General features: G+C 36.9%; 1 protein-coding gene and 1 long non-coding RNA gene across 4 annotated transcripts; one reads left to right on the top strand and one right to left on the bottom strand.

Annotated features, from left to right (window-relative positions):
- The first annotated feature begins 1,967 nt into the window (after positions 1 to 1,967).
- On the top strand, positions 1,968 to 60,871 carry LOC101411648 (cytochrome P450 1A4-like). Of its 2 annotated transcripts, none has more exons than XM_012527728.3 (8): positions 1,968 to 2,903; positions 44,749 to 44,882; positions 46,500 to 47,337; positions 47,880 to 48,003; positions 52,596 to 52,685; positions 52,782 to 52,902; positions 56,497 to 56,583; positions 58,961 to 60,871. In XM_012527728.3, the coding sequence occupies exons 3-8, from the start codon at positions 46,516 to 46,518 to the stop codon at positions 59,259 to 59,261; spliced, it is 1,545 nt and encodes a 514-aa protein (XP_012383182.1). In that variant the 5' UTR covers positions 1,968 to 2,903; positions 44,749 to 44,882; positions 46,500 to 46,515; the 3' UTR covers positions 59,262 to 60,871. The 2 variants fall into 2 exon arrangements, with proteins under 2 accessions (XP_012383182.1, XP_012383181.1); XM_012527727.4 differs by lacking the exon at positions 1,968 to 2,903 and adding an exon at positions 36,098 to 36,273.
- Positions 24,316 to 37,601, bottom strand: LOC131279430 (uncharacterized). Of its 2 annotated transcripts, none has more exons than XR_009186772.1 (2): positions 37,052 to 37,601; positions 24,316 to 27,164 (listed from the first exon to the last, which is right to left on the bottom strand). It is a non-coding gene; the product is annotated as an uncharacterized lncRNA (long non-coding RNA). The 2 variants fall into 2 exon arrangements; XR_009186773.2 differs by lacking the exon at positions 37,052 to 37,601 and adding an exon at positions 35,627 to 36,746.
- Positions 60,872 to 123,394: the final 62,523 nt, after the last annotated feature.

The following is a 123,394-nucleotide window of genomic DNA, read 5'->3' as shown; positions in this document are numbered from 1 at the left end:
ATATGTCTTTCTATACTTCTCCTCATGCTCTTAGAATTATAAATGAATACATACAAATATACATACCACATAGCATATAAAATATATTTTTGTCACCTTGTTTCACTCAATATTGTGTATATTTTTCCCCATCTTGCTTTTGTTCCTTAGCTGTATATCATGAACATATTTTCAGGAATATATAGAGATCTAGTTCATTTCTCTTTTTTCTTTCATTAGAGAAATTGTAGGTTTACAGAAAAATCAAGCAGGAAATACAGAGTTCCAATAGAACACCTTAGTATTAACACCTTGCAGGAAGAAGCCACACTCACAAGGCTGAGAAAAAACAGGAAGGTATTGGGAGTTTATCTGAATCTAGCAGCTGGGGGAAGGGGCCTCAGGGTTGGGATCGAGCCTGCAGAGAGAACAGAGAACCCAGCGCTGGTACCCCTGACCGGACTCTGGGAAACTGGTTCTGGGAGTGCCGGAAGAAACTGAAAACTAGAATCAATAGCTATTGCCAGAGCAAAGGGCTATTGCTAGGAAGTGCGGAAGGAACAGCAATCAGAACAGAGCCTGTCCTTTCTCCTTCCTCCTGACTTCCATTCTCTCTCAACTGCCTCCTATCGGTGGAATCTAGAAAGAAAGAATCGAACTAGAAATGTAGATGGCAGAATCTCAGCAGAGTATACGTAGCATGAGAGTTTGGTTTTGAGTGAAAATAGCGTAATACACTGTTATAACCCATCCCCTTGATTATTCATCTATCCACATTCTTCTACACATTTTTGAACTTCCGTAAAGTTTTGTTTTTGCCTAACAGATAAGCAACTATCCTTTCTTTTCCCCCACTCACTGGTAAAAGGGAGATACAAAGTCCTCAAAATTTAATCCATCTCTATAAAGAGTAACCGTATCCATCTCTGGATGATGTTAATTACTCCTAGAAAGCTGTCACAGTGTCACCTGGAAATTTGTAACCTGAAATCTATACTGTAAAACGGGCACCACCTAAAAAACCTTATATTATATAATAAGGGGGAAAGAAATAAAAATATAAATTTGCTAAAATGAATTAATACAAATATACATACACATAAACAAGTGAAAAAGCATGTAAAGCTACTCTTTTCCTCATTTCTGAAATGAATCATGAGGTCATAGTAACTTTCTTCTCCTAGTACCCATTCTGTGTTCCATTTATCCTCAGCTGTCTGGGTTTCTTAAGTAGTGGGGCTTATCTAACTCTTCATTTCTGAAGGGTCTTTTTTTTCCCTGAAAGATCTTAATTGCCAGTAAGCCTGTCTTTTATTTTATTTTTTTTATTGCTATAGTTTTCTATTAACTTTTTTTATTGGACGTGGAAATATTAACAGGTATGCAGATAATCCAGACAGTGTACTCCCTGCTTGCTGCTTGCCCTCCCTGTTTAGAAACTCAAGTCCGCTTTGATAATGAGCATTCCTCTTCTTTTTATTTTTCTTTCTTTCTTTCTCTCTCTTCTTTTTCTTTTAACTCTCTTTCTCTCTTTTCTTTCCTTCTCTCCAATTGAGTGATGCTGTTAAGCTGAGGGCATTAATTGAACTATTGCATGTTTCTTTCTGGTGAGGAAGTTATGACTAAAATATATATATAGGGAGAGATTTTTTAAGGGTAGATAGTGATGTGAACAGCTGCTCTGGGATGGGACTAAAGGAAATGTCAAGGACATGTAGCAAAGATATAAATGAAATTGTTTAGCATACATGTTAGAATTTCTTTTGCTAGGAGAATAAAATTGACGCATATACTTTTTCCTCGGAAATATAAAATGTTAAATCTTAAAACCATCTGTGCTCTTTCTGAAAGTTTAAAATTTGAATTTAAGTAAAACAAAATAAGAGATGTCTAGGGATGCTGTTGTGTTGCCAAGCAACATTGCTAATCTAAGATCTCATAATCAAGTTCCATAAAAAATTTGGCCACAATAAGTATGTCCCCAAAGCAAATGAGTCAGTATCAGCTATTTCAGGAGGAGTGTTCTAGGGAGCCCAAAAAAAGTCCCCAATGGGGATGAAATTGTTTTCAGGTTTCTTTGCCTTTCCTTAGCAATGCAAACCCTTGTACCTCAATTCACTGGTTCCCAAATCAGATTTAGTCAAGGAGATAAAATGTATCCTGTTCCATCCTATGAAGGTTCTCACAATGAAATGAGAAGATCACCTCAGTATGCAGAGTCTAGGAACCCATATGCCTATTCCGAGGACAGAAGCCTATGGCTAGAGTCAACTGACTGGGCAGTAAGTGACCCATCTGGATCACCATATCAAACTGAAGAGCAAGAAGAGGAGGAGGAAGTGTGCCTCTGTGCTTGTTCCTGGAAATGTTCCATTTAAATTCAAATGTCTCTTTTCCCTCCCACCCACATGTTGATTCCACTTGTAGTTTTTTTTGTTTTTTTTTTCCCCTAAGAAATATTTTGGAAAGGAGTTTGTCGAAGATAAAGATTTGACATTCCTTATTTAACGAGTGGCCAGTGTGAACTTCTGGAAATTATAAGACATTGACTCAGTTTGGTTAGCTGAGTTTCTTTCCCATCTCAGAAGACATATAATTATTTAAAAGCCAAGGATTTCCTACTGTATTAAGAAGGAGAATCAAAGGAGATTAAACGACCTAGAAGAAAGTTTTCATCTCCTACTTAGGATCCAGGCAAGAATAAGAAGCCTAACATGGGAGTTAGACATACCTCCACATTGGTTTGTAATATTTTAAAAATATATATATACCTTGCCTAGCTGGTCTGGAATGAAGATGATGGAACTTCTTAATAAAGATGACAGAAAGTTTTGATTGAATTTAGACTCAATACAAAATCGGTTATCTACCAAAATAATGAAATCAAACATGGAAATTACTTTTGGTTTTAGTCTTTTATGAAGGTAGGTCCTTCCAATTTTTTTTATATGCCTTTGTTAGTTTATCTATAATTTTCTACATAGATAAGTTATAGTATTTGACTAGTTACTACAAAAATTGATGTGTATTTTGGTTACACTTAGGTGAAGTAAATTTTGTTAACCTGTTTCTGTTAGTGTTTCTGGTATGTCACTTATGGAAATGGTACAATTTTCTGGTTATTCTTGATTATGCCAGAGAGAACATGACCTGATATAATTTTTAAAAAATCTTATGAAAACATTTCCATAGAAGTATTATGAATATATTACTTACATTACTGAGATGTTGAAACTGTTATTTAATTCTAAACTGACTCCTAAACCTGAAATTATAAGGATTATTGTTTTCAGGACATTTAAGTGATATGTTTATTATTTTAAATGGCTTATATTCTCAAACAAATAATTACTCTTCCTATTTTGTGCTCTCTGTAATTACTACAAATTTCTATGCAGGAAATTCCTTTGTATAAGAGGCTAGTCTTTTTTTTTTTTTAATTTAGAAACATAGTGGTTCAGTTTCTTGCTAGATTCCAATGCCTTATGAATAGATATATGATGGTTCAGTAAGTCTTAAACAATGAAATATGTCTTTGGATAACTATTATGTATTTTTGTCTCTTATTATGAATGGACTTATCCTAAAAAGGGATCTAAACAGCTCTTTGTGCTGCTGCATGCATATATTTTGTTCAACAGTAGTTTGTAATTGTAGTTTTTGTTTTTAAACACTTGTTTCTTTATCTTTGAAAAATATTATTTTTGTGGCATGATGAGGTTATAGTCAAGAATATGAGAAAAATTCCAAGTTTTGACTCAATGAGGAGGTGCACTTAATTATTTCTTCTTTACTTTTCTTTTAAATATGGAATTAATACTCTGTAGGAAATAAAAGAATTTATACTGGTTTAGAAAAACAATTTGTCTGAAGAGGAATTATAATCTCTTTTTATAAAATAGTAATTTCTGGTTTGGAAAGTATTTTTGCATATATGTTTTAAAATAGTAATGTTTCTAAAATAGTAATGTTTCTAATACATTACATCTAGAGGAAAATGTTTAAAGGACAATAGTGAATAAATCTAAAGTATAACTACGAGTCCTTGAAAAATAATTAAAATTTGGACCTTAGTTAAATGATCAGTGTTATCTAAAGCTAAATTAGAGTCTATAAGAATTACATTTTTACAAATGTACTTCTGAATTCATTCAGTATGATTTAGAATTACCTAGACTTTGCTTTTATTTATTGTACCCATTAATATAAGAATGGTTCCTGGGCTGTTAAGTATATTGAGAAATCATGCCTGGAATTATATTATCCTATTATGAAATATATGTCTCATTAGAGACCCTCATCAATTACAAGCACTATTTGAGTAGCAAAGCATAATGATTGAAAACATTGACCCTTGATCAGAATGCCAGGGTTCAAATTCTGGCTTTTTTATAGACTGTGAAACTTCAGGAAAGTTACTTAATCTCTTTATGTTTCAATTTACTCATGCATAAAATGGAAATAATAATAGTACTCATCTCATAGGCTATTGTAAGAATTAAATGAGTTAATATATTTAAAGCCTGAAGTTATGTAACAAGTAAGTGCTATGTAAATAAAGGCTATTCTTTTCTCAAAACTTTTTATTTTGAAATAATTTCAAACTTCCAGGAAATCTGCTAAAATAATACAAAACAATACATAGAACTGCAATGTAACCCCACCCAGATACCCACATTTACCAACTATTAGCATTTTATCACATTTACTATATCAGTATCTATCTATCCATCTATCACCTAATCTATCATCAGTTTGTCTATTTTCTAAACCTTTGAGAGTTGGTTACATGCATCATGTTCATTAACACTTAAAGTTTCCATGTATATTTCCTAAGAATAAGGACACTCACTTATGTAACCATCTTAAGTACAGTTATGGAATTCAGCAAATTTAATACTGATATACAGTATAAAGTCCAAATTCCAATTTTTTCAGTTGTCCCAATAACATCCTTTTGGGTATTTTCCCCTCTGTTACTGGAGCCCAGGATAATATAATGCATTTAAGTTCATCGTCTCTTTATTGTATCTCTATCTCTCCTTTTTAAATTGGGGTAACATATGTACAACATAAAATTTCTCATCTCAACTACTCCCAAGCACATGATCCAGTGGCATTAATCACATTTACATGTCGTGCTACCATCACCACCATCCATGACCAAAATTTTCCATTATCCTAAATAGGAACCCTGTACCCACTTTGTATTTATTCCCCATTCCCCTTCCCCCTGCTCCAAGTAAACCAATACTCTACTTTCTGTTTCTGTGAATTTACATATTTTCATTATTTCATGTAAGTGGAATCATATATCTGTCCTTTTGTGTCTGGCTTATTTTACTTAGCATGATATCTTCAAGGTTCATCCATGTCGTAGTGTGCATCAGGACTTTTTTTTTACAGCTGAATAAGATTCCATTGTATGTATATTCCACATTTTGTTTACCCATTCATCTGTTGATGGATATGGGATGTTTCCATCCTTAAATTGTGAATAATACTGCTATGAACATTGGTGTACAAATATCTGTCCAACTCCCTGCTCTCAGTTTTTTGGAGGTATATACCTAGAAGTGGGACTGACAAGCATTTTTTTTTGCTATTGTTGTTTTGAACTTTATTTCAACCTCGAAAGATAAAATAACAGACATAAAGCAGCCTAAAAAATTATGAAAGTATTACTTTAAAAATCCTGTCTGGGAATATTTATCTTAATTAATCCTAAAAACAAACTCAATTATTTCTCCAGTGTTTCAAAAGATGAATAAATGAGCACAGATTGGTTAAACGACATGAGCAAATTCTCCTCGTTAATGAAGAAAATGAAAACAAAAATGCTTAATTATTCACATCTCATAAGTCTAAATCCCATATCGTTTTTTTTTTACCTTTAACACTGATAACAGTACTTTCTTTGCCTTTGGTACAAAATATTACAATGTTACTGTTAACTATAGTATTTAAGTTACATTAGTTGTATATTTACCATGTATCACCGTATTATACCTTGTAATAGAGGAATATTCCTGTATTTGTATTATTAACCACAGTTCTCATTTGCCACCACAGTCTCTATATTTTACAGTCCCTAGATTATCCTTTAGCTGTTTTTCAATTAACATTCACCTCTTTAGACTGCCCCTTTCAGTCACAATCACACTTATAAATCAGGAGTGTTAAACTCATTATAATGTATTACCATCAACTCTATCCGTTTCTACATATTTACAATCAACCTTATTAAACATTCTATATTATTAAATATTATTTATTAAAATTCAGTATCAACTCTCCCTTCCCAACCTACATTCTGTCTCCTACTAACCTATACTATATAGTTTAATTACATAAGTTTACTCATTGCATTTAGTTCATATCAGTTGGACCACACAATATTCATCCTTTTGTGTCTGGCTTATTTCACTCAACATAATATCCTCAAGGTTCATCCATGTTGGCATATGCATCCCAAATTCATTTATTTTTATAGCTGAATAGTATTCCATTGTATGTAATGTATATAGTAGTTCTACGTTTAACTTCTTGAGGAACTGCCAAACGGTTTTCCGTAGCAACCACGAGTTATGGTTCTTGCTACTATTAATTTAATACCCTCCTAAACACTATCAGGAATTTAAAAATGCCTCCTTTCAAAAAGAGCTTAAAATACAATAAAGAAGACAGAAATTACATATAAGACCCAATAGTGAAAAAACTGAAAATATTAAAGTAGTATTAACCTTCTACTTTTCAGAAGACATTATTTTACACATAATTCCCATCTTAAGTGTGTTACAATATTCATAATTTCTCATTTAATGTCAACAAATCTTTATTGTCGTTGTGACTTAGGGCAAGTTACTTAACTATTCTGTGACTTGTTTTTCTCATCTGTAAAATGGGAAAATATTGATGGTACCTATTATAGGATTATTGTGAGCATTAAATGTGTTAATAAATGTATGGGACTTAGAATAGTGCCTGGCACACAGTAAATGCTCCACAACTATTAGCTATTATCATCATCATCACCATTATATTTTATCTTTCATATATCATAATAGTCTTCATGGTTTCAAATTCAGTGGTAACAAATATGAGATCTTTTTTTTTTTTTCAAGATTTATTTTTTTATTTACCTGCTCCCCCCAGATTGTCTGCTCTCTGTGTCAATTCGCTGTGTGTTCTTCTGTGACTGCTTCTCTCCTTATCAGCGGCACCGGGAATCTGTGTTTCTTTTTGTTGTGTCAACTTGTTGTGTCAGCTCTCCATGTGTGCAGCGCCATTCCTGGGCAGGCTGCATTTTCTTTCATGCTGGGTGGTTCTCCTTTGGGGCGCACTACTTGAGTGTGGGGCTTCCCTACATGGGGGGCACCCCCGCATGGCATGCCACTCCTTGCTCCCATCAGCACTGGCATGGGCCAGCTCCACAAGGGTCAAGAGGTCCAGGGTTCAAACCCACGTGGTAGGCAGATGCCCTATCCATTGGGCCAAGTCTGCTTTCCACATATATGAGAACTTAAAATGAGTAAGACACCACTAGGAAGTTAAAATAAAATAAAAAAATTGCAGTTTCAAATAAGTCACGGTATTTATTAAGAACCTTAAGTATATTAGCCAGTGATGACCATTGCAAGCTCAGCTATATCACGGAGAATGAGAGGTTGGAAGGCAAGTGAGTTATAAAGAAGTGTATGCTCCTTTCTGGTACAGATCATGTTGTGGAAAAAAAATATTTGAAGGATTGAAAGGTGGCACAGAAAGTCCCAGTTAGGTTAGAGAAATTATTTCTGAGGTGACCTTTAAGTTGAGACCAGAAGACTAGAAGAAAAGATGTGTCTTCCAAAATATCAGAACAGTCCAAAATTAACAAATGTTAACAGATAATATATATGTATATAGCCAATGTAATATAAAATGGTAAAATTGAGACAAAACATATCAATTATAACAATGAATATATTGATTTCATTTACCTATTAAATTTTTGATTGGCTCACAAAGCAAAAATCCTACTCCATGTTGTATATATGAAATATATCTTTTAAAAAGTGATTCAAAAAGGTTAAAATAAGATGATCAATGATGTGTTACCAGGAAAATATAACAGAAAAACATACTGTTGAAAAAACACAGGGTGTATTTCATGTAAAAAATCATTTAATAAAATTAAGAAGGAAACTTTATAAAGCTAAAGACTAGAATTCACATTGAAGATGAACGTCAGTACTTCAGTAACAGAGAATGCATGTTTTTAAAGTGCCTATTAAAACATTCCTTCCAAAAGGTCATCTATTATGTCACATAAAAAATCTCATTACATTCTAAAAAGGAGATATAATGCAAAAAAAAAAAAAAGTCTGAACTCAGCAAACAAAAAAGACTAAAAATATCTTTCCACCTGGAAATAAGAATTTTTGTTAAATGATTATTGAACAAAAAGGGAAAAACAAACAAAACTGCAGAATTGAACTCAGCAAACAAAAAAGACTAAAAATATCTTTCCACCTGGAAATAAGAATTTTTGTTAAATGATTATTGAACAAAAAGGGAAAAACAAACAAAACTACAGAATTGTTTTAAAATGATAATTAAAACATTGCATATCAGAGTCTATGAGCTACAGATAAAGCAGTGCTTAGAAAGGAAATGTTTACTAGAGTTAAAGAAAAGACAATCCTACAGTTTCTTCCATTACTAGTCACAATAGTTCTATAGTAGAATACCAATAAGTCCACCCTAATCCATATTTTATTCCTCCATCCTGTGGACACTGGGATGGTGATATCCACCGCACCTCTATATCGAGATGGGGCTTAGATCCCACACGGTTGATGGATGTGCTTCTCCTGCTTGCAGTTGCAGCCACTCTTGGTTCCCTGGTGTGGTTGTTGACCATCTTCACCTTCCCGTTAGCTGACCTGAGTAAGAATAACGAACCAGAAAGTAGGAGTTGCAACTCTGCTGAGGTTCAGGGTCCAGCTGGCTCATGGCCAGTTCAGAGATTCAAGTTTTCTGAGTGTACACCAACCCCAGCACTGACCTCAGGTTGAGTAAAAGTGATAGAAGAGGCATGTGTAGAAAGGTCACATCTGAGTCCAACTCCATCACATGGAGGAACACAAATTACAAAGTAGGGCCCACTGACAAGACACTGAACTCCAGAGCCATTTGTCATGACCATAGAATGTATGTGTCCCTGTAGCCTTGAGGAGCACCAATACCTGGGGTTGTATCTACTTTGGCTGTTTCTGGGGTCCTGCTGAGGTGTGAGTAAGCGCAACCCCTCTGATGACCCCCTGACTCTTTTTTGAAGACTCTTAGCCATATAACTCATTTGTCTTTACCATTATCCCCCTTTTATTCAAAGTCTTTTTCTAGTTGCATCACCAGTTAGTGATTGGTAGTAATCCTTCAATGCCAGGGAGGCTTAACTCCAGGAATCATGTCCCAGGTTGGGGGGAAGATAATGCATTTACATGCTGAGTTTGGCTGAGAGAGTGGCCACATTTGAGCAACATGGAGGCTCTCAGGAGGTAACTCTTAGGCACCCTGCAGCTCTAGGCCTAGTTGAAATTTCAGGCACACAGGCTCCTTAGCATTGATGTGGAGAAAGTGTCCATGGGAGTTGCTGAAGGCAGGGAGAAGGAAGAAAAGATGTGATGTGGGGTCATTTTCAGGACTTGGACTTGTCCTAAATGATATTGCAGAGACAGATGCAGGACATTTTATATCCTGCCATAATCCACTGAATATACTGGGGAGAATGTAAACTACAGTGTAAACTATTATCCATGCAGTGCAGCAGTGCTCCAAAATGTATTCACCAAATGCAATGAATGTGCCACAATGACAAAAGAGGTTGTTGATGTGGGCAGAGTGGGGTGGGGTGGGGTGTGGGGTATATGGGAACCTCTTATATTTTTTAATGTAACATTTTTTGTGATCTATGTATCATCAAAGAAATACAATTTAAAAAACTAAAAAAAAAAGAAAAGACAATCTCGAAGGTATTTAAACTGTTTCAGAGCATGGAAAAGAAATAACAATATCAAATTCGTTTTGTGATACAAGAACAGTAATCATATTCAAAATTAATGATTGAACAAAAAGAAAACTATAGAATAATATCATGTATGAACATTGATATAAAAATATTAAATAAATTATTAGCAAATGGAATTCTACAGTATACATTAAAAAAATAACATATCACAACCAGGTGAAGTTTATTCTTGGACTATAAGGATACTTCAAAATTGGGATAAATATCAAAAGATCTACAGAATGGAGACTAAAAGGAATTTGAGCTGAGAGCAGAGCCTCTGTGCAAAACAGTTAAGAGTTTCCATTTGAGTTTAATTAAGCCAATTATTGGATAGAACAAAAACAACAATGGTCTTCAGAGCAGTAGTATAATATAATATAATATAATATAATATAATATAATATAATATAATATAATATAATATAATATAAATCTTTAATTTTTTTTTCTTTTAAACTATTGAGCTCAGCAAAAACACCCAGGACACATTTTGCATTGTCTTCATTTTTAAGACCTTACACTGTGGGATAGCCTCCTCCTCAGTAGGGGCCAGCCCTGGCGGAAGGTAGACGCGTAACCTGGAGCCAGTGGTCAAGGGAAGGGCTGGTACGGGCGCAAGCCCTCAGCCCGCCCAGGCCCACTACGAGACGGCCAGTACGGATGCCACGGCCGTTGGTATGCGGCACTCCAAAGCCCGCCCAGTCATCTAGGCTATGCCCACTGTTCCCGCCAAAAGGCAACATCCGGACGGCTCCCCCACTCCCCCTTCCCCCTCCCCTCGCTGTGACGCCATTCCCGCCCCTTCCCATACCCCCCCTCCTAGCAGTTCCGTGTTGCTCCTTACCAATCCTCATCGAAAGTCTCCCCAGCACGCCTTATACGGCATCCCAGCAAGAACTCTGCCCGCCCCTCCGCCACAGCCCTATATAATCTCTGTACATTCCCCAATAAACGGCTCTGTTACAGCTCCACAAGGGCGTTTCGTCTCCTTTGTTCCTTTCGCCCTCCACACCTTGCACGCCTCCGCCCCTCCGCCGGAGACTCGGCCAAGTCTCCGGCCTCGCCCTCGCCACCGGGAAGAACCGCCTGGCCCAAGGGACAGGGCCAGCCTACGAAGACCGAAGACCTCTGCCGCATTACACAAAGGTTTCCAAAAGGAAATCCAATATTAGAGTGTCCAATTAATTTACACTATACTGTCCAAAATGTTTTGTTGGAGATATTTGATGTTTAAATAAATCTTGTGATTCTTTTTTTAAAAATAATCTTTTGTCAATACTATTCCTTTGAGGTAGAAAGTTGTGCTTTGCCGAGAAAAACCAGAACTCAAACCTTGGCTTCATTCAACTGGTTTATAAAGTTGCCACACTATGTTCTTCTGTCCTTAGAATTATTCTTCTTTACAGGAAATCTGAGTTTATGCCTTTTGTGTTGTGACATGCTATTACGCTTAGTAACATCTTAACTAGCAATCAGTACTCCATAAATAAGTACTTCAATAAGTCCTACCCCTAGAAGAATTGGTATGCTTATGAAAAGTCCTTTAACTTTTTTTTTTACCATTTTTAATTTCAAGTTATGTATTTTGTTAAGCAATTGGCTTGTTAGGTTAGAAAACACAATTTTTCTTTATTCCAATAAATTTATTTATTTGCAAGTTTTAACTTGGAAATCTTTCTGTCAGTTAAGCAACAAGCACATTGTTGAGTTGATCAGCTTAATGAAATTTACACTGAATAGTCAATAGTAAATACAGCTGAGAACCTAGGATTCCTAATTTCCAGTCACAAGCTATTTCCACCTTCTGAGATTACCTTCACTAGTAATCTGTGTAGATACCAAGTTAAAGTTACCTTTGTTTTCTTTAAATTACAGTATCATTTGATTCAGAAGTAAAATAATATGGAAACAATAAGTTAAAATGTTCACTAATGCTTCTTATCTTATAGATATGGCTAATAGTAGACATCCAGAATCTGGTTCTCTGGACAGGGAGCTAGGCCCTGATGGAGCAAGTTCTAACCACTTAGACTCTTTTTCGTCTGCTTCTCTCACATCTGCATCTTCATTTAGCTCTCCAGCATTCATTCATCCATTCTACAAATACTTATGACTCACCAAGGAGATTAAGGTACCCTTCTAGCCTCTGGGTAAATAAACGGTGAGGTTTTCTTCTTTGAAGCATTTTCTAGTCCAGCTGAATTTGGAACCAAGAGGGTAGGGAATCAGGGAAAAAAAAAACAAATATTGGACTAAGGATCATCTCCAATATTTCTACTAATATTTCTAAAAATTGATAAATATTCCCTTATTTGTTTCATTTTACCTGCTTATAATTCTTAGATTTTTGCCTTAGATTATTTCTCTTCTGTTAACCTCCATCTGCCCAGATTTAGTAATTTATAACTAAGATTCTGGTCCACATTGTTGTAGAATTTGAGAGAGGTTCAATTATTTGCATATAAAAAGGCCAGAACTCAGGAATGATTTTGAGAAGAAAAACTGGTTTATTGATGGCTGGCTGTACTCGGGAGCTTTCTGAGCCCTGAACAAGAATTTTGAGTTCTTTTTGTACAGAAGAAGGGCTAAATTGTTCTTTGTTTCAGTGCTCAATAGGTTTGAATTAGCATATATATCTTCTACATCCTAGGTAAGCTTTTAGCATGGACTTCATACATTTTAGATAAGCTTTTAGCACATTTGGTTTGCATTTTTCCTGAATATTTAAAGTTTATGGAGTTTGCATTGATAAACTGTTGCCTGGGACTGGAGTCGTTGCTATGGTTACCAAGGGCAGGGCTGCCGCCTCCCACCATCCCACACCCACAAGTCAGGACAGACTGCTTAGGTTAAGGTTATCTCCAAAGAGACAAAGAACCTCCTACTCATAGTCCACATAGATATAATTGAGCTAGAATGTGCCAAAATGATTTTTTCACATTGGAAATCCTTTCTTTATCATTGTCTCCTTTTGAAACCTCAAAATGTCAGTACATTTTGTGACTTGATCATTAGCTTTACTATTTCAAGGTATTAAATTTGGTCTAATGTATAGTTTCCCTATTTCAGAGATTTTTTTTTTAGCATGCTCTTTTCATGTAACTTTACTTGCTCCTCAGTTATTCCATTCCTCTCTTAGATAATGAGCCATTTCTTTATTTAAGATGATGAGTATTGGACTTTGCTTTAACATCAGTGTTCTCTGATTCTTTCAAATATCATGCATTTATTAGGTTTTTAAAAATATGCACCCACAGTCCGTATGCCTAATAAACAAAATTCTTGGAATATTTATGGCAGTTCTGGGATCTTTTTTTCTATCAAAAGAAAATGGAACAATCCAGAGAAGAGCTATGAAAATATTCAATTATTTAAGATTTTCAGCTTGAAAAAGATGAAAATATGAAAAAATGAACATGATTATTAATCCACACCGGGCAAAGATAAAGCTTGAGAATGAATATAATAGAAGAGCTATCATTGTTAACTTTGTAGAGGGTCAAAATAAATGAGTTTACTAAAGTTCAGATTTGGGGAATTAGATATTCCTTACAGAACTGAGTAAAGGGGAAGACCCATTCATACAGCAATGGTAAGCGTATATAATTCATTACTCTGGAAACAAAACATGATTAGGGCTGGAACTATATTTATGACAGATATAGAATGGTAATAATGTCAAGTTAAATTCATTTCTAAATGACTGAATTCAAAAAGGGTCTTAAACATTTCTCTGAGAAAAAAATATCCTGGGCTTTTAAAAGTTTGATTTTACAAGCTTTCCATGTTCCATTGAATAAGAAATGCTACATAATAGGGAGGAGAGAGATATAAATGACTTTGGGGGGAGGCTTGTGACTGCCTGACCAAAGGAGTAGGGCAAAACTGATACTAGGCGACTCCCTTTCTCAGGATGCTTGCCTCTGAAACCCAGTCACCGTGTCCCGAAGAAGCTCAGAACACATGAAGAAGCTCCATGTAGAAGTTCTGGTTGGCAGTCTTAGTTTACAGCCATCATCACTTCCAGACATGTGAGTGGAAAAGACTTCAGATGATTCCAGCTCCAGTCTTCAAGTCTTCTGGCTAGTGCCCCAGATGTTGTGGAGCAGAGAAGCCATCCCCGCTCTGCCCTGTCTGCCTTCCTGACAAACAGAAACCAAGACAGGTGGTAAATGATTGCTCTTGTCTTAAGACACCAAGTTTTACAGTAATTTTCTGTGCAACCCAATACACAGTCTTGGTTTGGGATATCAGTGAGTAGGTGTTCTGGGTGAAAGCAGTGTCTTAGGTATAATTGGAAGAAAAGAAAATTTGCAGTGGGCTGAAGAGCGAATGAGAGTTTAGATGGGAGAAGCAGTGAGTTTCGGCAGTTCTTAAAGCAATTATTTGTAAGAGGAGACGAAATATCTGCTTCACATTTTCTCAAAAATAGTAAGGAATATTGATATCAGGATGCATCTCTTTTTATGAGGAGAGACTTGATCATGTTGTGTGTTGACAGGAGCTAATGGAAAGAGAGAAAAGTAGAAGGAGGGGGAAAAGGAGGAAAAGATTTTTGATTGAAAACGTTCCCTGAAAAGTCGGAGAAATGCATACTACTGAGGAAGGTAGAAGCATTAACCATGGATAAACGAGATTCCTTTTGCAGTGGAGGTAATTTTTTCTAGTTGCAGATGTATTTGTTTGTAGGCGAGCTAAGTAGGCATCCCTGATGATTCTATTTTCTCAATGAAATTCAAGGTGAGCATATTTGTTAACCAAAAGAAAGGTATAGAACTCAAGAATGGTGGTGAATATTTGGAAGAATTGGGATAAGGAACTTGTCAGGGATATAAAGCAAGGCTGAAGGTTAGGGACTCCCTATTCTTATATTCTGAGGTCTTATTTCATGCCCTTTTGATTTTGAGTGTTTTTCAATCAGGGCCCATATTTCCAATACTCTCTTCCAGGTAATCATGCACATGCTAATGTTTATACATCTATGGGCTATTTTATATAATTAAATTATAAATAATAGTGACATTAATAATAGTGTGGTGCTTTGAAGTTATTTCAAATTCAATACTACCTCCATCTCCCAACCAAAATTGGAGTGTCAAATCAATGAGTTAGCACTTTGTTTTTGCTCAGCTTTGCCCTGTGACCAGCACTGCCTTTGCATAGCCTCAGATAGGATCAGAACTCTTTTCGCAGAAATATGCACTGGACAGAGTCTTCCAAAAATTTGCCCTTTAATGATCCTGGAGTGATCTGGTGAATTAGATGCTTTTGCTCTCATTTGCCAATGCAAGCTTATGCAACACCTGTGTCACTGAAACATCGAAGTTAATATGAAATCTCAATCTCTGCAAATAGGGTGCAGATAATTCCTTATCACGGTCTTCAGGCTGCACCTTGTACTTGGCTTCTTCTCATGAATTTTCACATGGCATACCCAGGGGATTGGCTATAATCAATAATTGATGTTGGTGGATTGGCTATTTTCCAAAACCCAGTTGTCTGTCTTCCGGATTGATAACATATACACATTTTTGGCAAAGCTATCCAGAAACTGTTTTGAAGATTGTGTTTGGGGAGATTTTTTGGGTCTGTTATGCTTTCAAATTCTTATGTGTAATTATAATAGCAAGCACAGTCCAATAAATTGCATGCGTTTTTCAAAAAGTAAGGAATTTTATTTATTTAGCCAACTTTATAACATAATGTAACTTTTCAATTAGGACAAAAGGAAAAAAAGATAAACAAAATTAATCCACTCTTGAAATTCTTTTATATATTGGGCATGTAAAACTTGGCATAGAGAGCTTTTGTAAGGATAACCATTAATCCTTGGAAAGACCCACTTGGGAAAAGGAAAAGCAGCTTCTGAAAACCAGGAGCTACCTGAACCTACACTAAAACCTTGGTGTAGCTGGAAACTGGCCTGCCACGCACAGCGAGGTTGTGGTATAAACAATTTCACAGAAAGCCGACAACAGAAAAAACAAAAACAAGACCATATGTAATCATGTCTTAATGCAGCCATAGCATTGTTCAGATCACACACACACACAACATTGACCTAACCTGGTTAAAGTGAGTAAGAGTAGACACTGCCTTTTTTACAAACAAAAACAAAAACCATTTATAGCTTTAGCTGTATTCTTTTCTTTCTACCTCCTAGATATAACTATTGAGACACCAATCAAAAAATTATCCTCACTTCCTGATCCTAGAAGTCCTTTTTCACACCATTCTACTAGATACCCCACGGTTTTCCATTGTGTATGTTCTCACTAATTACAACATGTCAATAAAAGCAGTTGTATTGTCTTAGAAGTGGGTTCCTCATGATTTTTGTCTAGAGGGATTTGACACATCTATGGCATGAGCATTTGGGGAGGGTAAAGAAAACTGAGAAGTACACTCACTAGAAAAGACAACTGTGTCCAACAAGCAGAAAGGCAAGTTGGTAGTAATAAAGATTCCATCCAAGCATGCCAAAACAGGACAGTGATTTGGAGAGAGGGAGAGAAAAACAGGGCTAGATGCAATTGACTTGAGGATGCAAACACAGATCACAATGGGACATTGGAGGCTGCAGTGGTGGAACTGGCACTAATTCATCCATGCATTTATTCATTTATTCAGTCAACAAGAAAGACAAGTAATCAACAAGAAATAAAGACATATCTTTCCCTATAGGTTATAAATAATTTAAGACCAACCCAAGAAGCCAAATGAGGATCAAAGTTCAGAATCAGGATTATTATTAAAATACAGATTTGAGTACACAGGAGGGCCTCTTTTCACTAGAATTTGCTCTCACCCATGTAAGGTAGAGAAGCTAGGGAATGGAAGTCATCCTTTCCAGGCCCTACAGGCAGGTTCCATGTGGGCACAGTGGAGCTGGAGCAAGAAAGCATGTTATACTTGAGGACAAACAATGCCAAAAAGAAAAGTACAATAGATAAGAAGCAGGACTTCTACTTCATTCATCCCACCCAATAAAGAAACCTGACACAGATGAATACCAGACTCTCAGTGAACTCACCACTCAGATAAGCTACTCCTTCACCCAGGATGGAAGTAGTCAGGTAGAGAGAGGGTCGAGACTTTTTGATCTTATTAGACCCTTGTTGTTCTAATATTGTTCCCTGTTGGGGTGTGGAAATGAAGTAGCCCTTCCTTTATGACAATATAAGGAGTGTAAGTAAGTGGAGGGAGAGAGGTGATAAAAATGTCCTTTTAATAAAAGATACAAAAATCATATAAAAGACAAGGAATAGGACAAGGAGTAGGAGAGCAGATGTGGCTCAAGCAGTTGAGGGACTGCTTTCCACATGGGAGTTCCCAGTTCCCAGTGCCTCCTAAAAACAAACAAAAAAGACAAACAACAAGCAAACAAGTAACCAAGTGAAAGGGTCAACTCAGAGGAAACAATGTGGCTCAGTGATTGAGTGCTGGCTTCCCACACATGAGATCCCAAGTTTAATCCCTGGCCCTGGTACCTAAAAAAAAAAAAAAAAAAAAAGACAAGGAATAGGTATTTAGGTTCATGACTCTTTTATTACTTTCTAATTTTAGGAAAGATGAAACTGTGGCGCTAAATGTGGAAATCATTAATTATATCTTTTTTGAATAAGCAAAGCTGACAGGGTTTGGAGTATATCAGGAGACACTAGTAAGAAGTCTACAGAAAGTTGACTAGAAGTAGTTTCCTGCTGGCCCAGTATAGTCCCAGAGATACAGCCTGTGTTTTCAAGGGAACTCTGAAAGACTTGGCTATATTCATGGGCTGCATCAAGAATACACATGGTCTTGACTCCATAAGGGTAATTAGAATCATCAGGGAAGTATTGTTAGAAAGTAAAAACCTTCTGAGCCTGAATTTTATGAACAATAATAAAGTCTAGATGCCTCTATCTCTTATACATTCACTCTGGTGAAGAGCAGACACAGCTGCCTGGATTTAATGTAGTTCCACGTACTAGGAAGTACCTCTTGAGAACTTTTTTAACCACTCCCTCCAAACAAGTCCATTTTTTGGTAGCCGTAATTCAGTATGGAGCTACTATTAGGAATGAATTTCGAGCTCTCGTTATTATGCTGGTTAATCACTGGTGACTAATATTTTCAGTGGGAAACTACTGGCTACCTTTGCTTTTAGCAAGTTCATTAACCTTTTATATAGGCAGCATTTTCTTCCCACAATACAGTTATGTGATGTTGCCCTTTTAAATTTTAATTTTTTGTCTTTTAGTTGTTTGTAAATTCAAAAGTTATGGATGTTTCTTGCCAAAAATTCAAATATTATGGAAGTAGGCACAGTATAAAGTGAAGACTTGCCTGAAAGTCACTTTTTTCGCTCCTTTTTCTCTTTCTCCAGAGTATAGTGTTAATGGTTTTGACTATGCACTCACAGAAATAGAAATATTTTAATAAATATCATACTATATATTATTATTGTTTTTTAAATTTATTGAAGTATATCACTCATACATAAACGTACATATATAATTAGTGTATAGTAATAGTTGTGAACTTACAAAACAAACATATATAACATTATGCGTAATTCTCATAACTCAGCCTACCACCAATACTTTGCATTGTTGTTAAACTTTTTTAACTAATGATTAAAGAGCATTGTCAAAATATTACTAAAAACCAAAGTATTTTCCCCAAACCACTCTATTATTATTATCTTTATATCATTTATATATGAACATACATAAACAATAAGTGTATAATAAAAGTAGTGAACTTACAAAGCAAACATGCATAACATCATACTGGGGTTCCATACATCAACCCTCCACCAACACCTTGCATTTTCGTCAGATGTTTGTTACAAATTATGAAAGAATAGTGTCCAAATCTTACTACTAATTATAGTCCTTATCTTTCATTTTTTGTGTTTTTCCACCAACTCACCCTATTATTATTTTTTAAATATATATATTTTTTATGACAGAAGTTGTAAACTTATAAAACAATCATGCACATGTGCAGAATTCCCAAACAACACCCGTCTATCAACACACCACACTGTGGTGGAACATATGTTACAGATAAGATAATATCATCTGATTGTTACCCGTCCATAATGTACATTTGGCTCACATTTTCCATACTGCCTCATTATCAACACAGTACATCTTTAGCAGAGATGCAAGAATATTGAAATATTACTGCTAACCACAGTCCATAGGTCACTCCAGTTGTATCTTTCCCATGTTTCTCCACATTCCCAACACCATGTAATAGTGATGGACAGTTGCTGTAGCTCACAAAGGACGTTCTTGCATCTGTACCATCAACCACAATTCTCATCTACCTCTTGGTTTACTGTGCTATTCAGTTCCTAGATTATTCTTTAGCATTCTGTCAGCTGGCATTTACATACCTAGACTACCATTTTCAGTCACAATCCCATTTATAAAATAGCTGTTAACCACTACTTGTTACCATCCACTCTATACATTTCCACACTTTTACAGTAAAGCTAATTAAAACGTCTACATACATTAAATATCAGTAGTCCATCTCAGTCCTCCTCTTATCTCCTTTAAGAATTCACCACCTACCACCAGGTCTTGAAGATATTTTCTTACAATTTCTTCTAGAAGTTTTATCATTCTTACTTTTATTTTTAGGCTTTTGATCCATTTGAGTTAGTTTTTGGATAAGATGTGAGATAGGGGTCCTCTTTCCTTCTTTTGGCTATGGATATCCAGTTCTTTCAGCATCATTTGTTGAATGGACTATTCTGCCTGAGCTGTGTGAGTTTGACAGGCTAGTCAAAACTCACTTGACCGTACATGTGAGGGTCTGTTTCTGAACCATCAATTTGGTTCCATTGGTCTTTGTCTGTCTTTATGCCAGTACCATGCTGTTTTTACCACTGTAGCTACGTAATATGATTTAAAGTCTGGAGATGAGGGTTTGCTTTTCCTTTTTATGATGTTTCTGGCTATTCAGGACATCTTACCCTTCCAAATAAATTTGATAATCATGCTTTCCATTTTTTAAAAAATGCTGGTGGAATTTTTATCAGGATTGCATTAAATCTATATATCAATTTGAACAGGATTGACATCTTAATGATATTTAGTCTTCCAATCCATGAGCATGAAATGTTCTTCCAGTTATTTAGGTCTTTTTTGATTTCTTTTAACATGGAGTTGCAGTTTTCTGAATACAAGTGCTTTACATCATTGGTTAAGTTCATTCCTGACTATCTGAGTTTTATCTGTCATATTTTATTTTCACACTTTTGATATTTTAAGTTACTTTTATTGATCTAATCTTCATTTCTAGGCTCTCTTCCAGGCCTCTCTCTCCTGTCTTTTCTATTCAGCTTCTAGTACACCCTTTAGTATTTCCTGAAAATCTTGTCTCTTGCTTAGACATTCTCTCAGTTTCTGTTTATCTGTGAATATTCTAATCTCTCATTTTTGAAAGACAGTCTTGCTGGCTATAAGATTCTTGGCTGGAAGTTTTTCTCTTTAGTATCTTAAATATATCAGACCACTGTCTTCTTGCCTCCATGGTTTCTGGTGAGAAATCAGCACTTAATCTTATTGGATATCCCTTATATGTTATGCATTGCTTTTCTCTTGCTGCTCTCAGAATTCTCTCTTTGTCTTTGGCATTTGACATTCTGATTATTATGTGTCTTGGAGTTGGTCTATTCAGATTTTTTTGGTTGGGAGTATGTTGTGCTTCTTGGACATGGATATCTATGTTCTTCAGTAGGGCTAGAAAATTTCCTACCATTATTTCTTCAAATATTTCTTCTGTCCCTTTTCCCTTCTCTTCTCCTTCTGGGACACCTATGACATTTTTGCACACCTTTTGCTGTCATTTAGTTCCCTGAGAACTTGTTCAATTTTTTTTCAATTCTTTTCTTCCTCTGTTCTTTGTATGTTCACTTTGAGAGGCCATTTCTTCAAGCTCACCAATCATTTTCTTCTGCCTCCTCAAATCTGCTATTATATAGATTCCAATTTAAGTTATGATTTAAGTTTCACTTATTTTGTCTTTCATTCCCATAAGATCTGCTATTTTTCTAAGTGTGATTTCAAATTCTTCTGTCTGCTCATCCAGTGTCTTCTTAATATCCTTAATTTCTTTAGCCATCTCATTGAATTTGTTAAGGAGATTTGTTTGAACATCTATGGTTAGTTGTCTCAACTCCTTTATGTCATCTGGAGGCTTACCTTGTTCCTTTAACTTGGCCATAGCTTACTGTTTCTTGGCAAGGATTGTAATTTTTTGTTGATGTCTTTGCATCTGGCTTACTAGAGTATTTGTTCTGGGTGCAGTTTTTCTCTTTAGTTTAGGGCTTCCTGCCCTTTCTCCCTTCCTATTTGTACAGTAGGAGCCAAGGATGTACTTGATATTATAAACTGTGGAGGCTCAAGCTGCCCTCATTGCCTCAGAGGTGGATGGATTTCTCCCAACTTTCTCCTTTGCCAGGGGTAGGGACAGAGTCACAGCTGTATGGAATAATCCAAGTCATGCAGGCCTTGACTGTAGTTGCCCAGAGAGAAAAATGAAGTTTCATGCCCATTTTTCCCCTGCCTGGGACAGGGGTAGACCTGCAGGTGTGGGCAGCAGCCTATACAGTGTGGATCCAAGATGACCACAATTGCCCTGGTAGACTTCCAATTATTCAGTCTGTGTCATCCAAAGGTACCTGCAGTTACCTAGATAGGCTGGTGCAGGGCCCACCAGCCTCCTCCCTCAGAGATGGTGCTGAAGCCTAGCCTAGGGCTGCAGGCCAATCTGAGTGAAAGAAAGCAGACCCTATGCTCACTGTGATTTTCAGTCAGCCTCAATTTCCCTTGTACTGGGGATGAAGTCAAAATGGCAGCTACTGGTCTCTTTCCAACTTGGACAGATTCGCACCCTAGCTATTCCTAGGGTTATACCTTAGCCAGCTAAGTCTACTAATGAGTATCTGAAATCGAGGCCAACTGTCTCCTCCTCCCCTGTTTTTGAGAATTGGAGCTTCCAATTCCAGCCACAGAATGGCTTGTACTGCCAAAGTAGGATAATCATAGGCTACAGCAGCTTGGCTGATAATTTCCCAGAGAGGCTGGCTCAGGTCCCCCCAGTTTCCTCCCTGCTGGAGGTGGGGTTGAGGCTTTGGCTAGAGTTGCAACCTGATCTGGATGAAAAGCAGTGTGATTTTCAGTCCACTCCGCTTCCCCTCATGCCAGGCGTGGAGTTAAGATGGTAGCTACTGGCCTCTTTCTGACTTGGACATTCTCAAACTTTAGCTGTTCTCAGGATTATACTTTTGCCTACTGAATTTACTCATCAGTAGCTAAAGTTGGTGCCTTACCATCTCTTCCTCCCCCATTTTAGGGAAGTAGAGCTTTCAAGTCCAGCTGCGGAACAGCTCCCAAGGAGGCTTGTGCCTCCTCTGTGGCATGGAGTGCTCTACTCACAAATCTTCCTTGCAGATGGACATTCTCCTCCTTCATTCCTTCAAGGATGTGGCAGGATGCTCTTCTGGTCTCCTGCAGCCCCCCAAACAGGTGCTTCAGCCAACTCAGATAGCTCTGGGTATTTGCTAACTGCCCTGTAGCAGGAGCTGACTCTAGGTGCTCCTTACTTTGCTGCTTTCTTGCTGGTTCTTCCTATGATTATTTTTTATTGCTGCTCTTGTTATTATTGAACTTACTTTCTTCACTCAACCTGAGCTTCCAAATGAATACAGGTAGACCTGCTTGATTAGTTTTAAAAACTGCAGGGTGGTCCTTAGTACTCTGTATGGATATAAGGTGTTTTGTAGTAATAAGAATGCACAACCACATTTTTATAATAATCCTTAGCACAATATTGACAGACTTGTGAAATAACCATTTTAACTCTATGTTTAAACTATGGGCTAGTCTTTATATTAAGATCAGAAGAGATGCAACGAAACTTCACAGAAAGAGCATTGGACCATAATGAGTCCTTGAGCCTTGAGTCCTTTTTGTGTCCTTATCTGTAATGTGGAAGATTTTGGTCCAGATTATTTCTAATATTCCTATTAGTTCCAGAATTTTATAAATGTACAGTATTGGAAGTCCCAGTTTCAGTCAAGAGTTTTCCTATGTGGTAAATATTAAATGCCTATTAGCAGTACTATTATGTTGGTGCAAAATTAATTGCTGTTTCGGACCATGCATTTTAAATCATTATGACTAGGCTCAAACACATCTTTATTAATCAAAATAGGAACCATTACAATCAACACATTTTTGCCAATGAAAAATAAGTTTGTGTATTCCTGTAGTGTAAAAATCCATACTTCAGGATTCAACAAACTCTTGGAAAACATTTTCTGCTTCCTGCTGGTTGTGGAAGCATTTTTCCTGCAAAAAGTTGTTGAGATGCTTGAAGAAGTGGTAGTCAGTTGGCAAGAGGTCAAGTGAATATGGCTGATGAGGCAAAATTTTGTAGCCCAATTCATTCAGCTTTTGAAGCATCAGTTGTGTGACATGCGGTCAGGTGCTGTGAAAAAGAATTGGGCCCTTTCTGTTGACCAATGCTGGCTGCAGGCATTGCAGTTTGCAGTGCATCTCATTGATTTGTGGAGCATACTTCTCAGATGTAGTGGTTTCACTGGGATTCAGAAAGCTGTAGTGGCAGCAGACCACCAAACAATGACCATAACCTTTTTTTGGTGCATGTTTGGCTTTGGGAAGTGCTTTGGACCTTCTTCTTGGTCCAACCACTGAGTCGGTCATTGCTGGTTGTCATATAAAATCGACTTTTCATTGTACATCACAATCCAATCGAGAAATGGTTCACTGTTTTTGCATAGAATAAGAGAAGATGACACTTCAAAATGACTATTTTTTTTATTTTGCGTGAGCTCATGAGGTACCCACTTACTGAGCATTTTCACCTCTTCAGTTTGCTTCAAATGCCGAATGACCATAAATGTTTGACGTTGAGTTCTTCAGCAGCTTCTCATGTAGTTGTAAGTGGATCAGCTTCGATGATTGCTCTCAATTTGTCATTGTCAACTTCCAATGGCCAGCCACTACGCTCCTCATCTTCAAGGTTCTTGTCCCCTTTGCAAAACTTCTTGAACCATCACTGCACTGTACATTCATTAGTAGTTCCAGGCCAAATGCATTGTTGATGTTGCGAGTTGTCTCCTCTGCTTTATGACTCATTTTGAAATCAAATAAGAAAATCACTCAAATTTGCTTTTTGTCTAACATCATTTCCATAGTCTAAAATGAATATAATAAGTCATTAGCAAAAATATTTAAAGTGAGAAATGCACATTAAAATGATGTATAACATAACCATATTTATTTAAGAATGTATGCCATTATCAAACAGCAAATTTCAGTAATGCAAAACCGCAATTATTTTTTATCAACCTAATACAATCAAATTGGTGGTCTAAAATCATGCTACCCCCTATGCATGCCAGATACTCATTGAAAGATTATTTCTGGTTTCCCCTTGATTTATTATTCCTAACAATTAATATTTTCCAAAAAGTACTGCTGCTATTTTACATATTCATTTGTTTAAAAATGTGAAATTAAACTGAATAGGAACTGGAGTCAGTTAGAAGAATGGAATCAAGCCAAAAAATTAAAATTTTCTTTTTAAGGTGAAGAGGGAATTTTCCTTTAATTATGGGAAATACATACAGGGAAACCTGAGTACAAATTGAAAAATATGTGGGAACACGCATTAGAAAGAAAAAAAAGATTGGGGTGGCAACTGTAGAATGAAACTGCCAAGTCATTCTGGTTCCTGGAAAAGAACTGCTGCTCCCCCCAGTGGCAAGTGTAGAGAGCTGACCTCCAGTGAAAGAAAAGAATTTTATTCTAGAAACAAAATGATAGACCTAGTATCTTTTTGGATTACAGTGACAGGCAACGATAAAGGGGAAATAAAAGACTTATATGGGCAATTCAAGTGATTATTTAACCTCAGGTATAATTATACTGCCACCAAGAGGAAAGGGTAGATGATTTGAGTAATGATCAAACAGAGCCACAAAAGCTGACTGTGGTCACCTCATTGACACTCATTCAACAAACACATGACTATACATGATTGTTCTGTAAGGTACTGAGAAGAATGCAGAGTAATATAAGAAAGCTGTCTGCCAGAAAAATGTGCCATCAGCTGGGAAAATGAAATATAATTAAGAGAGAGCTAATTATAAGGTAGTAGATTCTGTATCTAGCACAAGAGAGATTATGGTGGTTAAAGAAGAATTCCCAAAGGAGATGGGCAAGTGTGCTTCGGACAGTGGTAGAAATTGGAAAGGATAAAGGACAGGAAGTTAATCAGTATTGCTAGGGTTTTGTGTTTCTAGACGAAAGGTAAAAAAGAGAGATTGCGGTTAGATTAAGCAACTATGAGCTAAGTACTTTGTTCTTTGCCCCCTATGTTTTATAAACACATAGTTATTTATGCCCTTGAATAGAGGAGTGCCATTAGGGCAAAATGTTTCAGGAAGTTTAATCTGGAAAACTGCAGGCAATACATTTTCCTTAAGAGCAAATAAATTTATACTTTAAAAGATTTGCAAATAGTAGTATTTTTAAATTGTAACCTCTCCAATCCATCATTCTCTCTACTCTCACTCTGCTTCTTTTTCGTAAAATTTAATACCACCTCAAGTTATATTGTGATATGTACGTTTATTTATTTGTATCTCTCACAGTTATAAGTTTCACTTTTGTTCACTCCATATTTCTAACTCCTAAGACGGGGGGAGAATTGACAAATATTTGTTGATGTTATAAAAAAAATTTATATGGGAACGCAAGAGGTCTAAGGCAAGGGGAGCAACTAAGTGCCTGTCAGGGTGATAAAAACTGACCTTGGGTAGAGTCAGGAAGAAGAGAGAAAAAAAAGAGATATTAGATACTTTGAAGAAAGAATTAGTTCGAAATGATAATTCCCAGAATGCCGGCTGGCAAGGAGAATGTAGCTGGCTGAAGCTTCTAGATTATGTGCATAGGAGGATGTGGTAGCATTAAATAAATAAATAAAAGCAGGTAGTCAGTTGGAAAGTATGTTTCAACTAGCTAACAGATGAAGCTTTTGACACAAAGAGTGTGTGTTGTTGTCCTGTTAGTATTGTATGCATCCATTTATTTATTGAGCAAATACTTGTAGATTCCATAGTATAAGCTTGGAACTCAGTATACAATCGTGAACAAATTATACAAATACACATTTTGTTTGAGCAAATTTCATCAGATACAAAAAATATCTAGGATCATAAAAGAGGGAAGAAGGATTCAACAATTAAATAAAATAACTACCTGGTATATTGGCTGAAACTGCTTTAATAGTCATGATAAAGCTTAAAAACAAACTATTCCTAGGTGAAGAATTTATCTGTGTATTGGCATTTTATTTATTTATTTTTTCCCTTGGAAATAGCCTCTGTTGGGGATTGAATCATGTCCCCTACAAAAATCATGTTCAGGTCCCAAACCTAGTCCTGGGTATAAGCCCATTTGTAAATAAGACCTTTGAAGATGACTTGTTTCTTTTTTTCTTTTTTTTTTTTTTTAAGTATTAAATGAGATAAATGTACCTGGACAGGATTTTTAAAAGTGATGCTTCCGTAATTTGTTAAGCTGCCTTTTATCTATTTTATTTTCTGAAGTTGAAATAAAGTTAAAAAACAAAAACAGAAAAAATACAAAGGAATTTGGACACACACAAAAAGGCCTCAGGGAACAGCTAAAGCAGGAAGTCAACTGAATCTGGAAGAGAAAGAAGATGCTGCCATGTGCTTTGCCATGTGACAGAAGAGCCAAGGAGCAAGATTGCCAGCAGCCAGCCCCAGAGTGCCACAGTCTTCAGAGAGAAAACATTGTCTTACTTTGGACTCAATTTTGAACTTCTCCTATTCTCAAAACCATGAGCCAATAAATTCCTGTTGTTAGGGCTAATCCTTTGTATGGCATTTGTTTTAGCAGTGGGGAAATTAAAACAAGTTTCCTATTCTGGTCTATCTTCTTGCACTAATGCCGGTTGATTTTCCTCTAGGTCAACTGTCCTTTTGTTATTTCAGGACTTGACCACTATTCTGGGATCTTCTGCATTTTTCCATGTTATTTCGAACTTCTTGCTTGGTTTAAGTTTCCACTCATTCCTAAAAAAAAATACATTGGCGTTAATTTTTTTTTTTTTTGAGACCTTTTTTCTATTAGTCTTATAGTTGATTGATAGTTTGGCTTAATTTAGAATTCTACATATGAGATATTTTTAAAATTTTAAATACATTGCTGCCTTGTCTTATATTGTTTGGTGATGATGTTAAAAAGTCTGATGCCATTCTGATATCCAGTCATTTGTGCATGACCTATTATTCCTCCTCTAAAGCTTTTAGGGTATTCTCTTTATACTTGTTGCTCTGAAACGTCATAATGATGTTCCTTGGAATGAGTTGTTTTAATGAATTGTGCTGAGTTCTCCATGAATCATTTCAAACTGGAAATTCAAATCCTTTAGATCTAGGACATTTTGTTGTAGTTTCACTTTAATAATCAGCCCCTTTCTATTTTATCTCCTTCTAGACTCCTAATAGATGGATGTTGGATCATCTGAGAGGATCAGCTAATTTGTTTAACTATTTTCTATTTCCTATCTTACTTTTTAGACAATAGAATGGATTGTAGTTGAAATCTACTAATATAGTTTTCCAATTTTTGAATCACAGTTTTAATTTAGAATTTTAAAATCTCTAAATATGATATCTCACTGTTGTTTCATAGACGCAATTAATTGTTCTGAGAATATTAACTACAATTTTATTTATTTATTTATTTTTAAATAGTTTCTTATTTCTTTTTTTTTTAATTTTTATTTATTTATTTATTTAATTCCCCTCCCCTCCCCCGGTAGTCTGTTTTCTGTGTCTTTTTGCTGCATCTTGTTTCTTTGTCCGCTTCTGTTGTCGTCAGCGGCACAGGAAGTGTGGGCGGCGCCATTCCTGGGCAGGCTGCTCTCTCTTTCGCGCTGGGCGGCTCTCCTTATGGGTGCACTCCTTGCGCTTGGGACTCCCCTACGTGGGGGACACCCCTGTGTGGCATGTCCCCCAGTGTGGCAGGGCACTCCTTGTGTGCATCAGCACTGCACACGGGCCAGCTCCACACGGGTCAAGGAGGCCCGGGACTTGAACCGCGGACCTCCCATGTGGTAGACGGACGCCCTAACCACTGGGCCAAAGTCCGTTTCCCTTAACTACAATTTTAAAACTTGTTCTTCTTTTGAATTATTTTTGTTTCCTATGCATCCCACTGCCCCTTTGTTTATTTTGCCTCTTTCCCTCAGGCTGCAAGCTTTCCTATTGCTAATTATTCAAAATTATGAGTCAGGAAAAAACTGATTGAATGCTCTGTGTGTGAGCAAGTTATTCTGAACAATGGGCTTGATTTAAGGTGATAGAGCAGGAACCCTGCTCTAATAACAGTGGCTTTCAGAAGATATTAGAGTTTGTTTTTCATCTCACATAACATAAAATATGTAGGAGGAAATCCAGGACAGATATTGTGACTCAGGGACATTAGGGGCTCCGGATCCTCCCATCTTTCTGCTCCCTTCCTAAGTACATTGCTTTCATCCCCAATGTAGCAGCCACCACATCTAATTTCCAGCTTGGAAGAAGGGCCAAATTGTAAAGAGAAAACAGGGTCATATCCCAGCTGTGTCTTTTCTCTTTAAAGAGATTCTCTGGAAAGTCTGCTCAATTAATTTTGACTTACCTCCTCTTGTCACTTACAGCTGCAATGGAGGTTAGAAAATGTAGTTTTCAGTAAGGCAACTTATATCCAGTCCTTAGGCCAGGACTGTGCCTGGTGTTCAAGAGTCCATAGTCCCTCTGGCTCAGCCTCTGAGACTATATCTGCCAGGATGGCAATCTGCTGGCTGCTCAAATCAGAGAGGCAATTAGGATCTGATCACTCTGATACAGAATTACAAATAATCCTTCCAGCAACAGCAGCATCTCAGGGCTTTGCAAACAGATACTTGGTATGTCTGATTCTTCAGCATGAATCAGCATTGCTCGTTTGATAGGGATTAGGAATCAGCCTTGACCCCTGCGGAAAATTATGATTCAGTTTTCTCCCTTCTGTTAAGTCAGTTTCTACTGCAAATACTAGAAATAAGTTACAACTATGCATCCATAACACTTAGCCTAATGTCTGTCTGTAGCAAATTTTTTCATGCACACTTGTTGAAATGAATCATGGCATACACAATGTCAAGCTAAACACTAGGTTTCACACATACTGAATATATTTGGAAATATACTAGAAACATCAAAGTATTTCTTTTTTCCTTAATACTATTATTTAGTTGTTGAATAGTTTCTGATTTAGGTGGAAGCACTGTATGTGCTTATTTCTTCCTTTCAGGCTCACACACTATCAGGCAGGCTGCGTGTGGAAAACTCACATTCTGCAGCCTCAGGCACAGTATCCTCTATTAAGATGGGCATAACTCAGACATGAAGAATACATTTTCAGCTCTAGATGAACTAAGATTTAATTTGTTGAGGAAGACAAAAATGAGAAAACTTAGGTAAGTAGAGCAATTCTTCAAGAAGGCCTGTCACCAAAAGTATTATTACATTTATGCCATTGGCGGCTAAGCACATTCATCTCTAGGTGTGATGGCCTGAAGTAAACCAACAGAGTTTACCCCTTTAGGTAAATGCAAAAGAGATGCAAATCATCATTTTGAAATATTGACATATTCTGAGATAATTAAAAATAGAATAACTTTTATTAATCAATAAAAATCAATACAGGAAGATATGAAGAAGGAAACAAATATCTTCCCAAATCCCTTCTTAAAGAGAAAAGAACATGCTTCTATATACTATCTCTTTATGACTACATGCATGTGTTTTTGCATGCATAATTTTATATAGATGATATCTTTCTATGTCTACTGGTGCCAATTCTTTTATTCAGCAATATACCATAGACATCTTCCATATAATAAAAATTGAGCTATCATTATCCTTTTTAATGGAGGCAAAGTATTCCTTGTATAAAATGCTATACTGAAGAAAATTTCGGTGGTTTCAAAGATTTCATGGTCATAAACAATGGTATAATTATTATTCTTGTGCATATATTTTAGTTCCCTTTACTGATTATCTGTTTAAGATAAATCTTAAGAAGTTGGCAATCTGAGTCCAAAAACAGAAGCATAATGTTGTACTATAAAATTGTAAGGTACTCTTAAAAAAGCAGAAACTTGTTATTAGCCACTTTTATTGCTTTATCAAAATTTACATGCAAATACCTGTAGTATGTAACCTATATATCTGTTTTCACTTTCTATTTTATGTTATTGGATAATTATTGGCTTTAATGAGAAAAATAAGGCTCTGCCAAGTCTCTGGGACTCTCTTTTGCTATTGACACTTCTGCCTAACACAGTTACCAGTTGTAACTGCATTTGTGAGTCACAGTAACAAGTTGCCTCAGAAGTCTCTGACAGGAGTCACAGCAATCTTCCAACGCACTGTAAATTCCCTGCTCAATTCAAATATCTCAAACACTAATAGGAGAGCAGGCCAATAAAGTGGTTCATGGACTCCTCTCTTGATCCAAAATTTAGACAGCCAGATTGGAATACCTTTCCAGAGAATGTCTGCATGACTAGTTTCCTAAGCACATCACTCCATGAAGAAAGTGTCATTCTAAGGAGACTGGCATGAACATCAGAGAATTAGCATAAAGTTCATATTTTATTGCTTCCTTTTCCTATATCTGTAACCTCGAATGGTTAACGCAAAGTTAATCTTTTATTGCCCCATGTGCTAATTTTTAACAGTAGGGAAATGATGGATCTTGGTAGGGGCAAAGAAACATAGGGAGTCAATGCCTGTCATACTTCACCCCCATGTGATTACCTTCAGCTCTTGCACTAACTCTATTTCTTTTTCTCAAAATGGGTAGCAACTGGTTTTACTTTACATGCATATCTGGCAAAAAGATGGCATACATTTGAGACTTTATGGGTGTCTCCTGCCTGCTATTAAGTATACTGTGTACATATGAAGGTACATATATGTGTGGTGGTATTGGGTAGGAATGGGTGTGTGGGTGTGATCATGATGGAAGGGCAATATTAAAAAGCAATTTAATTCTTCTGTATAGAGGCAGACATTTGTGTTTTTGGAGATTTGGTTTTGTAATTGTCATTTTAATCAAACGAAAGGTGAAGCATAAAATAAAGATTCTCATCTTTTAAGGATGGCAAGTCTTCCTAGTAGCACTTTCTTCAGAAAAATCTTTCTTCCTATTTTAAACTATGAAAACAAGGTGCATAATCCTTCTGATGTGGCTAGAGTCCAGACTTGCATAGCAGAGCCATGCAGAAGGAACCTAAACAAAGCCTAAGGAGCCCGTGGGATACCCTCAAGCATCCAAAGTATGCATTATGGAAGTTCCAGAATAAGAAGATAAAGTTGGGGAGAGAATATTCAAAGAAATCCTGAAAATTTTCCAAATTTAATGAAAGACATGGATATATACATGCAAGATGCTCAACAAACTCTAAGCAAGTAAACCTTAATAGATCTACACCAGAAGATATCATAATCAAACTGTCACATATCAAAGATGAAGATAGAATTTTGAAAGTCACAAGAGAGAAGCAAGGTATCATGTACAATGGAGCCTTGATAAGATTAAGTTCACAATTTCTCATTGGAAACCATGGAGGCAAGAAGGCAGCAGAATGACATATTTAAAGTGCTAAAAGCAAAAAATTGCCAACCTTTAATTTTATATCCAGCAAAGCTATCTTTACAAAATGAGGGCAGGATTAAACACATTTCCAGATAAACAAAAGCTGAGGGAGTTTGTCACCACTAGATTGGCCCTAAAAAAAAGATGCTAAAGAGAGTTCTGCAGGTTGAAAGGAAAGGGCAATCCACAATAGATCAAAGTCATGTGGGGAGATAAAGATTGCTGGTAAGGCTAAAGACATGGGTAAATGTTTGTACTATTGTATTTCTGGTTTGTATCTCCACGTCTACTTCCTGCCAGCTCTAAAAGGCAAATACATAAAATGCAATGATAGATCAGTGATTTTGGAGTCATAATGTATAAACCTGTAATTTTTGGCAAGAACTGCCTAAAGATGGGAGTACAGAGGGGGTATTAAAGCATAGTTTATAAATACTAATGAAGTTAAGTTGGTATCAAAAAAAACAAGATTGTTATAGGATATTAAATTTAAGACCCAAGGTATCTACAAAGAAAATATAGGAGCATGTGCAAGTTCATAGAGACAGAAAATTAGAGTACAAGTTGTCAGGGGTTGGGGTCAGGATGAATGGGAGCTTAGGGCGCTCATTGGGGGAGATGAGAAATTTAAGTAATGTAAGGTGAGGATGGTACCACAACACTGTGAATGTGTTTAATCCCACTGAATGGTATGCTTGAGAGTGACTGAGATGGGAACTACTCAACTTTTACAATCTATGCAATCTTTATGTTGTATAGATTTTTCCACAATTAAAAAAAAGAAAAGCAACTAAAGTGACCTCGACAATTAAATGTAATACCTGAACCTAGACAGGATCTAACATGGGAAGAAAAAAGGCTCACTAAGACATTATTAGGACATACGAAAAAGTTGGAATCTAGACTCTAAACTTTGTATCAATGTTAAATCTCTTGAACTTGATAACTTAAGGTTGTTATGTAAGTGAATATCCTTGTTCTTAGGAAATGTAAATGGCAGGGCTAAGTGTTCAAAGAGCATGGTGCATACAATCTAAACTTAAGTGTTTATAAAATGTATAGATAGAAAGATAGATGGATAGTATAATATGGAAAATATGGCAAAATGTTAAAATTGATGGACCTAGGTATCTGGGGGGGGGGCGGTTAGGGGTATGTTGGAGTTCTTTGTATGAAGTTTATTATTTTTGTGGCTGTCCTGTAAATTTAAATTTGAAAGCATTTTAAAGTAAATCATAAAAACTAAAATTTTAAAAAATATATGCCTGAGAGCAACTGAGCAGAGTAGAAGAAAAAAACTTGCAGAGGTCAGGATTATATTTTGCTGCAGAAGCAAAAGAAGGAAAGCACTTCTTTAATAAGGTAAAAGTAGTACTCCTTTATGATATAACAATCACTCCTAAATAGAAGTGGTGACAACCTTTGCATGCAGTTAAGATGGCAATGAGATCAAAGAAGAATCTTGAGGAGAGGACAGCAGGTGGTTTCACTGCTTCTTTTTTTGTCCCTGTAGCTTAATCCAGTGGAATGTGACAACAGCAACAACATTTATTAAACACTTACTATGGGCCAAACCCTTAGTGAGTGAATAAGTAACATTCTTATTTAATCCTATTTGACAGAAGGAAATGTTCAAAGAAACAAACACAAACATCAGAATGTTATTGCTAGCCATTTCTTTGTCTTTCATATTGTAATGTGTTAAGTAGATGCTTAATTTTTCAACCAACCTCTCTATATTACTTATTTTATTTAAAATAACAAGATCCCCAAAATGGTACAGATAGCAGGCCAACAGTCATAGAGCTTCTAAATCAATATTATCTTTGGGCTTTTTGTTGTGTAGAAAATATAAACTCCATTTATTTAAGCCATTTTGATTTTGTTGTTGTTACTGGCTTCTGAATGCAATCTTAACTAACACAGAAGGCTATTGTAATAGTCCAGGAAAAATCCGATGGAGACTAGAGCTAGGTGATGGCAATTGGGAATAGAAAGGTCAGACAGTGACAGATATGTGGATGGCAAAATTCAAAATTTACAGGACCAAGGGACTAGCTGTGGATTAAAAGGGATAGTGAAGATAAAGGAATTATTCTGAAGATCTGGTTCAGATTTTTCCAGACTCAACTCCTGCCAATTTATATCTTACTTCATTCCTTAGTCATGTTAAATTCTTTTAAACCTCTCTACCTTTTCAAATGTTCTTCTTTGCTTAACATCTCCCATTCCTCTTTCCATTTAGCAAACTCTTATCTATGCTTTAACATTTATTTCAAATACCTCCTCCATAGAGCATATCCTGTTGTAAAGTCCTAAAATTTTTTTTATCATTCCTCTTACATGGCTCCTATGAATATATTTTGCTTACTTGTTTAACTGCCATTCTCCTTAAAGTGTCAAACAGGGTAGATTCTTTTTTTTTTTTAATTGAGTGACTGTGCATATCAAATACATATTATGTGGTCCCCCATTCAGGCTACTGCACTGATTAAGGTTTCATTTACTGTAGATCAAAATTATTCACCTTGTATTCAGTAATGTCACAGCTCCTAAATACTAAACCTGCAAAATTATGGACCAAAAAGCAATGTTAACTAAAACAATACACAAAGTAACAATATTAGTTCACAACAAAAGGTATTTTGACCTTTTAGATTTTTTCTTGTTATTGGAAAATAACAACAGAAGATACCATTTTGAATTATTATCATATGTCCTATATTAAGTATTTTACATATAGTAAGTCTTTTTTATTCTTTTAACAACCTCTTAAGTAGGTATATAAAAGTCTTTAATATACTTATAGGAACTGCTGAGGTAAAGAGAGATTTAATAACTTGCTCAAATCCATGAAGCTGTGAAACAACAGAACCTGGATTTGAATCAAGGCTCCAGAGACCCTGCTAATTGCTCCCCATGGAAAAAATAAAATAAAATAAAATAAAATTAGACACTAATTTAAATGATTTGACTTTAATTCTCCAATCACAGGGTGATGGAATGATGGTCAAATCCAATCTCAGGTGCATAGGTAAAACTCCTAATCTACAACCTAATTTGGAGTAGTCCCATGAATCTTGCATATCATTTCTTACACTGTGAAGTTACATTGGTAAGGATGGTTATTGGTAGCAGTGGAAGTTTCAGGTTTCAGTTAGAGAGTTTTCCACTAGAAGGTGGTATAATCAGAGGCTAAGAGCACAGTCTCTTGAGTCAGACTACTTGGGCTCCATTATTTGTTCTAACTACTTACATGCCATGATCTTGAGCAAATTTTGTAAACTCTCTGTGCTTCATATTTATCACATGTAAAATAGGAGAAAGAATAGCAGTTCCTTCAAAGAACTATGAATAATAATAGATATGAAGAATAACAAATAATATATAAAGTACTTTTAAATACGTATTTATTGTAAGTACATATCAATGTTAGCTGTCACAATTATTACTATGAATGGAGTTCCCACTTAAAGCAATGGAAATATAAGGTCAAGTCTCATCCTTTCCTAACAATTCTTTCAAACAGCACATGGTCAAGCAATTATTAGAAACTGGATACTTGCACCAATGATTTGATATAGCTACATAGAGACTATTAATATGTTTTTCTGTTAGTTGCTGATTTTCTAAGAAAGAAGAAATTATATCAGTGAAGGAAAAACATTCAAAGTAAAACTTCTTTTCAGTAGCTAAATATGATGATGACTAAGTGCCAATTAGCCAAGTTAATTCCTATGGTTTTGAGGGGAATATGAGGTTTAACCTTCGCATTGGGGGATTCCCATGTGAGAAGGTACTGGCTACCAATCAAACTTCTTGGGCAATCTCATTGAACACTTACCTCGAAATTTACCAAACCCACCTGAGAAAGTGAGCTTAGGTTCTCATTACTTTTTATTTGTATCTATCTTCCTGCTTCTGAGCTTGCTGAGAGGCCAGTACGCAATGTACGATAGGCCAGAAGCAACTGGGTGAGAGAGAATTGAAACTCACAGCAACTCCTCTGGACCACTCCTCAGTCTTTTTCCTTTGCTGCTTCTTGCTGCCTTGCTATACATCCCACCATCCCACTTCTGTCTGTTACCAGCAGTGTTAAAATGACTTAATCTTGCCATTCTCTATTGCCCTGTTTTCCTGAATCAGTTTCATCCTATTCTCTCTTGGGAGTTCCTGCTCCAGATGTGATCTCTCTTCTTCCACTCACTCAAGAATTTTGCACTTGGGACATTGGACTCAGAGCCTTTGTCATCCCTCCCTCTTGCTCCCAAAGACTCTGGTCCAGCTCCAAACTCCTCCCCACCAGGGTCCAAAGTCCTCTCCCCGGCCTCTTTTCCTGTGTTGGTGGGGAACGAACGACTGTCCCTTCTGGCCTTTCATGCAGAATAGGCTTGTGCCTATTCCCTAGGATATACTCACCTTCACCAAAAATATTCTTTCTTCAGATCCCTCCGTCAGATTCTCGGACTGACCAGCCAGATTTCAGGCAAGGTGAGCCTTCCAAGCTTCATTGTAACTTGGCAAAGTGGATTTGTTAAGGATGTTTGATGATCACCCTGGCAGGCTATTTTGTCTTAAAATGGTCCTCAATCCAGAATGCCCCTAACATACCCTAGGAACTTTTAAGACTGCATCCACCTCTAGAGATATTGATTTAATTGGTATGTGTGGGTCCTGGACATAATTATTATTTAACAGCTGCAGAGGATGGAGGTAGCAGGGAGGGGAACTAATGTGCCACTAGGTTGCAAAACTGTTGCAAGGACCTTCAATCTTACATCTTCTCATGTCTCTCCTTCTCTGAAGAGGTTAGGGTTCACCTTGAATCCTTGACATGGAGCAGCCCATCCTTGGGGAGCCTTGCACTCAGCTTAGTTCAACCCCAAAACAACAGGAACACAATGTCCTTCAGAGCTTTCCAAGAAAGTTGTTGGGAAAGTTGGCAATGCATCTGCAACTAGTAAACTGCCAAAGAGAATTTAATAAAAGAAACTAGAAGCCTCGGGCTGAAAATGAATCCAGGGTGGATCAGATGGTTACCTAAGTTTGCTGAGGAACTAGTAACTGCTCTGGAAAATCTTGCAAAATAATATTTTTGGTCGATTAAGCTGTTCTGCTAAGGAAGAGGCAGAAACTCTAAATTCTATGCAAAGGCAGCTTTATTCAATCAAATGAGTTTCAAGTTATATCAAATGATTATAACAATTGAGCAGTCACAGAAGAGTAATTAAAGGCATAGAAAAGAATGAAAGTATATACAACCACTCACCAAATCGGGGAAAAACTCAACATCTGAACTCTCATACGGCTGGGAAGCCCCTTTGCAGCTGATCAGAGTCCCAATTGGAAAAACAGTCCCAGGCAGAGCATCCCCTCCTGGGTGAGGCTCCAACTGGCATCTTGGGGACCACCTCTTTTAAGGGATTCCAAACCTCAGAACTCCAATGAGTCTTGCAACTCGTGAGGAATGGCCTCTTCGAAAGCAACCAGAATCCATCCGGTGGGGAGTGGCCAGCCCTCCACAGGAGAGACACAGTGTGGCAAGGGGTCTTCTGTTTATTCTATTCATGGCACATTAAAGAGGAACATGAAGGATTTTAGCTTTCAGTTTTACAGGGGATACAAATATCACATTTGGTATTTAGTTCTTCTTAAACATTTGTTTTTTGGGTAATGGATGATGAGGTTGCCTGCATAGCAGCATTATAACATTCCAAAGGACAAAGGACAAGTTAATCATTCACAATCCTAGGCTAAAACAGCAGACACTGTTGATTAGAAAGCTTATGAATTCACAATTCTTAATAGTTTTCTTATAGTACATCAGAAGCCTGTACACTAAAATCAGGCTTCCTCCGTTTCTGCTTCTGGCATTGATCACAGAAGGCTAGCACTTACAGGATTCTTAGAAGTCTTCCAGTCTGATGTTATTATTTTACAGATGGGGAAACAGAGGCTAAGAGAGATTGTAATGTAAGGTCCTATTACTAAATAGCAGAAGAGTGAGGAGGGAAACCCAGCCATTTTCCTGAGGGCAATTGTTTTTTCTTTCAGCCACATTTCACTTCTTGACTACCTTGTCTTCTGCTGTGGAAATGCCCCTGATTATTCTCCCTGTGCAAACTAGCAGTTTTGGTGTATGCACAAGAGGAATTTAATTTTACACAAAAGCAAGTACTAGAGGGAAATAATTGGTGATTCATTATTAAGCTCAAAATAAGTGGGAAATAAATGAGAAAATTAACTCTCTGTGCCTCTCGCTAAGAGGGTAATGCATTAAGTCACAGAAATATGGGATTCTTTTTTTTCCATTTTAAAAACAATTTATTGAAGTACACCATTCATACATGAACATACATAAAAATAAAGGTATAGTAAAAGTGGTAAACTTACAAAGCAAGCATGCATAACATCATGCAGGGCTCCCATACATCATCCCTCCACAAACACCTTGCATTGTTGTGAGACATTTATAATAAATTATGAAAGAGCATCGTCAAAGAATTACTGCTAACTAAACTCTGTATCTTACATTTGGAGTATTTTCCCCCAACCTATCCTATTACTTCTTTTGTTCATGAGCCATACAGTTTATCTAACATGTACACTGGTATTCAGTATAATCACAGCGTTATGCATTCATCACTTTAATCAATATTAGGACATTTTCATTACTCAAAAAAAACCAACAAACCAACAAACAGCTCACTATCATACACATATTTTAGCAGTACTAATTACAAAATCCTATATGATATGCTTTTACCATTTCTGTTCATTTCCAAACATTTACAAAAAACTTTTTTACCAATTCTGCATAGATTAAACCTTAGCTCTTCACTCTCTAACCACATTCTTTTCTCTGGTGACTTATGCTCTAGCTATTAACTCCCTGAGTTTGCTCATTATGTTTAATTCATAATAGCAAAATCATACAATATTTTTCCTTTTGTGCCTAGCTTGCTTCACTCCCACAGCGTCCTTCAGGTTCATCCATATTGTTATGCTTCACAACTCATTTCTTCTTACAGCTCAGTAACATTCTGTCGTGAGTATATACACAGTTCATACACCTATTTGTCACTTGATGGACTCCTGGGTTGTTTCCACTTTTTGGCAATTGTGAATAATGCTGTTGTGAGCACCAGTGTGCAGATGTCTGTTCATGTCACTGTTCTTAGTCTTTTTTGGCATATACCTAGTAGCTGTATTGCCAGGTTATGTGATAGATCTATATCTAACTTTCTTAGAAACTGCCAAACAGACTTCCACCTTGGCTGTACCAGTCTACCTTTCCACCAACAGTGAAAAAAGTGTTCCTATGTCTTCACATCCTTCCAACACTTGTAGTTGTCTGTTTTCTTAGTAGTGGCCACTCTAATAAGTGTGAAATGATAAATAATTGTGGTTTTGATTCGCATTTCCCTAATAGCCAGTGATGCTAAACACTTTTTCATGAGTTTTTTTAGCCATTTGTATTTCTTCTTTAGAAAAATGTCTATTGAGGTCTTTTGCCTATTTTTTAATTAGATCATTTGTCTTTTTATTGTTGATTTATAGGTTATCTTTATATACAATGGATATTAGACCCTTGTTGGATGTGTGATTTCCAAATATTTTCTCCAATTGATAGGCTGCCTTGTTAGCCTCTTCACAAGTTCTTTGAGGTGTAGAGTGTTCAGTTTTAAGGAGGACCCATTTATCTGTTTTTTCTTTTTTTTTTAAAGATTTATTTATTTATTTAATTTCCCCCCCTCCCCTGGTTGTCTGTTCTTGGTGTCTATTTGCTGCGTCTTGTTTCTTTGTCCGCTTCTGTTGTCGTCAGCGGCACAGGAAGTGTGGGCGGCACCATTCCTGGGCAGGCTGCACTTTCTTTTCACGCTGGGCGGCTCTCCTCATGGGCGCACTCCTTGCGCGTGGGGCTCCCCTACGCGGGGGACACCCTTGCGTGGCACGGCACTCCTTGCGCGCATCAGCACTGCGCATGGCCAGCTCCACACGGGTCAAGGAGGCCCGGGCTTGAACCGCGGACCTCCCATATGGTAGACAGATGCCCTAACCACTGGGCCAAAGTCCGTTTCCCTATCTGTTTTTTCTTTTGTAGCTTGTGCTTTGAGTGTAAGGTTTAAAAGACCCCCACTTACCACAAGGTCTTGTAAATATTTCCTTATGTTATCTTCTAGGTATTTTATGGTTCTGGCTTTTATGTTTAGGTCTTCTATCCATTTTAGTTGATTTTTGTATATGGAGTGAGATAGGGGTTCTCTTTCATTCTTTTAGATATATGAATTTACAGTTTTCCCAGCACTGTTTTTGAGGAGCTTGTTCTGTCCCAGAAAAGTAGACTTGGTAGGCTTATTGAAAATCATTTGACCATCGAGGTGAGGGTCTATTTCTGAACTCTTCAATTCTATTCCTTTGATCAATGTGTCTGTCTTTATACCAATACCATGCCGTTATGACCATTGTGGCTTTATGATACACTTCAAATTCAGGGAGTATGAGTCCTCTGACTTCCCTCTTCCTTTTTAGGAAGTTTTTGGCTATTCAGGACCCCTTTCCTATTCAGAAAAATATAGTAATTGACTTTTCTGTTTCTGTAAAGTAGGCGATTGAAATTTTGATTCAAATTGTATTGAATCTATAAATCAACTTGGGTAGAATTGACATCTTCCCAATGTTGAGTCTTTCAATCCATGAAAGTGGAATGTATTGCCATTTGTTTAAGTCTTCTTTGATTTCTTTTAGCAGTGTTTTGTAGTTTTCTGAATACAGATCATTTACATACCTGGTGAAATTAATTCCAAGATATGAGTCCTTTTTCTTGCTATCTTAAATGAAATTTTTTTCTTGATTTCCTCCTCACCTTGCTTGTTACTAGTGTATAGAAATGCTACTGATTTTTATGTGTTGATCTTACAGCCTGTCAGTTGAATTCATTTATTAACTCAAATAACTTTGTTATTGACATTTCAGGATTTTCTAAATATAGGATCATGTCATCTGTGAAAAAGTGAAAGTTTTACTTCCTCTTTTCCAATTTGGATGCTTTCTATTTTTTTTGTTTTTTTCCTGGTCAAACTGCTCTAGCTAGAACTTCTAGCACAGTGTTGAGTAACAGTGGTGACAGTGGGCATCCTTGTCTTGTTCCTGATTTTAGTGGGAAAGCTTTCAGTCTCTCCCCATTGAGTACGATGTTAGTTGTGGGATTGTCATATATGCCCTTAATTATGTTGAGGAACTTTCCATCTATACCTAACTTTTGAAGTGTTTTAATTAAGAAAGAATACTGTATTTTGTCAAATGCCCTATCTGCATCAATTGAGAGGATCATGTGCTTTTTTCCCTTCAGTTTGTTAATGTGGTGTGTATTATGTTAATTGATTTTCTTATGTAGAACCACCCTTGCATAGCAGGAATAAAACCCACTTGACTGTGATGTATGATTTTTTTATATGCAGTTGTATTCTTTCTGCAAGAATTTTGTTGCAAATTCTTGCAATGATGTTCATTAGAAAGATTGGTCTGTAATTTGCTTTTCTTTATCTGACTTCAGTATTAGGGTGATGTCAGTTTCATAAATGTATTGGGTAATTTTTCCTCCTCAATTTTTTGGAAGAATTTAAACAGGATTGGTATTATTCTCAAAATGTTTTGGTAGAATTCACCTGTGAAGTCATCTGGTCCTGGACTTTTCTTTATTGGAAGATTGTTGATGATTGATTCAATATGTTTGCTGGGTGATTTGTTTGTTGAGTTCCTGTATTTCTTGAATAGTTAATGTAGGTTGTTTGTATATTTGTAGGAAACTGTCCATTTCATCTAGGTTGTCTAATTTGTTGGCATACTGTTTCCCATAATAACCTCTTATGAACCTTTTCATTTTTGTGGGATCAGTCATAATGTCCTCCCTTTCATTCTTGATTTTATTTGTATCTTCTCTTTTTTCTTTATTAGTATTGCTAAAAGTTTGTCGATTTTATTGATTTTCTCAAAGAGTCAGCTTTTGGTTTTGTTGATTTTTTCTATTGTTTTTTTATTTATTTTTTTCCTTAATTTCATTTATTTATACTCTAATCTTTGTTATTTCTTTCTTTATGTTTGCTTTGGGATTGTTTTAGTCTTCTTTTTCTAGTTTCTCCAATTGTTCATTTATATCTTTGATTTTACCTTTTTTCTTTTTTAATATAGGCATTTAGGGCTCTAAATTTCCCTGTCAGCACTGCCTTCATTGTATCCTATAAGGTTTGATACATTGTGTTCTCATTTTCATTCACCTAGAGATATCTATTAATTTCTTTTCCCATTTCTTTTTTGACTTGCTGATTGTTTAAGAGTGTGTTGGTTAGCCTTTATATATTTGCAAAATTTCCCTTTTCCCACCTATTATTTATTTCTAGCTTCATTCCATTACGATCTGAGAAGGTGCTTTGTATAATTTCAATCTCTTTGAATTTATTGAGAGCTGTGCTGTTGCCCAACATGTGGTCTACCCTAGAGAAAGATCCACAAGCACTTGAGGAAAATGCATAACCTGCTGATTTGGCATGCAATGTTTTATATATGTCTGTCGAATTCAGGTCATTTATCATATTGTTCAAGTTCTCTGTTGCCTTATTGATCTTCTGTCTAGTTGTTCTCTCTATTGATAAAAGTGGTGTGATGAAATCTCCAACTAGTATTATAGAGATGTCTGTTTCTTCTTTTAGTTTTGCCAGAGTTTGACTCATGTATTTTGAGGCTCCCTGGTTAGGTGCCTAGATATTTATGACTGTTACTCCTTCCTGGTGGATTGTCCCTTTTATTAATACATAATGGCCTTCTGCATTTTTATCACTTTTTTTGCATTTAAAGTCCGTTTTGTCTGACACCAATATAGCAACTCCTGCCCTCTTTTGGTTACTATTTGTGTATAATATCTTTTTCCAATTTTCACTTTCAGTCTACTTGCCTCCTTGGATCTCAGGTGTGTCTTTTGCAGACAGCATATGGATGGCTCCTGTTTTCTTACTCATTCCATCATGCTATGTCTTTGGGGCATTTACTCTGTTAACATTCTATGTTATTACTATAAAGGCACTATATTATTTCAGTCATTTTATTCTTTGGCTTTCATACATCATATCTTATTTTTGTCCATATTTTTACCCTTTTAGTTACCCTTTCTGATAGTTTTCATGTCTACACTCTCTTCCAAGCCTCTCTTTCTTGCCTTTTTTTTTTTTTTTTTTTTTTTCTGCCTGCAGAACTTCCTTTAGGTTTCCTGCAGAGCTGGATTCTTGTTTATGAATGCTATTCGTTTCTGTTTACCTATGAATATTTTAAGCTCACCGTCATATTTGAAAGACAGTTTGGCCAGATAAAGAATTTTTGACTGGTAGTTTTTTTCTTTCATGAAGTTAATTATATTATACCACTGCCTTCTCACCTCCATGGTTTCTGAAGAGAAATACACACTTAGTCTTATTGGACAACTGTTTTATGTGATATTTCACTTTTCCCTTGCTGCTTTCAGAATTTTCTCTTTATCTTTGTCATTTGGCATTCTGCATACTATGTGTTGGATAGGTCTATTTGGATTTATTTTAATTGTAGTACACTGTGTTTCCTGGACATGTATATTCATGTCTTTCATGAGAGTTGGAAAACTTTTGGCCATTATTTCCTCATATATTCTTTCTGCTCCTTTTCCCTTCTCATCTCCTTCTGGAACTCCCATGTTGCATGTGTTGGTTCACTTTCTGTTTTCATTCAACTCCCTGAGACCCACTCAATTTTTTCCATCTTTTCTCTCTCTGTTTTTCTTTCTCTTCCATTTCAGTTGTTCTTTCCTCTACATTGCTGATTCTTTCTTCCATGACTTCAGATTTGCTCTTGTGTACCTCTATTTTACTTTTAATCTCACTCGCTGTGTTTTTCATTCCCATAAGCTCTGTTATTTTTCTATCCAAGATTTCAAATTTTCCTTTGCATAAACTCAGTGTCTTCTTAATGTTTTTTAAATTTCTTTAGCCATGTTGTCCTTCAACTCCATGATTTGATTTAGGAGATTTGTATGAACTCATTGATTAGCTGTTTCAAGTCCTGTGTCTTACCTGGAGCTTTGATTTGTTCATTGCTTTAGTCATATCTTCCTTTTTCTTTGTATGGCTTGTAATTTGGGGCTGATTGTCTAGGCATCTGATTTTGAGGCTGAGTTTACTCTCATCTTCAGTTTCTCTCTCTCGCCTAGGGATTTACTGTTAAGTACCTGTGTGCTATCACTGTCCCTTGACTCTTGCTTCAACTTGTTCTAGATATTTAAGATTTCCCTTGTTTAAGTGCTCAATTCAAGGTTAAGGAACCAGTAATAGGGTGCAGGCCAATTGCCAAGGGCCTTGTAGAAGGTGGCTATAAAGGCACCTGCTTGCCTCTTTTATTTATTTATTTACCCTTTTTTGTGCACTTTTCTGTTCTGGCCAGTAGGTGGCACCCATTAGCAGACCACTCAGCTCTGACTCCAGGTTCTAGGGGATAATCATTCAGGGGTAACTCCTCAAGCAGGTGGGTGGTGCGGAAGCAATGTCCTCAGGGCTGGCCAAGCCTCACAAACTTTTTCAGAAGCTGTTCTCCACCCTCCCTCCCTCTGCCTCCTCAGCAACCTTTCAAGGGAAATTATCTTTAGCTTCCTGCTGTCTTTCTGTGCAAATGATATTCTATAAGTGTGTGACCCTCCAATGCAGCAGACCGAGTTCCCTGGCCAAAATCTGAATTTGCTGTAGGCTGCGTACCTCCCTCTTCCCTTTCTTTGGGCAGAGGATCCCTACCACCTCCTCAGTCTGCAACCACTGCAGTCCCACAGCCGCCGCAGTCCACAGACTATTGGTCTGTAGGTGGGTATAAAGCAAAAGCTGCTGCTTTTGCAGCTTTACTCTTGGGATTTTTCAGCCAGCTGAGACTCCTTTCCTTTGCCCCTCTCTCTTCTAGGTGGTGTTTCACCTCTCGCTGGTATCCGGAGTCCCAGAGTAGCCCTCCAGACAGTCTCTGCTTGATCTCTAGCTACTTTTTTCTGGGAGAGAAGTCATCCATCTGCCTCTAGAGTCCTTCATCCTCCTGGAAAGGTATGACTTTAAAAGATGGTGCAGATTTAGTGCTTGCCACTTTATCTGGCACATGGGGAGTGTACAATGAATGGTAGTGGACACTGTTATTAATGGGAGATATTTTATAAAATTAGCATGCTGCAATACCTGAAACACAATGAAGTCCTCATTCTGTTTCCTTTTTGAGCAGTATTGTACCTGTTGCTTTGATTAGGGACTGGGCTTTGTTTTTTCTTTTTTCTTTTAAATGCATATTGAGTGTCTTTGTGTGTGTGTGTGTTTCATAATGAGAAGTTGATCTCTACTAAAAACAGCGCATGCAAAGTCATAAGGCCTTTCTTCATTGTTCATTTCCATTTGTTTTTGCTTCATTTATTTTGTTTGTTTTCTTTTTTTCTTCAATTATTTTAATTTTTTTGCTTTTTAACTTTTTGCTTTTAATTTTTGGTGGTTACTTCATTTTGTATTTATTTTTTAATTTATTTTTATTGTCTTTTTTAATAAAGATACATAGATCACACAAATGTTACGTTAAAAAATATGAGGTTCCCATATACCCCACTCCCCACCCCCCACTTCTCCCACATCAACAACATCTTTCATCAGTGTGGCACATTCATTGCATTGATGAATACATTTTGGAGCACTGCTACATTGCGTGGATTATAGCTTACACTGTAGTTTACACTCTCCCCCAGTCCATTCAGTGTGTTATGGCAGAATACAAAATGTCCTGCATCTGTCCCTGCAATATCACTCAGGACAACTCCAAGTCCCCAAAATGCCCCTACTTCATTTGTATTTAAAACCTGCTTTCATGGTTTTAAATACGCCAAGTCCACCAATTGGTAAAAAGTCTCCAAATGATATCTTCAGAGCTTACATGCAGATCCAGCTGCCCAAAGAGAGGATGAGCTTTTACAGTCCCAATTTCACATGCCCGTGGAAGGTTTATCTTAGGCTGGGGATCATCTTGGCATCCAGGATGCAAGGACAGCTTGCAGGGCAGAATGGTAGTGTCATAATGTCACCTTTACGTGCAGGTTGGGATGTCCAAGGACACGGGTTAGGTGGAAAACCAATTGGATATCCATTAAGTTAATTCGCAATATTATTTTTGTTTATCCAGTTTCCTCATTCGTCTGTGAAATTTTGTTTTGTATTTTTAGTTCTTGACATGGGGGGAGGAGGTTCAGTAAATATTTGAAGAAAGAATGAGTGACTAATTCTGTGAGGTAGGATGATTTGATGAGAAAATTGGCATGCACTGAGGTTAAGTGGCAGGACAAAGAGCCCCCAGCCAATGAGTGTGACATCAGCCTGTATGACCTCAATCCCTTTTGAAACCAGCCTGCTGCTTTCAACATCATATACCTTCCTCTTCTGTGCATGGTAAGTAACTTACATGGCAGTATATAGGACCGGTGGTTAGAACTGTGAAGAGCAGTGGTGGGATTAAGATTCGATGTGTTCTACAGGAAGTTGATTTTGCCCTCTCCAAGCCAAAGCTAAGAATGTTTTCAACTAACTACAAAGAGTCATTGCTTTTCTTCTAAATGTTTAAAGGAAGAAATAGTATTTAGTCTATACTTAGGGCTATAAAACTGAGTTTTACATTTTCTTTTTCTGTTTCAGAGGCTTTATACTGAAAATGATATTTGACATGCCAGTCTCTCCTGGGGATGTGACGACTTCTCTCATAATTTTGGTGATAGTTTTTGCTTTTGTAAGAGTGTTAGGGAACAAGAGTAAAAAGCAGGTGTCTCCCCCTGGCCCGTGGTCCTTCCCCATCATAGGAAATCTTCTCCAGCTTGGAGATCATCCTTACCTTACATTTACGGAGATGAAGAAGAAATATGGAGATGTCTTCCTTATCAAACTTGGAATGGTGCCCGTTGTGGTGGTAAATGGAGTGGAAATGGTGAAGCAAGTTCTGTTCAAAAACGGAGAGCATTTTGCAGGCAGACCTAATATGCACTCATTTTCTTTCCTGGCAGAAGGAAAGAGCCTTTCGTTCTCAGTACATTATGGAGAAAGTTGGAAGCTTCATAAGAAAATTGCCTCTAATGCTTTAAGAACATTTACCAAAGCAGAAGCAAAATCCTCCACCTGCTCTTGCCTACTGGAAGAACATGCCGTTGAGGAAGTTTCTGAACTGGTGAAAGTCATCACAGAATTGACTGCCAAGGTCGGCAGCTTTGACCCCAGAAATGCGATTACCTGTGCGGTGGCCAACGTCGTTTGTGCCCTTTGCTTTGGCAAGAGATATGACCACAGTGACAAGGATTTTCTTAGGATAGTTAAAACAAATGACGAATTACTGAAGGCCTCCAGTGCAGCTAACCCCGCTGATTTCATACCATGTTTCCGCTACCTTCCACTGAAGATTATAAATGCCCCCCGGGAGTTTTACAAAGCCTTCAATCAGTTTATTGCACAGCATGTACAAAATCATTTCATTACATATGACAAGGTAAGGACTTTAGGGTTTTGTAATGGTGAGAAACTTTGATTGTATTCTTTCTTTCTTTGTTCTTTTCACTAATATTGGTTAACTTGAATTCCAGTTAATATAACTATACCATAGTTCTCAAGTAAGGACCTTCAGAATTATTCTGAATTCTTCAAGATCTCAGAAATTTCCCCAGTTCCAAGGGAATGTACATGGATTATAAATCTGTACTTGATTGATAAATGATAACCAACATGTAAGTGAGTTTCGTGGAAATTTTGACATTTTGTAAATGAGCTACAGAATAAGGTGCTCATTTATATTGATTGAAAGACATTTTTAAATAAAAAACTGAGTTTGGTAACTTGGTTTTCTAGCCTATATTCTTTTAAGATTAAGCAATACCTTTGAAAAGCAAAAGTTGTTGTTAGGTTTTAAAATGATATATTTCTATTTTAAGCTCATTGTGTTCATTTCACTTTATTTTCTCTCCTGGAGGGGATCAAAACGGGATCTGAAATATGGGTAGGAAAGAATAATCACACCAAGGTTTGTCTCCTCAGGACCATATCCGAGACATTACTGATGCTCTGATTAACACATGCCACAACAAACACGCAGCTACCAAAACAGCTACCTTAAATGACGATGAAATCATAAGCACCGTGAGTGACCTCTTTGGAGCTGGTATGTGGCAGTATTTCTCAATAGCTAAGGCAAATAAAAATGCAACTTTTTTTGTTATCCATTGCTTACAGTTTCCCTCTTTCTCTTTTGGCCATTTTGTGTAGATGAGTTCATTCAGTATTCTTCATGTGTTTAAGGTGTTACTTTTAAAAATGTGTATGTATTCTTATAAAACGGGCTTTATATTGTCATGTATTACCATATACTCTTGTATTATAATATATTTTAGTTTATGTAAATGCCATTATTTATATCTCAATCCCTTTCTAACTTTTTTTATGAAGTACTGTTTTTTTAAGGTCCATCCCTGGCCATGTGTATTTTTAATTTGCTGCTTCTAAGAGTTGTATAATACACTATGGTGTGCAGCCCACCCACCATTTTATCCATCTGCTGACTCTGAGATAGATGAACACATGGATTGTTTTCACGTCCCTGCCTACACAGATAATGGAGAGATTATCTTGTTAATGCTAAGAGGACTGTCTACTTGCATCATTCTTGCCTCTTTTTCAATTGTAGCTTTATAGTAAATGCCCAGAATTAAAATTTCTGGACCAATTAATAAAAATGTTCTTGGGAAGTAGACTTGGCCCTAAGGATAGGGCGTCCACCTACCACTTGGGAGATCCCCAGTTCAAACCCCCGGCCTCCTTGACCTGTGTGGTGAGCTGGCCTATGCACAGTGCTAATGTGCACAAGGAGTGCCGTGCCACGCAGGGGTGCCCCCCGTGTAGGGGAGCCCCACGTGCAAGGAGTGCGCCCCATAAGGAGAGCCGCCCAGCGCGAAAGAAAGTGCAGCCTGCCCAGGAATAGCGCTGCACACACGGGGAGCTAATGCAGCAACATGATGCACCAGAACGAGACACAGATTCCGGGTGCTGCTAACACAAGCAACACAGAAGAACACATAGCGAATAGACACAGAGAGCAGACAATTGAGAGGGGGCAGGGAAGGGGGGAGAAATTTAAAAAAAAGTTGTTGAACTCTTGATACATGTTACTAACTCTCTTTTTAGAAATATTATACCAATGTAATTGTTACTATCATTCTTAAATTTCAGAGTTAGTTTTTTAATATTGTTAACTATCAGATTTCCTAGAGTTCCTATAAGATATTACATTGCATAAGTCAAATTTTCTTAGCCTGACGGAAAAATAAATATTTAGGGTGTTAAGCAGTTTCATCTTAGATGGAGTAGTCTTCAAATTCATTTTTTTCTTCTTTTTTTAAATACCATCTTTATAGGATCTTGTGTGTGTTTCCAGAATCTTTGCATTTTTGTTCCTGAATTTTTTTTGCAGAGGGATGTGTTCAGATTTCTATTGGTTTTCATCATGCAAAAACACAAATATACATACACATACTCCCAGACATTCACACACACACATGCAGCAGCTGCCTGTATATTTATTTTAACCATAATTTGGATTTAATGGATCTGCTGGTTATTTATCATGTAAATGAACATGCTGTACTCAGCATTTTTCTTCTGCCAACTATCTGACATTAAGTCCTAATTGTGAACATTTTTGAGTACATGTTTTTTAAGCCTGAACATTACTGAGTACTAAAGGTTAGTATGTGTAGTGTGCAGAACACAGTAAGTGCGATTTATTTTGATCTTGATTTGATGAGATAATATTTGACTATGTTTCAGAAACATATAATACTATTAAAACCTTTAAGTAATCAACAAGTGTAAAATTATGGTGGATCAAAAAATAATTAAGGTACAGAATAGAGCCCTCAGACTTGGACAACACAGTTTAAATCTGGATGAAAAATGTACAAAACAAAGGATTTAAGTAGAATACATTTATGAATAAAGCGTTTATTTTCTGAACAAATATATCAGGTAGAATTTGTATTTTTAATACAAATAAGAGTAATAATGAAAACTAGTAAGATGATAAACCTCCACATGTGCCTGCTAAATCATTAGTTGAGATTAAGTATTTTAAAGAATAATTTTATTAGAATAAAATAGTGAGAATAAACCTCATATTTAAATGGATAAAACTTGCAAGCATTCTGTTGCATTAGATCTTCTAAACTATTAACTTACATATTTCTTTATTTGAATTTTTAAATTGGTCATAAAGATTATTTAGTTTCCCCTTATGATTATAGTCAGGTTTTCTAAAACCATTGATTATGAACTCAGTAATTTTTAGATAATTTACCAAAGTAGATAATAGTAGGCTACTTAAGACTTGATGTAAAAAGTCAAATTTATGATGATCAAAATATGAATTGTGTTATTTTTCCAAATGTCCTATGTCTTGGATATAATATCCTTGCCTTTACAATGCCCAAAAACAGTGTGTTGCATGTGATAATCACAAATTTTTTTTTTTTTTGCTGCTAGACTATAGTCAAATACTCTGCAAAGAAGTCCAATTTTTCACAACATACTGTGAAATAGAGCACTGTGGGCACTATGAGATAGCACCCTTGTCAAAAGATGTAAAAACACAGACTTGAGAAGAGAGTTTTGGGAAGGAGTTTATTTTTATCTGAAGCTATATCTGAGTTTATTTCTTGTGCACATTTTGATTCAAGTTTATTAGAGAAAAAAATAAATGGTTAAGATCTAATGATATAGAGTCACATATGTGTCCTTATGAGACCCTAGTCAAATTATTTTACCATCTCTATGCTACAAAGTTTCTTATCTCTAAAGTGAGAATAATCATGGCCTCTGTCTCAGGGAGTTTTGTGTATTAAATGATACAGTACAATTACATGGTCAATATTTAGTAAATATCTTCATTTTCTGTAGTGTCATCATCATGAAAAGCTGGCAATAAGTATATTGATTTGAGAACTCATTTTTTGCTACTAGATTTTATAAAATTTATTAGAAAATATATTTTTTAAAAAAGCATTAAATTTTGGCAGTGGTCATCATAGAAGTGAAAAGTGGACATGGTGGCTGATGGGTATGGGGAAAGGCAGGAAGAGATGAGATGTGGAGGCATCTTTGGGACATGGAGCTGCCCTGGATGGTGCTTCAGGGGCAATCACCGGACATTGTAAATCCTCACAGGGCCCACTGGATGGAATGGGAGAGAGTATGGGCCATGATGTGGACCATTGACCATGAGGTGCAGAGGTGCCCAAAGATGCACTTACCAAATGCAATGGATGTGTCATGATGATGGGAATGAGTGTTGCTGGGGGGGGAGAGGTGGGGTGGTGGGGTTGAATGGGACCTCATATATATATATATATTTTTAATGTAATATTATTACAAAGTCAATAAAAAAAATTTATACTTTTAGATCTAAAAAAAAAAGAAGTGAATTTACAATGAAAACAATCTAGTCTGAGAGTATATACAATAAGGACTGAAAAGTAAAGGACTGTTCAAACTTATTCCTGCAAATGAGGCTCATGTGCTACCAGGTTGAACACACAGAAAGAACTTAGTGACACTTTGAGTTTCATGTTTTCAAGAATTGATTACATTCTATGGCATATGTGTTAGGTTTCTGAGAGAGAGAGCTTTATTATAAGGAATTGCCTCACATGACCCTGGGGGCTGGCAAGTTCAGATTCTGTGGGGCAGGCCATAAGCTGGAAACCCTGATAACAGTCCATAGACTGAATTTCCAAGGGAAGCTGGCTGGCTGGAAATTCCAACAGCAACCAGTGCTGAAGTTGAGGCAGAAAATCTTCCTCTGATCTCTGAATTCCAACTGACTGGATGAGGATACTACCCGTATTACTGAGGACAATCTCCTAGGCCAATTGTAGATTCAATAAACTGATTGTGGATCCAATAAACTAATTATAAATCTCATCAACAAAATACACTCATAGTAACAAACAGGCCAGTGCCTGACCAAACAACGGATACCAAAACTTAACCAAGTTGACACATAAAATTAACCATCACAATGTATTCTTAAAATAACTCCTGAGAAAATTTGAAGTTTTGTATGGAGTTTCTGCATTTTTTCAGTGATGAAAAGCACTTAGTCAATGTATAGACAATCTCAGTAATGAAGATACTCTGTTAGAGGGCGAATTTTAAACCATAACAGGTACAATAAAATTACTATTTAAAAAATTGAATCTTCTCAGCCCTGCAGTATGTGTTCATACAAACTCTTGTCCCTTGGAGCCAGATAAATCCAAGTTTAAGTTCTGGCTCATGCTCAAGTTGAATCACCTTGACCAAGGCCATAATGTCTCTGAGGCACAATTTTCTCTTCTTTAAAATGAACATAATTGAATACATTTTTCACATTTGTTTTATGAGTTAGAGAAAAATATATCAAGCCCAGAAGAGAGTAAGTACTCGATAGCCATGTATAATTTTTATTATTACAGATGATAGAGCCATCATTTTTATTATTATACCAATAGTGTTTACGTAGTGCAAATGTTACCAGTATTTTCACTTGTCTGATAAATAATACTTACATTTTGAAATCAACCTTAATGTAAACAATGATTTTATTATGCTTCTCTTAATTTATGGTTACATTTAGACTCCCCCAATTCTTAGTACTTGACTATGAAGTAAATTGAGGATATCAATTATACTAATATACTTTTTGTTTGTTTGTTTCTTTTTCAGGGTTTGAAACAGTATCAACATGTCTGTATTGGAGCTTTCTTTATTTAATATACTATCCAGAAATTCAAGCCAAAATTCAAGACGAAATTGGTAACATGCTTTCAGTTGTAAATTATAATTCAACCATAAATATTTTCTTATAATTTTCATTTTTCTTATAAAATTCAGAAATTATTTTTCTTTCAGATGGAAACATTGGGCTGAAATCACCCAGATTTGAAGACAGGAAGATTTTACCTTACACAGAAGCATTCATAAATGAAATATTCAGACACACCTCCTTTCTGCCTTTTACTATTCCACATTGGTAAGAATATGATCTTCTTTTGAAAAAGTAACCTATGGTGTGGGGGGTAGTAAGAAATCTTAGATAGATATTGGAATACCTTAAGTGCTTTAAAATCTGTTATATTATTTAATATTATTTTAAATCTCATCTTATTTTGTTGTGAAGGCCCATAATGAATTTTTTTGGGGAAGAGCAAAGGCATATTTTGTGACATTTTTCTTACTCAAACTATGATGCAATTAATTTTCATCATATATGTACTAATTATGGGAAGAGAAAGACATGGAAATTCTAAACAATGGATAATAACCATAATATCTGTCTGGCTATGGAATGTCATATGAACACATCCATCCTCGTTCTCTGTGCAGGATTAGCCTCCTGCACAGACTTCATTTTCAGAGCTTACAGTTTTGCTGGGCAATAGACTAATGAAGTTAAGATTTCCACAAATAGATTAAAAATAGTATTCACTATAGATATGTTAAATTTCACTGAACCTCACGCCAGAATCTCCAGCACACAAATTCATGCCAATATGGATTAAATATACAGACTATTAAATATGTATGTGGAGAAACAAAGTTCTGATAGTGTACAGTTTCCATTTCACACAATCAAAATAGAGAATGGAATTCTTAGTGTTTTTCCTCACCCTGTCCTTTACATAGTAAAGAAGTGGGATTGCCTCTCACCAGAAAGCTTGTGTAATTGCTCTATCATTGGCCACAGCAATGTGGAGTGCCCACCACTGAGGCATCCTTAGGCACACACAATGCCTATCTATTCACAGTAATTCCCTTCCTGCTACCTGTTGTGTTAGATCTTCTTCCTGGTTGTCTTTAACTTAAATTTAGAGAAAAGAGTAACTCTGTCCCAACAACTTTCATAAGGTTATCTTGGATGTTTCATAAAAAGGTCTGACCTGCACCGCCATGATGTAAGCAGGAACAGAGAGACCCTATCAAGTGTATGTGTGTTGTTTGGTAGGGGAGTGATGTCTACTTTGGGGCCCTGAAAACACATCTAAGTATCTAAATGATAAGGAGAAATATATCTTAGGACATAGATATTCCTTGTATTATTAAAAGTAAAGAAATAAATGTGCATGTCTAATAAAAAGAACAAACACATTGGCCAAGGAAAGCAGTGTGTTATAAACCAAATAATTTCCCACATACACCAACAGCATCTTATATATGTTGTTTGGGACTAATTTATTCTTTCACATGCAAAGTTTATTGCTTTCCACCTAACAGAACAATAGATTAAAAAGCAGAAAACACTTTAGGATGAAATACATTAAAACAAGCTAAATGGAATCATCTTAGCTAAAAGTGGCAAAAATTTTGTTGTTATATATATCATATGTGTACACATACACACACAGGCAAGATCAAACAATCCCCCAATAAATATTTGTTGCGAGTTTGTTCCTTTAAAGTTATATGGAAAGCCACTTTCAAATACAAAATTTTAGGACTCTTAATGTAGAGAGAAAAAAATCCTTCCATTAATCCATTTATATATTAAATCCTCCTTTAGAATAACTAGTAACTCTTCTTGAGTGAAATCTGATTTTATCCACTAGACTTCCATAAAATAGAGGTTTGAAGTTTTTTAATAGAGAATAAAATTCGAGCAGCTGAATCTTCAATGGGTATAGACAAGAATGCCTTGAAGGAAGTAATCCTTCCAAAAAATTAGTACATTACTTGTTTTGCCTTCTCTTGTTGGATTTTGAAGGCACCTAGTAAATAATGTCCATATTATTGTCAAAGTTCAGTGTTGTGAGATTTACATGGATTAGACAGAGATTAAAATATTTTTTAATGATTCAGGCAGATTTGGAGGGTTTGGCTTAGAGCTGAATCAGTGAGACTTGCTAATACTTCTCACCTGAATTAGACATACTTCTCTAGTCTCTCTCTGACTAGGCTGGACAATTGCAGGCCACCCGTGAAAGGACAGAACCAGCTCCTCTAAGCTCACTGTGTGGTTGGTTGAGGACTAGATATACCTTCTTGGCAGGCTGCCTAATCTGAGAGAGAGCCCAGAAGCGGCTAAGTCAAATGTGCCCAATGCCTTCTCTCAAACTCATGAAAATAAAATGTCATTGCTTTTCCTTAGGAAAGAAGTGAATGAAAAGGCAACCTAGTGAGGTAGGAAGTACAATATGAAAAGAATAACATAGGCAGGCGGTGGACTTGGCCCAGTGGTTAGGGCATCCATCTATCACATGGGAGGTCCACGGTTCAAACCCCGGGCCTCCTTGACCCGTGTGGAGCTGGCCCATGTGCAATGCTGATGCGCGCAAGGACTGCTGTGCCACGCAGGGGTGTCCCCCATGTAGGGGGACCCCACGTGCAAGGAGTGCGCCCCAGTGCAAAAGAAAGTGCAGCCTGCCCAGGAATGGTGCCGCACACATGGAGAGCTGACACAACAAGATGACGCAACGAAAAGAAACACAGATTCCCGTGCCGCTGACAACAACAGAGGCAGACAAAGAAGAAGATGCAGCAAATAGACACAGAGAACAGACAACTGGGCCGGGGAGGGGGAGAAGGGAAATAAATAAATAAATAAATCTTAAAAAAAAAAGAATAACATGATTTCATCCAACCCATGCATAATTATAGAGGTATAAGGGGAAAGCTGTACAGTTATAAACAGACAGCTAAAGAAATAGGATAATAGCTCTATAGGAAACTTAGAGGTCATCCAACCTAGTCAATACCTTCATTTCATAGTTAGTAAACAAAATCACAGAACAGATACAAGATTTGCCCAACATCTCATTGAGAGCAGTGCCTAGAGTTCAGATTTTCTAGTTCCAGTTCCTTTTTCTCCATATATAAAATGCTAAAAGATGCTATTTTAAAATTTTCTAGACTATTAATAGAAGCCACAAATCATGGTAGCTGCTGAGAGTAGAGAGAGGGAAGAAGACATACAATATGGGGGCATTTTCAGGACTTGGAGTTGTCCTGGGTGGTACTGCAGGGACAGATGCTGGACATTGTATGTCCTGCCATGGCCCACTGGGTGGACTGGTGGAGAGTGTAAACTGTAATGTAAACCATTATTCATGTGGTGCAGCAGTGCTCCAAAATGTATTCACCAAATGCAATGAATGTGCCACGATGATGAAAGAGGTTGTTGATGTGGAAGGAGTGGGATGAGGGGGTGGAGGGTATATGGGGACCTCTTGTATTTTTTGAATGTAACATTTGAAAAAATAAATAAATAAATAAAAAATAAAAGCCATAAGCATGTTGGTTCACAGAAAGCAACTTATAATGCCTTTTTCCCCTTGATGTAATTTGATTCATCTACTTATGACCAATTCTGCCACAGAAATAGATTTCATTTTCTACGAAGGTTTTAGCACAATGCCTTGCACCTAAGTGCTCAATTTTAATAAAGACAAGGAAAAGTAAATTATTAATTTTAAATTAGTTGGAATATATTTCAATTAATGAAAGCATGAAGATTTATAAAGATATAAAATTATTATAGTGAAAAATAGTAATAAAAGTCACCTGTGAATTGTTGGGTCATGGGTTATTTGAATTTCCAAAATGTTCATGATGTTGTATTTTGCATTTCCAGTACTACAACAGATACTACTCTGAATGGCTATTTCATTCCCAGGAATACTTGCACCTTTATTAACATGTATCAAGTTAACCATGATGAGTAAGTCACTTATTTCTTAGAATCAAATTTGCTCCATTGTTTATTTACTATTACTCTACCTTGGAACAATTTACATTCCCATAAACCAACTTCATTCATTCTGCTTCTTTTGAAAGAAGTTCAAAAGCTTTCTCTCCTCAACTACTACAGGAAGAGTGATCCCTTAACATAGTTCCATTCAGGGCTAATCCAATTTAAAAAGTGTCTTTATTGGAAGAGGATGAACCAAGAACATCATGGGCTTGTCCTCTGCCTGGGTATGGCTGGCTGTTATTTGAAATGCAGTCTTCAACCCCCACTGGAATGTAAGCACTTGAGGAGGGATGGTTTTTCTTCTTGTTTTTTGTTTTTCCCCCTACCCTGGTACCTAGCTCAACAGCTGGCACAGAGTAGGCACCCAACAAATATTTGTTGAGAAAAATTCAGGTAGAAGCTCACCCTTAAGGGATGTATAAAGCAGGATTGAAATGAAGGTGCCTCAGACAGTGAATGTGAGGACAATGAAAATAATGATGGTGGTGGTGGGGAATAAGATGACTGCAGTTAATATCACAGAACCCCTAGTCCCTACTGGATCCAGTACAAAAAACCTGAAGCATTCTTTCTGAGTCTCAACAACAAAACACAGCATGTAGTAGCACTATCATGATCCTCATTTTACAGATGAATAAACTTTCTGCCAGTGGCAGAAGCAGGACTCAAATCCAGGTGTGTAAATTATTTTTAGTGGAAATCAAGTCCTCCATGGAGTCAGGGCTTGATATTGCCAGGAAACTGGCAGAGATGGTGTTCTTATGCATGTAGACTGTATGTATAGCACATGGTACAGTTTTTACATCTTCAGCCAAGATCTTGTCTGACTGATGGTTCATGCTTCAGGATGTTAGAGAGGAAGGTAATCATCCTGTGTACCAAATAACCTTCACAAGGGAATTATACTTTCACAATCCCTATAAACAGCAAATTGGTAGAATGTACAACTGAGGTTGTCCTTCTGTAAAACTGTCAGAGAGATTGACACCTCCCTTCTCCATACCCAAAGTTCATACTGAATAAAACTAAACACTTTCAAACCCACTATAAGAAGAAACACACTCAGTGTAAATTTAATGGCACTTATTGTAGGCTAGTACAATTCTAAGTATTCTATAGTCTAAGACTTTGTGATTATGTTACTATTGAGTAATATTCAAACAGTTAACACAGATGCTATTAAAGAAATTCTGCTTGTATGGAGTTGCTTAAGCTAAATGAGCATGATGATTCAAGACTTGATATTGTGGAAAAATAATTCATGTTTAATCACAAACTCAAGCATCCACTCGGTCATGGCAAATATAAAAAATGAGTGAACTGAACTTGTTGAAGAAGCAGTGAGTGGTCATCTGTTCCATCTAATTCAACCCAGTAAACTGTTCACAAGCAGGACATTGTCCCAATGCCTCAATAATTCTAGTAACACAACAGAACTTGGGAATGCAAATTTTCATGTGAAATCTTCTGATTTTTAGGTGCTGGTAAAAATTAATTTTTTTAAAGATCATGAGGGAAAAAAATGCATCCAAGAATGAATATAACATATAGGCCTCCAAGTGGAATGAGAAACATTTTTTTTTTCTCCTAGAAGGATGGTGACATCTACAAAAAAACAGGCTCAGATCTTTATGAAGTCAAGTGGGTTCCTGAAGTATGGCTTAGGATGTATTAGGAAACAAGCTAGCATTGGTATAGCCCAATCATGGTACCTGTAACAAAAGGCAGAGGAAGAAGAGGAAAGGAAATTAAAGTGACTTGGGACCTGTGGGTAACCCATTTAATGAGAACTGGTTTCTCGAAACCTGGCTCCTCTCTTTGATGATATATAGAGGCCATTGCCTAAACATATTTGTAACAGAGCAAGAAGAGTGGTTCAAACAGTCTCATCATTTTAATTCATTTTGTATAAAGCAAAGGCGATAGAATGTTCAATAGTCAATATTCAATGTAAATACCACAAGTTTGAAATATTCTTAGAATTTTGTGGAATTCTTACTTTAAAATAATGAGAAGCTATAATAAATGTTCAGGTCTTTCATTCATTAATGAATTCAAAGTTATTTTAGTGAAAATTAAGTATCAACTGTACCAAATCCTTATGATAACTTGTCAATATATTAAAAGGAAGATTAACATATATATATCTATAAACTACATATATATGTATACTGTGTCTCTATAAGAGTTATATGCACACATATATATATGCATAATTTATAAATAGTATTCTGAAATAGAACAAAACAATGGGAAATAAAATTATTATGGGGAATTGACAACAATGGTAAAAATGGTAAAATGACTTCTTTTTAAAAATGCTATTTTTGCCTCTTTTATACAGAGCTATTTGGGATAACCCCAATTTATTTAGACCTGAGAGATTTCTAAATGAGAAAGGAGAACTGAACAAAAGTCTTGTTGAGAAAGTTTTGATATTTGGAATGGGAATCCGGAAGTGTCTGGGAGAAGATGTTGCACGGAATGAGGTCTTCATTTTCATCACCACCGTTCTGCAACAGTTCAAGCTGCAGAAATGCCCAGGAGCCCAGCTGGACCTGACGCCCATGTACGGCTTAACCATGAAGCCAATACCGTACCAGCTCAAGGCAGAGCCCCGCTCCTCAGCCACTTCGTCTGCCTAGAGGCTAGGAGTGGGGTGGAGGATTTCTTACATATTTCAGAAAAATTATGTGGTTCAAATTTGTTTAACAGGAAAAGTAAAGTTCCCACCCCTGAGTTGTGCTATTAGTTCAACACTTTATCAATCTGTCTACCTAATGGAGACATTTTAAAGAGGATAAGATAGAGCCTCAGTTCTAGGGAACTGAGGATATTTTAAGATACAATGAAGTGTGATTTAATTCAGGGCTTTTAAGTCTGTGACTCACATGGAGGTGTTTCAGGCTCTGGTATGCGAGTGGGAGGAAGGGAAAGAGGACAGGTGGGCTGGGAGAGAAGGCAAGTACCTTCAAAGAGAGCAGATAGGCCATATTTGTTTTAAATATAAAAATAAAAATAATGACAAGATTCTGATATTAAAAATATTTAATATTTAATGTGTTTAGGAAATTGGTGCTCAAGAGGCCTGGGAGAAGAAGCTTGGGTAGCTTCGAACATCAGAGAACATTTCGTGGAGATAATAGATGAGCTGGGCTAGCTTTAGTGGTAGAGAAAAGGAGATGAAGGGGACTTTCTCCAAAAGCCATTCTTACACTGGTCTTTGTGTTTTCCACATTCAGAATCTTAACTCCAGGGCAAATTGGCTGTCTTTACAATGTTAAGATTAACTATACATGTAAAGGGGGGAAAATGCAGATTATTTTTATGGGTTTTGTTTTTTGACATAGTACCCAGTACTAAGTATGTACTCCTTTAATTGAATTTCATAATAAGCCAAGGAATAAATGTACCTGAAATGGACAGTACAGGAACCTTGATTTCAGACTGAAGCTTTAAGGGGAGAGCTGCGTTATAATGAACTTGGTTGTGGGGGGAAGAGTGGGGTGGGGGAGGTGGGGGGGGTGTATGGGGACCTCATATTTTTTTAAATATAATATTAAAAAAATAAAGACAAAAAAAATATAATAATGAACTTGGGAGCCGGCAGGTTAAATCTTATTTGAGGTGTAATTCAAGCAGGACAAGCAGATAGGGAGTGTGACTCTTTAGGTAATGACAATCCTGATGAGGATGTGGCAATGAAAACAGAGAAGTTACACAATTAAGAGACACAAGTTAAGCCAGGATTTAGTCTTTTAGTAAATGAGCAGTATCCTTGGGAATAAAAAAAATCAAATTGCTTATGATTTTCTGCAAAAGCTTTAAAGTTATTTATATTATCCTAGTGACACTGTGTCAAAATGAAACTATTCTTACATTTGTTCCAGACGAAACTGTCAAATATTCTGTATAGTCAACAATAACGGGAGAAATCTTGGTGTCTGTTTATCTGCAGTTTACTTTAAAGAACTGTATTTTTCTAACCTGCTATTTTCTTTTTTTAACAGGAAGCAAAGATGTTTCTATACTTTTATTTTAACACACTGTATTGTAAAATGCTAATTTGCTCTTTTATTGTGCTCTTAAAGCATAATTAAAGTTTACCATTAAGCTTTTGTATAACTCATAAGTTTGTATCTTATGTATTTTTAAAGCATAGTAAGAATAAAACAAGGAAGAGAAAGTGTAAAAGCAAAATGAGAATACATTTTCTTTGTCACTTACTATATAAATAAAGATAATTTACTTTTAATTATATGTATTTACTTATCCTAAAGTAAAAATTTTACTTTACTGTAAGCAGAAGCAACACAATTTATCAAAATATTATATATAAATAAGATAATATAAAAGCTTAAAATAATAATATGGAAACCACACACAATTTATTAGGACTGTAGAGTCATTTATAGACTATAGACATCTGCATCCAAATGATGATCTGCATCATTTTGGTAACCCAAAATGAGTGAGGGCACTAAACTTAAATGCATCAAGTAAAAAGGCAGAGCTATAGGAATGAAAAATCTTACCACTCCTGGTAATCTGCATTTCCCTGGGCTCTTGATAAGATCCTGAAAACAAAGACCAGTCTAGAAACATTGTCCTCTCTATGACGCCATTGGGCCCAGGATGTGTCTGGTCTCAAGTATTGCTCAGACAAGAAAACTCGCATCAAAGTAACTAAAGGTCGGAATCTTTCTCCACATTGCAATTCTCTAATTTCTTCTCTGTGAAACCTGTAATTCTTATAATTCTTCTAAGGTACCTTCGGTCTTTGATGACTATCTTCCAACTTGGCCTCCTTTATACTCTTTTGTAGCAGCACTCCACACTCATTGCTCCTCACTGGGCTTCAGCACGCAGCACACAGTTATGCGTGGCATTTGGATATTCATCTGTCTGTTTAGCATTGCCAAAGGGTCTGGTCATAGCAGAGCAGGGCAGTTTACAAATCCAGCATTTCAAAAAGAACATTTAATACCTTTGGAAGGCAGAATTTCACTTACATTTTAGCAGTGCTTAGGACAGAATCTTGAATGTAAAGGCATTCAGCATGTACTCAGATGGTTCATTCCCATTCAAAGCATTTATTGGCAATTCCACTTCTTTATACCTTTGTGGACCATGGATTGTATGAAAACGCTTTTCAAAGGTAAAATTGCTATGAGCAGTGAAGTGGTTTAGAGATATCTCTTTGGTTTACAATATTTTTCCTCTACATATTCCATTGACAAATGGTGTGAAAGGTATGAAAACTGTTCTTTGAAGCAAGAGCAATAAAAGTCTTCAGTTTTGAGATGAACCAGAGATGTTGTTTTTCCCAGGCTATTGAACAAGATAGCTAAGAAGCCAATTATTTTATAAATGGAAAGTTGTCATTTACTTTTTAGTTAAAGAAATTTTATTAATGATTTTTTAAAACCTTCATTTAAAAGAAAGTTAACTTGCTCACTTTCTCTCCCCACTGTTTCCTACTCTATACTACAAACACATTTGTTGGAGAACTTTTTTTTGAAATAACAACATTCTTTCAGAAAAGTGCCCAGATGGTACATGTAGCTTGGTGAATTATTACAAACTGAACACCAGCAGCATCCCAAAGCCCCCTGCCCCATTCCCCTTCCAGTCTCTACTCTCTGTACCCTCCAAGGATAACCATTATCCTGGTCTATAATAGTATAGTTTAAAGTTTAGTTTATCAGTATTTTAGTTGCATTTAAATAGAATCAAATAGCATGCACTCTTTTGTGCCTGGCTCTTTTGAACCACATTGTGCTTGCCTGGTTTACCCATGTTGTTGAATGTAGTTGGAGTTCATTCATTCACATTGCTGCAAAGTATCCCGTTGGGTGAATATAACACCATTTATGAACTTATTTTGCAGATAGAGGTCACTTGTGCAGTTTCTAGTTTGAGTCTATTATGAACATCACCACTACGAACATACCTGTGTACATGCTTTGGTGAACATATATAAATATTTCCGTTAGCTACATAAACCTAGGAAAGGATTTGCTGAGTCATAATATTCATATGTTCAACTTTAGAACTTCTAACTGATTTTTCAACAGAGTTGTAACAATTTACACTTCTGTCAGCAACGTAAAAAAATTTTGATAGTGCACGTTTCCTATGGCACTTGGTATTTTCTAAATTTTTCATTTTAGGCACTTAATAGCAAACAACCACATTAAAGGAAGAGATCATCAGAAATATATTTTTGGCCTTGTGACGGTTTGAAGGTACATGGACCAAGAAAAAATATGTTCTTTTTTTTGCTTTATAAAATCACATTTGTTTTAAAGTAAATATTAAATAAGAAAATATTTAAGTAAAGTAATCCCATGTTATTATAATTATTATCATTATTATTGGAGCACTATATTTATTCCTAAAGATTTTTTTAAAAAATTTTGTCTTTTTTTTCAAAGATACATAGATCAGAAAAAAATGTTACATTAAAAAGTATAAGAGGTTCCCATATATACCATATATGGGAACCTCACAACCCACCCCATCCCTCTCCTCCGGCATCAACAACATCTTTCATCATTGTGGCACAGTCATTGCATTTGGTGAATACATTTTGGAGCACTGCTGCACTGAGAGTGCCTACAACTACAAGCAAGAGAATCACATCCATCAGTCAAGTGGGATCTAAGCCCCCTCGATATAGAGGTGGAGTGGACATCACCATCCCAGGGTTCACAGGATGGAGGAATAAAATACAGATTAGAGTGGACTTACTGGTATTCTACTATAGAACTATTGTGACTCTAGCAATGGAAGAAATTGTATCATTGATGTGGAGAATGTTGCTGAGAGCAGGGAGAGGGAAGAAGAGATGTGATGTAGGGGCATTTTTGGGACTTGGAGTTGCCCTAAATGATATTGCAGGGACAGATGCTGGACATTATGTATCCTGTCATAACTCACTGAATGTACTGAGAGAGAGTGTAAACTACAATGTAAACTATAATCCATGCGGTGCAGCAGTGCTCCAAAATGTATTCACTACATGTAATGAATGTGCCACGATGATGAAAAGTATATTCTTAAAGCTAAACACATTCTTGTAATGAATGTGCCACAATGATGAAAAGTATATTCTTAAAGCTAATCTAAATTGTAAGTGAGACCTATTGATTAGGTTACTTCAGTTAAGGCATGGCTCATGGTAGGTCTTAATCCTCTTAGGAAATGCTATATAAGAGAATAAAATTCAGACAAAGAGAGAGAAAGCCAAATCAACAAAACCTGGAAGAGAAGGGAGAGACCAGCAGATGCTACCACATTCTTTGCCATGTGATAAGGAGTCCAGGATCACTGGTAGCCAGTCTTTGGGGGGAAAGTGTTCCATTCATGTGCTTTGATTTGGACATTTTTCTCAGCCTAGTAAACTAATAAAGCTAGTAAACTAATAAACTAATAAATTCCCATTGTTAAAAAACAACTCATTTCATGGTATCTGCATTTCAGCAGCCTAGCAGACTAAAACAGTCCTATTATCTCGAGTGAACTTGATTTTGGCAATGTCAGCTAGTTCATTCCCAAATCCTCAAGATTGGGGAACAAACAAACATAAGGGAGAATGCAACTATGGACTCCAGTAGACTTATTATTATTCTAGTAAGAACTTGTAATATATATATAAAGACAGGGGTCACCAGACGTTCCTGAAGGGAGAGAGAGGGAACAATATGAAATATGGGGCATTTTTGAGACACTGGAATTGTTCTACAAGGTATTACAATGATGAATTCCAGTCATTAAACATTTTGTCAAAACCTTAAAATTGTGTAGTGCAAAGTATAAACCAAAATGTAAACTATTGACCATAGTTAGTAGCAGTGCTTCAATATGTGTTCATCAAGTGAAACAAATGTACCACACTAATGAGAGATGTTGTTAATGTGGGAGAGTATGGGAGGGGGATAGTGTAGGATATATGGAATCCCCTATATTTTTATATAACATTTATGTAATCTAAATATTCTTAAAAATAAAAAAGATTTTTAAAAAAGATTTTAAAAATAGTAAGTGGATTAAACTCTACAGTCAAAAGGCAGAGACTAACATAATAGATAAAAAACATGGACCCAACTATGTGCTTTATACAAGACACTCATCTTAAATTCAAAGACAAAAGTAGATTGAAGGCTGAAGGATGGATATAAATATACCATGCAAGTAGTAACCAAAAGAGGTGGGGTAGCTATACCAATATCAGATAAAATAGACTTTAAGTCAAAAACTTCTATGAAAAATACAGAAGTTCACCATATCCTGATAAAGCGAAATATTTAACAAATGAATATATATGTACCTAATGGACGCACTCCCAAATAATAAAATGAATATTAATTGATTTGAAGGAAGAAATAGATGGTTCCACATAAATAGAAGGAGACTTCAATACAAAAGCTTCAATAATCGATACAGAACTTAGATAGAAGATCACTATGAAAATACAAGACTTGACTGATATGATAAACCACCTAGATGATTTATGCAACAGCAACAGAATACACATTTTCTGTAGTGCACATGGATTATTCTCCAGGATAGACCATATGTTCAGCCACAAAACAAGTCTCAACAAATCAAAAATATCGAATGGATCATACAATGGATCATACAATGTATCTTTCCCCCCCATAGCATTAACTAGAAATCAATAACAGAAGAGGAACTGGAAAATTCACAAATATTTGGAAATTAAACATATAGGTCAAACAAGAAATCACAAGGGAAATTAGGAAATATCTTTTGATGAATTAAACAAAAACACAGTACACTGAAATGTTTAGCATGCAGCAAAGGGGATGTTAAGTGATATTGGCAATCCTTCTAAGTATTCCTGAACTGGCCTTTCTCAGGAGAATATTTGAATGGGGCTTCCTTTTCCTTCCATCATTATTTCTAATGGATTTTCTTGAACTAATGAGGGCATGTCAATTAATAAAACTGCAACTTGACTTTTACAAAAAATTTAAATATTTTACAGAATCTTATTTGTGGAAGATTAACTGACCTCAAGACTGATTCAAAATTCCTTTGTGATGAATACATAAAATAATAAAAATAACTGTAATAAATAACTCCCCCCAAATTACCTTCAATATATAAAGTTCACATATAAATGATATAAAGATAATAATAATAGGGTGGGTTGGGGGAAAATACTTTGGTTAGTAGTAATATTTTGACAATGTTCTTTAATCATTAATTTAAAATGTTTAACAACAATTCAAATTATTGGTGGTAGGGTGAGTTATGAGAGCCCTGTGTGATGTCATGTGTGTTTGTTTTGTAAATTCACAACTATTACTATATAATTCTTATTTATGTATGTTTATGTGTGAGTGATATACTTTAATAAATTTTTAAAAATCAAAAACAAAAAAAAAAGAGGGAAGTTTATGGCTTACAATAAAAGAGAAAAAAGAGCTCAAATCAGAGATCTAACTATACAAGTGTAGGATCTAAAAAAAAAAAACGAGCTAAACCTAAGGCAAGCAGAATGAAGGAAATAAACAAAGATTAGAAAGGAGATAAATGAAAGAGATAATAAGAAAACAGTAGAGAAAATCAACAAAACCAAAAGTTGGTTCTATGAATAGATCAATAAAATTGACAAATTTTCAGTTAGATTGTCAAAGAAAGAAGACAGAAGATGCAATGAACTAAAATCAGAAGTGAAAAGGGGTAAATTACTACCAACCCCAGGGGGATAAAAAGGACTGTAAAAGGATATTAGGAACAAATATATGCCAACAAACACATAAACTACCTACGTGGACTCAAGAAGAAATAGAAGATGTCAATGAACCAATAATTGGTAAACTATTGAATTAGTAATTAAAAGCTTTCCACCAATAAAAGCCCAGGATCAAATGGCTTCAAAGGTGAATTTCACCAAACATTTCAAGAAGAATTAACATGAATCTTGCTCAGTCTCTTCCAAAAAATTGAAGAAGAGGGAACAGTTCTTACCTCTTTCTCTGAGGGCAACATTACTTTAATACAAAAATCAGACAAGGACACCACAAGAAATTAAAATTAAGAACAATATCCCATAAGAACATAAGTGCAAAAAATCCTCAACAAAATATTAGCAAACCAAATCAAACAGCACATTAATAGAATTGTATACCATGTTTAAGTGGGATTTTATCCCAAATATGCAAAGGCGGCTCAACATACGGAAATCAGAAAATGTAATATACCATATTAATAAACAAATTAAAAAAAAAAAAGATTGTATTAGTCAGCCAAAGGGTGCTGATGCAAAATACCAGAAATTGTTTGGTTTTATAAAGGGTATTTATTTGGGGTAAGAGCTTACAGATACCAGACCATAAAGCACACATTACTTCCCTCACCAAAGTCTATTTTCACATGTTGGAGCAAGATGGCTGTTGACGTCGGTGAGGGTTCAGGCTTCTAGATTCCTCTGGACTCAGCTCCTGTTTTCTCCACAAGGTCAGCTGCAGACTATCAGGTGAATGGCAATCTTTCCCTGGGCTCCAGTTTAAGACATCAGCATCAAACTCCAACATCAAAACTCCAGTATCAAAAACCCTCAACTCTGTCCTTTTATTGCTGAGTCCCCACCCACCAAGGGGCAGGAACTCAATGCCCTAATGATATGGTCCAGTTAAAGCCCTAATCATTACTCAATCAGACCCAAGTACAGATCAGATTACAAACATAATCTAATATCTATTTTTGGAATTAATAACCATATCAAACTACTACAATGATCATCTCAATTGCATGAAAGGAGGCATTTGACAAAGTGCAGCACCCCTTCCTGATAAAAACACTTAAAAATAATAACAGAAAGAGTCTTCCTCAATATGACAAGGAGCATACGTGAAAAGTCCACAACTAACATCATACTCATTAATGAAAGACTGAAAGCTTTCTCTCTAAGATCAGGAACAGGGCAAGGATGCCCACTGTTACCACCATTATTCAATATTTTACTGGAAGTTCTAGCCAGAGCAATTAGACAAGGAAAAAAGGCATCCGCATTGGAGAGGAAGAAGTAAAACTTCTTTATTTTCAGATGACATGATGTATTGATATAGAAAATCCTGATAAATCCACAGGAAAGCCATTAGAACTAATAAATGAATTCAGCAAAGTTGTGGGGATCAAAATCAACATAGAAAATTCAATAGTGTTTCTATAGATGAGTAATGAAAAGTGAGGAGAAAATCAAGGAAATGATTCCATTAACAATAGCAACTAAAAGATCAATCATCTAGGAATGCATTTAATAATATAAAGGACTTATACATAGAAAACTACAAAATTTTTTTGAAAGAAATCAATAAATTTAACTAATAATATAAAGGACTTGTACATGGAATACTACAAAATTTTGTTGAAAGAAATCAATGATATCAATTAAATAAATGGTTGGACATTCTGTGTTCATGGATCAGAAGACTAAATATTGGCAAAATGTTAATTCTAATCAAAGCAGTTAACAGATTCAACACAATCCCAATCAAAATTTCAACAGCCTTCTTTGCAGAAATGGAAAAAGTCAATCAATAAATTTATATGGAAAGGTGGGGGTCTCCAAAACCAAAACCATCTTGAAAAAGAAGAACTAAGTTGGAGAACACATACTTCCTGATTTTAAGACTTATTCTTTTTAAACCATACAAAATAGCATGGTACTGGCACAAGGTCAACATATACAGACCAATGGAATCAAATTGAGAGTTCAGAAATCAACCCTTACATCTATGGCCAAATGATTTTTGAAAAGGGTGCCAATTCCAATCAATGGGGAATGAATAATCTCTTCAACAAATAATTCTAAGAAAATTTGATATCCATATACAAAAGAATGAAGGTGAACCATCTACCTCAGGCCATTTACAAAAATTAACTCAAAATGAGGCAAAGTCCTAAAGATATAACTCACTCAATAAAACTCCTAGATGTACACATAAGGAAGCATCTTCAGGACCTTGTGTTAGCTAATGGTTTCTTAGACTTTACACCAATAGCATGAGCAAAGCTAGAGCAAGTAAATAAATGGTGCTTCATGAAAATTAAAAATTTTGTGCATCAAAGACTTCATCCTGAAAGTAAGAAGACCACCTACAGAAAGGGAGAAAATATTTGGAAGCCACATTTTAAATAAAGGTTTAAAAGCCAGAAGATTAAAAAAAAATCCTGCAACAGAACAGAAAGGCAAACAACCAAATTTAAAAACGGGCAAAAGACTTGAATAGACATTTCTTCAAAGAAGATATACAAATAGTCAAAAACACAAAAAATGTTCAATATCACTAGCCATTAGGGAATGCAAATCAAAGCCAAATGAGGTATCATTCCATATCAACTATAAATTGTACTATTAAGAAAATGGAAATTAGAATGTTTGGAGAGGATATGGAGAAAAAGGAACACTTGGTCATTGTAGGTTGGAATGTAAAACAGTTTTGTACTTCCTTAGAAAGTTAATATAGAATTACTATATGAACTGTCACTAGCATTTCTAGGTACCTGCCCTTGAGAACTGAAAGCAGGGACTTGAACAGATGTTTTCCCTCAGACACAAATGAATAAACATTGTATGATCACAATATGAAATAATTAGAATAAGAAAATTCATAGAAACTAGAATAGAGTTACCAATAACAGGGAGGGGTAGGGAATGGGGCATTAAAGCTTAATTGGTACAGGATTTATATTTGGGGTGATGGAAAAGTTTTGGTAATGTATGGCAGTAATGGTAGAGGAATATTTGAACGTGGTATTTTAGTTTATATATTTGTTACTAAAATAAAAATTTAAAAATAAACCATAGGACTGTACCACACAGTGAACCCTAATGTAAACTATGAACTATAGTTAACAGCAGAATTATAATATTATTGTTTCATCGACTGTAATAAAGATACTGCATGAATGCTAAGGGTTAATAATAGGAAAAATTTTGCATATGATAAAGGGTATTTGGGATCTGTGTATTTTCTACATGGTTTTTCTGTAATCTTAAAACTTCCTTTATAAAATACATTTTAACCCATTTTTATCATCTTTCTTGGGGTGGTGGAGATACTATAAGTAGGCTTTTCCCCATTAATCAGAACCATTTCTGCCTTCAAAATGTGTTTTAGTTACTACAATGTCTCTATTTTGTTCATAATTTAGAGGTGGTCTAAAAGAAGTGGTTATTTACATGTTTATATTGTGGCATGCATCCCTGATATTTTTCAGAATTCTGCTTTTCACTGCAACAGTTTGGACTAAAAAACAAAATGTTCTCGATGTCGAATCACATTCCTAGAATTCCTTCATGTTCAAAAGTATAAGCTTCTAGAATTTTGCCTTTCTGACAAAAAAGAAAAAGAAAATACAGAAGGGCATATTTTGACACCTTATTATTCATCATTACCTTTGTGTTTCCTTTGCCGTATTTCACTTTATGTTTTTCTAACTAATGCTGTTCTGCTATACTGCTTATTAGTTATTAATATTTATTTTGAAATAAAGAATAAAAATTGGGCCAATTAAATCAAATTTTTCTAGAAATATCATTTCATTAGATAGATATTTCCAGGCAATAAAAACTTGTGTTAACTGTGAAATTCTTACAGAAGTTTGGAAAAATTTGAATTTCTGTTTTGTGTACAATTAGATGACACTACAAATCCCACAGCTTGACTTTACATGCAGTGATCTTTCAATAACCAGTCTCTAACAAAAATAGAACCATTTCCACACTTAATTTATAGATATAACTTTGAATTTGTCTCTTCATTTAGATTAATATATCTTTTGTCATGCAAAACTCTGTAATTTAAAAATAAACATATCTAGCTTGTTCTTTATGGCTTCTGCTGCATTTAGGAAGATAATCCCCAAACCAGATTTGAAAAGTAGTTCTCAGGGAAACAGACTTTGGCCCAGTGGTTAGGGCATCCGTCTACCACATGGGAGGTCTGCGGTTCAAGCCCCAGGCCTCCTTGACCCGTGTGGAGCTGGCCATGCGCAGTGCTGATGCGCGCAAGGAGTGCCGTGCCACACAGGGGTGTCCCCCGCGTAGGGAAGCCCCACGCGCAAGAAGTGCACCCATAAGGAGAGCCGCCCAGCGCGAAGGAGGGAGCAGCCTGCCGAGGAATGGCAGCGCCCACACTTCCCGTGCCGCTGACGACAACAGAAGCGGACAGAGAAACAAGACGCAGCAAAAAGACACAGAAAACAGACAACCGGGGGAGGGGAGGGGAATTAAATAAATAAAAATAAATCTTAAAAAAAAAAAAAAAAAGTAGTTCCCAAATTTTCACCTGCCCTTTTCCTTTAAATTAAAAATAAGTAAGAATTCAATTTTGTTTCATTCTGGATGGATAATCATATCAGCACATACATCAATTTAGCTACTGTTTCTCACAAGGTTAAATCAAACCCATATATACTAGATCTTTTTGCAGATGCTTGACCATGTACAACTAATATATTTGTTTATTTCTGTGCCAATGTCATATACCTTTTTCTCTTAAAAGTTTTAGTTTTTATTTTGAAAGAATTTCAAACTTATAGAACAGTTAATAATACAAAGCTCATACAGAGAACTCCAACATTCTTTCCAATCAGATACCAAGATCCAACAATTTTAACATTTTGCCACATTTGCCAATTCATTCTATCATCTATCCATCTATCCATCTATCCATCTATCTATCTGTCTATCTATCTATCTATCTATCTATCTATCTATCTATCTATCTATCTATCTATCTCTATACATTAGATTTGCGAGTAAGTTGTATACATCATGCTCCTTGAATACATAATACTTGAGTGTGTATTTCCTAAGAGCAAGGATATTCACCTATGTGGTGACCTTAAGTACAGTTATCAAGTTCAAGAACTTTAACATTGAATATTATATACTTTTTATTACAGTGACTATATGGTTATCTTAATACCTGTAAGTTTCTTCCTTTTCCTTCTTAATCATTATTATTAAATATTCATAAATTTCTTGACTAAGAGATTATTTTTACACATGCATTCTAGAATCATTTATATGCTTCCATAGAAAAGCCCACCGAGATTATAATTTGAGTTGCATAACATTTTTATATTCTTTTTGGGAGTACAGACTTCTATGATAACTATTTTGTTTTATGTTCTTCATTTTTATTTCACAGTTTAATTTACATGCATTACATTATTTTTGCTATATTGAAGTCTAAGAATTTTATTGTTTCATCCCTATTATAAATAGGTATACTTTTTCATTTAGTATTGTGGCAATTTGATATTATTGATGAATTCAAAAAAGAAATATTGTAAATTGGCCTGTTCCTCTGGGCATCAGAGGTTTCACTTTTAATTTAAGATTAGGACTTTCAGCCTCGTCAGTAGGATGTTGAGTTCCCACTTGGTGGGTGGACACACACAAAGAATGACATGGCAGAAGAGAGAGCTTAGTTTTTGATGCTAAAGACCCAGGGAGACAGTGAAGCCATTCATCTGATATTTACAGCTGGCCTTGTGGAGAGAGTAGAGCACCTGAGCCCAGAAAGAGTTGAAACTTATGCCAGCCTACAGCTGAGATCGGAAGAGGCTGGGACCATGGAGCCTTAGGAGGAAGTGGAAGGCTGAACCCTCGCGGCGACGGCAGCCATCTTGCTCCAATACATGGCAACGGACTTTGGTGGGGGATGTAACTTACACTTTATGGCCTTGTGACAGTAAGCTTCTACCCCAAATAAATATCTTTATAAAAGCCTTCAGAATTTCTGATACTTTGCATTGGCACCCCTTTAGCTGATTAATACAAGTATCAAAATTGTTATTGCTAAGACAGAGAAAAACCTGTTAAATTTTTTGTCTCCCATCTAGTCACATTTAAAATTTTTTTTTGAAGTTTTTGACTATGTAAGCTGTTTTAGAGATAAATTTTCACATATATTTATATACACAGATATATATATATGTATATATACATTTATATGTGCTAATAATTTCTTTCTTTTTTCATATTGTACTCGGAAGACCTTCATAACAATGTTGAATTTGATAGTAATAGCAAACATCCATGCTTTCTTATTTCAATGAAAATGGCTTCAGATCTTCATTTCTTTCGATATTCCAGTACTGCTGAGAATGGTTCTTTTTTTTTTTTTTAATTTTATTCATTTTGTAAAAATATTACATTCAAAAAATATAAGGTCCTATTCAACCCCACCACTCCCCCCCAGCAACACTCACTCCCATCATCATGACACATCCATTGCATTTGGTAAGTACATCTCTGGGCATCTCTGCACCTCATGGTCAATGGTCCACATCATAGCTATACTCTCCCACGTTCCACCCAGTGGGCCCTGGGAGGAGAGAATGGTTCTTTAACTTTACCTTTACATATAATTCATTACCCATAGTATGCAGAAGACTCGCCCATAGGGCTGTTCAAAATGCAAGTTTTTGGGCTTCCCCAAAAATCCTAATTTAGTGCATTTGTTGTTTTGGCTTTCTGAAAGCAGTTCTTACTTCGTTCAATAATAGCACCTCTATTTCCCTAGGGGAATTATTCTTTGTAGACCTCAGTCCCTTTGGTTATATGTTCATTTACCACTCAGCTGCAAGGGTAGAGTGTATGAACCAGGGCTTTTCAACGGTAGTACTGACTCCCCTTGGCCCACTGAGTGCTTCAAAAGTTGGCATGAATCTTAGGGCTTTTTGGGAGTTATTAGAAAGAGACACTTCCTCTTTCCTCCCACAGTAAAAGTTTTGCTGAACATCTTGTCACTTTAGAGGGAAGCTTAATGAAGGAAACCAAGGGATAGTTCAATGCTGTCTGAAATGAAGGTGAGAAGTGGTTACTCAAACTTGGAAGGTGAAGACCTTCAATGAGAACTGTATTAGGTAGGGTTGTGACCGAGCAGACCCTGAGGTTGATTCCAACCCAAGGTGACCCCATAATGATTTTAGAGGTTTGCAATAATTAATAAGCTGTACCTCAGTTTCCCCTGATATGCATTGGGAAAAAGGTAAACTCCCTCCCCTGTGTGGCACTTCCCCACAGGTTAAACAAAGGAACCCTGTAGAGATTGGAGTAAAAGGAGATAGAGAACTTCACCATCTGCATATCAGAGGGAGATGGAAATCTTTACTACCTCTACCTTCATATCAGAGGGAGACAGAAACTTTCACTATTTACAAACCCTTCAAAACCTTACAGATTGAAAGAAACATTTGTTCCTGTAGCATTTCTAGAAGTCTTGGACTTCCTTGACCCCCTCCCACTACCTCACTCAGACCCTCAACCCCCTTCCCACTAACTATCATTTCCCCACCTAGAAAAGTTCTGTATACATTCAAGTCCCACCCTTCCAAGAGTGGGCTGAAGTCTCTCTTCAGACCCCCACTATGCTGGTGGGGGGACTGAAGTCTATTCTTCAGAACCTCTCCATAGGGAGAGCTTCTCAATCAATAAATTCTTTGCTTATGGTCAATCAGTCTTGGTGTCCCAGTAAGCGCAGTATGTTCTCCAACAGTGATGGATATCTTGATCTTACTCTCCTCCCTCCCTCCAATCTTCAGTCAATGCTCACCCTTGACTGAAACAACTGCAAGACAAAGGACAATGGAGAGCTTTGATTTAGTAAATACAAGTCAGTCTCCTATGTCATGAGTCAGGGTGTAGAAAGGTAGAGGATAAGCCTGCAGAGACAAATAGAAGATATCTGGCACAGGTGTGCGTGTGTGTGTATGTGTGTGTTGAGAAAGAGGAAAATTGAAAGAAAATGAAGTTTGTTTTCAATAACAGATTTAAGATGACACCTAGGCAACAGGTGTTTAGTAAAAAATTGTATGAGTCAGGAGTATCCAAGACACTGAAACTAGTTGCAATTGATACTCTTGGTACTGGAAGTGATAGTGGATGGTGGTAAGCTCTGTGGGAGGCCTTTGTAAGAGACCTCTATCACAGCTGAAAGCTAAAGGCTTTTTAGACTAAATTGCAAGAAAGAATTCACAGATCAATCAGAAGAGTAAAGGAAAGATTTTATTATAGAGCTAAGTAAAAGTACACATCATGGCAAGAGTGCAGATGTGCTCAAAGGGAATGGTACCCACCTTCCTTGGGGCTTTTCGGTAGTATTAGCTGGCTGAAGAGGCTGGAGTGGGTGCTAATTGGAGGTTTCAGGACAAAGCCAGGGTTCTCCACTGACTGGCTGGTTCTTCAGGGTGTGGTATAAGATGCCTATTGGTTACTGGTTGACATTCAGGAACTCTGCAGGTGCTGGTCACGCCGGTTATGCAGGATGCTCGTGGGGGTGTATGGGAACAGACTTCCTGTTTTTCTGTTATGGTGAAATGCTTGGCTGTTCTGTCCGTCCCTTCCTCCTCCTCTTCCTGTATTTACCTATGCTTGCCTCACCTTCCTGTCTCAACATCCCCTCTCAGAGAATTCCACCCCTTATTCTTAAGGGGTGTCGAAAAAGGATGGTCCATCTTCTGTCACTACTTCATGCTGTCTCCAGACATTGTTCCTACCTACCATGAGAATGGAATTCTTTGTCTACTAAATCTAAAGTTTCCAGGGAAAGATTGGTTGGAACATCTGTGGTTGGGATTTGGGAACAATCTTGCATGATCATCATCTTCATGTGAAATTGTTGAAGTTTAGAAGATATGCATTTAATTAGTACATTGAATAAGCAGGGTCCAAAGATTAAGAGCAGTATGATTAGAACTAATCCAAGGAGGGGGAAGAACCAAGTAAGGGGAAGAAAGATGGTCCTTACAGACTCTCAGATGAATTTGGTAGAAAGACGACCCTGCCCAAAAGAGTGGAGCCACTTTGCCTAAAAGATTATAGATTTTTCTTATGTCTTCTTCAATTTGTCTGGTTTCATTGAGAAAAGTGCAATATGTCTTATTGATAATAGCACAGACCCCACCTTATTCAGCCAAAAGATAATCTATAGTCAGGTGGTTGTCTAAGGCAACATTGGCCAAGGATTTAAGGGAGGTGGACAACTTCCTTAAACCACCTCCTGTGGTCTGGGCTAGGTTTCCTGATTTTCTGGAGAAGCTTCTGATTATAACCTTGTAATATCCAAAACCTCCCCAGGGAGCTAGTACTCCTACTGCTGCCCCAATACTGGCTAGCACCAGGCCTACTGCTCTTTTCTGGCGACAGCTTTTTGTTGGCATGGTTTCAGAGGTTTTAAATATATCAACACTGATGTTACTTGCGGTTAGGGTGCCCAGAGTACATTGTCCGGTGAAGTGCAAATTGTCTACACAGGGAAAGGAGACAAGTCCCTGGGAGGAGTTACAGAGGAAAACATAACCAGGAGGGAGGCAGATACCAGTGACCTACAGAGAAATGATTGCAGATGAGTTGAAAGAAGATTGGGAGGAGTTACATGTCATCCAGTTAGAAATGTAACTCAGGAAGCTACTTTTTAAGAGATGGGGGAGTTTCTTTGTGAGGCTGTCAACAAAGGTTTGGTTTTGGGCAGAGGAGGAATCAAGCTCTAGTTTATCAGTAATGTAACTGGTTGTTTTTGTGGCACCAGTAGCAATGATAGCAAACAAGATTTCAGCAGTTACCTCATTAATGTGTAGAGAGGAAGACGTCTTCAGGAAGAAACAGGGTATACAAGGGGCTGAACTGTGTCTAACCATTAGCAGTGCATGAAAGAGCACAATGTGGCAACTGTCCCTTTCAGCCACGTGGATGTGTTTGTCAGTATGTTACCAATAGGGGTGTTCTAATTGAAGTGAGGATTATTATGGCATATCCAACAGTTAGTTATCTTTTCCCCTCTGGCTATGATGATTGACTGTCTATAAATAGTGTTCCTTTCCTAATGGCAACTAGCAAAGAAGATAAAAGTAAAACAAGAGAGAATCATACTTCACGAGCAAAGATTTTAGCTAGACAAGGGTAATAAGTGGAATGTATATGGGAAGACAAAGTTTGCTATTATCCAGATAAGAACAGTAATGCTTACTGAAGCAAAGAGAGTGTGGCAGGGCCAAAAAGGGTGCCAAGTTAAATATTCAGGTTGTGGTTCTTGTTTATTTGGGGTTAGATTAGGCATTAGCAAGATTATTTTGTGAAAGCAAAACAAAAGTTTTAAGTATACTCAGCTCACACTGGCCTTCTGGGAGAAAAGGAAATGTCAAAGACACTTATTTGGGTGCTTCTGGTGTTCTTCTGAAGAGGAGATTGTGATCTACTATTGGCTCACAAGAATACTAGCAATGGCTGTCACGCTCTTTCTTCTGTAAGGATTCTGGAGTAAAAACTGAGTTATGTGCAACCAGCTTGGGACCCCCTCAAATTAGACTGCAGAAGGGGTTGTAAGGGGGATGGTATAAGGTCTTTCCCTTTGGGTTGCACCTGTTCATGGGGGGACTTTTCACTTCATGTCTTTATCATAACTTTATCTCCACAGGAGGTCTTTGGTAGGGGAGAATCTTTGTTTAGTATAGGGAGTTTCTTATTTCCATATTCTAAGAATGCTTCCTATCCCTGGACTAAATTTATAATATATTTTACTAGTCCTTGAGTTTCCTTACCATCCAGAGGTTGAAGGTGAGGAAAGGTCTCCCATTGGTCATTTCACATGGGATGAGATTTCATCCACTTTGGGGCTATTCAAGTTCTGAGAAGAATAATTGAGAGGTTCTTTAGCCAGGTCTCAGAAGTTTCTTGACATACTTTATCTAAGGTCTTCTTGATTTGATGATTGGACTTTCTGTTTTCCTAGAGGTTTGAGGTCTCCATGCTGTATGGAGCTGGTAATTTATACCTAAAACTCTAGATACTTTCTGGGTTATTTTTGCTGTGAGGGCTAGACCATTTTCACTTTGTAGTGTCTTACAGAGCCCAAACAGAGGGATTATCTCTTTCAGAAGAGCTTTTATTATCTCTTGGGCCTTTTCCACATGAGCTGGATAGGCTTCAATCCAATAAAGGTATATATAAGGACCAACAAATATCTATACCCTGACATGGTAGCACCTGGGTAAGATTAACCTGCCAGTCTTCAGTAGGATAGCTTTCCCTCCTCTGAACTGGCTCAGCAAGGCACAGGCTATGGGATTGCCCCCTCCTGGTTAATGAGACACATGGGGCATGACTGGGTTACTGTTTTTGATGATCTGAGCAAGACCCCTGCCTTCAAAGATCCTTCATACCAGGGTGGTCATGGTATCTCTTCCCAAATTGGTGGAGTCATGTAAGGCTCATATGATTTTTACTGCATACTGACAGGAAGGTACAATATGTGTTCCTGATTTGTATACCACCCTTGTGGTGTTTTGTTATATCCTATCTGTTCTACCCAAAGTTTTTCTTGGGTATATGTGGTGTTGTTAGGTAATATCCTCGGGTGAGGTAGTAATTCCATTTCAGTAATGAGGGTCATGGTGGCCTGTAGGGCTGCCTGATCGGCTAGTCTTTTACCTCGGGCAGCATATGTGTCTCCACATTAACGTCCTCCACAGTGGATGACTGCTATATCTTGGAGCTCCAGAAAAGCCTCTAAGAGCTGTAGTATCTCTTAGTGGTATTTGACTGGGGAGGTCTTTGCTCTGAGTAACCCCCTTTCTTTCCATATTGCTGCGTGGGCATGAAGGATTAGGAAGGCATTTTTGGAATCTGTGAAGAGGCTGATTCATTTTCCTTTCCCTAGGTATAATGCCTGCTCTGCCTTTTGAGAGGATGTTCCACAAGGCAGGGGTTTTGCCACCACCACATGGTGGAGACTCATAACCTTTTCTGTCTTCTGGACCCATTGTGCACGTAGCTGCTCCCATCAGGGTACCATTCTTCATTGGGATTTTCTAAATGCCTGTCCTTAAGGTCAGTCCTTCTAGAATAGACCAGATAGATTGTTTCCTGTCATGAATGGAGGGGTTACTCACCATATCTACTGGGAGAAGGGTGGCTGAGTTTAGGCTGACACAGTTTAAAACTGTGACTTCTGGGGTGTCTGTAAGGAGAGCTTGATATTTGGCTAGACAGCCCTCTGTCTGCCATTGGTGCCCTTTGATCTCCAGTCAGCTCTGTGCCTGATATGGAGTTAACATCACAGCTCTCTACCAAAAGGGTGGTTGCAACCACTGCCCTCAGGCATGGAGGACACCCTGTGGCTACAGAATCTACTTGTTGTGATAATAGTGTGTCTCGGATATCTCCCAGCATGTGGGTTAATACCCTCAAGGCAACACCCTGCCTTTCTGAGACAAATGGAGTGAAAGGCTTTTCCAGTCCCGGTATGCCTAAGGCTGGGGCTATGGTGAGGACTCCTTTAATTGCTTGGAAGGCTGTCTGCAGTTCCCTCCCCACTCTAATGGGTCAGAATCCAACCTTTCAGAACCTAGTATAGGGGTTTTGCCATTATGCCATACTCTGGTATCTAGATTCAGTAGAACCCAGCCATTCCCAGAAAGGTCCTCAGTTGTTTCCAGTGCTGGGGGAATTAAGGCCACTTATTACCTTCTTCCTATTAAGTGGGAGTTCATCCAAGATAATTGACTGTCTGTCGGGATAGCTCTACCTTTGCAGGGGATGCCTTGTACCCCTAATTCCCCAAGAAATTGAGGACTTGGATAGTGTTATAGTCTGAGACCTCAGCTTAGGGACTGCAGATTAAAATGGCATCTACATATTGAAGCAGAACTCCATTTTCCAGAGAGAGCTCCCTCAGTGCCTTCCCCAGGGTAGTCCCTTAGATATGGGGATTGTCACAAAATCCCTGGGGTTGCACAGTGCCCTATATTGTTGCAGAATGTTGTCTCTGAGTCCAGCCTATTTGAAAGCTAACAAGTATAAATATTTTCTGGTATTTGAGACAAGAGGGAGTATGGGTTAGGGACAATTGGGTGGACTGAGACACTGGCCTTATTTACTGCTCTGAGGTACTGGACCGATCGATAGCTTCCATCTTGGCATCTTCACCCAGAAGATGGGAGCATTGCAAGGGGATTGACATGGGACCAGTAAACTGTGTTTTCAGTATTTATCTATTAATGGTCGGGCTCCCTTTTTTGCTTCTGGGCTGATGGGGTATTTTTGCTTGTTTGGGTATAAGGCACTTTCCCTTAGGGAGGTTCTGACAGGGTGGCCTGTCTTGCCTGTCTAGGCACAGCCTGATCCCTGACTTGTAGATCCACTTGGGATCAGGTATGGAGGGGCATGTCACCTGGGGCTTGTTTGTTGATAATTCTTGAACCATAGTTATGATGGGAGTTGTTTCAGATCATCTCCCAATCAATTGGAATGTTTTTCCAAATGCCTGTATGAGATCTCTTCCCAAAGGGACATTGGGCACTCAGGGACAGTGAGAAACTCTGAATAGGAGGTCCTTCAACCTACAGCTCAAAGAGGTGATGAAGTGATTGATCCAGGGGTTCCCATCTACACTGATTCCTGTGCAAGTTCTGGGGGACAAGGGACCAGAGTGGCAATTCAGAACAGACATGTAGAAAGTATAATATGGACGTCTCCCTGAGTGGGCTCCAAGGAGAGAGACAAAGACTGAAAGTCCTCCATAAACTTGGCAGGGTCTTCTGAGACTCTTCCTAGTTGTTGCTTATCCTGGGCAAGTTTGGTCATAGAAAATGGGCACATGGACCCATATTGTTCCTGCATTCCCCTTTGCTACTTCTCAAGAGAAAGAGTTTATTGGGTGGTGGGTGGTAAGTTGTGTCACTATGAGTGATCCAGCTGGGCTAGCCCCAGTGACAGGAGAGCTGGATACTCTTGAGTGTTGGTAAGGGGGAAGGAGAAGCTCACTCCCCTCTATCTCCTTGTTGGGGTGCTGCTGGGGCAATGGATGGATATGAAAGGAGGGAGTTATAGAGCAGAACTTCAGTTGGGACTGGGGTTTGGGTCTGGGCCACACACAGTATGAGTTCTGGAGGTTCTGATTTTGGTAGAGGGCCATGAAGGGCTTGGACATATAGAATCTCAACCCTCTTCCCTTGTCTTTTAAAGAAGAGTTCAAGCTGTACTATGGTGTTAGAGATTATGGTTCCATTTTCTGGCCACTGATCACCACTCTTTTTTTAAAGATTTATTTATTTCTCTCCCCTTCCCCCCCCACCCCAGTTGTCTGTTCTCTGTGTGTTGTTTCTTTGTCCACTTCTGTTGTTGTCAGTGTCACGGGAATCTGTGTCTCTTTTTGTTGCATCATCTTGTGTCATTTCTCCGTGTGGGCGGCACCATTCTTAGGCAGGTTGCACTTTCTTTCACGCTGGGCGGCTCTCCTTACCGGGTGCACTCTTTGTGCGTGGGGCTCCCCTACATGGGGGACACCCCTATGTGGCACGGCACTCCTTGCGCGCATCAGTACTGTGCATGGGCCAGCTCCACACGGGTCAAGGAGGTCTGGGGTTTGAACTGCAGACCTCCCATGTGGTAGACAGATGCCCTAACCACTGGGCCAAGTCCGTTTACCTGATCACCACTCTTAAGCTTATACTATGGCCAGAAGGTGTTGCAGAAGGAGATTAATTTCTTCCTCTTCAGGCTGTTTAACTGGAATTTTTCCCAGTTCCTTGATGCATCCCAGGAGTGAATTGGAGGGAATCAAGGATTGACTACCCATGTTGGCTATTCTGGGTCAGCAGTCTACTATAAGAAGGGAAATAGAGAGATGGAAGGAGTTATAGCCTTTGTCCCATCTTTCTTGTGCTGGTCTTGGCTTTGGCATCCTGAGTTGTTGACTGGAAAGTTAGCATCCAGGTGTCCCTGGGCTAATTCCTACCCAAGTGTAGCCAGTCACTTCCTCAGGGCTTGGAGTGGGATTTAGAGGGTGCCTTAGACTGTAGCCACTGCCTCCAGGACTCTTGGGTTGGTGTTAACAGCAAAACCCAGAGTACCCTCAGTAGGACCATCTCCTGGAGACTTAAGGGATACATTTTGTCCAGTTTGGCAAGGGTCTCATTGATAGTTTTAACCTTGAAGTACAATTTGGTATATTCTGGGACTATATGCAAGTCAAAACAGTGGAAGGTATGTATCAAAAAGGCACCAGAGGGTGGGGAAAAGACCCCAAGTATAGTTTGTGTGTGAGGTAACCCAAAATCCTATCTGTCTTGACTGATAGTGGCTACACAAACAGCAATGGTTGGGAGGGGCAGGGCCCTCCAACCAGCACGAAGGTCCAGTTACCCACCTTAAAACATTCCCAGACCCTTCCCTGAATGAAGTCTCTAAGCATTCATTTCCAGAAGAACAAGCTGGAGTCAGGGTACATGAAAAGGAGAGACGGTTTCGCCTTTGGCCCCCTGCATAACCTGGGTCTGTTGAATCTGGTCAGAATCCAAGGACAGTGTTAGTGCTGTCTGGGTGGCCCTTGAATCTACAAGGTGTGGGAATAGATTCCCCACCACCATCTAAGGAGGGGAACTATAACCACCCTGATGAGTGGAAATTATTCCCTGCAGCCATGAAGAAAGTGATAAGAGAAAGGAAAAATAAAATGAAAGATAAGGAGTTGGAGAAAGGGAAGAAACATTTTACTTACTCTCAGGTCCCTTTGTAGTTGCCAAGCTGACCATGGATGGTAGTAAGCTTGGTGGAAGGCCTTTGAAAGAGACCTCTACCACAGTTGAAAACTAGAAGCTTCTTAGATTAAGTCACGAAAAAGGATTCATGGACCAGTCCAGGAGAGTGAAGGAAAGATTATATTACAGAGCTAAGTCAAAGTACACACTCTGTAGCAGGATTGCTTGAGTGCTCAAAGGGAAAGCCGTGCCCACCTTCCCGGGGGCTTTTTGGTAATATTAACTGGCAGAAGAGGCTGGAGTGGGCTCTAATTGGTGGTTTCAGGATAAAGTCAGGATTTTCCACTGGCTGGCTGGTTCTTCAGGGTGTAGTGTCAGATGTTGATTGGTTACTGGTTGTTCGGGAGTTCTGCAGGTGCTAGTCATGCTGGTCATGCAGAGCTTGTGGTAGTGTATGGGAATGGGCTTCCTGTTTTTCTCTTGGTTGTTCTGTTCTTCTCTTCCTTCTCCTCTTCCTACAATTACCTATGCCTGCCTTGACTTCCTCTCTCAGAAGAATTAATCTAGGCAATGAGTTATAGGTGGAAAAGAGGTTCTGAAAATAAGAGGAACCAGGAAAGGAGATAGCAAGGGAGTTTTTTTGGATTTTTTAGAGGAGTTATTAATTATGTCAAAAGCTGTTAATTGTTGGAACAAGATGATTATTGAGAAACAACATTGAATTTTTTAGTATGGAAGTCTTTAATGGCCTTGAAAAAATAAGTGTAAAAATATTTTTGTTTGTCATTGGAAAACAATGCATTGTCTATGGCATACTGGTCTTAGTTTCCTCATAGCCAAAGCAAATACCATGCAATGTGTCCCCTTAAGCAATGGGAATTTATTGGCTCACAGTTTTTGAGGTTCAAGGCCCAAAATCAAATGATCAAGGTGCTTTCTCTCAGAAGACAGTGGTCTTCTGGGGCTTGCTACCACAATTCTTGGTCCTTGGCTTTTCTGTCACATGGCAAAGCACATGGTAGCCTCTCCTGGCTTCTCTTCCAGTTCCATTGGCTTCTGACTTCTCCATTGGTTTCTCTCTCTTTGGTACCTTCCCTATAAAGCACTCAGTAATAGGATAAATACCCACCCTGAGTGAGTTGGGCCATACCTTTACAAAAGAAACCGTAGCAAAAGGTCCTATTTACAATGGGTTCACACCCACACGGATGGATTAGGTTTAAGAACATATTTTTCTGGGGTACATAGCTCCAAGCCACCACAATACTTTTCTAGGTTATCAGGTCTAGCCCTATTTATTGGTTTTGAGCTAGTTTGCAACTCTTTCTAAGTTGTAGGTAAGTGATAGGTATGAAAATTCTATCCTGTCTGGTGGTGATTAACTGACTTGGGAATGGAATGGCTCTTGTCGGGTCTTTAGTTTACTTGTATATACAGAGCACAGTATTATTTGGTTGACAAATTAAAGTTGTGGGTTTTTTTTCTGTCAATGTATTCTTAAATATAGTCATGTTGTATTGGAATTGTAGTGTTCTAATTTTTCATTTTAATCTCAGAAAAAAGTCGGGAAAGAGAGCATCTGTAAATTTTTTATGCTTAATTTACCATGTGGAACTAGGGATCACTAAAGCTCACAAATAAAGTATTTCAATGCGTGTTGGCAGTATACAACTTCACCATGTTTCAGTCTCCTTTTTCATACTGTAAGTGCACGTATAATTTATTTTTAAGCTGTCATCAACATATAACCAGTCATTCAATTCTCAATACCTTATGGGTTATGGTTTTGTTTTTGCAAATGAGGAAAGACTTTTCTGCGCGTTGGAATTTACACTCTAGCACCACCTATTGGAGAGTGGTTTACAGTACCCTGGATTACAAGAAAACAAATCTTTTTTTTTAACTTTATTTCTAGAGAAGTTTTGAAATTTACATTTATAGAAAAATTACACCAAAAGTATAGGGAATTCCCATATAAATCCCCCACACCCCCACACACAATTTCCCCTATTATTGACATCTTAGATTAATGTGGTAGATTTGTTATAGTTGATGAACCAATATTGAAGCATTGCTACTAACCAAAGTCTAGAGTTTGCATTATGGTTTACACTTTGTGCTGCACAGTTCCATAGGCCTTGACAAATGTATAATGCCTTGTGTTGGTCATCACAGCATCATGCAGAAGACTCTTATCACCTCAAATATGTCCAAATATTATAAATATATTAATTTATAATTTCCCTAATTATGATTCTTCTACTCCTTTTATTTGAATGTGTAATTTTCAATGTACTTGTTAAGTATATTTCTCAGAGACTTATATCTTCAGATTGTTCATATGCTGGTTGAACACTGATTCCCAGCAGAGTAACAGCCAACTCCTATCCTCTAGTCTTCAGACTTGCTCTGGACAACCAACAAAGTAATGATGATGGACAAGTCCCATCCCAATCAACAAGGAGTATCTACAACTGCAAACAAAATAATTCCTCCCATCTGCCCCATAATATCTAAGTCCTTTCTCAGACTGAAATAGCCAAAATGGACATCATCCCAAATCCCTCAAGACTGAGGAATGAACAATTATAAGGGGGAGCATAATCATCAACCAAAGTATTATAGATGTATTGTTATCATAGTTATTATCTTGTGCTCACAAAATTTAAAATCTTTTGATTCTGTCTCCCCAAATTTTCATTCATTTTCCTGTACTTTCTTTTTCTTCTCTCATTTTATTTCCTATTATATCTCTATTTATTTTTCTTTATTTCCCTTTCCATATTAAAAATACTCTGGCTTTCTTAATATAACTCCCACACACAGCTGTGTAACTGTCTAGAACTATTTTTTTATGACATGTGGACTGACATGTGGATGAGAAAAAAAGTTAGTGTTAGTTCATGTGTCTTTAAGTTTAAAATGATGACTCATGGTGAACTGGGTTTAGAACAGCATTAAAGTATGCTATTTAATATTTCTAGCCAGGAATTCACTGAATCCTAAGTCATCTACTAACTAGCTGTGTGACTGCCTAATGTCCCTAAATCTCTGTTTTCTTACTTGAAAAAGTGGCAGTAATAGAATGTAATTCACAGGAATGTGGAGGGGATTAATTGAATGATATATAGTGCATATAAACTATTCAGAAGAGCGCCTCTCAGGCAGTAACTATGCAATGAATATAATCCATATTTATTAGCCTTCTGAGAACTAAGTCCTTATTTTCTTTCAGCTCTATAGCATTAGAGAGCATAGCAGAAAATTCATATATAGTAGGAAATTGATAAATGTCTTTTGAATAAAATATTTGGAAAAAAAGAAATTATCTGTAGATGAACAATGTTATTATCACTATCCCCATCTTTAAAATTAAAAAAAATCTCTTGTAAAAGATATTTGAAAACATTTAATAGATAATTCTTATAGTAATGCATAGCAGAAAATATATTACGTACAATGTAGTAGAAAATAATTGACTATGAGCCAGCCACTCTGTTAATAACTTTATAGATATTATTTCATTTATTGGACAGAGGGTCCAGAATCTTGATTTCCATTCTCTGTTTTATCACTACCTTTCTAGGTAAAATTTGAGCACTGCTCCCTAGAACTTAGTTCCTTAAGAGGACTATGGACTCTACCATTTCTTAAATTCCTTCCCACTCTATCATCCTTACTATGATTCTGTCAACCTTGTAATGATATTGAAGCTGTATAATCCAGACATATATACTGGCTGTCAATCCGTTTCTCTCCCTTCTAAATTGAAAGGAACAAGTAGGGACTTTATTGATAGAACAAGATATGTCAGAGGTCATCTAGCTGATCCCTCGCTCACACCTAATTTTAAAAAAAAAGGATGAGGAGAGGCAAAATATTCTCTCCAATGTCACACCAGTAGAGAAAGCAATATTAAAAAGTTAGTCCAGAAGAATTGGAAGAGATGGCAGATAGGGCTTTTGTATACTTCAGCTTCTCCATGATGGGAACAAGGGAGAAAGTAGAGTTGGGGTAGACCTGAGCAAGTCTAAAAAGGCTAAGACCATCTAGATCATTAACACCAATCTTTAGAAACATTCTGAGGTACTCCACACTGAGGAGAGTTCTGAAACAGGAAATTCTCTTTTCTTTCTATTTAAATGTATATTTAAATTACATCGTGGGGAAGCAGATTTATCCCAGTGGTTAGGGCGTCTGTCTACCACATGGGAGGTTTGCGGTTCATACCCGGGACCTCTTTGACACGTGTGGAGCTGGCCCATGCGCCGAGCTGATGCACGCAAGGAGTGCCGTGCCGCGCAGGGTTGTCCCCTGCGTAGGGGAGCCCCATGTGCAAGGAGTGCACCCCATAAGGAGAGCTGCCCAGAGCAAAAAAAAAAAGTGCAGCCTGCCCAAGAATGGCGCAGCCCACACAGAGAGGTGACACAAGATGATGTCACAAAAAAAAGAAAAACAGATTCCTGTGCCGCTGACAACAGAAGCAGACAAAGAAGACACAGCAAAATAGACACAAAGAACAAACAACCGGGGTGAGGGAGTTGGGGCAAGGGGAGAGAAATAAATTAATAAATAAATCTTTAAAAATAAATAAATAAATTACATTGTGGAAATTTTGAAAAAAATACAATAAAGTCACCCACAATTACTTTAATCTTTTAAAATATTACTTGTTCCTTTCTATGCATATATTATATATTGTTTTAATCATAATGTGCATACAGCATTTTATTATTCGATTACAGTTTTTATCATATTGTTTTATGATTGCCATAGGTATAAACTGATTGCACAGTGATCCAACAAAATGATCATATCATAATTCATGTCAACATTCTCCCATATTGTAGAACAGGGAATAGTTTCTTTTGGCATTTTAAATAATGCATTGCATATATGGCTTTGTCTATACTTTGGATTCCTTCCAAAAAGTAGTTGTCAAATTATGAAATTGGTTTCCAGCAGAGTGTTAGTATTTTATAATGCTACCTGCAAAATAAAATCATACAAGTTTTGCTGTACCCACAGATGCAATAGGCAAGAACATTTATTCTTGTTACTAATATATTTGGATTTATTCGTCATTTTATTTTGTATTTTGTTCCTTGCTTTCTCTTTGTTTCTCTTCCTTTTCCTTTTCTTTCTCATTTTAAATTAATATTTTAAATCTTTTACATTTCTCTTCATGGACTTGTGAATTTATTTTGGGTGAGTCACCTAATAAAAAGAAATGAGCAGGGAGAAACCAGCAAGATGGCGGCAGAGTAAGGAGCTCCTAGAGTCAGCTCCTGCTACAGGGAAGTTAGCAAACACCCAGAGCTCTCTGGAGTTAGCTGAAGCACCTGTTTGGGGGCTCCATGAAGCCAGAAGAGCATCCTGCAACGACCTTGGGAGAGTGGAAGAAGGAGACCGTCTGCAGAGAAGACTCATAAGTAGATCATCCCAAGTTCCAGAGGCCAGTGCCCATTCTCCACTGGAGGCACAAGCTGCCTTGGGAGCTATTCCACAGATGGAATTAAAAGTTCCACTTCCCCAAAATTGGGGAGGAAGAGACAGTTGGGCACCAATTTCAGCTATGATGAGGAAATTCAGTGGGCTGCAGTATGATCCTGAGAACAGCTGAGGTTTGAGCCTGTCCAGGTCAGAAAGAAGCTGGGAGCTGCACCTGGCACAAGGGAAAGCAGGACAGACTGAAAATCCCAGTGCTGGTGGGGACTGGATTCTTCCCATACAGATCATATTGCAGGTCTAGCCTAGACCCCAATGCCACCTCCAGCAGGAAGAAAGCTGTGGGGACCTGTGCCAGCCTCTCAGGAAATTACCGGCCAAGCCACAGAGGCTGGTGATTGTCCTACTCTGGCGGCAGGAGCCGCCCCAGGAGCTGTTCTGTGATGGGAATTGGAAGCTCCATTTCCCAGAAACAGGGGAGGAGGAAATGGTTGGCTGCCGATTTCAACTACTGATTGCTAGACTTGGCTGGCTAAGAAATAACCCTGGGAACAGGTGTGGGTGAACCAGCCCAGGCCAGAGGCCAGTAACTGCCATTCCAACTCCGCCCCCAGCCTGAGGGGAAGCCAGGCTGACAGTTTCTTTCACGCAAATCAGCCTGCAGCCTGCCTCAGCTTCAGCCCCATCTCTGGCAGGGAAGAGGCTAAGGAGCCATGCACCAGCCTATACAAGTAACTGTAGGGAACTTCAGCTGGCACAGATTGAAAATCAGAAGTCTACCAGGGCAACTGCGGTCATCTTAGGACCAGCACTGCATAGTTTGCTGCCTGCACCTGCAGCTCCATCCCTGCCCCAGGCAGGGGAGAAAGGGATATGAAGCTTCATCAGTCTCTCTGGGCAATTACATTCTAGGCCTGCATGTGGATTATTCCACAAAGCTGTGACTCTGTCCCTACCCCTTGCGAGGGAGAAAGTTGGACGAAGCTTCGTTGGTCCCTGGTGCAATGAGGGAAGATTGAGCCTCCACAGGTATGGCACCAATTACATGCTTGGCTCCTATTGCATAACCAGCAAAGGAGAAATGATAGGAAGCCCTAAACTAGAGAGAAAAACTGCACCCAGAAAAAATACTCTAGTACCCCAGATGCCAAGACACCAGCCAAAAAATACAATCCACACCAAGAAACAGGAAGCTATGGCCCATTAAAGGAACAAGATAAGCCTCCAGATGACATAAAGAAGTTGAGACAACTAATTATAGATGTTCAAACAAATCTCCTTAATAAATTCAATGAGAGAGCTAAAGAGATTAAGGATATTAAGAAGACATTGGATGAGCACAAAGAAGAATCTGAAAGCATACATAGAAAAATGGCAGATCTTATAGAAATGAAAGGTGCAATCAATGAAATTAAAAAAAAAACATCAGAATCATATAATAGCAGATTTGAGGAGGCAGAAGAAAGGATTGATGAGCTTGAAGAAATGGCCTCTGAAAGTGAACATACAGAAGAAGAGATGAAGGAAACAATGGAAAAAACTGAACAAGGTCTCAGGGAACTAAATGAGAGCAAAAGGTGTGCAAACATACACATCATGGGTGTCCCAGAAGGAGAAGAGAAGGGAAAAGGGGCAGAAGGAATATTTAAAGAAATAATGGTAGAAAATTTCACAACCCTATTGAAGGAAATAGATATCTCTGTCCAAGAGGCACAATGTAATCTCATGCAAAAAAATCCAAATAGACCAACTCCAAGACCAATACTCATCAGAATGTCAAATGCCAAAGACAAAGAGAGAATTCTGAGAGCAGCAAGAGAAAAGCAATGCATAACATATAAGGGATATTCAATAAGATTAAGTGCTGATTTCTCACCAGAAACTATGGAGGCAAGAAGACAGTGGTCTGATATCTTTAAGATACTACAAGAGAAAAACTTCCAGCCAAGAATCTTATACCCAGCAAGACTGTCATTCAAAAATGAGGGTGAGATTAGAATATTCAGAGATAAATGGAAACCGAGAGAATGTCTAAGCAAGAGACAAGATTTTCAGGAAATACTAAAGGGTGTCCTAGAGGCTGAAAAGAAAAGACAGGAGAGAAAGGCTTGGAAGAGAGTCTAGAAATGAAGATTATATCAGTAAAAGTAAGTAAACGTGTCAAAAGAGTGGTGAAAATGAAATATGACAGATAAAACTCAAAATAGCCAGGAATAAATTTAACCAATGATGTAAAGCACTTGGATTCAGAAAACTGCAACTCAATGCTAAAACAAATTTAAAAAGCCCTAAATAACTGGAAGAAGATTCCATGTTCATGGATTGGAAGATAAAATATCATTAAGATGTCAATTCCACTCAAATTGATATACAGATTTAATGCAATCCCGATAAAAATTCCACCAGCACTAAAGAAAAAATTGAAAATATGATCATTAAATTTATTTGGAAGGGTAAGGAGTCCTGAATAGCCAGAAACATCATAAAAAGGAAAAGTGAACCCTCATCTCCAGACTTTAAATCATAATACCTACCTATAGTGGTAAAAATAACATGGTACTGGCCTAAAGATAGACACATAGACCAATGGAACCAAACTGATGGTTCAGAAACAGACCCTTGCAGGTATGGTCAAGTGAGTTTTGACTAGCCTGTCAAACTCACACAGCTCGGGCAGAACAATCCATTCAATAAATGGTGCTGAAAGAATGGGACATCTATAGCTGGAAGAAGGAAAGAGGACCCCTATCTCACACCTTATCCAAAAACTAACTCAAAATGGATAAAAAAAAAAACTAAAAATAAAAGCAAGAACCATAAAATTCTAGAAGAAATTATTGGAAAATACCTTCAAGACCTGGTGGTAGGTGGTGGATTTTAAAGGAGATAAGAGAAGGACTGAGAGGATTACTGATGTTTAATGTTGTAGAAATTTTAATTAGTGTTACTGTAAAATTGTGGAAATGTATAGTGTGGATGGTAAAACACAGTGAGTAACAGCTAGTTTATAAATGTGACAGAAAATGGTAGTCTAGGTTCATAAATGATAATCGACAGAATGCTTGAGAATAATCCAGCAACTGGATAACGCAGTAAACCAAGAGGTGGGTGAGAATTGTGGTTGATGGTACAGATGCAAGAATGTCCTTTGTTAGCTAGAACAATGTATAGCACTACTGCAGAGTGTTGGGAATGTGGAGAAGCATGGGAAAATACAGCTGGAGAGACCTATGGACTGTGGTTAGTAGAAATAATATAATATTCTTGCATCTATGTGATAGATGTATTGTGTTGATACTGAGGCAGTATGGAAAATGTGAGCCAAATGTACACTATGGACATGGTAACAATCAGATGACATTATTTTATCTCTTGCAAAGACACACCACATTGTGGTGTGTTGACGGAGGGGTGTTGTCTGGGAATTCTGCACATGTGCATGATTGTTTTATTAGTTTACAACTTCTGTCATAAAAAATATATTTAAAAAATAATAATAGGGTGGGTTTGGGGAAAAACACACCAATTGTAAAAAAAGAACTATGATTAATAGTATTTTGACAGTGTTCTTTTACAGTTTGTAACAAACATCTCATGACAATGCAAGCTATTTGTGGAGGGTTGATGTATGGAACCCCTGTATGATGTTATGCATGCTTACTTTGTAAGTTCACAACTTTTACTATACACTTAATTGTTTATGTATGTTCATATATAAATGATATAAAGATAATAATAAGATTGGTTAGGGGAAAAATACTTTGTGTAGTAGTAATATTTTGACAATGCTCTTTAATCATTAGTTAAAAAGGTTTAAAACAATGCAAGTTATTGGTAGTAGGTGAGATGTTATATGTTTGTTTGATGTTATATATGTTTGTTTTGTAAGTTCACAACTATCATACATTTATTGTTTATGTATGTTTATGTATGAGTAATATATTTCAATAAATTTTAAAAGAAAAAAAGGAAGTATCTATAACTCAAGAAGCATAAACTAATTAATACCTTTGCTATCTTCCAAAATAAAACAAAAATCTCATACTAATCTGTCACCTCCTGACTTATAAATTAATGTCTTCCAGGATTTTAATTCCATTATGTTTTTCAATTTTAATTATTTATTATTATTTTTGTACATTCAATGCTTGATTAGATTTTTGCCCAGGTTTACTGACTTCTTTGTTCAACATTCCGTCTTGAAACTCAGTTCTTCCTTCTGGGTTCAAACATCATTACTTGATAAGATCACTTTAGGGTTTTGATTTGACTGCAGCTATAAGGCACGACTCAGGCTGAGTCCCCACCCCTTTGCTGGGCCTGATATAAATAGACTCATGGACAGACAGACACATGGAAGAGATATTCTTTAAATTTTGATCCTGCCATGTGACAGGAAAGAGAAATCTCAAACAGCTAAAGCCTTGGGGAGAATTGAAATATTTTGCCTGATAGCTTACAGCTGGCCTTGGCAAGAAAGCCAAGACTGATATAGGAAGCCCTGAGACACAAGTCCTATGCCAACCTGCACCTGAGATTGGAAAAAAGCAGAGCCTCAAGAGGAAGGGGAAGCCCAGAGGGGAAGGCAGAGACCTGCCAGAGATCGGTGACAATCTTGCTTCAACATGGGGCAACTGGTTTTGGTGAAAAGCAGCCTTAAATTGGATTTTTTACAGCCTTGTAATTGTAAGCTTTTACCCCAAATAAATACCATTATAAAAGCCAGTTGATTTCTGGCACTTTGCATCTACAGCTCTTTGGCTGACTAATATAATCCCTTAGAAGTTCTGTAGGTGCTGTTTTGCTGTGTAAGCTCTTTTAAGTTTCATTTCCTATTATATTTCTATTCAGGGCTCACATATTTATTATGCACTCATTAATAACAATATATCATTGTTTTCTTGTTGCTAATCTCTCCCTTTCAGCTTAAAAATTAATTTAGTCTTTGAAATGCTGCAGTTTAATTCTGATTTCTCTCATCTATTAAATGACATAAAATATATATTGTTCAATTATAATATGTAATGGTACATTCGTAAGTATCTATAATGAAAATTGAAATATATATAGATGGATGGAGGAATTAGCTACCTATATAATGTCTATAGATAGATATCTATATATATATATATTTTTTTAATTTTTTTATTTTTTATTGACTTTGTAATAATATTACATTAAAAATATATATGTGAGGTCCCATTCAACCCCACCCCCCCACCCCCCCCTCTCCCCCCCCCCAACAACACTCGTTCCCATCATCATGACACATCCATTGGATTTGGTAAGTACATCTTTGGGCACCTCTGCACCTCATATACATTGGTTCACATCATGGCCCATACTCTCCTCTATTCCATCATGTAGGCCCTGTGAGGATTTACAATGTCCGGTGATTACCTCTGAAGCACCATCCAGGGCAGCTCCATGTCCCGAAGACGCCTCCACCTCTCATCTCTTCCTGCCTTTCCCCATACCCTTTGTCCATTATGTCCACTTTTCCCAATCCAATGCCACCTATTCTATGTGGACACTGGATTGGTTGTGTCCATTGCACCTTTATGTCAAGAGGAGGCTCAGATTCCACCTGGATGCTGGATGCAATCCTCCCATTTTCATCTATATATATTTTAATCTTGTTTTGGATTTGTCTGATGTGTGAATCTTAGGGTTTATGTTTTTTTATCAATTCTGGCAATTGCTGAACCGTTATTTCACTTAAAAATTCCCTTACTTATCTCTGTTCTCTTAGACATTCTTTGGACACGGTTCTACTTTACCTCACCCTACTCTACCCTCCCCTAATCTATTCTTTTCTTTTCTCTATATCTGTTAACTTTTCTCTTGTAATTTCTTTATCATTATCTCTTTGTGCTGTACTCTGCATAATTTCTTCAGCTCTACTTTCATGTACTCTGAATCTCCTCAGTTGGGTCTAATCTGCTGTTTAATTCATTCAATTAGTTTTTATTTGGGGGACTATACATATATATATATATATGTATATGTATTTCATTTCCAGAAGTTCTCTGTGGTTCTTCGCATCTTCCTAACCTTCTGGATAATATTTATTCCTTTTCATGTTTTATTCTAATTCCCTCATTACTTTATTAAACATATGAACAATTATTATTTTATATACTGTAATAATTCCAGTACCTGAATTTCTTAAAGGTCCTAGGGCTATTTCATTTTTCTGCTGACTCATTAATCATGGCTTATTTCCTCATGTATCCATACAAATATTACACACATAAATATTCACATATATATCCATATGTGTTGGCAGCTCTTATTGGACCAGAATTTTTGAGAACCCTCTGAAAGAATGAATATTGATGAGATCAGATTGAAAAAGGAAATCACAGCCCAAAGCAACTGCAGGACTCTTGCAAAAGCTGAACAGCCTGATTTTACCTTTATAGCTGGATAATTGATTATTACACAATTATGAAGGTAGGGAATCAGGCAGTTCCATCTCTCCTTTTCACAATTTCTTCTGTATTGCCCAAGCAATGTATGGTAGAAGTATCTGTGGGAATAGCGAGTGAGGGTGCTTGGACTAGAGAGACAGGCAGTACTCCTAATAGTCCTGACATCTAGAAACTAGAAAAGGGGCTCCTATGCCAGGAAAACTATCTCTTATCACACCCTGCAAAAGAGTAAGTCTTTTATCTTTTCCACTAAATTAATTTGAAATAATAATATGATATTTTTCTGTTTTCCAAATTTTATGAAATCTATTTATATTATCTTTATTAAATTGTAAGTTTAAAGAGATGCCTGAGTTTTTAAAAAAATAAAATTGCAATTAGAAATATAATGTGCTTATTGACTAAAAAAGAAAATAAAGGGGATGGGCATAATTTTCTAAGCTCTCAAAACAAATAAAAAGTCAAAATTTGACTATTTTTAAATATTTTTAATATAATTCTAAATTTAAGGAATACTGATAATAGTTTAAATATATTGGGCACATGCTCTCAACCAGACAGTCCCTTTAGATCTTACTACATTTGATTTTATAACAACCCTGTAATGTAGGTACTCATGTACCCTTATTTTAAGAAAATATTGTGACTTAGATTAATTAACTCATTTTAAGAATATTGTGGCTTAGAGTGGTTAATTAACTTATTCAGAGTAACACAATAAGTGGTGGACTTGATTTCCAAACTCATATTTTGAATTTAGTTTGTATGTGTTTTTATTTCTGTGGTGGTATAATTTTAGGGATTTGATAATTAGGGTAATAACAATCACATTTCTAGCACCCATAGACATTTCTTAACCAGCCGTCAAATATCCTGCCAATTCAGTTTGAAATATATTGCTTTGATTTCAGGTTTTTGTTTCATTTTTTCATCTTTAGTTTTGCTTTGTTTTTTTTAACAGATATTCCCAGTTTGCCCATAGACTAGTTTTCATGTCAGTGCTCACGTCTCTGAAATATGTAGAAAGGATAAAAATAAATATTAGAAACCTTCCTATATTCTTTGTCTCAACTTGGGTCAAATTTACTTTGGTCAGATAGAGCTTTGTGATGATAATTGTGTGTTTGTAATCATATGGATCAGGTCTGCAGCGAAGAGAAGAGAATTCAACATCCTTATAGTCCACCCATAGTGGAATCTTTAACCTTTGCTAAGTTGTTTTGGTTAACTTTTCAAAGGGGTACATTCATGGTCCTCCATTGTTATTTTAATTTATTTCCCCCTTAACCAGAGAGACTGGATTCCAGCAATGGAATTTTAAAATATTTTACATTTCATTTTTGGTCATTATTATACTAGAAATACAAAACAGAGCTTAAAATCAAAGATATAGGATTTCTTAATGAAATATTCTGTTCACTAATTAGTATACTTCTTCATTTAATAAGGTAGATAATATAGAATTTTCTAGAATTTACTCTTTTCCATTTATGACTTTATAGTCTTTCTTGGGATCCATCTTCCTATGATGAAATATATTTTCCAATAGAATAGAACAATAAATAGGCATCCTTTGCCCTTCATACATTTAGCACAGACAATTATAAAACAGCAGATATCTCATTTTTGAAGAGTTTGAGAACTTTCAATTAAAAAAAACCTTATGTCTCTGAAACATAATTCCTGAGCCTTTGTTATAAAGTTGTGTTTTTCAATTTATCATAGGGTTTTGAATTTCTAACATTTTGTGGTGTAATAGGTAAGTCTTTCCTTATAATACCCCATTCCATGCTTTCATCGCTTCCCAATAGAAAGTTGTTTTTAATAATGTAGATCAGACAGTTTTTAATAAGGTAATAAGTCATGAGAGTCATGCCAGGAAGAAGTTACTAATTAGAGGGGAAAAAGGGTCTCTTGTTTTTTCCTGAAACCTAAACTCTGCTGTGATGCCAGATAACTTTTTTTCCTTTTCTGTTTTTTTAGGTACGTGGACCAGGGATTGAAACCAGGACCTTGTACATGCGAAGTGGTGCTCAACCACTGAGCTACATTGGCTCCCCTGAGTTGTTTTTTTGTTTGTTTTTCTTTTAGGAAACTTTTTGTTTATTGTGTTGTGTGTTTTTTTGCTTTTAGGAAACCTCTGGGATGGAACCCAGGACCTCCCAAGTTTAAGCAGGTGCCCAACCACTTGAGCCACATCCTCTGCCCAGATAACTTTAAAAGCTTGTATTCCTTTCTCTCCTCTGCACACAGCATTGTAAGCTAGTCCCCTAACCAGGAGCAGAAGCAGATGTGACAGTAATTTAGCAGAGTGTTATGGTACAAAATCCAAAACTAAGACCTATTGATATAATAACACAGAATTTATGATTACTTGAATAGATTAGAGAAGCCATTTCCAAATCTCCACAAAAGTATATATTAGGTGGCGGACTTGGCCCAGTGGTTAGGGCGTCCGTCTACCACATGGGAGGTCTGCGGTTCAAACTCTAGGCCTCCTTGACCCGTGTGGAGCTGGCCAACATGCAGTGCTGATGTGTGCAAGGAGTGCTGTGCCACACAGGTGTCCCCAGCATAGGGGGGCGCCACACGGAGAGCTGACACAACAAGATGACCCAGCAAAGAGAAACACAGATTCCCGAGCAGCTCACAACAACAGAAGCAGACAAAGAAGACGCAGCAAATAGACACAGAGAACAGACAACCAACTGGGGTGGGGGGTGGGGGGCAGAAGGGGAGAGAAATAAATAAATCTTTTTAAGAAAAAAGTATGTATTAATATATGATTTGCTTATGATAAATTGTATTTCTTGAATCTAATGTGGACTGACCAGACATTCTTCAGGATTCTTTACACAGGTGATATTAAGGCTTTTTTATGGATTATATAATTTCACCCCAGTCCACATTAAGAGAAATTTGCCCTGGTTTTCATTAAATACTGAGAAAGAAGGATTTCTTTATTGGTCCATCCTGCCAGTCTTCTTTTAGCTCCTCAGATTTTTCTTCTATAGCTTAATGGGTCATCCAGAGTGAGTGATGTATCTTGATATTTGTCCCATTCTAAAGGGAGGCGATATTATTAAATTAGGAGGTGCATCAAAGTGAATTAAACTCATTCTAATACTATTCAGCTGATAACACAAAATAAACCCCCAAAATCAAAGAACTATAAACCACTGTTGTAGCCAGAAAATTACTCAGGAGAAAACAGAGCACATGTTTTCTTTAAGGAGATTGTTTTGTAATGATTAAGCAGATACTCTATAAAAAGAACAAGAATACATTCCATATGACCCTTCAAGGCCAGTGCAAGGTCAAGCCTTTCCCCTGGTTGGTAAAATTAAACTTTATTTTGGTCAGTTCAGAAAAACAATCCTTCTAATTAAGAGAAGGAGTGAAGAAAGTAAAGCGAATAACTTGAATAAATTCAGTATATTGCCTTGCATGGTAGGCAGAATTCTAAGATTACCTGCAAGATAGGGAACCATGGCTTGCTGGTACTGCCGTTACAGTGGGCAGTACTATGAATATGATGAATACGATGGGCCATCACTCTGTAAATATGCTACATTTTATGGCAAAAGGAAATTCTCACATATAATCTGTATTAGTCAGCCAAAGGAATGCTGATGCAAAACACCAGAAATCTCCTGGGCATTATAAAGGGTATTTATTTGGGGTAGGAGCTTACAGTTACCAGGCCATAAAGCATAAGTTACTTCCCTCACCAAAGTCTATTTCCACATATTGCAGCAAGATGGCTGCTGACGTCTGTGAGAGTTCAGGCTTCCTGGGTTCCTCTGGGCTCTGCTCCTCTGTTTCCTCCACATGGTCAGCTGTCGATTATGAGGCTCTCTAGGCTTTGCCTCTCTCCACAAGGTCAGCTGTAGACTATCAGGTGAACAGCTCTGTCTCTCTCGCAGGGGCTCCAGCTTAGGACTTCAGCATAAAACTCCAACATAAGAAACATGCAACTCTGTCCTTTGTTATGCCTTTTATCTGTGAATCCCCACCCACCAAGGGGTGGGAACTCAATGCCCTCATGATGTGATCCAATTAAAGCGTTAATCATAACTCAATCAGGCCCAGGTACAGACCAGATTACAAACATAATCCAATATCTATTTCTGGAATTCATAACCATATCAAGCTGCTACACAATTAAGATTCCTATTCAGTTGACTTTGAGTTAATTTAAGAGAGTTTATCCTGGGTGAGCCTGGTCTAATCAGGTAAGCACTTGAAAGAGCACCTGGGACTCTCCTTGAAGAGAGAGAAATTCTCATATTGGCCTTGAGGACATAAGCTGCCTTGTGAGAGGGCTTGTGAGAGGGCAACATGGCAAGGAACTGTGAGTGGCCTCTTGCAGTTGAGCATGGTACCCAGCTGACTGCCAGCAAGAAAATGGAGATGTCAGCACTAGAGTCGCAAAAACTAATTTCTGCTAACAACTGCAGACCCTAAGCTCTGGGAATTGCAGCCTTGTGAGATTTGAGCTGAGGACCAAGCTAAATTGTGCTCAAGATTAATGGAAACTGAGCTATTAAAGGTATGCTGTTTCAAGCTAGAAAGTTTATGGTGATTTGTTGTGAAGCAGTAAAAAATTAGTACATCTTCTATTTCAATTCAATTTATAAAAAATACTATATTGAGTTGGTCTCAGTTTAAAATACTGTAATGTGTATAGATATGCATATATACACACACATGCACACACATATATTACAAAGTATGATTTTTCAATGTAAATCCAGTTAAGCTTCATTTAAATTTGATGAGGGTAGAAACAGTGGTTTTGTTGCTGTTGTTGTTGTTGTTTTCCACGACTGTACTTTTGGAGCTTAAAATGGTGTTTGGAATTTAAACACCTGTTTAACATATGAACCAGGAATTCCACTTCTAAGTATTTATCCAAGAGAAGTAAAAACATATGGCTATGCAAACTTGAACATTTTGTTCATAATAGCCTAAAACAAGAATCAGGCAAAATGTCCTAACTACAGATGAATGGGGAAACAAACTGTGGTCTCTCCATACAATGGGTTACTCAGCATCAGAAAGCAATGAATGATTGAAATCCAAAAATATGGATGTGTCTCAAACATTATGCTGAACAACAACAAAAAAACCAGATCTAAAACAGTAACTCATGAATAAATTTATTTATATGAAATTCTAGAAAAAGCAAGACTGACGTATGACAGAAAGTAGAAGAATGGCTGCCTGGAATGGAGTGGGGTGGATGAAGGAACATTTTGGGATGATGAAATAATTAATATCTTGATGGCGGTGGTGGTTATAGATGTACACATTTGTCTAAACTCACTGAACAGAACCTGATACATAGTAAAGCATTCAATAACTCTGTGAAGTCAGTTTTATTCTGTAAATGACTTATAATTTACAAAAACTGTATTTACCATATGTGCAGGTATGCAAACAGAGAGTCACAGCACACACATTACTGATTTTGAAAGTACAAAACAAATGTTACAAATAATTTTTCTCACCCGTCTGTGATGGTGGGCTATCTATAATAATTAATTTGGTAGTTTGCCATTTACATACAATCCAGTGTTATTTTCTCTAAATCTTAATGATTCAAATAAGTCTTGGTCTTCTTAGGATTTCTGAAAATCTTTTTTTTTTTAAGAGTTATTTATTTTATTTATTTATTTCCCCTTCCTCCCTCCTCCCCCACCCCAGTTGTCTGTTCTCTGAGTCTATTTGCTGCGTGTTCTTCTTTGTCCGCTTCTGTTGTTGTCAGCGGCACAGGAATCTGTGTTTCTTTTAGTTGCATCATCTTGTGTCAGCTCTCGGTGAGGGCAGCACCATTCCTGGGCAGGCTGCACTTTCTTTCGTGCTGGGCGGCTCTCCTTACGGGCGCACTCCTTGCACGTGGGGCTGCCCTAAGCGGGGACAGCCCTGCATGGCACAGCACTCCTTGTGCACATCAGCACTGCATGTGGGCCAGCTCCACACAGGTCAAGGAGGCCTGGGGTTTGAACCACGGACCTCCCATGTGGTAGGCGGATGCCCTAACCACTGGGCCAAGTCTGCTTCCCTGAAAATCTTTTCTATTTATTTATTTTTATTTTTTATTTTTTTCTGAAAATCTTCATCAAAAATTGATCCACAACACAATTTGTAAAATCATGAAAGCATTAAGAATTATAGCAGTACAATTTTATAATGGAGTTAGTGTGTTCTGAGTAACAGGTAGCATAATTGTGTCCAGTAAAATGAAGATTTTTTTTGTTCCATGTTCATGTCTTTAGATATATAAGGAGAGGATGATTTTTTTACTAGTAATAGATTGTCAAATTTTAAAAAACAAAATCACAAAATTGAGGGAACTAATTTTCACATAGACTTTAACTACATTAAGCTATTTTACAGGGAATTTGGCAATGCATATTAAAAGGCAGAGGAATGTAATTCAGAACTTTGACTAATATTTCTCTCATTGCTTTACATACAGGTCTTTCCTCAAATTGTCTTCTTCTTTAAGCAAATATCCAATAAGGTGGGATCAGTTAAAAGCTATGGTCCCACATTGAAAACAATCATTTTATTAGCCAATGATTGATAATTAAAATAACATACAAGAATCCTGTCTCAATCAACTCATAAATTGTTGAAGTACCTTTCAAGATCTTCCAGCAGTACATCCTTACAGAATGCTTCATGGTACAAGGCACTTATTTGTACAAATTATCTGCTTTCTTCTGCTCAAATCTCTCAGCATCATTTTTTATGAGCAGATGATGAATTCCTTGCTGTGCAGCTGGAATATCCCATATATAATATAGGCCTGATAAAAATTAAGATTAAATCATTGTCCTGACAGAAATTCAGAGTCTTCCACTTACCATTATTTATCAGTTTCACTGCTAGCAGTATTTGGACAAAGGTCAAATGGCTTCTTGGCTAGAAGTTGTAGGAAGCCTTCAAGAATCAGCAAAGCAAAGGCTGATTCCAGATAGCATTTGAAGTTCATGTTGCTCAGACGCTATGATTCTGTGACTTTTCAGAAAGTCTTTTTACTCTCTCTAATCCAATGTGTATATAACTCTGACTGACTATTTTATACTTACACAACTTAAACATTGGTTTGTAAATTTTTAAATAAATCCAAACTGTTGAGCTGGGATCCTGTTTGTGTAGTGCTACTCACTAACTTTTGGATCTCTGGACTATGGAAACATCACACATTTGTGTAACTCAACCCAGGTTATTTGAAGGCACTGCTGTGTTTTGTTGTTAGTTATACATAGTTGTAATTTTTTTCTTTCTCCTTTCTAGACTGGTAAAAACAAACTGTATTTGCTGTTATCATACAGTGCATAGTTTGTGAAAATGCAAATAGACACACTATGTTTTAACGATAATTTAAACATTTTGTTTTAAGATATGCCTATTGTGGAGATTTTCCAAATAAATGCTGCTTTGTCTACAGAAGTCTTCTAAGCTCCAACTATTTAAATTATCCAGGCTCCAGACCTTATCGTTCCTGTATTTAGACAATTAGAGTTATAAATACTAACTCTGAGAACAAACCTTATCATTAACCTGACATTAAGGATGCCCAAATTGAAGTAGTACCCAAAGAGTCATAAAAATTGCAACAGGATCATGACATTTAAATGTTTATTAATTACATTCATATTAACAATAGGATATTTTATAAATACTTTATACATAAATCTGACAGAGGCCATATCCTACTTGCAACTTCTGTTTTTAGCTGGATTTCAGGTCCGTTGTTTTTTTTTACCAATCCATCAAAGCTTTTGCCTTTAGCATTTGAAAGATAATTAGCTACCTTAATTAAGGGCCAATGAATGGACATAAATCAAGCCAATGCTTATCTCAGTGTTCCAATCCACTGCACTCTAGACAAAAACTATGGTCTTTATGACATTGAAGGTTAAAAGAAAAATTCTATATTTAATATCACCATGTTACTGATTATTCTTTCAAATAAATATATTACTGTATTAACAATGCTTTCTTTCTATAGAAAAATAAGGAAAGGACATACACTTGGTTCATTTTCTTGCTATAAATTGAATTTGGGTTTGTGAAGGCAAATATAGGGCCACCTGTACATCAGTTAAAGGTTTCATTGCAACATCTATTTATTATGGAGAGACAGTGAAATGTACTTGAAAAGCATCAGAAGGAAAATTAAGGGACAGGGATTCAAACTCTAGCTGACTTAAACTCTTCGTTTTCTCCTGAGCAAAATGAGAGGATTGTGTTAGATGAGTGTTTTTGCAAAATGGGTGCTTAGAAGGCCTAAGTTTCCTTGGGATTTCATAAGGATTTGTTCCCTCTAGAGGTCCAGTTGCTTTATCCTAGTTATATTTAAACCATCTTTGTTTTCTGTTGTTATTTTTGTTTTCATGTTTTGGATTTTTGGAATAAGCTTTTTAGAAGGGGTAAGTTTCTAGTTTAAAAGAGACTTGAAACTACCCATCTAAACTAGCACAGGCTCTTCTTCTAGCTCAAGGTCCATGTTCTGGTTTATTCGGATTCATTTAACTATCTGCCCCATCCCTCTATACCAGCATTCGAAGCAAATAGAGGGATTAAAGATGAAAGCCCCCAACTTGGATCCTTAGTTACCAAGTTTCATTTGGAAAATCTTGCTGATATTTACCGTTGGTACTAACATTTTCAACACGCCCTTGATTGTTCCTAGGTTCCTTTTCACTTTACAAAATCTCCTTAATCTTGCTTTCTCTTTTGGATAAAGCCCAATTCATTTTTTCTAATATGACAATGGTCTCTGCTATGCGTTGCTCTAACAGCGTGTTCTTCTGTTCGTCCAGTTTGTTGAGAGCCTGTAGAAAAAGAATACCAATTTAGTTTCAATTCTCAGCTTAATAATGTTTTTGCACTTGAATCTACAAGGTAGAACAAACAGTATTAGGCCATCACAAGCTAAAAAGAGCAATAACGTGTACTTTAAAAAAAAAACAAAAAGCAAGAGATCATGCTTGTGAAACAAAATACTTTGAATTCTGGGACTTGTGCTTTGAAAATATGTTTTAAAAAATGCTCCAGAAACGTTGTGGAAAATGGCTGGAAACCATAAATCGAGGGGTGTATTGCTGTTGTAGTTTATGTTTTCAAGTAACTAAATGCTTATTTGATGGAGGGAAAAAAAGCTTTAGGATTTACTTTATAAAACAGAAGACATACTTTTAAAGGATATTTGATTCTTTTAAAGAAGTATTCTACCTGTACTTTACATTGACATAGAGCAAAATGAGATAAATGTAAAAAGAAAATGCCAGTAATTAAAGTACCCTCAGGGAAGTCAACATTTGTTTAATAAATAATTATGGAAGGTATGGATGAATAATGACATCTAGTCTTTTAAATCTTGAAAATGATTGAAGATTTTGCATTTTCAATCATACTTTTAACACTGATCACTGTATTTTTTCCCCCTGGATCCAGGCTACTCACAAATATCATGAAAACAGACTATATACTACATCTACCATTGTATTTTTTGTTAGTATTCTAAAAGAAAGTTATTCTTCCATAAAAAAATTAACTATTTTAATTAATGATCTAGAAGTTAGAGGATTATCACTGAAATCACCGTAAATTTTAGTTGCATAGACTATTAAAAGTTCTATGGTCAGGAAGCGGACTTGGCCCAGTGGGATAGGGCATACGTCTACCACATGGTTCAAACCCCGGGCCTCCTTGAACCATGTGGAGCTGACCCACATGCAGTACTGATGCGCACAAGGAGTGCCAAGCTACACAGGGGTGTCCCAACGTAGGGGAGGCCCATGCGCAAGGAGTGCACCATGCAAGGAGAGCCACCCAGTGCGAAACAAAGTGCAGCCTGCCCAGGAATGGTGCCGCACACACGGAGAACTGATGCAGCAAGATGATGCAACAAAAAGAGACACAGATTCCCGTGCCGCTGACAACAACAGAAGCAGACACAGAACACGCAGCAAATGGACACAGAGAACAGACAACTGGGGGGAGGGGGGAAGGGGAGAGAAATAAATAAATCTTTTAAAAAAAAGTTTTATGGTGATAAGATTTTAACAATTAATATTAATCAATGGGAATTATATTTTTATATTTCTTCTAAGTCACAATTTACATTTGTAGGAAGATATTTTGTTATAGTAAGTTCAAATAATTTTAACCAAGTGGTCTCATATTTACCTTGTTATGATGCTAAGAAATATCAATACTCTAAAGAACTATGGTACTACAGTATGGGTGTGGAGTTAAAAGTAAGTTAAATTTAAATTCATATTTATAAATATATACTTGTTTAATTTAATTTTGGTCATAAAATTAATTTCTTCCCAGGTTTTAAAAGGTGTCTCTTAGAAAAGAATATTTTCATGGATTACCCAATGCACTATAATATTTTTCTTGTGCTTTGAACCTGATTTACTAGCTCATTAATTTCTACATCATCTTGAATATTTCCTATGGGATTTATTGTGATTTATCAAATCCTGTAGTGTTGAAAAAAATAGAAATATTTAATTCACTGCAAGATGTATTTGTGGGACAAATACTATTTAATTATAATGTGATCAGTTTTACAACACTGATACCTATTTTTAAATTCTCCTATATCAGTTTCTCCATTCTGCTTGCATCCAGGATAGACAAAATTACTTTTCTATAATGTATTATATCTATATTTAATCATTACCAACAAAGAGAATATTTTGTCTTACTTATAATCGATAATTTGATAGGACTCTAGATTGGAAGATGCATGTCTGGCTATTTCACACAGAAGTCAAAGAGGTTTGGAAGATTCTCAAGCTATAGCACAATATGAATCTAGTTGGTAACTTACCTGCAGTACGTGCCTTAACTAAAAGCCAGCGTCTACATCTCAACATAGCTTTATGAAGTGATTTTAGAGGTATTTTTGAGGGGAAAAAAGTAAACCTATAAAATAAAATGGTACATACACATCTGGGTATCCATGAAATAATTGTCTTCGAATATATTCCTTGTGAATGTAAAGCAACATAATGTTTTCAATTTTTTAATCACTGCCTTGTATTACAAACTCTAATATCAGAAGGATTTTGCCTAGAGGGTGAGCAGATTAATGTCTTTAAAAATTATTTTAGTAATTCTAAGGCCATGAGAAAGAATTACATTTCCAAGCTAGTTTTTATTCTCTGGCTGTGCTTCTATATCCACATCCCAGGATATTATCTCCCTGGGGACACTGTTGCATTTCCATGGCCATGTGCAAGTTTTAAAATTTCCTGGACTTTTTCCAGTTCCACTGTGATTTCTTGCAGTTCTTGTACAGTTGAAATAAGAAGAAGAATAGGGAAGAATAATAAAAGAAATTGTTACTACAGATATTTTATTTCATTAATGAAAACTTCTGGAATTTAGTGCACAAATAGCATTGACCAAATATGTATTTTGTTATCTTTTTATTCATTGTTACAATTGTTCATTCAATATTTATTGAATATTTATTACATGATAATCATAAGCTTAGAGTAAAAAATGCAACAACCAATAAGACACTGATGGAGTATCTGATAAAGCTTACATTCTAGAGATTGAGAAAAGAAGTAAACAACCAAACACTTCTGTGAACATAATTAAAGACTATTAATGAATGCCAGGAAAGAAATAAATACGGTGCTATGTGTTGAGTAACTGGGGAGGCCTGATGAGGTAAGGCTCATTAGGGAAGGTAACTCGGAGGAGATACTCTTGAAAGAGAAAGATTAACTTTACTAGGCTGAGAATGGGAAGGAGTGTGTGAAGAATAAAGGTTCAGGCAAAGAAGCAGAAAGCCAAAGCCTTGAGGGAAGAAAGATCTTGGTGTGAATTTGAAACTGACATGAACCAGTATGACAAGATCTCAGTGTGTAAGGAAAAGAGTGGTCCAAGGCAGTGTAAAAGGCTTGAGCCACATAATCCAGGGCTTTGTATGAAATGCTAAAGAGAATGGATTATATTCTGTCCCCACTGAAAGTCATCATAGGGGTTTTAAGCAGGCATGATATAACCTGACAGAGCTATAAAAGAAGACACGACTAATGAATGATAAATGAATTGAAAATGGGTGTAACAGTGACTAGCAAGGAAGTGGGAAACCAGATAGCAAGATATTGTAGTTGAATAGGAAAGAGGTGCTGGTAACTCAGATTAGGGTACTGGATGCATATGGGTGGATTTAGGATATATTTTTTAGAAAGAACCAATTACACATGCTCTTAAATTCCATGTAAAAGGTGACATAAAGGGAGGAGTAAAGAATGCCTCTAAAATTTTTGGCTTTAGTTCTGTAATATGCACACTCAAATATTTAAATGAATGAATTAAACTCTATCTCACAATAATAAAAATGTACATATATTTGAAAGAGTAATTGAAACATTTTTATTGACATTTCTTTCCCTACTGGTATATCATGGTGTCATTCCTACCTTTAGTGTTTCTGGATTTTTTTAAGAAAAAAAATACGTAAGGAAGAGGAGTGGGTGAGAATCACATAACTATTAGCATTTTATTGGCACCTTCTTTATATATAACTAATCCTTACTTCTTCTCGAGGTCTTTTATGGAATCTACTCCATTGTAGGATAATTTACATCTGATAAAACTGCAGACACTTTAAGTATCCAATTCAATGAGTTTTGACAAACTCACACATCTATGAAACCACCACTACAATCAAGATATGGAGCATTTCCATCACCTCTTAAAATTTCCTTGTGTCTCTGCACATTATGAATCCCAAAAGAAAATGTTACATGCATTTAAACAGTCACATGTATTTTCAAAAATTAGGGGGAAAACACTATTTTATATTTACCCAAATTTAGCATTGGGATATTATTTATGGATTCTAAAACAAAGATTGATTGTTTGTAAAATTGGTCTGTTCCTCTGGGCATGATACCTTTTGAATTTATTAAACTCAAAGGTTTTGTTTGTTTTCTTGATTGAATCAAGATTAGGTCTTTGATTCAAAAGCCCTAATCTCAGTTACTTCCCACTCCCTTTGGTGAACTATATAAACAGGCACTTACTCAAGAAGATAGAGTAGAAGGCACCAGAAGAAAGAGAGCTCCACAGACGTGGAAGAGGAGAGAACTTGGGCATTTCGGTCCTGCCATGTGACAGAAAGAAGGCTCAAACAGCTGAAGCTGAGAGGAGAGCTGAGCCATTCCCCTAGTAGTTTATAGCTGAAGAGAACAGAGCTCTGACCAGCTGAGAAGACCCGGGAAGAAACGAGTCTTCCAGCCTACGGCTGAGATTGGAAGAAGCTGGGCCCATGGACTTTAGGAGGAGGAAGGCTGAAACCTCTTAGAAATCAGCAAGATTTTGCTTCAATATGTGGCAAGAGACTTTGGTAAGGAAGTAACCTTGAGTTGGACTCTTAAGGGCCCTGTAACTGTAAGTTTCTACCCTAAATAAATACCCTTTATAAAAGCCAAAAGATTTCTGGTACTTTGCATCAGCACCCCTCTAGCTGACTAATATGCCAGATATTCACCATTCACAATGCTTGTCCTTTATTCCTCAAAATTTGATTTTTCCTCTGGCATCATTTTCCTTCATCCAGATGAAATTCTTTCATTTCTTATAGTGAGTGTCCACTGACAACAAATTCTTTAGTTTTCACTTATCTAAATTATATCTATTTTGCCTTCATTCTTGTTGTAGAATTATGGGTTGAAATTTTTTTTTTCTTAAAGACTTTAAGGTAGTCCTTTATTTCTGTAGGGAAGTCCATGGCTTTAAACCATTGCTCCCCTCTATTTAGTGCATTGCTTTTCTTTGACCTGCATGCTTTCACAATTTTCTCCTTATCAGTAGTTTACAGTTGTCAGACAATGATAGGCTTATATGTGAATTTCTTTGTATTTATTCTGCCTGGGGCTTGCCAAGCTTCTTGCATGTATAAATTTTTGACTTTTACCAAGGTTGGGAAGTTTCAGTCATTATTTCTTCACATTATTTTCTTTCACTTTTCTCTATAGTCACCTTCTGAGAGTCTTATTGTATATATATCAGAATTTTTTATATATTCTGTCAAGGTCCCTGAGGTAATTTTCAGTACTTTCTCTCTTTCTAAGATTAGGTAATTTCTATTAATCCATTTTAAAGTTTGCAAATTAAAAAAAGATTATTATCTTTTTTTAAAAAGATACATAAATCACACAAAGTATTACATTAAAAAATATGAGAGGTTCCCATATACCCCACTCCTCACACCCACAACTCCTCCCACATCAACAACTTATTTCATTACTGTGGTCTAAAAGTATGATGCTTAACTTCCATATCTTTCATTGCATTTGATGAATACATATTGGAGCACTGCTGCACAGCATGGATTATACTTTATGTTGTAGTTTACACTCTCTCCCAGTCCATTCAGTTGGTTATGGCAGGATATAAAATGCCCTGCATCTGTCACTGCATATCATACAGGACAACTCCAAGTCCCCAAAATGCCCCCATATCACAAATATCTTTTTCCCTCTCCCTGCCTTTAGCTAGTCCAGTGGCCACTGTCTCCACATCAGTGATATAATTTCTTCCATTGCTAGAGTCACAATAATTCTATAGTATAATACCAATAAGTCCACTCTAATCCATATCTTATTCCTCCATCCTGAGGTCCCTGAGATGGTGATGTCCACTCCACCTCTAACTGAGAAGAGGCTTAGATCCCACATGACTGATGGAAGGGATTCTCCTGCTTGCAGTTGTAGACTTTCTCGGTTCCCTGGTGTGGTGGTTGATCATCCTCACCTCCTTGTTAGCTGACCTGGGTAAGTACAATTAACTGGAGAGTAGGTGTTGCAACTCTGCTAAGTCTCAGGACCCAGATGGCACATGGACAGTCCAGAGATTAAAGTCTACCAACCACAGATTCAGTAAAAGTGACAGAAGGGGCATTGAGAGGGCTCATCTGAGTCCAACTCCATTACACTGGAGCACAAATTCCAATATAAGGCCCACTGGCAAGGCACTGAACTCCAGAGTCATGACTATAGGACCTGGGTGTCTCCATAGCCCTTAGGAGCACCACTATCTGGGGTTGTATCTTCTATGGCTGTCTCTGAGATCCTGCTTAGATATGCATAAAGCATGACATCTCTGATGACCTCCTAACTCATTTTGAAGTCTCTTAGCCATATAAACTCATTTGTCTTCACCATTTCTCCCTTTTATTCAAGGTCTTTTTCTAGTTGCCTCACCAGCAGGGGCTTGGTAGTAATCCCTCAGCAAGAGGGAGGCTCATACCCAGGAATCATGTCCCATGCTGGGGGAGGGTAATGCATTAAAATGTTGAGTTTGGCTTAGAAAGTGGCCATATTTGAGCAACATGGAGGCTCTCAGGAGGTAACTCTTAGGCACTCTGCAGCTCTAGGCCAAGTTGAAATTTCAAGCACACAGGTTCATAAGCATAGTCATCAGCATCAAGGACCCATCATTGGACCATCCTTCTTCACTGGTCTTTGCTCTTTCCCTTGATGGATTGTTGCTGTTCCATTAGGGAATGTGACAGAGCTCCCCAGGATGGGAACTCAGCACTTCCTCAGTTGTCATGTAAAACTCTACCCACTATGTCAATACTCAATGTTCAAACATATCTATATATCCTATATGCATGTCCTGGAGAAACTCCCTCCCACCCATGCATCCCCCACACCAATGCTTCTTCCCTGCCGTAGTTGAACCCCTCTGTGATCCAAAACTTCTTAAAAAAATGAAGCCTAATATATTGCCAAATTCAATTAATAGAAAAATAAAATAGTAATGATAGATTTAAAGATTAGAATAAAAATACATAAAAATTTAGATAGGGAAACGGACTTTGGCCCAGTGGTTAGGGCGTCCGTCTACCATATGGGAGGTCCGCGGTTCAAACCCCGGGCCTCCTTGACCCGTGTGGAGCTGGCCATGTGCAGTGCTGATGCGCGCAAGGAGTGCCGTGCTACGCAAGGGTGTCCCCCGCGTGGGGGAGCCCCACGAGCAAGGAGTGCACCCGTGAGGAAAGCCGCCCAGCATGAAAAGAAAGAGCAGCCTGCCCAGGAATGGCGCCGCCCACACTTCCCTTACCACTGACGACAACAGAAGCGGACAAAGAAACAAGACGCAGCAAATAGACACCAAGAACAGACAACCAGGGGAGGGGGGGAAATTAAAATAAATAAATAAATCTTTAAAAAAAAATTTAGATAAACTAAAATAAGTAAAAAAATAAATTGAGGTATTAAAAAATGAAAAATATAATTTTTTTTAAGTTTTGCCTTTTATGACTGTAATAGATGTTGCATCAAAGTTCATTAGAGAGATTGGTCTGTAATTTTGCTTTCTTGTGGTGTCTTTGTTGGTTTTTGTATTAGGGTAATGTTGGCATCATAGAATGAGTTAGGAAATGTTCCTTCGATTTCACTTGTTTGGAAGAGTTTAAGCAAGACTGGTGTTAGTTCTTTCCAGAATGTTTGGTAGAATTCACCTGTGAAGCCATCTGGCCTGGCCCTCTTCTTAGTTGGGAGGTTTTTAATGACTGACTCTATCTCTTTAATTGTGATTGGCTTGTTGAGATCATCAATTTCTTCTTTCGTTAATATAGGCTGCTTATGTGTTTCTTGGAATTTGTCCATTTTTTCTAAATTTTTCTTCTCATTGACATATATTTTTCCAAAGTATCCTTTTATGATTTCTGTGGGGTCAATGATGTTTCTTATTTTGTGTATTTTTATCATCTCTCTTTTTTTCTCTGTTAGTCTAGCTAAAGGATTGTCAATTTTATTGATCTCCTCAAAGAACCAGTTCTTTGTTTTGCTTATTTTTTCACATGCTTTCTTATTTTCTATTTCATTTAGTTCTGCTCTGATCTTCATTACTTCTTTCTTTCTTCTTCCTTTTTGTTTTTGTTTTTTTACTAATTCCTCCATGTGTGCAGTTAGGTCTTCAATTTTAGCTCTTTCATCTCTTTTGATATGTGAATTTATGGCTATGAATTTTCCTCTCAGTACAACTTTTGCTGCATCCTATAAGTTTTGATATGTTGTCATCATTTTCATTGATTTCAAGGTAGTTACTGATTTATTCTGAGATTTCTTCCTTGACCCACTGTTTGTCTAATAGTATGTTGCTTAACTTCCATATCTTTGTGTCTAATCTGGTTGTCTGACCCTTGCAGATTTTCAGCTTCATTCCATTGTAGTCAGAGTAATTATTTTGTATGATTTCAAACTTTCTGAATTCATTGAGACCTTCTCTGTGGCCTAGCATGTGGTCTATCTTGGAGAATGATTCATGTGTGCTTGAGAAGAATGTATATCCTCCTGTATTTGGGTGTAGTGTTCTATGTATGTCTATTAGGTTCAGATCCTCTAATATATTATTCAAAGTCTTTATTTCTTTATTGATTCTCTGTTGAGATATTCTGTCTAATGGTGATAACGGTGTATTAAAGTCCCTCAGTATAATTGTACAAGCATCTATTACTCCACTTAGTTTTCCCAGTGTTTTCATCATGTATTTTGAGGTACCCTGAGTAGGTGCATAAATGCTTATGATTGTTCTTTCTTCTTGAAAGATTATCCTTTTTACTAACATGTAGTGTCCATCTTTGTGTCTCACAATAGTTTTGCATTTAAAGTATATTTTGTCCGATACATATATCAGAAGTATAGCTACTTCTCCCCTTTTTTGGTTATTGTTTGCTTGTAAGATTGTTTTCCAGCCCTCCTTGAATCTCTGGGTCTAAGGTGGTTTTCTTGTAGACAGCATATAGAAGGGTCATATTTCCTTATTCATTCTGCCAATTTGTGTCTCTTGACTGGTGAGTTTAATCCATTAACATTCAGTGTTATTACTCTCAAGGAATTTCTTACATTAGCCATATTTTCTTTGGATTTGTGTATGTCATAAGTTGTTTTTATTTCTCTTTTTGTCTTTTTAGTTGTTTTTACACTCTTCTCCAACTCATTCTCTCCTGTTTTTTGTTTTTTTTTTCTTTTAACCTGCAGAACTCCCTTTAGTATTTCTTGAAGGGCAGGTTTCTTATTGGCATACTGTCTTGGTTTCTGTTTATCTGTGAATATTTTGAACTCTCCATCATTTTTGAATACAAGCTTTGCTGGATAGAGTATTCTTGGCTGGAATTTTTTTTTTCTTTTAGTACCTTGACTATGTCATACCACTGCCTTCTTGCCTCCATGGTTTCAGATGAGAAATCAGCACTTAATCTTATTGAGCTTCCCTTGTATATGATGGCTCTCTTTTCTCTTGCTGCCTTCAGTATTTTCTCTTTGTCTTAAGCATTGGATAATTTGACAAGTATATGTATTGGAGTAGGCCTGTTGGGATTTATACTATTTGGAGTGTGCTGCACTTCCTGGATATGTACATCTAGCTCGCTCAATAGATTTGGGAAGTTTTCAGTCATTATTTCCTCCAAAACCCCTTCTGTTCCCTTTCCCTTCTCTTTTATTTCAGGGATGCCTATAATGTGTATGTTTCTGCATTTTGTGTAGTCATTCAAATCTCTAAGTCCCTGCTGGATTTTTTTCTATCCTTTTATCTATCAATTCTATAATCTGTTTGATTTCAGATATACTGTCTTCCACATTACTAATTCTTTCCTCTGCCTGTTCTAATCTGCTGTTATTTGCTGAGAGTATATTTTTGATTTCTTGGATTGTGCCATTCATCACCATCATATCTGTTATCTTTTTGTGTATGTTTACGATTTCTTCATTATGCTTTCCAAGTGTTTTTTAAGTAATTTTTAATCTCTTCCTTCACTTCATTAAGGTGGTCCATGTTATTTGTTTGGACAGCTTTGATTAGTTGTTCAATGTTCTGCTCCTCTTCCTAGTTTTTAGTTTGTTCATTGGACTGTGTCATGTCTTCCTGATTATTGGTATGGTCTGTAATTATTTGTTGCTGTCTGGTCATCATTTTACCTTGATGGGTTTATTTAGTTGGTTTGCTTCTCCCTCTAGTCTTGGGGTTTTTTTAGGTGCTGTTTGTGTACATGTGTGTGTGTTAAGTTTTCTCTTAGACACTTTGTTCTTCTTATTCTATATCCTTGTTGTTGTCTAAATTTCCTTGAAGGGAAAAGATTAGGGCTAGGGAAAGCAAAAGAGTTAAGAAGAAGTATAATAGTAATATTGATAGTAAAAGTTAGCAGAACCATATAAAACCTAGAGAATGAATATTAAACTCACGTAAACAGTGTAGAGTAATAGAAATAAAAAAGTGGAGCACCTACAATGAAATGGGAAATTGAATATGGAGAAGAATGTAGTGTGAATTAAAAGGCCAGTGTGATGAGGAGAGAGGGAAAGAGAAAAGTTAGGACAGAATCAGAAAGAGTAAATAAAAGATAGAAAACAGAAGCATTAGAAATAAAAAGCCAGAAAAACTGGGAGCTAAACAAAGAACAGTGGAATGTAATAGCAACTATAGAAGGTGGAAGATAGAACAATGTACAAAGGAAAAGAGATAGCATTGATAGGTATAGCAGTTTGATATGGTTATGAATTCCAAAAATAGATATTGGATTATGTTTATAATCTGGTCAGTACCTAGGCATAACTGAGTTATTATTAGGGCTTTGATTGAGTCATGTCATTAGGGTGTTGAGTCCCCACTCACCAAGTGGTGGGGACTCACATACAAAAGGCATGGCAAAGGACAGTGTTGAAGGTTCTTAATGTTGGAGTTTTGATGTTGGAGTTTGATGCTGAAGTCTTAAGAGATGGAGCCCTGGGGAAAGAGACAGGGCCATTCTCCTGATAGCCTACAGCTGACCTTGTAGAGAGAGGCAACCCCTAGAGACCTTGTGGAGAAACAGAGATGCTGAGCCCAGGGGAACCCAGAAAACCTGAACCCTGGCAGACGTTGGCAGCCATCTTGCTCTAACACATAGAAATAGACTTTGGTGAGGGAAGTAACTTATACTTTATGGTCTGCTATCTGCAAGCCCCTACCCCAAATAAATACCTTTTATAAAAACCAACCAATTTCCAGTATTTTGCATCAGCACCTCTTTGTTTGGCTAATACAGTAGCTAAAATCAGAACATACAGAAAAGAGGAAATCAAAGAAGAAACACAGCAAACAAGAAACAACCTGGCAGCACCTAATTAAAAAAAAAAAAAGAAAGAAAGAAGGAAAAAAAAGCGGGGGTGGGGGTAAAGAGGAAGGAAAGACAAAAAAACAGACAAAACCACAAGCAAAAAGTCAACCAAACACTAAGATAAAACAGACTTCCCTCTTAAGCCCCTGTGAAGCTTGTCAGGCTGCCAGTGTTTATCAATCAATTACCCTGTAGCTTTCTTGCTACAGCTTTTGAAGTGGGTTTTAGTGAGTAAACTAAATTAAATTATATAACAAAAGAAAACTTTTTTTTTTTTAGGAAAAGTAAGAGACCCAAGTGTCATAGACAAGGATAATGTCTGTGTTTTCCCTGTCCTGAAGTGTCAGCTAGATGTTTAATATCCCAGAAGTTCACTACTCTAAGAGGAGCTGGGAATCGAATTAGAGACCTTGTATGTTCAAGCCTGAAACTCCTCCACTGAGCTAAACTTTCTTCTTGGGTTGGTTAGCTCTTCAGAAAGAATCCCTTTCCCTGGTGCAGGATTGACTCTTTGCAATTGAATAAACTGCTGATTAGGAATCCGTCCTCCCCCCCCCCCCCCCTTTTTTTCCTAACTGCTCTCTCTCCCAGGGCAGCAGGAAGCAATAGCCTGCATGAGAGTTCCCTTCTCACCACAGAAAAAAAAAAAAGACTCTCAGTCTCTCTGAGAGAGAGCACCCACACCTTGCTAGGAACCTTAAATATGCTCTTGGAAGCTTATTAAGCACTTCCTACTGTCCCCCTCCCTTAGGTGAGTTGCACAGGACTAGTTAATTGCTTGACTCCACCTTCTCCCAGACCAATTTTCCCTATCCCAGGGTGGTTAGGTAAATCAGGCTGCCTCAGCAGATTCGCCTCTCCCTTCTTTCTGTTTTCTCCTCAAGCCAGCTGGTATGCTCCTCAAAGCTCAAAAAAGGGGGTCCAGACAATTGAACCTGTACTCGAGGTCCCCTCTCCACCCTTCACCAGAGTCCTCCCACTCTCAGAGTTAGTCTCCTCCAGCCGGGTGACCAGCGAGAGTCAGGGAGCACTGCAGCTTCCTGCCCTGAGGGAGGGGCTTAGCCATCCCACAGCTCCCACCTGAAGCACCAGAAACTTGGTTTTACGTTGAGCAATCACTCTTTTTATTGTACTCTCTCCAGATCGATACCCTGAAGCCTCCTGCTTTCTGGGTTCCCAAAACAGCTCACTCAGGTAGGATTTTGCCCCCACTCAGCCATTTTTCTTAAGAGAGATGATGTGGGTGCACTTAATCTGATGTCATCTTACCCCTCCTGGTGATTCAGAAAATATGCAATAACATTTCTGTTCTGCCCTAAATCTTCCCAGTTATTCTTTCTAATTTTAGGTACTGTGTTTTTTAGTTATAAAATTTCCATATGAGGGACTGGAGGTGGCTCTGGTGATTGAGTGCCTCTCTTCCACATGGGAAGTTCCAGGTTCAGTTCCAGGTGCCTCCTAAAGAGAAGATCAGCAGACACAGGCCACACAGTGAATGGACACAGAGAGCAGACAGCAAGCACAAACACCAGTGGGAGGTGGAATAAATAAATTTTAAAAAATTAAAAATTAAAAAAATTTTCCATATGATCCAATATTTTAGTGTTTCTGCTATTGTTTTTTCTCTTTTCTGTCATTTCTAAGATTTTTTTAAAAAATTCACTAGGCATCTTTAAAATAGTTTGTTTAAAGCCCTTATCTGATAATTACAACATCTGTCTCATCTCAGGAATGGTCTTTGTTGATTGTTTTTTCCTTTGAGAATGGAAAGATTTTCTGTTTGTTTTTTGTTGTTCACTTATTTGTTTTAGATTATGTCCTATTTATTGTGAATATTAAGCTTTGGAGACCCCAAAACCTTTCATATTATTTTGAAGAGTTTTGATGTTTGTGTTTAAAAAGGCAATTAACTTAAATTGCAACGAATGTCTGCTTAAAACTCCTTAGAAAAGGAGTTTCTAAGGTTCCTTTTCTGTCCTCGGCTGTCCCTCTCATGGTTCAGGAGTCAGCCAGAAACTTGCAGAGAGCTTCAAGGAGAATTTGTGGTTCCCCTCCTCTTGCTCTGTCCCTTCTGGAATTCCCTGCCCACTGTTCCCTGGCTGTTTGCCCTGGGCTCCTCCATTCCATTCCTGGTTCCTCCAGCCAGAGAGATGGCAGGCTTTCTTTCATAGATTCTTTTTTTTTTTTTTTTTTTTTTAAATTTATTTATTTAATTCCCCTCCCCTCCCCCGGTTGTCTGTTTTCTGTGTCTTTTTGCTGCGTCTTGTTTCTTTGTCCACTTCTGTTGTCATCAGCGGCACGGGAAGTGTGGGCGGCGCCATTCCTCGGCAGGCTGCTCCCTCCTTCGCGCTGGGCGGCTCTCCTTATGGGTGCACTCCTTGCGCGTGGGGCTCCCCTACGCGGGGGACACCCCTGTGTAGCATGGCACTCCTTGCGCACATCAGCACTGCGCTTGGGCCAGCTCCACACGGGTCAAGGAGGCCCGGGACTTGAACCGCGGACCTCCCATGTGGTAGACGGACGCCCTAACCACTGGGCCAAAGTCCGTTTCCCAATAGATTCTTGATATTTAGCTGCCCAGTGCCATGCTGCAAGTGACACTTTTTCTCAAGTCTTTGCTATGAAAAATGAAAAACCCACCCAAACACTTTTCTTCTAAGTTGTGGCTCCTCTTCAAACTCTACTTCGTTTTTTTTTTTAAACCCTCCAGAGTTCTCAAATAGTTTTGTGCCTTTCGTGTTTTGTTCCACATTTACAGTTGTTATATATTAGAGGATTGGTCTGATAGGGGCTTATACCATGAAATCAGAAGCTTCTAATGGTCTTTATAAATTTACTAGTGTTTCTAATTAGCATTTTTAAAAAAGATTTATTTATTTATTTCTCTCCCCCTCCCTCCTGGTTGTCTGTTCTCTGTGTGTATTTGCTGCATCTTCTTCTTTGTCTGCTTCTGTTGTTGTCAGCTGCATGGGAATCTGTGATTCTTTTTGTTGGGTCATCTTGTCGTGTCAGCGGCACCATTCCTGGGCAGGCTGCACTTTGTTTCATGCTGGGCAGCTCTCCTTACGGGGTGCACTCCTTGCGTGTGGGGCTACCCTACTCGGGGGACACCCCTGCGTGGCATGGCACTCCTTGCATGCATCAGCACTGTGCATGGGCCAGCTCTGCATGGGTCAAGGAGGCCCGGGGTTTGAACCGTGGACCTCAGATGTGGTAGACAGATGCCCTAACCATTGGGCCAAGTCTGCCACCCTCTAATGAGCATTATAGTAAAGCAAGGTCTGTGTGTGTATGAGTGAAATGAGATGTTTATAAAATAGAAGTAATTTGACATTTTTCTAAAAGCTAATGAGGAGTACACTGCTCTGACATACAAAGTTTATATATATGTATATACCTATTATATATTTATATAATATGGGTATGTGATTATATATACAGAGAGAAATATAAGGACTGGAAACACCAAGAGTAATTAGACTTTCCTGGTACGGATGAAACCACAGCACTGAGGTGCATACTTACTCACTTAGAGAATGATGAAAGCATAGAAGATTTTTTCTCTGAGTAAAAGTTTCCAGAAGCCAAATCTGAAAATCCATATTTCAAAATAATGATATAATTTCATGTCACCATTTTTTTCCAAACTAAATTTTCTTAATTTTTTTTCCAAGTTAAATTTGAGAAGGCAAAACTATGCTACATTGTTCTTTTCCTTTGTTTGATTTTAACACAAGAGAAAGCTAAATGTTTTTCAAGGATTGCTGATAAGGCTGTTTCTAAATTATTTGTTTTCATACTTGAATATTTTTGGGATCTCCCTTCTAGGATCCATTTCCTTTCTGCCTTTCTCAAAAATGATGGTACCCCTCAGGTCCTGATTGCTCTTCTCTTTACTTACCTGGTCTGCATTATTCTTGGTAAAGGTTAGAATTGATAATGATTCACAAATCCATACCTACTGAGTTCCAAACCCACAAAGTACTGCCTCTCTATTGGTTCATTCCACCAGCAACTCACTTTCCATATTCTCCAAACTCATGTCTTCTTTTTCCCATACCTCATTTACCAGCTGTGTTTCCTCAATATTTTAATTTACAGAACTACCCTTTACCTTACTGGCCCAGGTAAAGCCAATGTCATCTTGAATTCCTCCTCTCTGTCACTTTAATAGTAACAGTGGGTATAAGGTAGAAACAAGGAAGGAGCAAGTCTTATTCCTTAATATATCTCAAATGTGCTTAATCCTTTACTTGACATTTAGCAAAAGTTCACTATATTGTAGCAATGGTTAAAACAAAATAGCAGTAGGTGTTGGGAAAGAAAGAGAGGAGAAACAACATACTATGTGGCTCATGAACCCTCTGTCATGAGTATTCCACTTAAAGAATTATTGAACGCTTATTATTATTTTCCTTAGGAATTAGGCTAGTTTAGGAATTGAAAATAGACCAGTGAAAAAGTATCGGTCTCTACTCGTCAAAGCACTCACCACCAAGTGTCAAAGATATAAGTAAATAATAAATTATAAGATGGTGGGAATATGCAAAAATAGAAACATGTATAAGGAAGAGTGGTTATACATAAAAACAGTGATTGGTTCTTCTTGGTTGGTTAGGGACAGCTTCCTGTAGGAGGTAATATTTGGTTTGAATTTTTTAAATGATTAAAAATTCACCATGCATGGAGACTGGGCCCATGCCAGAAAGAGAAACTTTCAGATCTAAGAGGTATGAAAGGATGTTTGAGAAACCTCAGGCAATCTAATGGACCATAACTTGTCATGTGGTATGTGTACACTTCTTCTATGTATGTATGTGGGATGTATTGGGATGTATGTATGTGGGATGTATTCTATTTTACAGAAACCATAGGGAAAAGAGTGCTTTGATTCTCTCATTTGTAACACCATTTGAGTGAAGCATTCTGTGAAGACAGTGAATCTACTCAGTTCCACTCAGATAATTCCATTGTGATGATCAACACGAAAGACTGGGCATACTGTTTGCTTACTTTCCTCTCCCATCTTTATCTGAAGAAACACATCTTTTAAATGTTTTACTGAGAAATATCTGTTTGAATAAGATATTGTGAGTATTCTTTCTCTTTTTAGGGAACAAAATGTGAAAACAAGTCTACTAGTTCTAATTAGAAATATTTCCATGAAAATAATATTTTCTTCCAAAGGCATGGTTAAAGGAGAGGAAAGCAAAATGTTTAATCTTGAACACCTTACTTTTTACTTAAATAAAAGTATTGTACAACCAATATAATTACCTAGTATGGTAGTTAAGGTTTTGCATCAACTTGATTAGGTTATGGTGTATAGTTTTTTGGTCAAGAAATCATTGGCCTGATTATTTCTGTGAGAGTATTTCATGGGCTTAAATAATCAGGCAATTAATGGCATCGATTGCTAATTATATCTTTTTTTTTTTTTTTTTTGTGAAGAAGGAAAGAATTTTATTAATGATCTTGCAAGAACGAGCACGCGACCTGGACAAAATGGCTGGTGTGCCAAACAACCACCAATTATATCTTCAATCAACAAATGAGATTGCCTTCAGTAATGAGAGAAATCTTATATAATATATTGGAGGCCTTAAAGGGAGAACTGATAATTTCATTAGTCAGAAAAAAATTCTACTTCAGCCATCTAGCTTTAGGGAATTTATCAAAATTTTCACCTGAGTTCCCAATTTGTGGCCTGTCCTATAGAATTTAGTCTTCACAGTCACATGATAAATCTCAAAATACTTATATTATATAATATATGCATACACGTATCCTCTCGGTTCTGTTTCCTTGGAGGATCCTAATACACCTAGGTTTAAATACTGTGTCCCACGATCCTCATGAATTGAAAGACCAGTGGCATTCACAAACAGATATGGCAAGAACAGGTTGAACTACTATTAATATTAACATTAAAAACACAGATTAATAAAATTGTTACAACTCTTGAAAATATGGAAGGGTAAACTTTGAGAGTATACCAACTCTGGGTATGTATTACAAACATTTTCCTTAACTCCGATGTCCTAATAAATATGTCTTGTGCAATGATTTCAGTTAGAAGAATATCTGTTATGCTATTTATGTTTCTTCTCTTCATTCATTTAAAAATTAATTTTTATTCATTTTAAACAAATTAAGAACTTGTTTCCTTACATTTTCTTCTAGTTTTAGGGTTGTTTTTTTAATATTTAGGTCCTTGATCTATTTTGAGTTAATCTTTGTATAAGGTGTGAGGTAAAATATCTCTTTCTTTCTTTTGGATATGGATATCCAGTTGTCTCAGTACCATTTTAGAAGAGATTGTTTTAGCCCAGTTGAGTGGACTTGACAGCCTTGTCAAAAATCACGTGGCCATAAATATGAAAGTCTATTTCTGAGTTCCTGATTTATTTCCATTGGTCAATCTATCTTTATGCCATGCTATTTTTATCACTGTAGTAAGTAACATGCTTTAAGGTTAGGAAGTGAAAGTCCTCCAGCTTTTTCTTCTTTTTAAAGATATGTTTGGCTATCCAAGACCCTTTATCCTTCCAAATAAATTTGATAATTAGTTTTTCCATATCTGCTTCTGGGATTTTTATTGAGATTGTGTTAAATCTGTAAATCAGTTGGGTAGGACTGACATGTTAACTATATTAATGTTCCTGTCCATGAACATGGAATGCCCTATTTATTAAGGTTTATTTTAGCAATGTTTATTTTATTTGGTTTATTTTAGCAATGTTTTGTAGTTCTTTGAATACAGGTCCTTATGTTCTTGATTAAGTTTTTTTCTAAATATTTGATTCTTTTTGTCAATATTGTAAATGGAATTTGTTTTCTGATTTCCTCCTCATATCACTCATCAGTAGTGTATAGAAATGCTCCTGAATTTTGCATATTAATCTTGTATCCCACCACTTTGCCAAATTTGTCTATTCGTTCTAGTATTTTTATGGGTTGTTCAGGATTTTCTAGATATAGGATCATATCATCAACAAATAGGGAAAATTTTACTTCTTCCTTTCCTATTTGGGTACCTTTTATTTCTTTATCTAGCCTAATTGCTATATGTAGAACTTCTAACACAATATTGAAAAACAGTGGAGACAGTGGGTATCCTTATCTTGTTCCTGATGTCAGCAGGAAAATTTTAGTCTTTCATCATTGAAAGCAATGCTAGCTGTAGGTTTTTCATGTTTCATACCATGTTGAGAGAGCTTCCTTATATTCCTATCTTTCGGAGTGTTTGTATGAAGAAAGGATGTTGCATTTTGTCAGCAGCAGAAAAGGCATTTGACATATTACTGTAATTAATAATATGTCAAATGTTAATAACTGCATATTATTAAGGTAGTTTATTACACTAACTGATTTTATTGTGTTAAACAATTGCATAAATGGGATACAACCTGCTTACTCATGATGTATATTATGATTACTCATGATGTAATTCTTTTAATGTACTTTTGGATTTGGTTTGCAAGTATTTTGTTGAGGATTTTTGCATTTTTATTCATTAGAGATATTGGCTGGTAATTTTCTTTTTTTGTAGTATCTTCATCTGGTTTTGGTGTTAGGGTGATATTGGCTTCATAGAATGAGTTTGGTAGTGGTGTTTCCTGCAGACATTTTAGGAAGAGCTTGAGCAAGATTGGTATTAGATCATCTTTGAATGACTAATAGAATTCACCTGTGAATTCATCTGGTCCTGGGCTTTTTATCTTTGAGAGGTTTTTAATGACTATTTCAGTCTCTTCATTTGTGATTGTCTTGTTGAAATTTTTTATTTCTTCAAGGGTCAGTGTGGCTATTCATATATTCCTAGGAATTTTTCTATTTTGTTTATGTTGTCTAGTTTTTTGGCATACAATTGTTCATAGTGTCTTATTATGGTCTCTCTTGTTTCTGTGGGGTCAGTGGTAATATCTCCTCTGTAATTGTTGATTTTATTTATTTACACGGTCTCTCTTTTTTCTATTTCAGCCTAGCTAAGAGATTATCAATTGTATTGATTTTCTCAAAGAACCAACTTTTAGTTATGTTGATTATCTCATTTTTATTGTTGGTTGTGGTTCTCAATTACATTATTTATACTTTGATCTTTATTATTTCTTTCCTTTGGCTTGTTTTGGGATTAGTTTTCTGTTCTTTATTTCCTCCAGGTGTGCAGTTAGGTCTTTGATTTTATCCCTTTCTTCTTTTTTAATGTAAGAATTAGGGGCTATAAATTTCCCTCTCAGCACTGCCTTTGCAGTGTCCCAGAGATTTTGAAATATTGTATCCTCATGTTCATTCATCCCAAGATATTTACTGAATTCTCCTTCAATTCCATCTTTGATCCACTGGTATTTTAAGAGTATGTTGTTTAATCTCCATATATTTATGAATTTTTCCTTTTTCTAATTGTTATTGGTTTCCAGCTTCATTCTTTTATGATCAGAGAAATGATTTTATATAATTTCCATCTTTTAAATTTTATTGAATCCTGTCTTGTGACCCAAAATATGGTCTATACTAGAGAAGGATCCATGAGTGCTTGAAAAGAATGTATATCCTGCTTTTGGGGGGTGTAATATTCTATAAATGTCTGTTAGATATACTTTACTTATCATATTATTCAAGCTCTCCATTTAAAAAAAATTATCTTCTATCAAATGCTGAGCATGGTGTATTGAAATCTCCAACTATTATCAGAGAGATGTCCATTTCTCCCTTCTGTGCCTCATGTATCTTGGGGTACCAAGGTTAGGTGATGAATATGTATTACAGTTAATTCTTCTTGGTGAATTACCACTTTTATTAATATATAATGACCTTCTTCATCCTTATAACAGTTTTGCATTTAAAATTTATTTTTTCCAATATTGATGTCACTTTTCCAAGTCTTTTTGGTTACTATTTGCATGGAATATCTTTTTCCAAACTTTCACTTTCAACCTGCTTGTATCCTCACATTTGAGGTAGTCTCTTTTAGACAGCATATAGATGGCTCATATTTTTTTATCCATTTTATCAGTTTATGTCTTTTGATTGGAGAGTTCAAACCATTAACATTCAATGTTATTACTATGAAGGCATTACTTACTTTGTTTTTGGCTCTACATTGTCATATCTTTTTTTTTTATTTTTTTTATTTTTATTTTTTTTTATTTTTCACATTGTCATATCTTAATATTATCTATCTTTTTACCCATTAATTTCCCCT

The sequence above is a fragment of the Dasypus novemcinctus genome, chromosome 8 (assembly GCF_030445035.2).
Source record: "Dasypus novemcinctus isolate mDasNov1 chromosome 8, mDasNov1.1.hap2, whole genome shotgun sequence".
Lineage (NCBI taxonomy): Eukaryota > Metazoa > Chordata > Mammalia > Cingulata > Dasypodidae > Dasypus > Dasypus novemcinctus.
This window is presented reverse-complemented; position numbering and strand designations above follow the sequence as displayed.

Bases quoted from the DNA above. Each gene is read 5' to 3' on its own strand.
- LOC101411648 (XM_012527728.3), top strand. From the start codon at position 46,516: ATGATATTTGACATGCCAGTCTCTCCTGGGGATGTGACGACTTCTCTC. The intron at 47,338-47,879 runs GTAAGGACTTTA...TTGTCTCCTCAG, and splicing joins ATTTCATTACATATGACAAG to GACCATATCCGAGACATTAC. The intron at 48,004-52,595 runs GTATGTGGCAGT...TTTCTTTTTCAG, and splicing joins GAGTGACCTCTTTGGAGCTG to GGTTTGAAACAGTATCAACA.